We start from the raw sequence: 134,737 nt of genomic DNA on the forward strand, positions 1-134,737 counted from the left end.
CATAACTCTGTCATCATTTCCGGCTGAATTATGGCCCTTTTTGAACTTGGAAATTGGTTCTGTTTTCGTATACAGTCAAACCTGTCTATAAAGACCCCTCTTGGGAGAGCCAAAATGTGGTCTTTATTGGGAGGTGGTCTTTATTCACAGGTTAAAATACACTGTAAATGTTAAAATGGGAAACAAAACGTGTGGTCTTTAGAGCCAAGTGGTCTCTGTTCAGAGGTAGTCTTAAACTCAGGTTTAACTGTATGTCCATGTTTTGTCAAGACTATTTGACATATGGCTTTTAAACTTTTAAACTTGTTTATCAATATGATTTCCATCTGTAGGCAAGAGTAGATAACTCTGACAACTATTTTGGCTGAATTATGGCCCTTTTTCGTCTTTGAAATTTTTGCCAAAACTATTTGAACTGTGGCTTTGTAACTTTTAACACTAGTATATCAACATGATTTCCATCTGTAGGCAAGTGTACATAACTGTAACAACTATTTTGACTGAATTATGACCCTTTTTGGACTTGGAAATTAGTAAAAATTTTCAAGTCAATATTTTGCCTAGCATATATCTTAACATATTTGCCATCAGGGTCACACATTGCCATTTAGTGCAAGACTAATCAAAATCCACATATACAGGAACACTTTTTGTTTAATCCATTTTTAGCTCACCTGTCACAAAGTGACAAGGTGAGCTTTTGTGATTGTGCTGCGTCCGTCGTCCGTCCGTGCGTCCGTAAACTTTTGCTTGTGACCACTCTAGAGGTCACATTTTTAATGTGATCTTTATGAAAGTTGGTTAGAATGTTCATCTTGAAGATATTTAGGTCAAGTTTGAAACTGGGTCACGTCGGATTCAAAACTAGGTCAGTATGTCAAATAATAGAAAAACCTTGTGACCTCTGTAGAGGCCATATTTTTCATGGGATCTGCATGAAAATTGGTCAGAATGTTCATCTTAATTATATCTAGTTCAATTTTGAAATTGGGTCAACTGCGGTCCGAAACTAGGTCAGTAGGTCTAAAAATAGAAAATTCTTGTGACCTCCCTAGAGGCCATATTTTTCTTGGTTCTTCATGAAAATTGGTCAGAATGTTCACCTTAATGATATCTAAGTCAAGTTTGAAACTGGGTCACGTGCGATCCAAAACTAGGTCATTAGGTCAAATAATAGAAAAACATTGTGACATCTCTGGAGATCATATTTTTCAGGGGATCTGTATAAAAATTGGTCAGAATGTTCAGCTTTATGATATGTAGGTCAAGTTCGAAACTGAGTCACGCGTGGTCAAAAACTAGGTCAGTATGTCAAATAATAGAAAAACCTTGTGACCTCTGTAGAGGGCATATTTTTCACGAGATCTGCATGAAACTTGGTCAGAATGTTAATCTTGATAATATCTAGGTCATGTTTGAAACTGGATTACAGGCGGTCAAAAACTAGGTCAGTAGGTCAAATAATAGAAAAACCTTGTGACCATTCTAGAGGCCATAGTTTTCATCGGATCTGTATGAAAGTTGGTCTGAATGTTCATCTTGATGATATCTAGGTCAGTTTTGAAACCGGGTTAATTGCGGTCAAAAACTAGGTCACTAGGTCTCAACATAGAAAGACCTTTTGACCTCTCTAGAGGCCATATTTTTCAATGGATCTTCATGAAAAATGGTAAGAATGTTCACCTTTATGATATCTAGGTCAAGTTCGAAACTGGGTCACATGCGGTCAAAACTAGGCCAGTACGTCTAAAAATAGAAAAACCTTGTGACCTCTCTGGAGGCCATATTTTTTCATGAGATCTTCATGAAAATTGGTGAGAATGTTCACATTGATGATATCTAGGCCAAGTACAAAACTGGGTCACATGCCTTCAAAAACTAGGTTTTTATGTCAAATAATAGAAAAACCTTGTTACCTCTCTAGAGGCCATATTTTTCGATGGATCTTCATGAAAATTGATCAGAATTTTTATCTTGATGATATCTAGGTCAAGTTCAGAAGTAGGTCATATGAGCTCAAAAACTAGGTCACTATGTCAAATAATAGAAAAAACGACGTCATACTCAGTTCATGTGGGGGCTGTTGAGCGATTCAGGACCATCATAGTCCTCTTGTTTTTCTTTTGTCTGAATATCTATGGAAATATGTTGACCCCTTCTTCAATCAATTCTTCAGTAGACGGGCGAGCTGTCATCTGACAGCTCTTGTTAGCTCACCTGTCACATAGTGACAAGGTGAGCTTTTTTTGATCACCCTTCGTCCGTCGTCTGTGCGTGAGTGCGTCCGTCCGTCAACAATTTCTTGTCTGCATGAGGTTTCATTTATAATTTTATTTTAACCAAACTTGCACACAACTTGTATCACCATAAGATCTTGGTTCCTGTCTTGAACTGGCCTGATCCCAATATGGGTTCCAGAGTTATTGCCCCTGAAATGGCCAAAATTAGCTATTTTGGCCTTGTCTGCACAATAGCAGCTTTATTTATGATTTGATTTTTACCAAACTTGCACACAACTTGTATCACTATAAGATCTTGGTTCTTTTTTTTAACTGATCAGAATCCATTATAAGTTCCAGAGTGATGGCCCCTGAAAGAGCCAGAATTAGCTATTTTGACCTTGTCCGCACAATAGCAGCTTCATTTATGAGTTAAATTTAATCAAACTTACACAAAACTTGTGTCATCATAAGATCTCGGCTCCTTTTTTGAACTGGCCAGCACAATAGCAGCTTCATTTATGATTTGATTTTAACCAAACTTGGATGCAACTTGTATCACCACATGATCTTGGTTCCTTTCTTGAACTGGCCAGATTTCATCATGGAGTCCAGAGTTATGGCCCCTTAAAGGTCCAAAATTTGCTATTGTGGCTTTTGCAGCCATTTAAAGACTTCATTTATGGTTTGATTTGATACAAACTTCCAAAATATCTTCAACAACAATAAATCTTGGATTCTATTCAAATCTGTCAGATCCAATCGTAGGTTCCAGAGTTATTTTATATCTGATTACCTCCCCTGATTGTAATCAAAGTAGACTTATATTAGTAAGTACTTATAGGACTAACTTAAAATTTCATTATTGTCATTAGTTGCACTGAGACATTCAGAGTAGATAACTATGGACTGATTTTATGTCAAATTACCTCCTTTTATTTCAAATCAAAACGGGTATATCTCCGTAACTAATGAAGATACTGATCTGAAATTTCATTTATGTCAACAGGTGGACTAAATTTATGACAAATTACCTCCTTTTATTTTCTATCTTAATGAATACACCTTAGCAGCTTCTAATGAGATTGGTTTGAAACGATCATATCATTTTGAGCAATAGTGCGCAGGTGAGCGATACAGAGCCATCATGGCCCTCTTGTTTTTCAGAACAAGTCAAAAATACATGATAATCATACGCTACTACATAAAATTATAACTTTGATTTCCAACTATAGGCCTACTACTTTATCTTCCAGTTTCAGAACCATATTCTAAAGCAACTGAACACATTTTTTAAACAGTTTTTATTTCAAATACATAAAGCATAAGATAAGCAGCAATGCAATGTATTCAGTTGATTTTTGTGAAATTTAAAGAACACAAACCCATACACACTTTATGTTGCTAGATGATAGAATACAAGTAAATATACAGTCATAAAAAGTTTCATCAGTCTATATTGTGTTACATTTTATTTATGCAAAAATGTTTTCCATAGAAGCCCACTGGAGGCCAATAATGACAAAAACATCAAGCGTTGTCTGGACTGTCTAAATTATCTACGGACACAATTTCAATCAAAGTGTTCTTTTCAAAATGATATAATCTCCCGGAGCGGAGTCAGTTCAGATACTTTGTTTCTATGTCATCTTCATATTACAATTTCAAAATATTTAAATAGTGGATTTCTTGGTTCTACAACTCCATATTTTAGGATTCTTGAACAAACTCATTCTAAGTATATTTGTTTGACCTCGCCCCAAGAATCATATAGGACCAACCTGGCTTTTACTTTATCAAATACAATTCTTTGATGCGGAAAAGTGTATTTGAATTCGTTCCTTTTCAGTGGTATATCAGAAAGAATCTCCATGTCAGTGTTCACCTGTAGAATTCTTCGGTCATCCAAATCCTGTATCCCTACTACAAATACACTGTCCTCACTGGCAGCACATATACACTGTGGTTTAAAGCCTTCCACCTGCATATACTTCATTTGCTTCTTTTTCGGGTCGTCACAAATAATACTGTCGTTTTCAGGATGAATATACAAGTACTTCTGCATCACACATGGAACCACTACAGGGAAGTCGTTCAGGTCTTCATATAAGTCTAAATACAATTTCACCCGTTTCTTAACATTTAAATTTGTGTCCAACATAACAATTGCACTAGCGTAATCACCAAAGGTTATGTATATCCGATTCATGAAGAAACAAAGTTTCGCTATCAAGCTATCTCGGTGTGCATTACTATTTGATTTAATGTTCTGAACGGTTCCGTCTGTAATTCTGTACAACGTTACCTCGCCATTAGCATCAATCACAACATCTCCACTGTCTGTACAGCAGATATCACAGTAATCATCCTCCGGATAATAGGATATGTCAGTATTGTACTTACGGATATACTGAAAGTCGGAACTAAAATGGTGTATTTCCAAACTGAAATCACCATCATCATCATCATCATCATCATCATATTCACATTGTAAGAATAGGAATGATCCGTCTGGGTGTTGACAGAAACGGCTATTAAAATTACGATTAAGACTGCCAATTTCGTTGGTAGTTGTTGTTCTTACTCTGGTAAATGCTGTTGTGAACTGATTTCTTTCGCTGCAAAATGAAAAAAGATCTAAATCTAGATATATGGATTATTCACATAAAGATATATACATGTTTCTCTTATAAGATATCCGGACTAGGTAACATCGTTTTATTGTACAAATCGGAAGAATTACTATTTATTACTTATCAGGTAAAATTTAAATTGATACGGATAAATATGATTCTACAACAGTATTTAAGGTATATTACAACGGTTTGTTAACTTTAAAGTTATTCCTGGATAGTTGTTTCCCATTTGATAAATGAATTTAGATATATTGTCTTCTTCAAATCATCACGGGAACATTACCAACGCCTTTGCATTTTTGTGTTCTACATACTAAGCCAACCAGTTGCGTGTTTAATTTAGAAATAAAATAAAACTTGACGTCTTAATTGCTCTACCGGTTATGGAATACTGTTAGGGCCATATATGCATTTGTCTTCCACTTACTTACAAACATTCTCGCATACCAGAGGTCTACCGTGGTTCCCCGGATGAACGTCCCGGGATTTTGACGAACATCTGATGGATGAGAATGACTTACAAACAGATAGATGGCATTTACATCCGATACGTTACACTTAGTAAACAGCAATGGCGTGACTTAAGTTGGTGTTAGCTCGAGAAAATCTCTATTTGCGCGAGGGTGAGCACGTGTGCCAATATAGCAACCATGTAAGACACACAGTTGTTATCAAATTGCTTGTTTATTATATACCTTGTACAATATGACATCCTGATTGTGGAACACGACCGTACAATATGAGATCTCGATGGTACAATACGACATCTCGACGGTACAATACGACCTGACAACTGTACAACAAGGCATGGCAACACGGTACAGTGCACTATATCAATCTACTTCAGACAGGGTTCTGGATGTAGTGTCTTTTACGGTGGCTTGTTTTTTTATGCGGTGTCTTAGTTTCCTATCGTTTCCTGATGTCACCTCATCGTCTTGATATGTAAAGTCGCATCATCTACGAATTGACCACATGATGCGGTAAAAGACTACAGTACCAGAGGTACTTATCGAAATCTAATCTATTTGGCGGAACCACACAACAAAAGGAGGATCAATACGAAACTTTGTACTGTCAGAGTGTCGTACGTCCTAGAACTAAATACTACATTTCATCTATGAGCGTAAAGTAACATCGTGGCATCAAGCCAAACTGCCGTTCTCTTGAAAATTACCGACGAGTTTTTATCCTGCCGTTGTATTGGCAGTCGTAGTTGAGAGTTTGCATATAGTCACAAGTGACATCAATTACTTTCAAACTAAATACGTGATTATATTACTTATATAATAAAACTAAAATTACAGTGTTTTAATAATTCTTAATAGTTAAAGCCCAAATGCAGTATGTCGCCACATGAAAAATGTGCATTGAATTTCCCGAAGATGCCTTTTAATGCGACGTTTGAACGTCTGCTATTTAACAGCATCGTATGTTTACGACTTTGTCGTTTCAGATATCTATTTCTTCAATAGTATTCTGCTTTGTATCACATAATTATATATAACTGTGGCTATGTAGTTACATCTGGATATAAAATACATTTGGCTGCGGAGGCAATACATTGCGAATAATAACAACATGAGTTTCATGAAATGCTGGTAGAAATTTTAAATGATCATAATGCCTTTGTTTAATATGTAAATGTCTAATTTTGTGTTATGAAAATAAATGTAGTAATTCCCGTTCTGTCGAATTTTCAACATTAGTGTTCTCATATTTTTTGTCAAAGGTTTGAATATTGACTAACATAGTAGAAAGTAGTATTGAATCCATTGTTCTGAATAACCTCCCTTTACGACGCGTTATTGTATCAGTTCATGTGTAGTAATGAACGTATTTTGGAAATGAGCCACGCCATGAGAAAATCAACATAGTGGGTTTGCGACCAGCATGGATCTAGACTAGCCTGTGCATCCGCACAGTCTGGTCAGGATCCATGCTGTTCGCTTTCAAAGCCTATTGCAGTTAGAGAAACCGTTAGCGAACAGCATGGATCCTGACCAGACTGCGCGGATACGCAGGCTGGTCTGGATCCATGATGGTCGCAAACCTACTATGTTGGTTTTCTCATGGTATGGCTCAAATATGTAATTATGCGTAACATTTATTTGGACAGTTGCTCAGTCTGTAATTAGTAACATGAAATTAAAAGCCTTATGAAACTTTAAAATAACTCCTATGTCACTTTGTTTATTGCTTAGAACATGCCTTGCTTCAGATGTTACACTATATGCCAAATACACAATGGATTCAATAACGCTGTCTTTGATAATTGTATTAATGATTAGCATTTTTATGTTCATAGCATAAAAAGTCGCAGCCAAGTTATAAAGAAATGCATTTTAAACCTTTAACCAATAATGTTTAAAACATAAAACTTGAAAACGTTTGTTCTACATAAACAGACCTGATGTTAATTACAAAAATATTTACCTTTTTGGAAGTTTAAATGCTGCGTGTTTATCTGAAATATAAAAGTAGAGATGAAACACTTATTAGTTGTATTTTCTAAAACACATTTCGAGATATGAAACATTTACCGGTACAATATTGACTAAGATCCTCTGACAACAGCATTTTATTCTGCGCAGAAAAAAAAATTAAACAAGAGGGTCATGATGACCCTATATCGCTCACCTGTTATATATGCTACATGCAGGTCTGTGCCATGTGGTTCCAGAAGATTTTATATTTACTAGTATGTATGTCTATGTGACCCCGGATTCAAACTTGGCCTAGAAATCATCAAGATAAACATTCTGACCAAGTTTCATGAAGATACGGTTATAAATGAGGCCTCTAGTTTGTTAACAAACTTTCCCTTTGATTTAAGCGAGTGACCTTGTTTTTAAATCCACATCACCCAGATTCAAACTTGGACTTGGAATCATCAAGATGAAAACTCTAACCAAGTTTAATTAAGATAGGATAATAAATTTTGCCTCTATAGTGTTAAAAAGCTTTTCCTTTGACTTGAGAGGTGACCTAGCTTTTGACCCCACATAAACCAGTTTCAAACAATTTGGCCTAGGAATCATCAAGATAAACATTCCTACCAAGTTTCATGAAAATAGGGTCATAAATAAGGTCTCTTTAGTGTTTCTTTTTTTGACCGGGTGACCTAGTTTTTGACCTCACTTGACCCAGTTTTAAATTTTTCATCGAAAATCATCGCGATAAACATTCTGACCAAGTTTCATGAAGATAGGGTCAAAAATGTGTTATCAAGCTTTTCCTTTGATTTGACCTGGTGACCTAGTGCTTGACCCCACATGACCTAGAGATCATCAGTGTAAACATTCTGTGCACTTTTGTAGCAAATCAAAGCATAAATAAAACCTCTATATGGATGAAAGGGCCTACATAGAAAGGTTTGCCCTTTCAGGGACAGTAACTCCAGTACCCATGATAAAATCTAGTCGGTTTTCGTAAGGTACTGAGCTCTTATTGTGGTTTAAGTTGTGAGTAACTGTAGTTCAATTCAAATGAAAAATGTCCCTTTTATCGTGTTTACACTTTTTCTCTTCGTTTCTATTGATGGAAACATTGTAACCAGTCAAGTGTTTATCGTCCAAGAGGCCATGTTGAAGTTTGAAAAGATAGGAGATATGGTGTTACAAAAAGAAATACAATGCATCTTATATAGGGTCAATCAAACGAAAACTCACTTCCAGATATTAGGGATAGTTAAGCTGTGTGCTGGCTATTTAACTTTAGATTTTGTTTTATCAGTAAACAAGGTATTATTTTTTTTTCTTTGTTACTAAAGTAATACGGATCATTCATTTACTAACCCATCAAATGGATACTATGCATACTGAACAAGTGGCAATTTATTCAACAGTCCAGTCACATTATCTCTATTTTTCTTAAAAATTATTGCAGAGACGCTCCTCCAATATTTATCTAAACGGTGAGAAGTAAGTGACCAAACGTTGGTTACCATTGCCATAAAAACTCTTTATTGAAAAGCCAGTCTCTAGTCGGTCTTGAACCCAAAACAATCCGCTTTAGAACATGAGCACTAGTTTGGCAAGCGGATAAGAAGGATGTATGAGTATAACATACATATCATAGTCCAGCGAGGGTAATACGGGATACTGACATCCTGAGAAAAGTTCCAATGTGCTGGTCGGGGTATAATTATTTTTCAAAGGTCTGACAATTTGACATATCACCCACACCGTTTTATTTCTTCGACAGTCATATCCTAAGATATTTATCAACCGCACAATCTTCAAGAGTAACGTCGTTTGTTTTTTGTGTATAATTAATTCAACAGAAAGAACTCGTTAGTTTTAGACAGGACCTGTTGTTTTGAAAAATGTTTATAAGCGACTGAATCGACTAGTCATCTCATATGAACGGTAATCGATAGAGGGTTTCAAAGTCGGTCAAAAGAATTATATATTTAATATACGATATAATGTATAATAATATTTATATATTCAAAACAAATCACTGTTTCAAAGTTTACATAAAACATTTACTTGAAGTACAACGAAATGTGATATATACCTCCATACACATCTGAGGACGGTTCTTGTTTGATTTTAACTACACGCCTTTTCGGTAGTGTGAAGACCGCCTCGAGTATTGGATGCTTTGATGTATCTACGATGTATTCATTCAGCTTATCAGGGACGCACGTGATGATAATATTCAACTTGCCGTCCTTCACCGCCGGGTAGAGCATGTCAAACTTCCGCAGCCATTTCTGAACGACAGCCATTTCGAATGTGTACTTTCCTCCAAGATCCTCGATCACAACAACACAAGTTACACCAAATCGAATGTATCTTAAGTCACCCGGTTCGGTCAGTATGAGATAATGGCCTTCTTGATATGACGACAGTAGCGATAAGGCAAGCGTTGTTTTACCACTACCACGTGGACCGGAAATCACAATAACTTTCTTGGACCGGAAGAGCTCTAACGCGTCTTCTTTAAGGTTCTTGTCCACCAGTTGCATTTTGTGATGTTTGCAATATGCTATAGATTGTACTGTAATAATAAACAAGCAGATCCTTTACAGTTTTTATGCCATAAATATTTAGAGTTACAAGATAGCTAAGTAAAGAACTCAAAATTGTGTGCATTTAACTGTAGATCCAGTTTAAAAAATAATCGACAACAAAAGGTTTTTGGCAAAGTTAGGAAATGATAGCAACACCACTTGATCTAAAACATAACTGCAAATAGCCTAAACGCAGAAAAATGCGGATATACATATAGGCAAAATGTGATACAAAGATCGCAGTTAACACGGGTATGTAGATTGAAAGGACATCAACTATCACAAAATAAACCTAAACATGTTTCCTTTACGTCTGACTAATGCAATATTCTGGCAAATATTATATGTTTAACATATAGTATGACATGACTTACTATAGATATCACACAGTCAAACACAGATGATAATTTTATTGGCACAAACATAAATACAGTTTATGCTATAATTAAAGTGTCAATATTATTGATAGCAACAATAACTGTATCAATTAATGATAACTAAATAGGTCTGGCAGAAATAAAATATGTTTACTTGAAAAATAAATCCCGAGCGTTGTTTGATTCAATTATGAAACTTATTGATCATTGATATTGACCTTACTAAATGACATTTATTGTGTATTAAGAGAAAATTTTACCCAACAAGTTTCTGTAATGTGGATCTGTTCCGACTTGGTACATTGCACTTTCACCTAAAATAGAAATTGCTACATGTATACGTGCCAATACAATATTCTTCAGTTTTTAATTTTGTATTTATAAAAGCTAGTATATTTATAAATCTTCCCAGAGAAAGTATTGTAAAAATATGAAATAAGTAAAACAATATACACAACCAATAGAGAGAATAAGAGAACACGACTACTAACCTATATGCGAAATTAGAAATGCCCTGCGAACATGTCGCGAACATGCTGTGAGGCTGTGAACAAGCCGCGAGCATACCTATTCGCAGGAAGGCCAATGATCGCGGCATGATCACGAGAAGAACTTAGAAGATTATAATCTTTTGGTAAAATGTTAATGAAGAGCTTTAATAAGAGCAGGTAATTGCAGATCAAATATTTTTTATTTATTTATTTTATTTCAGTCTCATCCATTTACATAAATTGTAAAAACATATAAACATTAAAAATCATACAATGTAAATGGCCACTCTCTAAGAGTAACAGGAGACTATAGATAATTACTCATATGAGATTATTACATATATATTATACAAATACAACAATTAGTATGTTGTATAAGGTCATAAGAGGCGCTTCCTGCCAACTGACTAAGTACGGATGAGTGGACAAATGAGAGGGTGGACAGGAATGAGTGAGTGAGTGAAAGTGGGTGGGTGAGTGAGTGAGTGAGACAGCAGATTGATGGGTGCATGAGTGAATGAATGAATGCTGCATGTGTGTCTAAGTGTGTGGGCGGATGAATGAACAAGAGCTGTCCGTAAGACAGCGCGTTCGACTTTTCTCAGTGCGTGACTCTGAATTAGAGCTTTGCCAGTAAAAAGGACATAACTCTGTCAAAATTCAGATCAGAGATATGAGAATTGTGTCTCCTGGTGTAGACTTTGATAGTAAATAACTATTTTGAGTTTCAAGTCAAAAGCTTTAATAGTAACAGAGATATTTGACCTTATCAAAAATTTAACACAAAAATCTACGGTAAGAAGGGACATAATTCTGTCAAAGTTCAAATCAGAGTTATGGGGATTGTTTCATTATCTGTAAGGTCACAGTATGAGTTTGATAAGTTAATTACAACCATATATTTTGGACATGTTTACAGGGAAATCTGTAAGAATTACATCTACAGTTTTCATAAGTGAATGTGCACTGATTCTTAGAGGTTGACGGGAATTTAATATATTCTTATTTGTGGTAAGTCAGAAAATTTATGTTTAATATCTATACTCATATACAGTCAAACCTGTGTTAAAGACCAACTCTGAACAGAAACCACCTAGCTCTAAAGACCAAATGTTTTGTTTCCGATTTTAACATTTACAGTGTATTTTAACCTGTAAAATAAAGACCACCTCCCAATAAAGACCACATTTTGGCTCTCCCAAGGGTAGTCTTTGTAGACAGGTTTGATTGTATCTGAATAAACAGAAGGAATTATGAAAACGAAATAGATGTTTTAAACTTTTACAGAGCTGAATCAGATTAATATCTAAAAAGAAATATAAACCTGATTATGACAATTTCTAAGCTTCTTAAGTTTGATTATTAACACGTATAACTATGGCAGATTTGTAGTTACAACCAAAAATTTTGTCCAAGAAAAGACTTATGTAACATGAGTAATCTCTATATTACCCCTATTCACAAAGCATGAATCTTTCTTGTATACTTTTGGAATATCATAGAATTCATTTTTTTTCCGGACGAACGATTAACTTGAAGTTCTCGTTGAACCGTAAATAAGACAAAAGGTTAAAAATAAGTTAACAGCGGCACTTCCTTCGTTCATTTCAACATATATATGCTGATTGATTCCTTTATTTAATTTGTTAAAACGTTTTACAATGAATTTTATGCAGGCAAAGTGTATTTTTCCGTATTTTTATTTTTTAATATTCTCTTCGAAGTTCACTGAAATGTTATTGTAAAATACATGAATGCTCGGATAGATGCTCACTTGTCCGCAATTCACACGTTGCGGTATATCTGCGGTGTGTTCTATTAAGGCTTAACACCACTAAATCCAGCTCTTCTTTATTTCATATAAAATCCACTTACTTCATGACGGTTTTTCGACATTTTCTAGCATATCAGATTTTCAGAGACTTATATTCCCAAAGCGTCGAATAAGCAATGTAAAGAAAAAAACATTGGGAAGAAATGAATACAGGCACTGAGACACTGTCGTTGAATTTACAATTAACAGTTAAAATTCAAACATATTTTATCATTAAAATTCAAAATGTGAAAAAGTTCAGACATTGACAAGTTCAGACATTGTTACAGCCTCAGTGCTCAACTTTACTCAGTAATTTATATCCCTTATTCCTATTAATTTATTCATTTATGCACTTTTACTGTGAATGTTATTTTGCAGTGATGTTTTTTTTTTTCAGCTAGTTCGCGGCATGTTCGCAGCAACTAGTTCGCGGGATGATCGCAGCAACTTGTTTGCGGTAAGTTCACAACTACTTATTCGCGGGAAATTCGCGGCAACTTGTTTGCATGTGAAAAGTGAACACCAAGCGAACATCCCGCGAACATTACACCAGTTGTATCAAAAGTGTTCGCCTGATATTCGCTGCATGATCGCAACAAGTGTTCGCAGCAAACTATTATATTTCCGTAAGGGTGACATCCAACAACATATTTTGTTTCCAAAGTTATAACCAGAATACAAAATGACCATCGAACTAACCGATCCCATTTCACCCTAATAAAACTAACCGACCCATTTTCACCCTTACTTAACTAACCTATCCCAAAGCACCTTAACTGAACTTACCTCTCCTGTTTCACTATTATTGATCTAACCGATCCTGTCTCACCATAACTGAACTAACCGATCCTGTTTCATCCGTATTAAACTAACCGATCCCATTTCACCCTTAATGGACTTATATCTTATGAAGATAAATCGAAAAACGTGAATTACCTTTAACAAGATCAACAGGAGAGTCTTCTGTTGTTGGTTTGTACACAATGATTGGGTTTTCTATCAAGTCATGGCTAAAATGTTTCTTACATTCGTCTAAAATGGACTGGTCTGTTATTATGATGACGTCAAATAACTCGTCTTCGTCATCTACTGACACTGATGACTTGATACTATCTAAGATAGCATTCATGGATTTAGCTTTGTCATCGTCGAATTGGTTCTTTCCAAAGGGATGGAGAAATACAACTAGGTCGACATCTTCAGCACCAATGTGACGCCAGTCAGGAGGAGTTGAAACTAGCACACATCTATCTTCGTCATAGTCACGACTGTCGATAACAGAAAGTGCTGTCTGCAGGTAAAGGCCTTTTCCATACCCAGAAACCACCACTAGGTGATGTTCTTCAAGTTCACTGGTAATTCTTGCAGCTTCTGGAGGGCTTTGGAAGTCGCTTTCTAATTCATTTTTTATGAGAGACCAAAAACTGCCTAAAAGGGTTATACACTTTATAACATTATAACAAAACTGACATTTGTAGAGAATAAGAAACCTCTAGAGTAATTATAGCATTAACTACAGTAAGATGCATCTACCATGTATTTATGTGTCCAGTGTCAGTATTATCTCAAACGTTAGTAACACTTGGCAATCTCAAATGGCAGCTAGGATCAAGAATTATATTTAAATCCAATTTAGAAATTGAAATATATATTTTGCGTCAGTTTTAAAGCTATGGATGAGAGATCATATCAGTTTAAAAGGATAAAGATACGTAAAAGTTTTTATATCATTTGTACCTTTAAGAAATCTGCTAACTGTTATAGATCCACTATGCAAATACTGTGCAAATACATAATTGTTTGATTTTACCCTGTTAAAAAAATCAAACCAACCTCTCATATTTTCAAGAATATGATCCACAGTTTTGAAGCGTTTAGTGATTTTACCACCAGCTCGTGTGCGTTTCACAGTTGTTTTCTTCAAAGTCTTCCTCGTTTCCATTGTATCTTCTTGGATTTCATCTATCCTATCTTTAAGGTGTTCTATTTCGTCTTTTAGTTTGCTAATTTCGGCCATATACCATTGTCTTAGAACATCCCCTAGATCTACCAAGACACTGTTTGCAGCAGCCTCGATATCTTGTTTAATTTTGTCCGCGTAACCTTGGCCTTTCGCAGACAGAGCAAGTTGAACGATGATTGACTGCAGTTGTTGATACATATTTACGAACTCCGTTTCTGTTATTTGGCATGTACCTGAGATATGCTGCAAATTGTTTCGGATACCTCTTATAACATTTATAATTGTTACTTCCGTCGATTGAAGTTGTTGTTTGAACATTTCCGTTAATATAAGAGATAATAACGTTAAATCCCACGTATTGATGTCTGTCTGACCTTGACCTTGAGGAGGGAATAACATATTAGTCTGGTCCTGCCTTAATAATTTCTTTGATTTAAGTTTCATTATGTCTTTCTTCCGAAAGAGTAGGTATGCATCTAGTGTAGTGTACGGTGATGGTAGATTTGGATCTGCTGCGGCATGTTTCAGGAATAATTCACGCAGTGGACCTGGACATATGTTAACCAAAATGGTCACTAAACGATAATACTTGTCGTTCATCTTAATCTGAAGCAAAGAAAACGGTTAACTGTTTTTCATGATATTTGTAACAACATGTAACAATTCTGAATAAAATGACCCGTACCTTAATTAATAAAATGTATCCTTATTAGCATTAAATGCAACCAAGCTAATTAATAGCAGATTTTGTTTTACTGAGACAGACCTTGACAGGTTACGAATTGTGCAACAACCTAACATTCCTCGCACTGGCAGCGGAATTCTATTAGTACACATAATACATATTGAATGTACTCATCATCCCAAAAGACCAGAAAAGTGGTAGGATATTCTGTATTAAATAGCAGTCTTGTTTATTTATTATAAAATTTTCTTATTCATTGCAAAATGTGTAAATAGAAAAGGAGCGCAATATTCTTCCGCTGAAGAACGCGTGCATATTTCCCGATGCAAAGATAATAACCTTTTTATTACATGCGCATCTACACGTATAGATATTATTTAAATATCATAAATATGTTCAATAGCCTGAATAGGATTGACAATACTGAACTAAAAAGAAACAAATAGTGCAACAACACACACTGAATTACGTCACGCACCCGGTATGAAATTCAGGCGTCATTGTATGGAAAAATATTGACGTTTCCGGTACCAGTGTAACTTAACGGGGAATAAAAACGAGTATGTAATAATAGTGTTTATTACATACTCGTTTCTACTCCCCGTTAAGTTACACTTGTACCGGAAACGTCAATATTTTTCCATACACTGACGCCTGAATTTCATATCGGGTGCGTGACGTAATTCAGTGTCTGTTGTTGCACTATTTTTTTCTATTTAGTTCAGTATTGTCAATCCTATTCAGGCTATTGAACAAATTCATGATATTTACATTATTTTTATACGTGTAGATGCGTATGTAATAAAAAGGTTATTATCTTTGTATCGGGAAATATGCACTCGTTCTTCAGCGGAAGAATATTGCGCTCCTAAAGTCGCGCAATATTTACACTGAAGAACTCGTGCATATTTCCCGATACAAAGCTAATAACCTATAATTATCTGATAATTAAGAGTCATATCAACTCATCAATCTAACTATTTAAAGGTCTCGATCTTCCTGCAAGTTAGATCTGATAGACTATTCAAATAATCGGATTTCCATGCAATATGGCTTGGATTTTGGTAAAACTATTTTTCTTTAGAATAAATGTTTCGACAAATTATGAAGATGAGACCATGAGGTTTGTTTCTAGAATATCTTTAAATATAAGAAATCGAGAAATGCAAAATTGCACCTACTGAGAGGTATCCGGTACATTAACGAAATCGAAAATAGGGTATTTTTAAGGAAACATGCTGAAAATAACCACATAAAAGGTTTCGACAAGTAAGATGGGATCAACGACTTCACATCTGTGGTATTAGATATTTGCTTTATTCAAGAAAACTTAGCCTTACGTTTTTTAGAAAAAAAAATCAAACAACACCAAATGATAGGAAGAAAGAGTTGTTTTACATGAAAACTGAACAGCATGTAAAATATGTATATCATTCTACGAAACAAGTGTCAGTATACTGAAATAAACATTGAATTCCGGAGAAGGACTGCCTAAAGGGACCCTACTTCCGGACAGTCAAACGCCTTTAAACACTCACCATTTTTAAAGTACTGTTACATATGTTCGTTTGGATGCATTTGCAATATGCTGATATTTCACCCAACTAGATGGAAAACAGTTTTCAGCAATTGTTTATTCTTATTTCTTTACAGACAGACAGACAGACAGATAGACAGATAGATAGATAGATAGATAACTTTATTTCACCCAGTGTATTTATACAATACTACATGAGGATATGCAAATAAGTTTGAGTAAAGCCAAATCTAGTTCCGGTAGCAACCTGCAAAAAAAGAGTATAATCACTTGATAACAAATACATGTACATGTGTTCATAATAGACCTTTATCACGCACACGGACATGGAAATGTAAATGTAAACGTACTCTGTACTTCAGTCAAATTTGGGTTTTTTTCTCAAACATGTTTTAGGTATCATGGTAACTTGTTGTACTTAGTGTGTATTGAGAGTATGTATAATCATAATTATAGCGCATTTTCTTTTAAATTCTGTAGAGGTAAAGTTTAACCCTGCAAAGCTGCATGCTGTATATGCTTACAGAAAAGCACAGATCTTTGACGTATTTGTAATTGTTTGGGAAAGCGTGGGTGTTCTAAAATAATTAAAAGATACACAAGGAATTGAAAAAGAAAGGAATATGAATAGAAATTACAAAAATAACTGACGGTGTATCAAGGGAGGTTAAAGGGTCTGGGTGTGTTTGGGAGAATACTAAAATATAAGAAGAACATAAAACTTATTTATTTGTTGTCTCATGATTTGGTGGTCAGGGTGTAAGATCAGTGGGATTGAGGTAAAAGGATATTTAGAAACAATATCAGCCATAACACGGCCTGTAAACCCCGGATCTACATACTTTTGATGGCTAGCAACGTAGTGGAGGAAATTGCTAATAAATGATACTTCCGAGGAGGCTCTTAGTAGTAAAAAAGACTACTTTCTGTAACAGTTTGGAACCTTATTTCAATTAAACGTGCAATGACTGTAACTTACATTTATGAAGATTGATTTTCAGAGGTTTACTGTTTAACGTTAGCGCTTTTGAGAGTAGCGATTTAGGTCCTGTTCAAAACGAAAGTTAAGTTTTGCAATATATTCCGTTCTGGTTTGTACAACATTAGTATTTCACAGAAATGGTACCTATTTATTTGAAAAGCTTACATTTTTACAAAATAAATAATGTGGTTCACTGTTTGTTCTTACTTGTCATTTTTACACTTTTGAGATGAGGCCATTGCCACTTGTACATGCATAAAGAGTTGGAGCATAATTTATGAGATATTTACCCTTTAACAAGATAAATCCTGAAGAAATGATTCTTTTTTTTATAGTGACTGTAGTAAAAAGGCATTGAGGAGGTTCACCTAAACATTTAATCAATGCTATTACAAAATATGAGGTTTAATGATTATAGGGAAATTTAGAAGGTGGCCAACTTTGACCCGAGAGCAAAGAGCAACACCGACACCGACGTCGGCGTGAGTTCAATATAGACATCCTTATTCGCTTAAATTGATTGAACTCAATTACTGTAAATAACAAAGAGATGTTCCACAAAACTTTGATTATAGGTAGATTTCCATATATGGGGTAGATGCAGCATATTTCAACTTGTTTGTTACTGAAAATAGAAACAAAGGTTTTCGGTCATTAACTAAAGTTTGGAATGATATATTGTCACTAAACTTGAGAAATAGCATGGTTATTAAAAACCGCTTGTGATTGCATTACAGCTGCTTGGTTCAAATTCCTGTATCTAAATTAATAGATAATGTTCTGCCATAAACTATACTTATTTGAGTAAAGAAAACTATCCATGGGCTATTTGAGTTGAGGTCAGAATTGTTTTACCCATACAAAGAAACGGCTACCGTCCAATGAATTTAGTTCAGAATGTATTTTCTGTCACTACGATGAAATTTGTTTTAATTGCGTTGTTTGCTGATAGAATGGCAAAATGATTCTTATAAATTTACAAAATTAAAAAAAAAAAAGTTATCAAATGGCAGACAGTAAATAAAATTACAGGTATTAAACTGAACATTTTTTTATTATTAGGTGTATACATAAATATAAATAAAATCTGGAAAGTAGATCCCTCGGAAGCACCGAAAACAAGGCAAACAGGGAAAATTGCAGACTCGGTTTTCTAAAGTCTTCGCCAGTATTCTCCTTGGAGACAAGATTTATTCGCAGCAGAGGATAACACTGCAAAGAAATATAAAGATATGTTGTGCCTTGATAATTTGGCGAAAACTTTTAAATATCTTAAATATAAAACAAATCCCTGAGGTTACGTGTTTCAATTTTTGTGTTTTGAGAAATTCCCCAGACTTTGACCATAGTACATAGTACGAATACATTGTCCGTGTCCGTTATAAAGGTCTAATTAGACTCCACACCGCTGCCCGAAAGAGGTTTTTAAAAATTAAATCGGAAAATTGTTTCGCTACTCTTCGTGGTATCCCAAACCAAAATGGCAAGCTTAATTAAGCTTGCATTAAGATCGCGGCAAGATTGCAGTTGCGATCTTAACAAGCGTGCAGCAAGATTGCGATTGGAACCATCGTAACCATAATTTAAGCTTGTGCAAACTAATTCGCGCGCTTTCTGCAACCTATTTAAGATCTTGCAAGCTTGTAAGGTTGCGCATGCTTGCGATTGGAACCCTAGTGATTTTAATTGCGACCTTGCAAGTTTGCACAATCGTAATAAGATTGCAAGCTTGCGCAATCTTGCAACCTTACACAATTATAACAAGATTGCAAGCTTGCGCAATCTTGAAAGCTTACGTACACTTGTTAAAGTGTAGAAAAACATTTGCTAGTCTCGCTCAACCTTGTAATCATACCATGGTTGCGCAAGCTTGCAAACTACACAATATTCCTATACTTTATTTAGGTTTGTGAGACAGTTTTAATAATGTTAGAGTCTAAATATTTAATTATATACTTCCTTTAATTTGACAAACTGCACAATTTATAAAACTTTCGCACTTTCATAAAACAATATTTGTAGTGATCAGGAGATAAAGACTTAACAATCAGGGACAACATTTTTCAAAACAACGTATTTTGACATAAAAAGTTTAATATTTGGTTTGATATTACCTCCCTTTTATGTGTATCAGTGAACTAAAAGAGTTTTAAAAAGGTTACAGGATCGCAAGCTAGTCGCAATCTTAAATAGTATTAAGATCGTAGGATGCCCGCTGCAAGCTTGCAAAGCAAGACTGTCCGCAAACTTAATTTCTATCGCAAGCTTAGTCGCAATCTTAAATAGTATTAAGATCGCAGGAATGTCGCTGCAAGCTTGCAAAGAAAAACTTCTCCGCAAATTTAATTTCTATGCGAGCATCCGCAAGCATCCGCAAAATGTTATTTCATGGCTGCAATCTTTTTAAGATTGCAACTTAAGCTTGCGCAAGCTTATGGCAAACTTCTCACAAGCTTGCCGCATGTTTGTATTTTGGTTTGGTATAAAAGTAGCTAAATGCATTTCCCATTTCTACAAGACGCTGTCTTCAGGCAATCTTTTGAATTTCAAATATCTTCCATTTAATCATTTCATTTACAGTATTAGGTTGATGTCTGTTTCTATTATTCGAACGGAGTTATCAGGTGCTTTTTATTCCTATATTATTTCACAAATTCAATGACACTGCAACTTATGCCAGTATTACCAAGTAATGAGATCCAAACAACTAAAAAGGCATAAAAACTTACTTTGCGGCATTCACTACGCTTCATACATTTTAAAATCATTTTCCCCCCACAGTATTGTATATATTGTTTCATTTAGCGTGTTTAGATTACGATGCAAGTGTAACTTAATGAGTAACTTTTTTGACTGCAAAACCTGATTAAGTATTATATTTGGTAAATCGTTTGCAGATTATTAAAATTTCCTTTCTTTATTTGCGTGTCTGAATCATGAAATGATATCTCAATATGTCAGCCTGACATAGCCTTCAGTGCTATACTTAGATTTTTAATTTTAAGTACAGTCAAACTTGCTTGAGAGACCACAAAACTCAATGACTCAGATAATAATCCTACCTTGCATTTATCCATTCATCTGTATGTCACAGCTTAGTGAAAAGTCATTTCAATGTAATGTTAATCTTCATGGTAGATACTGAATAGTTTTTCTTATTTTTATATATGATATATTATATGGTTCGAATAACATTATATCTAAATTTCAGATTAAATAGTGGATCTGAATTTATTTTATTAGACTTACATCATTTTCTGATATCATACAATATGCATGTATCAATTTTCCGTCATTGAAAGAAGTTATTCTCGCAATAACTATCAATAGCTTGATAGGTAGGACTATCTGCAGGAGCGGCTACATGGAAATAAAAACATTAAAACAACATGATCAAAATGATCAATTCAAGATCTTTTGGTCTTGCATATTATATATAAGCAACAAACATGACTTTTTCAATTGCTTTTCATAATTTAAAATTTGGGTACTATCTCTATAATAATGAGACCACTTGCATTAAGATATCTGAAATGCACGCACCAACTGAAGTATGATACTGAAATATCTCACAATATATCCCACATAATTATAACGTCGTGTCGTGTTTTTACGCTGTTGTCATATAACATACCTATTCGAAAATGAAAATTGAAGACATATTAAAATTTTGTCGCACCCCATATAATTCGCTTCGGATATAGCTTCCCGGGGAGTTGTATTCGGCACACGTTTTCGTATATAGCTCCTTGGGACAGAGGAGCTGTATAAGACAAACCCGAATATGACTCCTTATACATGGAAAAAACTAAAATACTATAACAGTACTGTTCGAGTAATAAAAACATGAATATTTGGCAGAGTGTCATTTTGATATACGATTTTCCACACCACTTGGGAGACAGGTAGGGATTTATAAATTTTATTTCTCGTGGCATTCATACGTATGAGCTAGAGAGCGAGAGTGCGTACCGTAACACAGTCCCGAAAACGGATATAGTTAGACCAAGAATCGCCAACTTGTACAAGAAAATAATAACTGGCAATTTAAGTTAGAAACATGGGCTTAAAATTTTGTATCTGGTCTAGCAAATATGACCACGAGTCCAAATACATACTTGATCATACTGTGACAGGCTCTCATCTTCTGTACTATGTGACAGAATTATCAAATTCAGAACAAATGTTAATTAGGTGTACCTGAAGATTTTAGTTTTTTTTTTTTGTCGGACTTGACGAAATAAGGTAGTTGCCCCAAAGTTCCAAGATTGTCCAGAAATATTGACAAGCTAATTTTAGAACTAGTTATGACTCTTGCATCAGAATTAGGACATCATGTTTGAAATATTTGACACTTATCTGGTCTTTAAAAATGCGACATAACGAAATGTCCTAAATAAGCCACGTGGTCCATGTTGCATAAAACACCCGAGGAGCTATAATTATACGGAACAAAGCTACAGCTGTTCCGTTTATAGCTCCAGTTTAAGCAAGGGAGTTATATCCGAAAAAAGCTATATCGGATATGACACATATTACTAAACCTAGATTAGACACTACCGGAAAGTCTGGTAATTCATACAGCTGAGGCAAACTGAAAGACGGAGACTAAAGATAATGGTCCGAGAGCTCACGGACTTTTATTGCAACAATTGAGGCCAAAAGAAGTTTATACATTTTTGGAAACAATATTTCATATCCTCCATGAAAACCTATTTCTTAAGTGTCAAAGCCGTGCCCATCTATATTTTGTTCACTTATGTTTGTGACAGGGGAGGTAAAACTCACTTGTAAAAAATATTAGGGGGTAGGGTAAAGTTTACGTCTACCAGTTTTTTCACCGATTAATTACAGTAACCATCTGATTGTCAGTACATGTTTATATGTCCAACAATGACAGCAATAAGAAATTCATCGAAAAGGACTGAAGGGCAAACTAGATATTTAAAGTCAAAGGTCAGGTTTATGTAAAAATCACAAAACTTGGCATATTTGAAATTTATTCTTTTTCTTAAAAATAGTTTGTTGGCTACGCCACTCGTGAAAATATCAGTTTTTGATGCTCACTTGTGAAATAAAATTGATATTTCACTGAAACAAACAAATATCCTCTATTTATTCCCATGTATTACTGGAAAAGACCGAATATGCCAAAATTTATTGAACTGTTGAATTCTGAAAATGTTCGCATAATACGAAAGTTAGGGAATTTTGTGAACAAAGCTTTTGCTTTAAGAAAAGAAAGGTTATACCCAGCTGCTGTCAATGAAAATAATGTTAATATTTCTTAATATTAGATACTCTCTTTTGTTACAGACGTATGTATTTCGTTCTGTAGTCTGGTTAGATAAATAAATGATTTAATCAATTTAGTAAAGGAACATATGTGCTATATGTACGCCTAGACACGGTATACTATAATATTCTAACCTCTCATTTATAGTCATTTTAATTGGTATTTTCTTAACGCAAACTGCCATAAGAATCCTAGTTTAATTCTTTCTCTGCAGTGTATTTTGTTTAACGTAATAATACCATAAAACTATAATTTACAGTTTATTTGATATGTTGATCTTGTGTTTCGTTTCGGCAAGATCAACATTCATATGGTGTACATATTGTGTACATATTGTGTACATATGATGTAAATATAATTGAAGTTATATATATATGTGTGTTTGTATAAGCATACAGGATATAACATATCTGTTGATTGAATGCTACTATATTTACCCACATAGTATAAAACAATAATATAACATATGTATTAGTCAAAGGCTAATACATATATCCACCTTTTACAAAACAATTATATATGTAAAATGACAAAATTCTGTAACATGTGTAATATTCAAAATGTGACACTAGTAAATTCTGTTAAGCACTGAGTTATATTACTTTAATGAAATCATTATTTTTGTATCATCATGTGTTCTTTTAAATGATTAATATGTTTGTAATTGATATGCAATGTATTGTATACCTTCTCCGATTAACTATATCATTGTATGCTTTGGTTAAACACTGTCCTGCCATGTATTATGTTTTGTTTGTCCTCATGGGCCATTTGGCTAATGGAACTTTGAAAAATAAAACTTATCAAACGTATCAAAACTTATCATGACTGACCAGTCAGAATGCACAGACGTTACTTTATTCCCATGTATACACGTACCTCATTCCCAGTAAGTTCACTGTACCTTTTTGAATTGGTTGTCTCTGACCAACTATCACGGCGTGCGTTCTATTTCGATATGATACTGGATAAAATTGCACCCGTGTATCCGTCGGAGTTTGTAGCATAGAAATGGGTTGATTAAAACATATATTGCATGAAATCAACAGAGGAGGTGTTACCTCATTTATTTTTCATAGAGAAATATACGATCCTTTTATAACATGTACGTAAATAATTTTTATTTGCACGACTTGGGAAAATAATTGCGGCCGTAACGGAAGGGGCGAAAAATTCGTACCTGTTTCCCTAAAATACGAACATATGCACTTCAATTTGATTTAATTTTACCTGGGGTTTGTGAGTTACATATCATTAAAGGGTAATAATACATTCGAAAGAAACATTATTTTAAACAAGTTCGCCTTTTAATCGCCGGTAGATTCTCGGTGATTTCGTCCCGAAATATTTACGTACCGGCGTACGATTTCTTCTCGGATAATTATAGAATAACGGGCCTCGGAAGACTGCAATAAAACATTGAGACAATTCAAAGTTTTCAGTATTTGCATTTTTAACAATAAAATTCGTAAAATGCATAGAATGCAACCAAAAAGAATAATCAAACTCGGTTTGATTGATACGGTTCATGAGAGATAATGAAATGTGCAATACCTCTTACACCCACATCACCGGCTTAAGCGGAACTCTATGATACCAAAGGACCAGAAAATATGACAACACTTTAACATGCATGTGAGGCATATAACAACAATCTACAGCTGCAAAAAAAATGAATGAATGCAACCAGAAGATCATGGTGTGTGCTGATATTAAAATTGAATTAAAACACTTTAATTTCATTGTAAATATTATTTTATGGTTGCTTTTAGTTTAAGAACTATTTTGAAGTGTCTTTATCTATGTAATTTATGTATAATATATAATATGCTTTTACCAAGATGAGTTCTCATTTGAAAAAAAAATCACCTGTCAAGGTCACACAGGCCTGAACATGGAAACCCGTTTCTGATCAATAACTTGAGAACCACTTGACCCAGAATGTTGAAACTTCATACTAGGATGATTGGACATCTAGAGTAGATGACCCTTATTGATTGTTGAATCACTTGATCAATAGTTCAGGTCAGAGGGACCAGAACATCGAAAACAGTAACCAATAACTTTACCATCATTTGAACCAGAACTTTCAATCGCGATGATAGGAATTGCAGAGTAGATGACCCGTAATGTTTCTGGGTTCACTTGACTTAAGGGAAAGGTCACAAAGACCCTGAAGTTGGAAAACACTTTCTGATTAAAAACTTGAGAATCACAACCCAGAATGTTGAAACTTCATAGGATGATTGGACATGCAGATTGGATGATCCCTGTTGGTTTTTGGCTCGCTCGATTAAAGGTCAAGGTCTCAGGGGCCTGAACATGGAAAATGGCCGGTTTACTTGAGGACCACTTGTCTCAGAATCTTGAAAATTCATAGGGTGATTGGACATGCCAAGTAGATGATCTCTATTGCAGCCAACCATTAGTGTCTCTTTGTCTTTCGCTCGTATCCTCTATTGACTCCTTGCCTATTACAACTATGCATTTGAGGAGTCATGTGCATCTTCTAGTTCGAAAATTAATTGCCCTCCTTCGAAGGAGGAGGGGTATATTGTTGTTTGTTGATGGATGTCTGTAGACCAATCGGTTTCTGGATGATAACTGGAGAACGCTTGGGCCTAGGGTCATGAATGTTCCGTCAAAATTCAAATCGAGTTAGGGGGTTTTTTCTTTTGGGGAAGACTGTGTGGAAATAAGTATTTCATTTCAAGTAAAAAAGCTTTGAAAAACAGAAAAAAGACTTTACAGAATTTTTAAAAACCAAAAAAAATTAAATGAAAGGGCATAATTCTTCAAATTTCAAATCAGATTTATGGGAAGACTTTGATTGTAAACAACTATTTTGAGTTTCAAGTAAAAAGCTTTAATAGTAACAGAGATATTTGACTTTATCAAAACCTTTAACCAAAATTTCTAAGTTAAAAAGGGGCATAATTTGTCAAAATTCAAAGCACAGTTATGGGGATTGATTCTCCTGGTTTAGACTTTGATAGTAAATAACCATTTTAAGTTTCAAGTCAACAGCTTTGATAGTAACAGAGATATTTGACTTTATCAAAAACTTTAACCAAAGGCGCCGCTGGCGCCGACACCGGGGCGAGTGCAATAGCTCTACTTTTTCTTCGAAAAGTCGAGCTAAAAATCAATCTCCTGCTACAGGTGGCCTGGTGGTCGAGTGGTAATATGCTTGAGAAGTTGAGAGTCAATCCAGAGGTCTGGGGTTCAAATCCAAGTTCAGCCACTAGAAATATCTGAGTATACACTGATACTGAGCCAAGTAATAAGGAAAATATTTCAAATGCAGTACTGAAGTCATGACATTTGTGTTGGCATTTAGATTTGATAGGTAATGCGGTGCTAGGTAAAAAATGCCTCAGCCATTTTAGCCTTGCAAATATTTTCTTCAAAAAACATCAAAATTTAAACAAAGCAACATGCTGATAGAACACTGAAAGATCTGTATCACTGTTTAATTACTCACAGTGACCAGTAAATCATTTTTAATTAATGACACAAAGTTCTATACTTATATCATGACTTACAAATACAGCAAAACCTGCTTTAGTAGTCACCTCTACTAAGCAGCTGACCTGTCTTAAGCAGCCAGTGTCTCATTTCCCAAAATGGTCATTCATTCTATAAATAACCTGCATTAAGCAGCCACATTTTCCCTTGCCTGGCTGCTTAAGACAGGTTTTACTGGATATTACTATGTAAAAATATGGTGGGTCGGGTACATGTAGTGTCGGCTTAAGTGTAGTTAGAAGTGATTTCCTTTCAGACCGAGTTTTCAAAATTTCCGAAGCCCTGTATATGAGTATAAGTGAAGTTCAGCAAAGTAGATATTAATGAAACTTTTCACATTTCTAAATTTACCTATTTTCAATCTTATGGCAAAATAAAATGTAGAGGTCCCTGTGCTTAGTATTTCACAATTCACAAAATATCAGTTGGAGTCCTTACATCTCTGCTCATTTTATGCTATTATTTTGAATTATAATATTTTACACCAAATCAATCTATATTCAGTACCAATCTTAAAGAAAGACAGTACTTAGCCTGACTGTTGAACACTAAATACACGGGATATATAAGACTCAGTTATGCTACCCATATAACAGCAAAGAGGCATAATTCTATGTTTTCCAAACAAATGAAAAGCAACATAAGCTTACTCTCAATAACTGGAATTCCATGAAGTCCTGATAATTCCTGATAATTCGTAGATGACAAATAAAATTCGAGCAAAAATATACAGCCTGCATATTATGTGATTAATACCGTGAAATTAAAGGTTACCCATGTCATCAATACAAACAGAATCTGCTGTATCATTTCTTCCCAACTAGATACCTAGACAAGTTTAAACTATTGCCCATGCTCAATGCTATGTTCATGCTCCAGCGAGATCAAAATTGTTTAGTAAACACAAGTGAGGAACCATCATAAAACTTAACAGGAATACAATCTTGCGACACTGTGTTTTAACAGACAGGAAGTACAAACATCCAAATGATTCCAATGAAAAGACGAGTAAATTCCGACCAATTTTACAGACACAGAAACCTAAGGACAGGAAAGAAATGACACTGCGAGTGATTAATCACTCTTGTTGGTAGTTACAGGCCTGTAAATAAAACTAGTACCTGTCCAAGCATAGACTGTCCATGCTTCTGATGACCCAGAACAGCTTGATCATCATGCCTGTCTTGACTGTGATCACCAGGTGGGATAATCTGGTGCTGTTTTTGATGCTCCTCCAGTAAATCCGCATCAACAGGTTTATGTTTATCTTGTAAACTCTTCATGATATCATCCGCTATATTGAAATTCTGAAATAGTGCAATGTGCCCTTTTTCAAAAATACTTAATAGTATTGTTCTTTATTTTATGCTGACTGATAAAATACAATTATCAGTGAGATATTTTCTGTTCTTAAGGGAGACAATTTTGATATTTTCATTCAGACTCTGCTTTTGTGAAAATACTGAATTGTCTCCCTTATCGGCAACAATATATTTCATTATCTTGCCTTCTACAAGTTTCTTGCATTTCTACTGGTCACCACAAGTCACAAGCAGACAGGATATTTATTCCATATCCTGCTAGTAATTTTCCGATATGAATTTTAATTAAAACAAAATGGCTATCGCATCGCTGGTGTAATTGAATCAAGTCAGATTATTAGCTCCAGCTACAGTAAATTTAGTTTTTTCTTGCTGTTTTCATTTTCCTACTTAGTTTAGGCTTGTGACGTTAGCTGTAACAAGCGGAAATAAAAGAACAATAACTCTTTATGGGAGACACAGCTGCTGAAATCTCAATGAATCTTTGTCAGCTTCCTCAGACTAAAAAGTACTTGTCAAGAAATCTTGTTTCAAGTTAAATCATCGTAAAGCAAAGGAATTAACATTATGTTACTAGCATCATTCAAGACATTTTTGACAGCATGAAATCTGATGATTTTTGAAAGGATGGAATAGAAAGTTTTTTGTGTTTCTGATCAAAACCAATTCATAACCTGTACAAAATAAGCTTTTTGTGTTTTGTGATTCAGTCAAATTACAGTTTATTGTGCATTTTATGGCTGGTGTTAATCATCTGTAAATAAAACACGATGAGAAAACAAATGATTGCAGTAAGTAGCTTTATTAATTTACAAAATGCGTCAATTATAGCATGGAAGTAAAGTGCACTCGGCAAGATAAAATGAGCCGTGCCATGGGAAAACCAACATAGTGGGTGTGCGACCAGCATGGATCCAGACCAGCCTGCGCATCCGCACAGTCTGGTCAGGCTCCATGCTGTTCGCTTTTAAAGCCTATTGGAATTGGAGAAACTGTTAGCGAACAGCATGGATCCTGACCAGACTGCGCGGATGCGCAGGCTGGTCTGGATCCATGCTGGTCGCACACCCACTATGTTGGTTTTCCCATGGCACGGCTCAAATCATTACACAGCTTGTAGGTGACAGGATACGCGATATATGCTGTCTCAAAAATCCATATCACGCGAGAGCAATAATTGAGCCGTGCCATGAGAAAACCAACATAGTGGGTTTGCAACCAGCATGGATTCAGACCAGCCTGTGCATCCATGCAGTCTGGTCAGGATCCATGCTGTTCGCTAACAGTTTCTCTAATTACTAAAGGCTTTGAAAGCGAACAGCATGGATCCTGACCAGACTGCGCGGATGCGCAGGCTGGTCTGGATCCATGCTGGTCGCAAACCCACTATGTTGGTTTTCTCATGGCACGGCTCATATGGATTTCCTAGACAATGTATAACCCATATCCTGTCACCAACAAGCCGTGTAACTAATATCACACTGAAAACAAACTTAATATTCTCTATGTGTAAAAAAATCTTAAAAATCAAAGACATCTGCAATGTTCTTAAAATTTTTCGTTTTTCTTTTTTTTAACTTGTTGTTTTAACTTTTTCTTTCAGTTAACCTGACAATTTGACCTGCATTTCATTTTCAACCTGTCAATTTGCAACTTCGAAAAAGTTCATATTCTTTAAACTTAGTGTCTCTTTGCTATTGCCTGAAGGTAAATTTAAGAAAATCCTGTATTAATTTCATCAAATACAGAATTTTGACCAAAAACATTGCCACTCAAAAGTTATTTATGCTCTAACAATTACCAGGGTAGTTGGATTTTAATTTTATGACCAGTTAGTTAATGTCTGTAGGGTTTAATTTAGTCAAATGATCTTTTTACCAAGTTTCATTTACCGGTGCAAGTTAAACAAGAGCACCGCCTTGCGGGTGCTGACGCTCATCTGATTTTTTTTGTGTAATAGAAATATTGTCCTACCCATGATTTTCTAAGTCTAAAAAGGGCCATCATTCTTGCAAAAAGCAGGTTAGAGTTATGTTTCTTGATGTTCAGTGTCCACTTATGATGGTGAAAAACTGTTGCAAGTTTTAAAGCAATAGCTTTGATAGTTTATGAGAAAAGTTGACTTAAACATAATACTCAACCAAGAAAATTATTTTCTAAGTCCAAAAAGGGCAATAATTATTGCAAAAAGCAGGATGGAGTTATGTTGCTTGCTGTACAGGGTCAGCTTATGATGGTCAACAAGTGTTGCAAGTTTCAAAGCAATAGCTTTGATAGTTTAAGAGAAAAAGTTGACCTAAACATAAAACTTAACCAAGAAATCTGATATTTTCTAAGTCCAAAAGGGGCCATAAATCTTGCAAAAAGCAGGATGGAGTTATGTTTCTTGCTGTACAGGGTCAACTTATGATGGTGAACAAGTGTTGCAAGTTTTAAAGCAATAGCTTTGATAGTTTAGGATAAAAGCTGACCTAAACATAAAACTTAACCAAGAAAACTGATTTTCTAAGTCCAAAAGGGGCCATAAATCTTGCAAAAAAAAAGATGGAGTTATGTTTCTTGATGTACAGGGTCTGCTTATGATGGTGAACAAGTATTCCAAGTTTCAAAGCAATAGCTTTGATAGTTTAGGAGAAAAGTTGACCTAAACATAAAACTTAACCAAGAAATCTGATATTTTCTAAGTACAAAAGGGGCCATAAGTCTTGCAAAAAGCAAGATGGAGTTATGTTTCTTGCTATACAGGGTCAGCTTATGATGGTGAACAAGTATTCCAAGTTTCAAAGCAATAGCTTTGATAGTTTAGGAGAAAAGGTGACCTAAACATAAAACTTAACCAGGCAACGCCGACGCCGACGCCGACAACCGCTCAAGTGATGACAATAACTCATCATTTTTTTTCAAAAAATCAGATGAGCTAAAAAGAGTTTAGGGCTGTCTAAATTATACATGTGATTTTATGAGCAACAACAGCCATTGACTCTGTACTGGTAATCATACACACATTTTTTTAACCAAGTGATTGTCTGCAGACTAAGAAAAACACCTTTTAGATGCACTAAATAGTACCATCCAGTATATTACCTAATGTTGATACATATTACACTGAAGACTTACCTCACCAGTATCTGGATGTTTTTGAGCAATATTTCCTATTTGTTGTTGTTCTATCACATTTGGATTCTGAAAAATACAGCAAAATAGCTTACTTAGATAATAAATGACCTTGTCAATAATCTGCACTATCAATAATTGAGCTGCTCACCTCAGGAACATCTGGAATAAACTTGCTTAAGGTGTCACTGAAGAAACTTTTTTCTGTATTCTTAAAGGCAGAAACAGAGAGGAATCATTCTGGCTGCTGCATCCTTAACCTTTAACCTACTGATCTTAAAAAAGCAATAGAGATTACCATTTGGCCAATCATCCTACCAAGTTTGAAGGGTGTAGGTTAAAGGCTTCTCAACAGATGCTATGGAAACTTTACAGTGTTTATCCATATTCAGGAACAATCTGTTTTGTAGGGAGAATGGTGGAAATGTACAGAAGCTGAAGTCTATTAGAAATATATTTCGCGGTCGTTTATATTTTTTATATATTATTACACATGAAAGTATATAAATGTTGATACAATACTAATTTAATAATTTTAATAATTCATTAAATATAGATATATCAAATTATCAAACAGCAGATTTCTTAATAAGCAGATTTTTACGTGTTTCTGAAGTATTACGATGTTATAGATGTAGGTTTCCACTATTCTCCGAACAAAACCGATAATTCCCGAAAACGGATATACGGTATGGGTACGGTATGGGGATAAAGAACAACCAATTCGCATGGTGTTGGGGTAAATATCGACCCATCCGAAAAAAACTACCGCTAGCGCCTTTAAAGAATGGAGTAAAGCATTGCAAAGCTTTTGAAATAATAAAGAAATGAACATTTTTGCCTTTTTACAAATATCTAATACTTATTTTTGTACACTTTATCATTTTTCAGAGTCATATATAAACTTTATACAAATTAATCAGGTATATAAGAACACTTACAAGGCCACCTGCTCCTCCATGTATGAGATTTCCTAAGACATTGTCTTTGTTAGGTATGTTTGGTTGGAATCCCTGAAACCCTCCTTGTGCCTGGTTTAAACCTTGCCCAACAAACCCGCCTCCTACATGGGGCTGTTGCTGCTGCTGTTGTTGTTGTTGTTGATTTAATCCAGCACCTGCAAAAGTGTGTTTGGTTTTCTCAATTTGTATGCAGTCATGAAGTCTAACAGCACCTGTACACTAGACATTACTAATCTCGCGTCATCACTAATTTCGCGGTATTTGAGTTGCACCACCTACGTGTGTTTACATGTAAAGTTTGTGACCTATTTTACGCATGCTAGCGAAAAATGTTTTTTACCTGCAGTTACCTTGCTAAATATTTGTCCATATGTATTAAAATCGTATTTTTCACATATCTGTTGCAAAAATAAAAAAAATTCCATTAATTAAGCAAATATTTGCAATGTTTACAAGTTCGTCTACCAGCTGACTGGCATTTGTCCTTATTAATTATGCAAATTAAGTCCCGCCCTTAGGTTAGAGAACACCAAATTTTACGTAACATCCCCCAGCTAGACAAAAATGAATGAAATATCAGTATTAGGCAAAACATCAAAACGTCTAAAACTCGACGGATTTTAAGGGGGAGGAGGGGATGGAGGCCCCGCGACAATCTCCTCAAAATACACCCATGATACTCAGTAGTAAATTGGAACATGTTAGATAAGTATCAGATAGAAAATATTCAGTAATAGTACAATTCTTAGGCTCTGATACATTATGACCATGCCCGCGACCTTGTGGTTTACTTGCAAAATATCTGGTGTGTCCAATGCACAGAGGAGAATATTTTCGATAGTGCCAATGTAAACAGTTCAAATAAAATGTTTAAACTGGCGTTTAATGACTTTTGAGTGTTCCTGTTAATTTGACTTAGATAGCTTTTCAATGTCTGAATAATATTTAGTGTTTTTTAACCTATGATAGTTTGATTGCCACAACTGTTGACCTATACCGCAACATTAGTGATGTGACGTCACAGGATGACAATGGCTGACTATTGTTGTTCAAAGTGCACATGGATGTTTCTTGAACGATATCCGATTTATTTTCACACAGTAATTGATGCATATGACATGAAATATTGTGGTAAAGACAAGAAATACTCTGTTGTGTTGTTTCTTGTTTAATGTTGTTAATTCTAATGTCAAGTGCCACGACAATAAAGATGGACCGTATATAAAAGGCAAATGTATCAAACAATTAACGCTAAACTACATATTAATAATATTATGTAAGTCAAACAGACAAACAAATCTTACCACTTAGTTCTAGGCACTTCAACTAAGCAACAGTAAGTGCTTTAATTCTAAAACAAGAATGTTTTAATAATCAAAACTTCTATTTTCAACATTATCTTTAACTTGATTCAGATCTACATCTCTACATCTACATCAAGCAATTTGTCATTTCTGTTCCATGTTTACGCCAACCACTCGAGAGCACGACTATAAACTCTCAGACATTGATATGAGCCGCACCATGAGAAAACCAACATATTGCATTTGCGACCAACATGGATCCAGACCAGCCTGGTATCTGCGCAGTCATGTCAGGATCCATGCTGTTCACTTTCAAAGCCTATTGCAATTAGAGATACCGTTAGCGAACAGCATGTTTGTATTTTGAAATCTACAGGTCCATGCATTTTTGTAAAAACCATAAAATTTGATGCACATGAAATTAAATGATTTCAAAGTGTATCATTTAGATGCTCTTGCTAGATGGTGCATTTGGCTTGAATGCAAATGGTAAATCTGATTCCATGTGTTCTGCGGAATAGTCCTGTTTGTATGACATTATGTAAATTATTTACAAATCAAATGTATTTGTGTGTTGAAATGTGCTTTTAGGTTATGTAGATATCTACAGTAGTTTTAACAAGCGAAAATGGGGAAAACGGTGGTGTCTGGTTCACGAGAACAATTTTGAATGTTACCGCACACAGACCAGTGATGTATGTGAATTAGAATTTCTCCTCAGGAACTGCATTTTGAGACGAGCTATTGAAGAAACAAAAAGTGAACTTGGTCTCATGTTGTTAGAAAATGACAGGGAAAAGATTACAATAGAGGTAGGTTTCCCTTGATATATGTCATATTGCGATGCTTTTTACAAGACTGATAAAGGGCCTGCATGGACGAGCAGTTAAATTTACTGACTTTGAATCGCTTGTCCCTCATTTTGTGGATTGGAGACATTGCATGGGTGAAGTCAGCCAGCTGGCTTGTAGGAGGTTTTTTGGTTGTAGCCGGGTATACCCACATACGCCTCATATTGTGCTCAGAGGGGCACCTGGAGTCTTCCTCCTGCATAAAAAGCTGGAAAGTTGCCGTATGACCTATTATTGTGTTGATATGACGTCAATCCACTTGATACCCAGGGGAGACATAGTTTATCCAGAATGATTTGATAAATGACATTGTGTGTGATTTTGTCCTCCACCTCTCATTTATGTGGAGAAGTTGGCAGCAGCATTTGAAAAACAAGTTAGTACTGGTACAAGATGCAGGAACACTGGTTATGGTAATTGTCTGCAGTTACATAACTGACACACTGCTACAATGCTACAGATTTGTAGGTTTTTACCAGAGTGTACGTCGTTTCGTCTGGCTTTTCAAAAGACATATCTCTTCCAAGCCTTGAAATGGATTTCTATGTTCTCTCTTTCAATAACTTTGGGTATATTATTTTTAGTTAACCGCCTCGGTAGCCTAATGGTAGAGCGTCCGCTTCGAGTGCGGGAGGTCGTGGTTTCGATCCCCGGCCGCGTCGTACCAAAGACGTAAAAATGGTACTAGCAGCTTCCTCGCTTGGCGCTCAGCATTAAGGGGATAGTGCTAGGACTGGTCAGCCCGGTGTCAGTATAATGTGACTGGGTGGGGTATCATGCCACGTGTCTACGGCGTGATATTCCAGTGAGGCAGCACTATAAAGTTGGGCATTGTGCTCACTGCTACAAGTAGACACCGTCGTTTATATGACTGAAAAATTGTTGAAAAAGACGTTAAACCCGAACACACACACACATTATTTTTAGTTCATGTTGGTCAGCCATTCTAACAGTCAGATCTGCTTGTAGACAATTTGGTTTCCACTCAATTACTGGAGAAACTTAGGCTTGCAGTGACCTAACTTAATAGGAAAATTACCTGTAGTCATTCGATGACAACTATTATTATATGGTGATGGTCACACTTAGAGGACAGTGATTTAATAGCTTTTAACTGTTCACTATACAAATCCTTAATCCACTAGGAGGATTTTCATTAAACTAGCGTCAATTAATAACCTTGTCAAGACAGCATTGCGAGTACATGGTCACATGGTCAAAGGTCACACTTTGAGGTCAATGGTTGAATACATCCCGGCCGCGTCATACCAAAGACATAAAAAATGGTACTAGTAGCTTCCTCGCTTGGCGCTCAGCATTAAGAGGATAGTGCTAGGACTGGTCAGCCCATGTTAGTATAATGTGACTGGGTGGGGTATTATGCCATGTGTCTAGCTCATGATATTCCAGTGAGGCAGCACTATAAAATTGGGAATTGTGCTCACTGCTACAAGTAGACACAGTTGTTTATATGACTGAAAAATTGTAAAAAAAAGACCTTAAACCTGTACACACAAACACACATTTCTATCATTTCAGCATTATATTGTTTAAATGGCTTTAAAGCCAAACTGAAGGATTTTAATGAAACTAGCATCAGTTCGTTTTTCATTAAGCAGACAAACAACTTTTTGCCATTGGTGCTTGTATCAAAGTGGGTACTGATCATCTTCAGTAACTGTGAAATCTGGTGGGACTTATTTTCATGGAATTCAGGTTTAAGTCCACAAAATTAAATCCTATCAAATATATAAATTTTCCTATTATTAATTATATGTTCAATATTTGAATTCCATAAATTCATACCCTTCGAAATAACGGTTTTGGTCAAAACTATAAAATTCCATGACCTTGAAATTAAATGATTTCACAGTATAGCACCATATGTATCAAAGAATTTGAAAGCTTTATCTATGTATTATTTATCTGACAGAATTTGTAAATTTATGAAGTTTTGCATTTCCACAGCCTATTAACTGGACAGAACTTGGTTCCTGGCTTCGGATATTGATGCAGGAAACCAGTACACCAGCTACGCCTGAAGGTTTAGAAGGTTACATGGATGACACACACCCATATCATGAAGCTGTTGAGATAACTAGAGTTCCAGATCCTGTAAATAGACTGTCAACAGTAAGTGATTATTAATATTTTCAAACAATTTTTTTTGCATTAGTACATAGGAATCTAATAAAGAAAGAAAGAGAAAGATGCAGCTCTTGCTGATTGTACTGGCACCTTGAAGTAAAGTGTGTGTGATTATGTGTTCAAAAGTTTAATACAGTAGTCAACATAAATATGGCTTTCAAGGAAGGACAGTTAACATAAAGACTTGAGCCTAAGTGATACGAAGTTTGGATGAGACATTATAAAGAGGTTAGATACCAGACTTAAAACTTAAGCATTTAACTGACTTTTAAGGAGAACTACCTTGTCATATAGATGAATAGACACAATAAGATAAGGTTGTTCTAGAAACAAATTTCTGTAAGGATTGCAAGCTGAATATGGCTTAAATAAGGTTAAAATCACAATAGAAGACCAGGTGTTTACTTGTCTTTTTTTCTTTTTATAGTTGTCTGTACAATCCAGAGGAAAATCCCTGAAGTCTCCATCTGAGGAACAGGCAAAATTTGGTATTCATGACAATCGAGACAGTGGAATATGTTCTTCAGAATCCACTGATGACAGATTTAACTCACTTGAGAGAAATTTAAACTCTCCTACAGTACATCCTTGTTTTACAGATTCAAGTCTTCCTAGAGTTAGTGTTAGTGACACTGGTGCTATATACACTCAAGTGAGAAAACCAAGTTTGACTGGGTCCACATTGTCCTCAACAACAGAAAGTAGAAAAACTGGAAACAAGTCTAAAGGAAGTTTAGCAAATTTTGAATCAGATGATTTTACTGACAGTGATAAAGTTAAAGCTAGCAGAAATAGTGATGATGATACACTATTCTTTGATTTTGAAATTGAAACGTTTGATAATCCATCCAATAAAAGAGAAAGTAGTTTAGTTGATGAAATAATGTCAGAATTAAGAATACAGCAGAACAACAATAATCATACAGCTGGAGAGGAAATAGATGAATTTTCTGAAAATGCTGATACACAGCCAGATTCTGCTAATACAATCAAAAGGAAGTCGGTTGAATTCAGTCCAACTGTAAATGAATTAAGTCCAATAAAATCATCAGATGTAACACTAACTGTAAATAATTCAGATTTCCTTTGCTCAAGTTTTGTTGAAAACGTTAAGCAAGAGACTGATGATGCAAATGAAATTACCTGTGATAATGGAATGGATTCTGTTAAAGCTAAAACATATGTTAAGGTGTCTTCAGATGATGAAAAAATTCCAGTGGCAGTAAGGAGACATCCATCAAATGTTTCAGCTAAATTTGTTGTAAATGTTACTGAAACGCTTGCAGAGTTAAGGACAAGACTGGTGCAGCTAAAAAAAGACAGGTTTGTAATTTACATGTTGCTTTCTTTTGAAGGCCTTTTTATGTTTTGATCAGGTATTGAGTATTTCAGCAGCTGAAATGAATTTACTTTATGCATCTTAAATGATAAATTCCCTTCATTAATACAACTCATTTGTAGTGTCAACCTTTCGATGTCAACAGTTTTATTCCAATAGATTAAGAAGAAACTAATTAATAAGTATTTAAATTTTGTCTGAAATAATTCTTAATTAAATATTTAAGAGAATTTATATTGAACAAGAGCATATGTTACAGTCATGTGTTTATTAATGCATAAAGTATGCTTCTGTAAGTTTTTGTGTTAATAACTAGAAATGCCACTTAAAAAAAATTGAACTTGCTGGTATATGAATTATATAACTCCTTAATGAATGTTATAAAGATATTATATGGTTTCAGAATCAGTATCAGGGACAGGAAACAACAGATTTCATCAGAAAGAGACAGAGAATTCCTAGAAGCTGAATATGAAAGATTAAACAGGGAATGCAAGAAAGTGTCAGATGAAATTAAACAATTGGAACAATCAGCTGGAATGGGTTTTGAAAACACAGATACGAGTGAGCATAAATTTTATTCAGTTTCTGAACTTCATCATGAAAATGATAAAACTAAAGAACATAGCTCCGGTGACAATGTAGAAGAATTGCAGGATAGTACTTCAGACAGGAAAGAAAGAAATGATGCTTCTGAAGAAGTAACAAAAAAGGGGGAAGACATTGGAGAATCAGTGTGTACAAATGATGAAAACACTGGAAATAGCGCAACTGGTAATTCCTGTGATGATGAACCAGCAACAGTTGAAAATGTTACTACGGAAGAAGAAACAGATGTACAAATTGATGATCAAGATAATAATGACATTCCTGATACTCAACAGTCCACCAGTGATGAAAGCAGCAATGGCATATTGACTGAAAATGAGTGCAAAAGTGAAACAGAAATTGTCTGTGATAATCCTAGTGTGCCAAAATTAAATAATACTCTCAAGGAATGTAAAGAATTGATAAAAGTAAGTGAGGGAGGAAAGAACTCTGAATCAAATTCAGAGAGAAATACCACAGCTAATAATGACTTAGATACACTTTTTGAGGATTTTGCACATAAACTGACGTTAAAAGAAAGTTAATTTCATTTAAAATTAGTTTCATTATGTTTTGGCCAAATGAAATATTGCACAGTCTTATGTGTTAAATTTCTAGCACTTTTCTTTTAAGTCTACAAATAGGTCGGACAAGAATTTAGAGTACTAATTCCCTCCTTCAGAATTCGAAATGACCTCATGCGCATATTTCATCAGCAACATTAATTTCTTCATATATCACATAACAATAATAGGCATTTTGCTGTTGATATAAAACCTTGTCAAGTAGATGCATATGGGTTTTGCATATGAGCACAGTCATATTAATCAACTTTGATGTAGCTTAGTCTAATGCATGAGTTTCGGCAACTGGAAAAGTATTTGTATTTTCAAACATGTTCTTTGGAAGTTTGACAAAGAACAATTGTTATTTGTCCATAACAACTGAAAGGGTTCCATTAAAAAGTTAGAACACTGACATATGATGTTATGTTTATGTTACAATAAACGCATGAGTTTATAGTGAATTTATTAAACAAGTTGAATAAGATGATAAGATGCGAGGTTCTGCAGAGCATTTTATCAATTTTATTCAGCAACGTAATAAATTCATCGCGGAAAGGCACAGTTGTAATATTCTTTTGAGGCGTAAAAAAAAAAGTTTGTTTCAGGTATCCCGACCTACCCTAAATTTTTGGCCCGACCTTAAATGTTTTTATGACCTTGGAGAATATGTTTTTTCAACTTTTTTGCAAAACTGCACTTTCTATGCTTTAAACATGGTCAGTGATGTTAGAAATCAACTTACTGATGCTCTAAAGGCATTACCCTCTTATTTGCATTCATTTTTTGACACAAAAATAATTTCCGAAAAGTCTCCTTTAATAATAAAAAAAAAATCAAAAAAAAAAAAAAATCCGACCTACCTACCCTAATTTTTTTGAGCATGTTACCGGAAACAAAGATATTTTTTAGGCCTTACCACATGAAAGGTTTTCCTGCAGAAACACCACAGTTCCTTGTTTCTTTACCTGTTATACATAAAGTCAATTCGACCAGTGTGTCCTACACTAAAAACAAGGTCAAAGCCTAGTCGAGTGTAATACCTAAATATTAAATGGGTTTATTTCATTTCCATGTTGTCAAACATGTGAGACACTTTATCTGATTTTAAACTGAAACAAGGTACATAATAATTAATTAATTAATAAGTTCTTTTTGGTAAATGGACAAATGGTCAGTGCGTTTTGACGAAAATAGCCCTGACTGACATCTAAACTTTACTTGCAGATCATTTTGATGAGTTGCTATAACTGCAATGATTTCATTTTATTTATAAATGACCTGGTTAAATGCATCCATACACTTGAATGTACACTACTGGAGATTTAACAATTTTGTGAACAATAAAACAACTATGACTTGAGCCAAGACAGTGGATTCTTATTTACAGATCACTTTAACTCCAAATCTTTTATTGGTGTATTGAAACATGTATAATTACAATTATTGAGCTGTAATAGAAGTTTGAGTAAGTGTACTGAAACCAAATTTTACACATATTAGAGTCAGCTGTTAATATTTGCATTATTTATCAGTGAGAATTTAAGACCTGAAATATTGTTGATTAAGCCATTTTTATATGCCCGTCTCTTAAAGAGCGGGGCGTATTATGTGAAACCCTGTTGTGGGCGGGCTCGCGGGCGGCGTCCAAAAGCATGTCCGCTCTCAAAGTCAGACAGTTTTCATCCAATCTTCACCAAACTTGGTGACAGTGTTTGTCGGCATAAAATCTCGGCCAAGTTCGATAACCAGCAAAATCGCACTAGGCACTCTTGAGTTATTGCCCTGGAATTACTCGAAATCTGCAAATTTAGCCTTGTCTGCCCTAAGTCAAATAGTTTTCATCCGATCTTCACCAAACTTAGACAATGTTTGTGGGCATAATGTCTCAGCCAAGTTTGATAACCAACAAAATCGTCTCAGGCACTCTAGGATTATGGCCTTTGAATTACCAGAAAAAAACTGCCTGCAAATTAAGCCTTGTCCCCTCTCTAAGTCAAACAGTTTTCATATGATCTTCACCAAACTTGCAGATAATGTTTGTAGGCATAATATCTCAGCCAAATTCGATAACCAGCCAAATCGCCCAAGGCATGCTTTGATTATGGCCCTTGAATTACTCGAAATATGCTAATTTAGCCTTGTCTGCTCTCAATATCGAACAGTTTTTATCCGATCTTCACCAAACTTGCTGACAATGTTTGTGGGCATAATATCTCGGCCAAGTTCGATAACCAGCCAACTCGCCCCAGGCACTCTTGTATTATGGCCCTTAAATGAGGCCAAGTTCGATGACGGGCATATTTTGTGACAGTCTGCCACTCTTGTTCTTAAATGTTATTTAGTTTTTAAAAGTTCAGAAAAAAACTGGCCAAGGTATCTTCACTCTGTTCCATTTTGTGCTACATGTTTTTATGCCCCAAGTGTCAAAAGACATGGGAGTCATGTAGTGTTTGAACTGTCTGTCTGTCCATCTGTCACACTTTATTGTGAACTCAATTTCATCTTCTGTTTTTATCCAATTCCAACGAATCATAGTGTACAACTTCATTAGATCATTAGATTCTTAACCTTGTGTAATCATCCTACTGTTCTTATCCAGTTTAACTTCATACACATCATTATCATGAAGTGGACTCACTTATTGACTGTGATAAACTGACTTACATTGCATATGTTCCACATCTTTATTTTGCATTTTTACAAAATTATGCCCCTTTTTTGACTTAGCAGTTTTTTTGTTAAGTTTTTGTATGAAAGCTGGTATCTCAGTACCCACTAATGGGAATGGATTAAAACTTCACCCAATTGTCCATTGTCATAAGCTGATATGCATTGTACAGGTTCCATTACCCTGTTTTTCAATTTTAAAAAATTATGCCCCCGTTTCGACTTTAATATTCATTCAATTGACAAGACTGGTAAATAGTCGGGCGTTGCTGTCCTCCGACAGCTCTTGTTCAGTTATGTCCCTTCTTTTGAATTGACAATGATACAATGCATAAGTACCCTTTCTTCTTACCTCCTACAGTTTTTGTCTTACCTTAACGAAACCTGGTATATGTCAAGAGCATGAAGTGTCCTGCACATGCATATTCTTGGGACTTGTCCAATAACCCGTGCAGAAATATTTTCCTGTTCTCAGGAAATCCCAGGACATTCCTGGGATTTTCAGGATAGCAGGACAGCATAGGTTCCTTGGAGTTCTGGTGTCCTGTTTTTTTCCTGTTCATAGGAAAATCCTGGGATTGTCCCCATTCCCATTTAACGGCGTGAAAAGTCCCAGGACTATCCCAGGAATTCCTGAGTTATTTTCAGGACATTATTCCAGGATATTCCTGGGACTTTCTGGGATAATCCCAGGATTTTCTGTTCCCTTTTCGCACGGGAATGTTTTCTTGAGCTATGCTCCTTTTTAGACAGGATGTTTTATGGGAACAGTTGTTGCGGGCTTGCAAGCTGTATCTGCTAAAGTTGTCTGCTTTCGAGCTGTTCTTATCAAATGTTCACCCTCCTTGGTCACAATGTTTGTTGGCATAAATTCTTGTCCAAGTTTGATATCCAGCAGGATTATCCCAGTGACTTTGGAATTTATGGTCCTTGAGGTACTCAAATTTTCAAAAAGGCAGTGTCTGCATTCTTACCCAAGTATTTCTTATCATTTATGTTCACCATTCTTGGTCAAAATGTTTATGGACAAAATATCTCACCCAAGCTCGATAACAAGCTAATGTTTGCTGGATCCTCCAAGTGTTTCTAGAGCTATGGCCCTGGAATTACTCAAAATTATGAAATTTGTCAGTGTATGCTCTCTAACTTTTGGAGTTCTTCTCCAATGTTCACCATACTAGGTTATATTACTACTTTGGATAATATTTCAAACATGTACGATAATCAGCTAGATATTCAGTCACTCTTGAGTTATGACCCTTGAATTGCTTAAAACTGAGAAAATTGACAGTGTTCACTTAATAACATAAGCAGTTATTATCCAATGTTCATCAAACTTGATCAGAATTTTTATTCGCATATTGGTATCGCCATATTCAATATCCAGCCAGATAGTCTTTGTCATCTTGAGTTATGGCGCTTGAATTAGTTGACATTGAGAAAATTGACAACTTGTCTGCTCAGTAAGTAGATAATTTTAAAAGCCAAATTCAGTTTGTTGCGATGGGTGTATTTTGTGACAGTTTGGCACTCTTGTTTGAATTTAACAATATTGTAACCTTATCTGTCCCTTGTGTACCCAAGTTTCCTACATTTTCCATCCACTTCAAATGGAACTATGTACAGTAGATATGCACATAATGTTTGGATTTTAAGTTTTGATTTTAGTGATGGCTTATGACGTACTGAACAATTGTACAACTTCATCTATAATCCTACAACTTCCATTAAGTTTTAATTGAACGTGGTAAACAACGTCAACGTGAAGTGGACAAGAATTTCATATAAATATTTTTCTTTTTAAGGAATCAGCCCCAATTTTGACTTCATATTTTGTTGTATGTCTAACAATCATTTTCAGGGAGTGTGTGACTTACCGTTTTGACATCGTTTTTGTTATTGTTATGTTTTACCACACTATTTTATGTGCACCATGCTTTTATTGATTTTATGCTATACAATTTTAGAAGACATTCTTTATATCCTGCAATAAATTTATGACAATATGACCTTTGTTTTACTTTATTTAAGGACAATATTCTGAAACTAGGTATATTATGCGCTTGACATTTTTTGTTAGGATCTCTAAAATGACTTCAAGATGATAGTTCTAACAGGATTCGCAGCAAGTGCTGTATAAACATGGAAGACAACTTATGTATGATTCTATAATATTTGAAATATTATTCGCAGTTTACCTCCTACAATTGTAACATTGAGAGAATTTACCCCAGTTTTATTATGCACAAGCTATTCAAGTGCCAAACGGTTGTAAAACAACATTTCAAAAGCATAGTCACATGACCAACATGTCCACTTATGTGCAGAACCATGAACATGTTTGAACTCTGTGAAATCTTTCTCAGGTATGATACAACAGTGATATCGTGAAAATATGACACAGTAACAATGAGACACCGAGCAGAAATAAGTATAATAATACTTTGTTAAATGATAAAATCTATGCATGTTTTTGATTTGATAAATCTTTTCCTAAATTGTTAGGGAATACACGTTCATAAATAATCTGTTATGAGGGTTATGAATTGTAACAACCTGTAAGCCGAATACTTAATTATCAGCAGTTAGTGAAAAATCTGGCATGGCTAGAATTGAAATAATAATTGTGCTCTTATATTTTTATCAATGAGTAAAATATATGCAGTCATTCGGAAATGAATGATTAAATCACTTGCTATACTCTCGTGGTTTAATCATTGCACATCCGAAGTGAGAAAACATGCTTTCAGTTTCCATTGACTTAGCTGAATGCAAACAACATGCTCCCTGTCTTGCTCTCCGTCTCTATTGTCTTCGCTGAAGGTGGAAAGTATGCTCTCTGTTTTAACTGTTCTTGATGAAAGTGGAAAGCATGCTCTTTTTCTCCATTGCCTCTGCTTTAAAAAGAAAAACATGCATGCCCTCTGTCTTCATTCTCTTTGCTAAAGGTGGAAAGCATGCTCTCTGTCTGCATTGTCTTTTCGCAGGAAGGAAAACATGCTTTCTGTCTTTATTATACCCCAACAAAACGAAGTTTGTGAGTGTGTGTGTGCGGAGGCAGGGTGGGGGGCGGGGGTATATAGAAATGAGCTTGGCTGTTGGTCGGTCCGTTGGTTTTCATGGTTTCCGGATGATAACTCATGAAAGGCTTTACCGATTTAAATAATGTTTGGTACTCAGATGTAACATCAGAAAATACAGGTCAAGTTCGAATTTGGGGTAAGTAGGTCAAAGGTCAATTTCACAGTGACCCTGAACAATTAAACGGTTTCTGGATGATATCTTGAGAACGCTTCGGCCTAGGAACATACATTTTGGTACACAGGGTGTAACATCATGAAATACAGGTCAAGTTCGACTTTGAGGCCAGTAGGTCAAAGTTCAAGGTCACAGTGACTCGGAACAGTTAAACGGTTTCCGGATGATAACTTGAGAACGCTTGGGTCTAGGATCATGTTTTTACACAGGTGTAACATGATAAAATACAGGTCAAGATCGACTTTGGGGCTTGTAGGTCAAAGTTGAAGTCAAGGTCACAATAACACGAAACAGTTAAATGGTTTGCGGATGATAACTTGAGAACGATTGGGCCTAGGATCATGAAAATTGATATAGAAGTTGGTTATGACTAGTAGATGACCCTTACTGATTTTGAGGTCAGTAGGTCACAGGTCAAGGTCACAGTGACCCAGAACATTTAAACGGTTTTCGGACAAGAACTTCAGAACGTTTGGGACTAGGATCACGAAACTTAATAGGGAGGTTAGACATGACCAGCAGATGACCCGTATTGATTTTGAGTTCCAAAGATCAAAGGTCAGAGTGACTCGGAACATTTAAACTTTTCCGGACAATAACTTGAGAACGCTTGAAAGAAGGTCAAAGGTCAGGAAAGTTCGGCTTTGACATTGGCTTAGTTATGTGACAAGGCCATGTGGGTATATAATTCGTCACGCCTGTGACGATTCTAGTTGTATTTGCTGAAGGTTTAAAGCATGCCTTCTGTCTCCATTTTCTTTTCTGAGGCAGGAGAGCATGCTCTCCTCCGTCATTGTCTTTACTAAACTAGGAAAGCATGCTCTCTGTCTCCATTGTCTTTTCATATGAAGGAGAGCAGTGCCATGCTATCTGTCGTCATTGTCTTTGATGAAGCGGTAAAGCATACTCTCTGTCTCCATCTCTTTACTGATGAAGAAAATGAAATGCATGCTCTTTCTCTCTCTCTATTGTCTCTGCAGAAGAAGGAAAGCATGCTCTCTGTCTCCGTTGTCTCCGCCGAAGAAGGAAAACATATCTCTATTGAATTTGCGGAAGGTATAAATCATGCTCCCTCTGTCCATTATCTTTGCTGAAGAAAGAAAGCATGCTGTCCGTCTATATTGTGTCAGGTGAAGGAGGAAAGCATGATTAATGAATGTCTTAATTGTCTTTGCTGTTATCTGTTTTTCTTGTTTTGCTGAAGGAGAAAAACATGTTCTCTGTCTCCATTGTCTTTGCTGAAGGCAAAAAGCATGCTCTCTGTCTTGGTTGTCTTTGCTGAAAGAGGAAAGTATGATCTTTTTCTCCATTGATTTTGCTTAAAGAGGAAAGCATACTCTCAGTCTCCATTGACTTTGCTGAAGGAGGAAAGCTCTGTTTCCATTTTCATTGCCGGGGAAGAAAAGCTTGCTCCCTGTCTCCATTGTCCTTGCTGAAAAAGGAAAGCATGCTCACTGGCTCCATTGGCGTTGCAGACAGACGGAAGCATGCTGTCTGTCTCCGTTGTCTTGCTGAAGGAGGAAAGCGTACTCTCTGGTTCCATTGTCTTTGCAGACAGACGGAAGCATGCTTGCTGTCTGTCTCCGTTGTCTTTGCTGAGGGAGGAAATATCGCTCTCTGTCTTCAATGTCTTTGCTAAAGGAACAAAGCTCCTTTGTCTCCATTGTCTGTGCTGAAGGGGGAAGGCGTGCTCTCTGGCTATATTGTCTTTGCGTAAGATGGAAAGCATTCTCTCTGTCTTCATTGGTTTTCCTAAAGTAGAAAGCATTCCCTCTCGTCTTCATTTTCTTTTCTAAAGGAGAAAGACATGCTCTCTGTCTGTATTGTCTTTGTTGAAGGAGGACAGCATGATTTATGTCTATATTTTCTTTGCTGAAGGAAAAAGCATGTTCTCTGACTCCATAGTCTTTCCTGAAGGAGGAAAGCATGCTGTCTGTCATTTTTGTCTCTGCTGAAGGAGGAAGGTATGCTCTCTCTCCAATTTCTTTTCTAAAGGAGGAAGGTACGCCCTCTCTGTCATTGTTATCTTTGCTGAAAGTGGAAAACGTGCTCTCTGTCGTCCATGTTTTCCTAAAGATGGATGGAATGATCTTTGTGATCATTGTTGTTCTTACAGACGCAATGAAGTATGCTGTCATTGTCTATAAGGTAAAATCATTGATGTTAAATCTCTGCGTTTAAGTCCTTTCTGAAGGTTAAAAAAGGTTAAAGAAATGGTAACTGAAGTTATTTTGCGTCTCTGTAATTCTAGAACTGTTTCATTAAGGCATTACTGATTTTAGATAAAGTTATACTTGAGCCATTTCACGAATATGCCGAGTTTCGATCGCAAAAAACGTTCCATGGAATGTTTTGCTATCTATGCGGTTGGATCTAAACAAAACTTTAACATTAATAGGAATGGTCAAAACCTGTCATTGGTTCTTATTGAAAAGTTGAAATCAAGTCTAAAACAATGAAAGATAATAAACAACAATAACAACAGTAACATTTATTCATCAAAATCAACATATACATGCACTCTTGAAAAATATACAATGATATCAAAACATTATTTATATTTCAAACCCTTAATTAATATTTTCCTTTATAAATATTTACAAATATTAAATAGCAATTTTTGTCATAATTATCAAATATTCTCAAATGGCCACGATAATTTTGGCAAATCCTTTATACGTTTTTAGCTCACCTGTGAAAAAGTGACAAGGTGAGCTTTTGTGATCGCGCAGCGTCCGTCGTCCGTGCGTATGAAAATTGGTGAGAATGTTCACCTTAATGATATCTAGGTCAAGTTCGAAACTAGGTCACGTGCCGTCAAAAACTAGGTCAGTAGGTCTAAAAATAGAAAAACCTTGTGACCTTTCTAGAGGCCATATTTTTCAATGGATCTTTATGAAAGTTGGTAAAAATGTTCAACTTGATGATATCTAGGTCAAGTTTGAAATTGAATCATGTGCCGATAGAAACTAGGTCAGTAGGTCTAAAAATAGAAAAACCTTGTGACCTCTCTAGAGGCCATTCTTTTCAACGGATCTTCATGAAAATTGGTCAGAATTTTATCTTGACGATATCTAGATCAAGTTTGAAACTGAGTTACGTGCCATCAAAAAATAGGTCAGTAAAAAAAACTTGACTTCTCTAGAGGCTATTTTTTTCATGGGATCTGTATGACCGTTGGTCAGAATGTATATCTTGATGATGTCTAGGTCAAGTTCGAAACTGGGTCAACTGCGGTTAAAAACTAGGTCAGTAGGTCTAAAAATAGAAAAACATTGTGATCTCTCTTTAGGCCATACTTTTCAATGGATCTTCATGAAAATTGGTCAGAATGTTCAACTTGATGATATCTAGGTCAAGTTCGAAACTTGGTCACATGTTTTCAAAAATAGGTCAGTAAGTCAAACAATGAAAAAAGCTTGTGACCTCCCTAACGGCCATATTTTCCATGGGATCTGTATGAAAGTTAGTCTGATTGTTAATCTTGATAATATCTAGGTCAAGTTTGAAAACTGGGTCAAGTACGGTCAAAAACTAGGTCAGTAGATCTAAAAATAGAAAAAAAAACATTTTGACCTCTCTAGATGCCATATTTTTCAATGGATCTTCATGAAAATTGGTCTGAATGTTTATCTTGATGATATCTAGGTAAAGTTTGAAACTGGGTCACGTGCGTTGAAAAACTAGGTCATTAGGTCAAATAATAGAAAAACATTGTTACCTTTCTAGAGGTCATATTTTTCAATGGATATCCATGAAAATTGGTCAGAATTTTATCTTGATGATATCTAGGTCAAGTTCAAAACTGGGTCACATGAGCTCAAAAACTAGGTCAATATGTCAAATAAGAGAAAACACGACGTCTTACTCAGTTCAAAACTGGGTCACGTGGGGACAGGTGAGCGATTCAGGACCATCCTGGTCCTCTTGTTATTTTTCAGCAAAAATCAAAAATACATGATAATCATACGCTACTACATAAAATTATAACTTTGATTTCCAACTATAGGCCTACTACTTTATCTTCCAGTTTCAGAACCATACTCTAAAGCAACTGAACAAATTCTTAAACAGTTTTTATTTCAAATACATAAAGCATAAGATAAGCAGCAATGCAATGTATCCAGTAGATTTTTGTGAAATTTAAACAACACACAACCATACACACTTTATGTTGCTAGATGATAGAATACAAGAAAATATACAATCATAAAAAGTTTCATCAGTCTACATTGTGGTACATTTTCTTTATGCAAAAATGTTTTCCATAGAGGCCCATCGGAGGCCAATAATGACAAAAATATCAAGCGTTATAAGAATAATGGACTTCTAAATTATCTACGGATACAATGATACTTTGAAAAATATGGTTAGTTAAAAATATGGTTTAGTGAATTGTAGCACAATATTTTTTTCAAACTTGCAAAACGTCATTTGTACAAGTGTACCTAATCTTACATACATTAAAGTTCGAAAGATAACTTTTCTAAATTGATATAAAGGATTTTATTACCAACCGTCAAAGTAGAAATTCCTTTTCTTTTTTTCTAAATCACAAAATAAAATATGGAATAAAAAATTGTCAACCTTTCACATGACCTTTTTAAAAAGATTCTTCGTATGAAAGTATCACTGGTAATACGAGGGATGTTGTCAAAATTTATGGCGCCCTTCGTTAAAATTATCTCATTCCTACTATGACTAAATCACGTATATCAAAACAAATATACAAAAACAGATATAGGCAATTTATTGTCTACGTTTTATTTAAGAGCGTCGTATATAATTATGATTTACTTCTTAAAATTTTAGTTGTCTCGAGTTAAAATGTGTTTAGGTTGCTTAGTCAGTGAAACTATTCTTGTTTATACCAAACTTTAATTTATCATTTCATAATTGCATTTGATTTGTGTATTTTTTTGGTATCGTCATGGTAAAAGAATCCACCTTTATAAATAACAAGGTACCAGTTAATTCTGAATTATCATAAACTATATAGATTTGTTAAAAAGGAAACAAAATGAACTCTCATAAATCGAAATTTCCGTATTTTTTACGTCACGATCGTGTAGTTTATTTCATGTAGATAAACAAAGCATGTCTTAAAATATGATAAAATCTCATGGAATCCATTCAGACACAATTTCAATCAAAGTGTTCTTTCAATATGATGTTATCTCCCCCAGCGGAATTAATTCAGATACTTTGTTACTCATCTTCATATTAAAATTTCAAAAATATTTTAAAAAAGTGGATTTTTGTTATAACCTGGTTCTACAACTCCATACTTTAGGATTCTTGAACAAGCTCATTCTAGGTATATTTGTTCGACCACGCCCAAAGAAGGAAATAGGATCAATCTGGCATTTACTTTATCAAATACCATTTTTTCTTGCCAAAACATGTATTTTGATTGGTTCCCTTTCAGTGGTATATCAGAGAGAATCTCCATGTCAGTGTTCACCTGTAGAATTCTTTGGTCATCAGAACCCTGTATCCCTACTACAAATACACTGTCCTCACTGGCAGCACATATACTCTGTGGTTTAAAGCCTTCCACCTGCATATACTGTATTTGCTTCTTTTTCAGGTCTTCACAAACAATTCTGTCGGTTATAGGATGAATATACAAGTACTTCTGCATCACACATGGAATCACTTTAGGGAAGACGGATAGGTCTTTATATAAGTCTAAAAACAATTTCACCTGTTTCTTAACATTCAAATTTGTGTCCAACATAACAATTGCATAACGGTCAAAGTGATTAACACAGATTTTGTATATCTGATTCATGAAGAAGCAAAGATTCGTCTTCCAGGTATCTTCGTGTGCTCTACTATTTGATTTAATGTGCTGAATGGTTCCGCCTGTAATTCTGTACAACGTTACCTCGCCATCAGCATCAATCACAACATCTCCACTGTCTGTACAGCAGATATCACATTTATCATCACCCACATCATAGGTTATGTAAGTATTGTACTTACGGATATACTGGAAGTCGGAACTAAAATGGTGTATTACCAAACTGGAATCACCATAATCACCATAATCATCATCATCATCATCATCATCATGATAAACATCATCATCATGACCATATTGTAAGACTAGGAATGATCCGTCTGGGTGTTGACAGAAAATACTATTAAACAGACGATTAAGATTGTCCATTTCTTTGGTAGTTACTGTTTTTACTCTGGTAAATGCTGTTGTGAGCTGATTTGTTTCACTGCAAAATGAAATAGATCTAAATCCAAATATATGGATTATTCATATAAAGATATATACATGTTTCTGTTATAAGATATCCGGACTAGGTAACATCGTTTTACTGTACAAATCGGAAGAATTACTATTTATTACTTATCAGGTAAAATTTAAATTGTTAGATACGGATAAATGTGATTTTACAACAGTATTTAAGGTATATTACAACGGTTTGTTAATTGTAAAATTATTCCTGAATAGTTGTTTCCCATTTGATAAATGAATTTAAATATATTGTCTTCTTCAAATCATCACGGGAACATTACCAACGCTTTTGCATTTTTGTGTTCTACATACTAAGCCAACCAGTTGCGTGTTTAATTTAGAAATAACATTAAACTTGACGTCTTAATTCCTCTACCGGTTATGAAATACTGTTAGGGCCATATATGCATTTGTCTTCAAATAACTTATAAACAGATATACGGCATTAACATCCGATACGTTACACTTAGTAAACAGCAATAGCGTGACTTAAGTTGGTGTTAGCTCGAAAAAATCTCTATTTGTGCGAGGGCGAGCACGGGTGCCAATATAGCAACCATGTAAGACACACAGTTGTTATCAAATTACTTGTTTATTATATACCTAAACCCAATAAATGAGTATTCAATTCTATTTTAATTGAGCATAGTACTGAAATTACCGACGATAACAGATGTTTTTCTATGCGACAAAACAAAGTAAAATATTGTTATAATTCATGTGACAGACCATGGCCATCCAATAAACTGTTAATGAGCTCGCTTTTGGTTTTTGGAATGTTTCGTAGAATTCTGTCATGTTCGAATGATTAGTTATTTAAAGTAGATGTTTTCCTGTACAATATGACATCCTGATTGTGGAACACGGCTGTACAATATGAGATCCCGATGGTACAATACGACATCTCGACGGTACAATGCGACCTGACAACTGTACAACAAGGCATCGCGACGGTAGCATTTGACATCACGACGGTGCGATTCAACGTCACACCTTACGAAGGTTCTAAGCGAAGCCGTGTTTGAAAGGCATAACAATTCGGCATGGCAACACAGTACAGTGTACTGTATCAATCTACTTCTGACAGGGTTCTGGATGTAGTGTCTTTTACGGTGGCTTGTTTTTATGCCGTGTCTTAGTTTCCTATCGTTTCCTGATGTCACCTCATCGTCTTGATATGTAGAGTCGCATCATCTACGAATTGACCACATGATGCGGTAAAAGACTACAGTACCAGAGGTACTTATCGAAATCTAATCTATTTGGCGGAACCACACAACAAAAGGACGATCAATACGAAACTTTGTACTGTCAGAGTGTCGTACGTCCTAGAACTAAATACTACATTTCATTTATGAGCGTAAAGTAACATCGTGGCATCAAGCCAAACTGCCGTACTCTTGAAAATTACCGACGAGTTTTTTATCGTGCCGTTGTATTGGCAGTCGTAGTTGAGAGTTTGCATATACTCAAAAGTGACATCAATTACTTTCAAACTAAATACATGATTATATTAGCCCGCCCGCTTAGCTCAGTAGGTAAGAGCGTTGGTCTACGGATCTCGGGGTCGCGAGTTCGATCCTCGGGCGGGGCGTATGTTCTCCGTGACTATTTGATAAACGACATTGTGTCTGAAATCATTAGTCCTCCACCTCTGATCCATGTGGGGAAGTTGGCAGTTACTTGCGGATAACAGGTTTGTACTGGTACAGAATCCAGGAATACTGGTTAGGTTAACTGCCCGCTGTTACATGACTGAAACACTGTTGAAAAATGGCGTTAAACCCAAAACAAACAAACAAACAAACAAACATCTACAATAAAACTAAAATTACGGTGTTTTAATAATTCTTAATAGTTACAGCCAAAATAGAGTATGTCGCCACATGAAAAATGTGCATTCCCGAAGATGCCTTGTAGTGCGACGTCTGAACGTCTGCTATTTAACAGCGTAGTAAGTTGACGACTTTTTCGTTTCAGATATCTATTTCTTCAATAGCATTCTGCTTTGTATCACATAATTATATATAACTGCGGTTATGTAGTTACATCTGGATATAAAATACATTTGGCTGCGGAGGCTACACATTGCGTATAATAACAACATGAGTTTCATGAAATGTCTGTAGAAATTTCAAATGATCATAATGCCTTTGTTTAATATGTAACTGTCTAATTTTGTGTTATGAAAATAAATATAGTAATTCTTGTTCTGTCCAATTTTCAACATTAGAGTTCTCATATTTTTTGTCAAAGGTTTGAATATTGACTAACATAGTAGAAAGTAGTATTGAATCCATTGTTCTGAATTACCTCCCTTTATGACGCGTTATTTTATCAGTTCATGGGTAGTAATGAACGCATTTTGGAAATATGTAATTATGCGTATAATCTATTTGGACAGTTGCTCAATATGTTAGTAACATGAAATTAAAAGCCTTATGAAACTTTAGAATGACTCCTATGGCACTTTGTTTATTGCTTAGAACATACCTTGCTTCAGATGTTACACTATATGCCAAATACACAATAGATTCAATAACGCTGTCTTTGATAAATATATTAATGATTAGCATTTTTATGTTCATAGCATAAAGTGTCACAGCCACATTATAAAGAAATGCATTTTAAACCTTTAACCAATAATGTTTAAAACATAAAACTTGAAAACGTTTGTTCTACATAAACAGACCTGATTTTAATTGCAAAAATATTTACCTTTTTGGAAGTTTAAATCCTGCGTGTTTATCTGAAATATAAAAGAAGACATGAAACACTTATAAGTTGTATTTTCTAAAACACATTTCGAGATATGAAACATTTACCGGTACAATATTGACTAAGATCCTCTGAAAACAGCATTTTATTTTGCGCAGAAAAAATGAAGCAAGAGGGTCATGATGACCCTATATCACTCACCTGTTATAAATGCTACATGCGGGTCTGTGCCATGTGGTTCCAGAAGATTTTATATTTACTACTTTGAATGTCTATGTGACCCCGGATTCAAACTTAGCCTAGAAATCACCAAGATAAACATTCTGACCAAGTTTCATGAAGATACGGTTATAAATGAGGCCTTTAGTTTGATAAAAAACTTTCCTTTTGATTTAAGCGAGTGACCTTGTTTTTAAATCCACATCACCCAGATTCAAACTTGGACATGGAATCATCAAGATAAACACTCTGACCAAGTTTCATTAAGATAGGGTAATAAATTTTGCTTCTATAGTGTTAAAATGCTTTTCTTTTGATTTGAGAGGTGACCTAGTTTTTGACCCCACATAAACCAGTTTCAATTAACTTGGCCTAGGAATCATCAAGATAAACATTCTTACCAAGTTTCATGAAAATAGGGTCATAAATATGGCCTCTTTAGAGTTTCTTCTTTTGATTTGACCGGGTTACCTAGTTTTTGACCCCACTTGACCCAGTTTTAAATTTTTCATCGGAAATCATCGCGATAAACATTCTGACCAAGTGTCATGAAGATAGGGTCATAAATGTGTTAACAAGCTTTTCCTTTGATTTGACCTGGTGACCTAGTGCTTGACCCCACATGACCTAGAGATCATCAGGGATAACAGTCTGTGTACTTTTGTAGCAAATAAAAGCATAGATAAAACCTCTATATGGATGAAAGGGCCTACATGGAAAGGTTTGCCCTTTCAGGGACAGTAACTCTATGATAAAATCTAGTCGGTTTTCGTAAGGTACTGAGCTCTTATTGTGGTTTAAGTTGTGAGACTGTGGTTTAATTCAAATGAAAAAAGTCCCTTTTATCGTGTTTAAAAAGTAAAAATTAACAAATTTGGGCTCTTTCAAGGGTTAATCAGGGGCCGTAACGCCGGAACCTGTAATTTGATCTGACGAATTCATCATGGAATCCAAGATCTACTGTTGTTCAAACATATTTGCAAGTTTGTATCTGATCAACCTAAAAATTAAGTCTCTATATGGCTGCAAAAGCCAAAATAGCAAATGTTGGTCCTTTAAGGAGCCAAAACTCTGGGACCCATGATGGGATATAGCCAGAAAGGAATCGAGATATTATGCCAATACAAGCTGTGTGCAAGTTCGATAAAAATCGATTGCGATTGCAAAATGTTGTGTCTATTGTGTTCACAAGAATTTGTGGACGCACGACAATGGACGAAGGGCGGTCGCAAAAGCTCATCTTGTCACTACGTGACAGGTGAGCTAAAATCATAATTGAGCCGCGTCATGAGAAAACCAACGTAGTGTGTTTGCGACCATCATGGATCCAGACCAGCTTGCGCATCCGAAAATAACTTAACGTTTCATTGCAGATGATAAAACGAAACCGGAACTTTTACGTTGTTTTCGTCTCTGTAACGTCATGACGTACTTCCTGTTTACGGACATAAAGTTCCCGCGCTTTGTTAATACGCTACTATAAGAAAAAAGTGCTATAAGAAAATCATTTGTTTGAATTTATTTTTACTCTTCTTTGTTGAATATGGTATGCAAGAAAAAGATTCAATCACTGGCTGTAAGTGCAGATAGGAATATCCGGCTCTCGGGTAACTGTTTACGCGGTCACTCGGCTGGAGCCTCGTAACCGCCTAAACAGTTACCCTCGAGACCGGAAATTCCCATCTGCACCTATAACCAGTGGAAGAATCTTATAGTAACGTATAGGTATTGTTTCTAACTTTGCTAAATTTTAAGAACTGCATACGATCCGCGGCAAAGAGCCACAACAATGTTGCAGGCTCGGTTTGATAGACATTTTATTTTCGTTAATACCACAGTCACACATACGGCGCAGATAGCCACGTTTAGCTACGGATAGAAACGTAGTAATCTGTATCGATCCGTACCTGAGCCGTACGGACTGGTACAGATTGATACAGTTTACTACTTTAAGGTACGGCTCAGGTACGGATCGATACGTATCGATACGGATTACTACGTGGTTAGACGTAGCTATCCGCGCCGTATGTGTGACTGGGGTATTAAGGATTTTAATATGTAATTAAAAAAACTGAAGATTTTCGACAGGGTAACAAATTATTTAACAATATCAAAGGGTTTGGAATGAGGGTGGTGACCGCTCGGTGGTGGGGTCCGGTAAGGGGGTGTTCTACTCTCACATTATCTGTTGTTAGACCATGCTCTCTATTTTTTGTGGAATACAAGTTTAGTTTTAGTGTATTCTATTAAATGAAGGTTGTTGACTTTTGTGTATATTTCCGGTAATATTTAGAGTATGACAGTAGTCCAGATGTTAACATGAGATAAGATGGTGATATGTCTAACAAAGTTCCAAAGGACCTCCTTATAGATTTAATTTTCAATTTAGGTATCATGTGATATGTTTATTTTTTATTTAAGAAACAACCCAGCCGCGTAATATATTTGTTCGAGTAGGTTACTGGTACTACGCATAACATGGATGACTGAAGGGCAGAAGTCAGTAAAGCACAGCAAAGACATCTTATTTGCGTCAGTAACGTTATGACCCGATCTAATTAGGTGACATCCTCGAACAATGTTACGGTCCTGATCACCAAGATGACATTTGTTTTATCATGTCAGTTGCATAATAATTACGTAACAATTTCCGTATATTACTAACTGAAAAAGGGCAGCGTTCGGTAACATATAAAATAAATATTATTCAAGTCCAAGAAAAATATATACTACAGCTATTTGAAGAAAAATATTTTGACAGATAAAATTTAAGAAAATAATACATTTTCAAATATAAGGAACAAGTTTTAAGTTATTTTGTGAGTATCTAGACTCGAGAATGCTCGCGGGTGGACCAAAATTAATAAAAAACGCGGAACCTAAGGTAAGATATAATTAAATTTAATTAATTACATTACGTATTTTTAATCAAGCCATTCCTTACAATAAATTCTGTGGTCAATTTTTTTATAGTGGCACTACAATTCGAAATAATTATGATAATGATTTAATGTAGGTTAACTTATTGTTCTTTTCGGTCTTTTTGCCATACGTAAAATGTGCATGCATACGAAAACCAAAACATCCGGTAAAACTACGGGACAACCAACCGCATTGCAAATAAAGCTATTGAAAAGACTGCATTATGCAGAAGAGCATTAGCGCCAGCTGCGTGTTATTCTATAAAGTATATAACTTGACTTCTTAGCTCGAGATTTCGAATTAAGTAACCGTAATGCCCTTTATCGCAATCAAGTTTTAAATTTAGAACAGTTTAGTCGAATGTCGAGGTACTTAGCCGAAAGATTGAATACTGAATATTAGTAATTCAAATTACCGAGTTACCGGTGGCAACTGAACACAATTTGTATATTTTATGACTGGTCGACGTAGGTTTATACATTAAAAACTAATGATTTTCAGTAAGGTTTACTTCATACAAGCATGAATTTCGATTTATTTAATATACTGATAAAGCAACCAACCCCAATGCCATTCATCTAGATTACCGCTGCAAGTAACTAGAAGTCTCGAAGTTTGTCTGTGAAACATCATCGATGTAAGACTAGGGGCGTAGTGTACGTCAGCCAAGTCTAAAACTCCGATCTTCTCTAGATCGCATGTGTAGCGCATAATCTTTGCATGGGTTTGCTTGTAGGAACAGAGAAGAAATACATCATCGTCACCTGTGCATAAAGAGATTGGATTTACGTTTTTCTTATTAAAATGCAGGCTTCGTTTTAAATGCTTACTAGAGGAGAACATGACTGATTTGATGCAGTTCCGTTTCGCAATTATGACGCATTGTTTGTCACTGAACAAAACCATTTTCTTCTCGTCATCCTCCTTGCGTTCCTTAACAGGCAGCCGTTGGCTGTAAGTTAGCTGCAGTTCCGAGTATATATAAATTGTATTTCCATCTAAAATCGACACCTCTCCATCTTCTCCAACAGCTAAACAGTCACAACCATGCTCTATGTTTTTAGTCTGTATACGCTCTATGCTTTCTGTTTTGAATTCATATAATGATAGCCGTTGATCACTAACAATGAGAAGTTCTTGATCCCCTGTCTGGCAAATCTTTTCAACGCCTTGTTCATGAGTTTCGAACGTGCCAACAACGTCAAGATCTGAGTTCAAAAGCGAAACCGTTGCAGATGTGTTCAAAAAGAGGAATTTATCATCCCCGAAAGGGCACATGTCCTCAACGATGAAGAATACATCTGAAGAGTGTAAGTTCCTGTTTATCTTTTCAGGCTGGAGTGCATCTGAACTAGCATTTCTGTAACCAAATAGTGTTTAAGGGTATTAATATAGACTCTAACTCAATTCAAAATAATTTAAAGCCCGAAAAAGACTCATATGACAAATTTTAAATGAAAACAGCACTGGTTAGACTAGCTCCTATATTTTGTAATCAGTTACATTTTTTTTTTCGTTTTTCAGTTATAATGATTAAAGATAGTCAATATTATATTTCCAGTATTATAATCTTACAATAATATTTTTTCAAAAATCTCCAGAATAGTTCTTATGTAATACATTTTCAGTTTAGTGGGTAGTCTAAGCACTGGTCTGACACATGTGTAACAACTGGGACATAACTCAAATACTTCCTTTATACATAACTGATATCATAATCATTTTTGATGTAAAATATTACATGTCTAAGTATTGAGGTCATAATACGAAACATCGTTACATATCTTATCTTTTATTCATTTAAGCAGTTTGTCAATTTATGTCATAAAGAAACGTTAAAGACATAGAGATTGTTAAGATTAACTAATTCCAGGCCAACTTGTTGGATCCGATATGTTCACAAAACAAGTGGCGTTCTTTGCTAGAAACAAAACTTGGTTTTAGCTCCAATCAACTAAAATACCTCGAGAAAAATCTTTGTTTGCGTTGAAATACATGTATGATCATTTTCCATGTTCTTAATTCCGTACTTGTTTAATTTCATAAGGAAATTAATGTTTCTCACATTAAAAAAAATCCTTATACAAACCAGATGCTCTCTGAAAATAATACACTTTTCTGTAAGTATCATCATATTTAATTATTTGGTATATCTAAAGTTAGATGTGATTGAAATTTCTTAAGATGAGCTGTACCATATTAGAATATCTACATGGGGCATGTGGATATCAAATTTAATTCATCAAAACGATACAACAAAAATAACAGTTTCATACAGTTTATCACTTTACGTACTGTTTCTCGGTTGTGTATGCGCTTTCTGTTATGTTTTGACCATCATCTGTGATCATTGGAGTTTCACACTGTGTTCGAGAATTGCCTTAAAATGAAAGAACTTGTTGAACTATGAGACATTTATATTTCATACATCCATTAACAGTATATCAATAAAACAAAACCACTTGTAACATCATGGCACTTACATCGGAAAGTCGAAATCAGCTGCTCCCACTTCCCTAAATTTGTTAACCGTTTTAGCAGACCAAAGTGGTAGACAACTGACACCATCATAGTGTACAGTCGAATTTAAAAACGATCTTTCACACAGGTTCACGACGATTTTAAATTTGCCTTGATAAAATACATATAATGAAATGAATTTCTTTTTTTTTCTAAGATATTTAAAGTATTTCATAAAGTTTATATTGGACAAAGCAGTTATTGCTGCTATACCAGTACCGCATCGAGACAAATGTTGCTAAACTCAACAACTCTAATTTCACATCTAGTTTTTATTTTTTATTTTATCTCAGCCAAACTGTGACAGATTTAAATGAAATTGAAAGCATTATTAATGATTAGTTCAGTTGAATAAAAGTAACAATGATAGTTCATTGATTCGTGACAGTTGCAATAAAGTATTCCGAAAATAAAAGCATAAAATGAGTACAACTTGGTGCTGGTCGCTATGCGGCAAGTAGTACAGTATGCCGGGTTACACAATTTTGCGGCAACCATTACACTTTTCAAGGGATAGAAAATGCCATTATTCTGATATCGGATACTATTATACAGGCATGTAGTAGTAGAGTGTCATATTTGTATGTTTCTGCAATGAGATTGTGTGCGACATTAGCGGCGCCGTATTAATCCGCGAAAAAAACAACAGTACTCATTTTCTCGATGCAAGCTTATCACCATTTATTGCATATTTATTTTACTTCTAAAATGATACACACGTCGCTGTGACATACACCGGATGTTTTGTGTCATTCAGATGTGGAAAGCGGAAAAAAAAACGTTTAAACTAAGCGAGTATTATTTAATATTACGCAGGAAATGTCGTCATCGGCTCACATAGACAATTTGACAGTTGTTATGTAGAGATTTTGGCAAATACAAACTGAAATTTTTTAATTAACTTCAAGTGAAGTGAAAGATGTAGAAAATCATTTAGTTATAACAGCTCAGAAAAACGCAGAAAAATGGTTTGCGGAAAAGAAAAGCTGATTTTGAAGTCGGTGATGTTGATTTGGTTATCGAACATGATAAACCCGGTGGTCATGGGACATTGGGTAAAGCAAGGGGTGGCAACGGTTAACGGGTAAACCGTGTACTCGCTTGATGTTCCAAGTATCTATTACGAAATTTAGTAATCGAGTACTCAGAAAAAAAGAAAAAGAAACGACTAGAAACACATCAATTTTAATGCGGCCGTTTAAACGACACTTTAGTGTCTACCTGACAGGTAACACGTGTTTGCAAAAATCATGATCACTGTAAATTGTAATTAGCCGCTTATTGCAGTACCGCGTATATCATAAACAATTAAAAAATCACACCACAACTGTGCGCAAACGTTAAAATTAGCGGTACATCATAACGAATATATCCTTTATAATTTTAAAAGTAAACCGGTCGAACTGTATGCCGACCTCGCAGTTTGCTCCAGAAGGTCGGCTTAACGTTTTATTATTCGTCGTTATATATAGAATAATCACGAGATTAAATGAGCTATTAAAATGTACCTAATTTTTGTATGTCGTTATAACATAAAGAAGCACTATAGTACGTTCTCATTCTTACTGTTCTAATAGTATATCAAGTTTGCCACTGTGTTCTAATCAGTCTGTCTCAAAATGCCATCTAAGTCTAATGCTTGGAAGAACTATTCCGGTTACAGAAACCACTCTGGGTTATAACACACTAAATAGCCACCACTATATATTCTATATAAAATGACAAGTTTTCATAATGCTGCAATACACACATAGACCCATTTTAAATTTCTTTAACTTACATTTTCTTGTAGAGCAACATTTATACTGTAAAAATATCCAAAGAAACGTAGGGGTCATGTTTGATGCAAGAAAAATATTTCTGGTCAAACGGACACACCGTAATTTTTACACTGAAATGACAATCACAATTTAGGGTAGGGGTGTATGAATAAATTTCAGATGTTAAATCAGTTTGGAGTCTTTTTTCAACATGCAAATGCTACCAGTATGTCAAGTATAGGCATGCAATATGATTTCAACCAATATATAGCAATCATTTCAAGGAAAAATCCTTCTTACAGCAAAAAATAAAAACAGAACTATTTGAATCCGCCATTATGCGACTACCATTTTTTCATAGGTGCTCAGGCTATTTAGTGTCTGTATGCCAATAAGGAAATATGAAATTTTTTTTTTCAGCTTTTTTGCTCTCTATGTGAAGTTTCATCTATATTCAGCTTATAAAACAAGTTTCAGCCCAAACAAACCAGTAGTTTTCTCAAAATCACTATTTTTGTACAGCCATCATTTTGTCCAAAGACTGCGGTTTAAGCCGTTAAATTTGGCTGAATCACATATAGTCATTAAACGCTGTTTTTTCCAAAAACCCGTAAGATATTACATCAAATATACCACCAGCAAGTGCGGAATAGACAACCACACTGAAAAAAACTTATAATTATGCAACTGTGATAAAATATAGAACAAAATTAGTGTTTAGTGATTTTTTTTTTTTGTTAAAAAAAAGCTTATTTTTCAGTAAAAAGTGGGAAAATTGTCTTTTTTTTTCATCTCAAATGCAACAATACTGCATATTTTTGCATTCTATAGTTAAAGTCATATCTCATGGCCATGGTATTCAAGTTCTCTCCAACTATTCATGTCAAAATGTAACTAAAAAGGTGTTGATACTGCACACCTGGTCTCTGCTAAAATGGAATGAAATGGTATCTAAGGATATTACTAAAGATCTTCAGATTTCACACCACACAGGTGATGGAGATTCTAAAGGTCATTCTGGTGTAGACAAAGGTCAAGGAACTAAAACTGTGCACTTGAAAGATGTGAGGCACCTAGCAAATTCTCTAAAAAGGCAAATTAACCGGGCGCCATTTAGTGACAAAATGTTCCGTGGTAAACAGAAGTCTAATCTAAAAAACAGATTTGCTCTATTTATTAAATCTAGGTGTGTTTCAGAGCTATCAAGTGCACATAAGAAGTACAAAAGCAATTTGAAAGTAATAAAACACAAAATGCCTAATATAATTTCAGCAATAGTACTATGTTTCAAAGGTTACTGTGGTACCTCATGTTCTAAATACAGCTTGGTTTGTTCTGGCAACTACAGAAAAGCAAAAAACTATATGCCAGACAATGTCAGGCTTAAAATGACTGATGATGATGAGACTTTACTCAGGAAATGTATTGAAATTCTCCTTGGTCCAGAAAGCATAGAAAAAACTAAATTTTTAACATCTACACAGAAATGTGAAGCAGTGAACAGATCCTATAATGCATGCTTGCCCAAAAATGTTACATTTCTCCGCAACTGCCATGGCCGTATCCATGGCCAGATTCTAAGACTAAATCATGGGCTTGCTGACACTGTTATCCTTAAAGCTAGGGTAAATGGTGTAAAACTGTCACATGGCTCTTCTGTTATCAGACACCTTTTAATAACAGAGTACTACGACAAATTGCGTAAAACTACTAGGTACATATCGCGAGCAAGACGCAGTCGCACCACGCCAGTATAGGTACAAATTACATACAGATTTACACTATTCAAAGGGTCTCACTGACCCCAAGCCTGACTTTTCTAGCACCCCACACCTAAAAGATCATGCTTATGCATAGAGTGTGATATTAGAATGAAATAAAGATGGTTATAAGTAAAATTATTGTGCTGCCTTGTGGCCAGCTGAGCCGGCACTGCACACATATAACAAGTTATATTAACCGCACAAATGTAAATAAGCCTTGTATAAGTTGTGTATATAATAGTGCTATATTTATCAAAAATATTATACAAAAATAGTAAACTACGTTATACCATAGAACACAGTCCTTGAAAGAAAACTCCCTAAACTTATGGCCTGAGCATTGGTCCCCACATTTCTGCCTTTCATTATTTATGAACTGGGGTTCAGTGCTCAAATGTTTCGGGTTCACACACAGAGAAAAGTGGCATATATGCGACACGTGTAGGCCTTCGGGTATTTTTAAAATATTTCTAGTGGCCTGACACATAAGTCTGTGCACATAATATTGTTTTCTGACAGTTTCTCCAGGCAGTTTTGTGTTTTTTTTCTCCATAGCTAGGATTTTTATTTACTGTCGTACAACCAAGCCATTTCTGACACCCTTTTTCCCCACCGGTATAGAATTATCATTTATTTTTTGCTTAATTCTTTCAAAAATCAATTGTCTGGGTTGATGTGCCATGTTTACAATTTTTTTTTTAATTTGCAGACGACAGACAATTTTAGTAATTCTACCGGGTGACAATTCTTATAGGTTATAACACACTAAATAGCCACCACTATATATTCTATATAAAATGACAAGTTTTCACAATGCTGCAATACACACCTAGACCCATTTTAAATTTCTTTAACTTACATTTTCTTGTAGAGCAACATTTATACTGTAAAAATATCCAAAGAAAAGTAGGGGTCATGTTTGATGCAAGAAAAATATTTCTGGTCAAACGGACACACCGTATTTTTTACACTGAAATGACAATCACAATTTAGGGTAGGGGTGTATGAATAAATTTCAGATGTTAAATCAGTTTGGAGTCTTTTTTCAACATGCAAATACTACCAGTATGTCAAGTATAGGCATGCAATATGATTTCAACCAATATATAGCAATGATTTTAAGGAAAATCCTTCTTACAGCAAAAAAAACTGAGAACTATATGAATCCGCCATTATGCGACTACCATTTTTTCATAGGTGCTCAGGCTATTTAGTGTCTGTATGCCTCTAACGAGTAACCGAGTACTCGATCGATAAAATCGGCGAGTACTCGAGTACCAAAATCGGCACTCGTTGCCATCCCTAGGTAAAACCCTCGAGGTATTTCCAGATGTATAAGGTCATGTGCGCATAATTAATTTGCAGATTGGAGAGAGCAATAAATCGGTTGTAATTAATAGAGAAGTCCAGTCAGAAAAGGTAACACATTTATGATACAATTCAGGAAATAAAGAGATAACAGTATGTGTGATAACACTGTGTTTAAAGGGCATAATAATCCCCGTGTTATGAAAGTTATTTCGTGATCTAATTATTCAGAAGGAATCTGGAAGTTATGCAGATACATGACCTGAATGAATAACACTTTACCTGGAGAAAAAATTAGAATTTTTGTCGATGCCCGATAACAATTACCAGTAGTAATGTTTTGTTGTTATATAAGCATTTCTTGACTTTGGTTATTATAGAGATTATTTTGTAGAGCATTACAATGTAATTGAATACATATATTATAGATGTATCCTGTTGAAAAGCATGCAAAGTTTTAGGGGGTTGATTTGGGCGGCTTTCCATTCTTTGTCTTTAACCGGACTAGTTCTTTACCTTGATCACCGAGTCTCAACGTAAGCGTTGACCGGTGGCATGCATAATTACGTGAAAGCAGGGCGCTTTTTGCGGTAGTTTTCACCAGCCAAGGTAATGTTTTCCTTCGCAGTTTGTTCATTATTAAAGTTTTGTTATTGGGAATTGGCCGAGGATGATCTACAATGAACACGCTTTTATGGGGATGTATCGAAATTTTCGTATCATTTGTATTTTTTTCTTACATTCAGGAAAAATACGTATTTACCTACCGCCCCTTTTTTTTCTCGTTGTACATGGATAAATTAGTGTTAAAATATCTCGTATTTTCGTCATACAGACCTGTACGATACATTCACTTTAACAGATCGGTCACCGTTGTATGTAGTTTCAAAAATACTTAGTCCGGCAAAATCCGGCCGTCGGCGAAGGTTTTGTCTTACGTCCGAGTCGGTGGTTCACAAAAATAAAAATGCGTAAGTACGAGCAGGTGGAACTTGAAAAACGTTATTTCCACGAGTTTTCATGATCCGACAGCGAACAAAAGTCGTTTTTATCAATATGTAGACTAACATTTCATGTTTCTTCTTAAAGTTTGTGCACAGTCATTTTAAAATATTTAGGTTTCATACTTGAAGCCTATTCTATGAATTACAATAGGGGCGCAGTAGCTGTACTATGAATTAATTGTATGCTTTTATGTATACATTATGACATGAATACATTGTCACACTATGGTACGTCATTTTGATAATGACGCCAACATCTTAAAGCAAAATTACTGATAGAGATATCTGAATTAAGTAAATTTATGTTTTCTTATGAAATAAATTGTTTTAATTTTGGTGGGTATCGTCTTGTCTAACATAACGCCTCACTGCTAATCCGCACCTGTATTTGTATTTATAGTCGTATCAGTTCAAATACTAGTCTGACAAGTTTTAATCCCACGGGATTTTCATGGGCAAATTTAGTGCAGTGACAAGTACATTCTTTATCGGAAATCCGTAGAGGACAGATCGTTTACAAAAATTCCCTCCCGCCCTTCCCATTACAGTAACTTTGTTGTTTTTTTAACATATTTCTACCGTCAAGTTTAATCTGTTTCAGGGTCACAGTGGTGAATCATACTGCTGAACCCTGCCACAAAATGTACTGCTGCACCAAACATGTCACGCCGCTTCTGTAATCTATGGTATATTAGAGAACAAACTCTTTACAGTGTGTGTGTATAAACTCAATTTTGCTAGTATGCTTCTGTTGGTATATTTAATCATCATGGAACAATACGGTTGAATGAAACCGGCTTGATTTTTAACTGCATGTATTCATTTATAAACATTCCGCATGCTACTATCTTTTTCGTTTTGGTACTTTGTTTGTTGTTTTTTTGTTAAATTTGGTTTGAATTTGAGCACAAAGATATCATGAATTAGTGCGAGTTTACTACACAAAGCGATAGCATGCAGGTTCGCAAATTCTGGCATTGTATTTGCAGAAATATGAGGAGATGGTCTTAATGTCATTTATTCTGTAAAAAAAAACAAACAAACATAATTGAAATATTTTTGTAGGACATCGTTTTGTACATCGATTTATAATTCGATGACAGCTCATGAACATTACCCAGTTTTTTGTGTTGGTTTTGTTCTGTTTGGCACATTTATTTTATCTACTAGAAACATTGATAATAGTAAATACTCGGAAAGCAGGGGCTGGAGAGAGCCTTTTCGCTGGTCAGAGCCTCGGTTTCTCCCTACCTCCCCCCTCATATATAAAAATATCATAAAAAATAGAAAAGAGTTAGGGTTGGGGCAGCCGGCTCACAGCATACGATTAACCTGTCTTTCTGGGTAGTTTTTAGATGGAATTGAAACAAAAAGTAATAATTATAATAATAATAATGCGTAAAGATTAAGATAACATGACAAGTATGTGTCATAATTATTACATATGAATTGTCCATTCTGTATTCTGTCTTACTGCATATGTTCATAAATAGTCCGGTAAATGTTATGTTTCTTTCGGCATATTGATTGCTTAAGTACATGCATATTTGGAAAGAATTATGATATTTCTGTCTATATATATTTCGAAGGCGTTCTATTGATGCATTGTGTTATTGGGATATTGATTGTTATATGAACAGTAGTTAACCACCATCTTTGAAACCAGTTTAAGTTGTTTGTTTGGTATTAGTTATATAGTAAAGGAAAGAAATAAGGCGTGTATGCGTACATAAACTTGATTTTATTACTAATCATACATTATTTGCATTGATCTGATTTCATCAATTTATAATTATTTTATTGTCGTGTCGTGACTTAAATGGCGCTTACAAATTGTAATCTTTATTCGGGGTACAGTAAAGAAAGTCTTCTTTATTAAAATGTTTGGCTCAAGTCAATTCTAATTTCATTTTAATTTTTGTCTGTGTTGTGAGCAATATTTAGTGATCCACAAAATAATTTATTCTTGTATACTACGGCAGTATCAAAATAAAAGCTCACTTGTCTAGGTTGACCTTCTCGTATCTGCAACCTCGCGCTCGGTTGGTCATCTCTTATTATTGGTGTTATTGGGCGGGCGCTCTTTAACCGTTAAGAGGGGCCTTGTACCATGTGGTCCGCCATTCACCTGGTCCATGGATTGACTGTGTCTTATATAAACAGGGTTGTTCAACTTATCGGCCATACGATTATTAGTGATCAGTCGAAAGTTGCATTTGTTATATGTACGTGTAGGTCTGTACATATTTTTATAATTTGTGGATCACTTTGCTACAAACCTCTAACACATGGGTATGTTGAAACAGACATGTAAATCCCCCCTGTTTTCTTACGTTTCCAGTCTGCTGGTTAGCTCAGTCAATCGCTTGGATGGATTATATTATTATTGTAGTATAGTTTGCTATAATCATTCCCTCGCACCGGTCCGTTTGTTCATAGATTACATTGAAACATTTTTTTCAATATTTTAATATTTTTATGCGTTTGTTTGCTGAAGACTTTCTTGACTTACATCAGATCATTTTTATTTTGATCTTGGTGTTATGTTTCATTTCGCATTTACTTAATCTAGGAAGAATATTTTTGTTGATTTCCTATTAGGTCTGGTATGTTCTGCGCTTATTTTCATAGCTTTCTGCACCTTCGCGCTGCTATGTTGCTTCCAGGCATTTTAGCTGGAGCTTTGTCTTTTATATTTTCTCATCATTTTCATATATGCCATGCTATATATTTACAATATGCCATAATTTTCATTTGAAAATTAACAATAAAGTCACGGCCTTATCCCACATAGTTTTGTTTCGTTTTTGCTATATTACTTGGTACATTCACCTTTGTCTTAGAACCGATGAACTCCCTTATGCAGTCAGACCCGTACTGTAGACAGCCTCCAAAAAATATAACCTGCTTACTATGGTCACACTTCACCTGTCTTGAGAAAATATATGTTTTCACAAATACCGGCATTTTTCAGTCCCCAAGAGAGGTTCTGCAGTCGGGTTTGACTGTATATATATATATAAATACCCTAGCACCCACCAATAAATTAAATTTATCTATGTTTGAATTTCAGTCATTTGCCATGTATTTAAGTACAACCATCAAACTGAACGTGACTGTGTCGTCCATACTGGCCGACATGGAAGGCGTATTCCGCACAAGATGTAAAACATGTACATTTACATTGCAATTATATCTACCTAAGAGTGGGGAGGTGGCAGGGGCCCCATCCACTACAGAATTACATGTTTTTTTTAATGCCTAATAGAAAGCGAACATTCGTACAAGCATGGACACCGCCCACTGGAATCTGACAGACCAGGTCCCCTTTAGAAAATTGTTCTGGGTATTTAGAGTAGGCCCTAGATGTTCATGTACTACTAACTGTTTTATTCTAAAATAGAGAAAGGTGGAAACTTCACAGGTCGCTCAACACGACAAAAACGAAAATGTTGCAGGCTCGGTTTGATTGAGCCTGTTGATGGACGGTAGTGAAAATGCATGCTACCGTCCACACCCTCTATCCCCGGGTTGAGCAGAACTCAACATTTACACATGCTAAAAGTACAAAAAGCAATTTAGAGACATCCGCAGACCGTTTTGATGTACAATAGAATCTTAGTCGGTGTTTCTGAGCATAGGCATTTATCAGTGTTCAAAGTGTCTTTATTGTTTCTTAATTGATACAAAATATTCGATAGATCAATGAATATGCCATATACAGTTTGTTGAATAATATTTTGAAAGAAAAAAGAAACAGTCATGGCCGCAGAGAGCGTACACGACTATTGTCAGTGCTTTATATAAATTATCTTGATTGAAAAGTTTAAATCGAAACAAAGTCATTTTGATTATTCATTAAGTGGTTTCTCTAAGTCGAAGAAGGACCATAATTCTAAAAACAAGAGCACTGCATGCTGGTGCTGGACACTCCAACTTTTTTGTACTTGGTAAATGGACTATGGTAAATTCAATAGTATTCTTAGCCAAAAAGTGTGACGTCATCATTTTAGTGGCGTTCTTTCTAATGAAATAACATGTAATACATGTATGTAAATCAAAATTTGATACCATTATAAATATGTAAAATAGGTCCCCCTTTTTCGGACACCTTCAATAAAACATAGTTGAAATCATGTTTTAACAGTAAATGAAATTTAAATTGCACAAGGAAATATTAGTCAGGATGGTTCACAAAGTCTGTAAATAAGACTGCATATGTATATACTTAAATTGCACACACTTCTCAGATGTATGACTTCAGTCTATTTATTTAATTTTGGGTCGTATATAATACTTCATTTACTTTTCTCCCAAACGTTGTATTCTTTTCAATCCGAGACTTGGGGCGTCATTTTATTTTAGACATCAGAGATCAGATTAAAAAAAAAAACTGAGTCTTCGAACAAGCGGTTGGTGAAAACGTTCTTTGATTCTAAATCCTCGACTGAAGATAATTAGTTTATTGTCCTTTATTTCAAAATATCTAAATTACACTTCTTATACACAAACATTGCATATAATTCTATCCAAAGGAAATAATTAGACGAGCTCTTATAAAAGATTTGAATAGTAGCCTATAGGCTTCAAGTATGAAAGCTAAATATTTTAAAATGATCGACTGTGCACAATGAAGAAACATGAAATGTTAGTCTATATATTGATAAAAATGACTTTTGTCCACTGTCGGATCATGAAAAGTCGTGAAAATACCGTTTTTCATAAGTTCCACCTGCTCGTACTTACGCATTTTTATTTTTGTGACCCACCGACTCGGACGTAAGACAAATCCTTCGCCGACGGCCGGAGTTTGCCGGACTAAGTATTTTTGAAACTACATACATGTACAACGGTGACCGATCTGTTAAAGTGAGTATATCGTACCTGTATGACGAAATATGTGACATTTTAACACTAATTTATCCATTTACAACGAGAAAAGTAAGGGGCGATAGTCAAATACGTGTTTTTAGTGAATATTTTCTGAATGTTAGAAAAAACTACAAATGATATGAAAATTTCGATATATCCTCATAAAGGCGTGTTCATTGTAGGTCATCCTCGGCCAATTCCCAATAAAAAAGCTTTAGTAATGAAAAAACTGCGAAGGAAAACATTACCTTGACTGGTGAAAACCACCGCAAAAAGCGCCCTGCTCGCACGTAATTATGCCACCGGTCAACGCTTACGTTGAGACCCTGTGTTGGTTATAATATTGTTTACAGTCCTACAGTCTATATGATATTCAACAATAACTTAAACATTTTTCATAAATCTACCCCTGAATAGTATACTAGCATATATATGATATGTTATCGTTGAAATTAACTTTAAAGCTATACTTACCATTGCTAGTTTCACCATTTGTTGCTTCCGATTTGACAACCCTGTCTGTGTGTTGCAATGTTATAATGTTGCCAAGAATGGGATGTGGACCGAACTCCTCTCTGCATTTCTTTAACAATTTTTCCTCACACGTTATAATCACGTTTAACTTTCTTGCACCGACTACGCTGTATAACATATCAAATTTCTCAAGCCACGCACACGCTCGACCTTCTTCAAAGCGATATTTTCCAGCAAAGTCTTCCACAAGGACTAAACAAATACTACTTAGACTTACGAGTTTGATATCTTCAGGTTTGTTTAGAATGAGGAACTGGTGCGGTTGGTAGACAGATGCCAAGTATAAGGCAAGGACTGTTTTACCACATTTCTTCGGCCCAGTTATTAGAACCACTTTATTCATCTTGAGCATTGATTTTGCCTTATCACAAATTATTTTGGAATGTAGAGTATCGTCTCTGTTTCTGTCCATGAAAACGGCTGTAAAATCTTAAATTAATGATAAAGAAATTAGTATTAATTTACATGATAAAGCCATTAGGACTAAAAACATGTAAAATGACAACATAGTCCGGTAAATAGTTAGATAAAGTTAACACGAATTAAAACCTCAAATTGATATAGGGACCTCCATTCCCGGAAGGTTAAGGTTTCTGGTTTCAAATCACTTGCGCATCACCGTTGTAGGTTCAAACCTTCGCACAGGGTGAATAATTCTTTCATGTGAGGAAGCCATTCAACTGGCTTACGAAGGGTCGGTAGGTCTACCTAGGCGCCCGCCTGAGATAAAGAAAAAAGAAAGGAGGGTCACTTTGAGTCTTCCTACACAAGAAGAAACTTATAAACTATTATTGTTTCTGTGTGACGTTACTTAGTAACCGCAGCCCCCTCCCCGACCCCAGAAAAAAATCATATAAATATTATAGACTTTGGAGTTATGTGGATTATGTAAATAAAGAAAAGTGTAAGAATCAGAATTATCATTGTGATTACACGGTAAGTTCAGTTCATGTATTGAGTATATTCACCTACCCAAGAGATTTTGTGCCGATGCGCTGATCACTCCTTCAGACTCCTTGGTGATACCTGAAGAAACAATGTAAAGTTGAACTGTTAAGGATACATGTAAGTAGGAAATACATCCCTGTTTATTTTAACTGGAAGAGCTTCTTTATAATTTTAATTCTTCAGATCAACAACAGCTAAATATTTCAGTCTGTCTGTTACTGGTGATCTGTGAATATCTTACTATTAAACCTTTTTCTCTACCTGTGAGATCAGCTGGTGTGGTTTCAGATGTCGGTTGATATACTTGGACCACTTCTTCAAGTATGTCATGCCCGTGGACATTTGAAACTTGCTGTAGAAGCTCTACATCACAAACGATCACAATATCCAGATGTTTGCTTCCATCTGATGCTCTTGCAGTCTGAAGCATATTACTGAAAATATCAGCCATGCTCTTTGTTCTCTTTTCATCGAACGTAAAGTCACCAAATGGTTCTCGGCATAATACAAGGTCAACTTCTTCTGGGTCTACATGACGCCAATCCGAGGAGTCTCTCATCTCCACACACCGATTATGGTTGTACTTCATACTATGAATTGCGGCTAGAGCGGTTTCTAGATATCGAGTATCTCTGAAACCCGTCACCACGACATGGTGAACATCACGGAGTTTTGTTTTGATATCAGCGACTTCCGGTGGACTATCGAAATTAGCCGGCAAATCTTCTTTCAATGTCGTGATAAAGTATTCTATAAAGTAAACAATGATGGGAAATTCTAAATTTCTAAATGAAGAGAGATAATGCGAATTCATTCAAGCAACGTTTTTATCTACATATAATTATATAAAGCATGTTATAACATTTTGGTTATGAATAAATTTACATACGGAACAAAATGTTGTTTTCAGTAGAGTCATCAGAAGCACCTGGAATATCTAGTTCTATTTTCCATAGGTTTCATAACATATACTTCGGATAAATTCACAGTTTACTTGATTTTTTTGGGCCGATTCTGCTATTTTTTCTTGCTTACGTTAAATACTTTAAAAGCAATTTCTTACAGGTTTATTAGCAATTAAATCGTTCATATTCTCCGTGATAAAATAAGGGCCTATAGGTAAACCTTGGATGGTAAAAGCATATTGACGTATTACACATCTATGAAATATGATTCGAAGAAGACGGTTCTTTCCGTATGTTTTTGGTTTTCCTGGTACAAATGTATTATTGTTTACTGGTTATTTAAAAATATAGTATTTCCAGCAGCAGCATTTTCAGCAGCATTAAAAAAACTGATAGTTCTTTTACAAATTACTAAACATATTTGATAATGTATGTGTTGTGACTAGAATCAAATTTCCACTTACTGTTCAGTTTTGCCAGTATTTGGTCAACAGTTTTCATTCGTTTAACCTTGTCACCTGAAGTTATATAACAACTTGTATATGTGCTAGCAGTACTGGAATACTTACAGAAATATGAGTGGTCGACATTAAACATTCTCATCAATCAAATAACCGAAACAGTCCTAAATCCGGCCTGAAAATGTTACTATTCAATGTCATACTACTTGATAGAATTTAGAATGCGCCATATTTTTTTTGCAAAATCCACTGCTTACAATTTGAAGGGAAATATCTTACCTGAAGGACCAACTGTTTTAACAGAAGACTCTTGCAGTATAGTCCAACAGTCCCTGCTACATTTTGCATTGTCCGCTGTATGTTCTGACATTTCCTTGATGATTTCTTTCATATCTTCAATTTCTAACTTCAGCTGCATAATAATATGCTCATACCAATATCGTAATGAGTCTCCTAGTCTGGGCATATTGTTAATTTTTGTGTCGTCTATGTCTTTTTTTATTCTATCCTTATACGCTGGCGAAGGCTGTATTTGTTTTGCCAAATCTATAGTTGCTTTTTCTAAAATGTTCCACATGACATCAAAGTCTGCATCCGCAATTGAAGTTTCGGACATATGTTGCAATCGATTCCGAATTACTCGTATGTGTTGAATGGCATCTTCCTCTAGCTGTTGAAGCTGCATTTTAAAGAATTCGTCCAAAAGTAAAATCACAAGAGTAATGTCCCATGACGATTCATCCACTTGACCTGTCATAGGGAAGAGCAGTTGCCACTGATCTTGTCTGATAAGCTTTCTCCTCTGTAAAACCTGCAATTGAGGCTTTTTGGAAGCGAGATATGCATCGACAGTAGTACATGTTGGTGCTCGGGTCGGATCTGCATTCATATACTTCAAAAACAGCTCTCTGAGTGGTTGTGGGCAGATGTTAACAAGAAAACTCACAAGGCGGTAATACTTATCAGCCATGTTAACTGAAATTCAGTTGATTGTTATGAATATTGTATAATAAGATAAATATTTAAATAACATAATTTAAGTGAATATAAAAGATAATTAAAATTGCAATATCTATTTCTGACATAAATGTTGTTCTAACAACCTATAGTATGCAAAAATCTTACATCAATTTATCATTCTCATTAAATCAAGGTTATGTATAAAATAACGATTGTTCGTTTTCACTACATACATACGGGAGAAATTTACCTAGCCCCTGGCGGCCATACTTTTTGACGTCTCGTAATAATTTGAACAAAATTGACAGAAGGTTACATCAGGACTATTTTAGTAAAATTCTTTGAAATCGGGCCAGCAATTATTAGTGTATTTCAAGATATTTTGTAAAAATATTGTTTTCTATTTCTAGCTCTGGAAGAGTCTATATGCAATAATTTGGAATCGTTTGAACAAAACTGAATCCAAAGAACATCTAGACAAAGGTTCATCAACTTCCACCCAATGGTTCCAGAGGAGATGCTATTTTGCACTTTTCCTTTAATAAATCTATTTACAACATGTGGCCCCAGCCCTGAGACATAGCCATTTTGACCATAGGAGCAGAAATAGTACGAACTTGGTAGAGGAACTCTAGACAATACTACATAGCAAATATCTACTCCGTGCCTTGCAGTTTGTGACAACATTTTTGAAATGTTTGCCTTACACGTCTATTTAAAACATATGCCTCAGATCCCGGGCCAATTTTAACCCTAAAGAAATAATTTGTACAGTCTTGGTCAATGACTACTATACGATGCTACATACCAAATATCAAAGCCGTAGGCAATACGTTTTGTACAATCTTGAATATACCCAATTTTCTTAATATCAGACATGGTGGTCGATTCCTGACATGTGTAATCGATTATTAATTGATTACATGGACATATTTGGTGTAATCGATTATTATGCCCCCACTTTGGGGGGGGGGGGGGGCATATAGATTTTCCCTTGTCCGTCCGTCCGTCCTTCCGAGAATGTTGTGTCGCGCCTAGCTCCAAAAGTATTTGACGTAGAGTCACAAAACTTTACAGGAATGTTGGTCAGCATGTGTGGTTGTGCACCTGCGGTTTCGCGTCCGGATTCATTCAGTCATGTAGAAGTTATGGCCCCTGACTTTGTAAAAATTGGTCATTTTAGTGTGGTGTCGCGCCTAGCTCCAAAAGTATATGACTTAGAGTCACAAAACTTTACAGGAATGTTGGTCAGCATGTGTAGTTGTGCACCTGGGGTTTCGCGTCCGGATTCATCCAGTCATGTAGAAGTTATGGCCCCTGACTTTGTAAAAATTGGTCATTTTAGTGTGGTGTCGCGCCTAGCTCCAGAAGTATATGACTTAGAGTCACAAAACTTTACAGGAATGTTGGTCAGCATGTGTAGTTGTGCACCTGGGGTTTCGCGTCCGGATTCATCCAGTCATGTAGGAGTTATGGCCCCTGACTTAGTAAAATTTTGGTCATTTTAATGTTGTGTCGCGCATAGCTCCAAAAGTATTTGACCTAGAGTCACCAAAGTTTACAGGAATGTTGTTCAGCATGTGCAGTTGTGCACCTGGGGTTTCGCATCCGGATTCATTCAGTCTTGTAGGAGTTATAGCCCCTGACTTAGTTAAAAATTGGTCATTTTAATGTTGTGTCGTGCGTAGCTCCAAAAGTATTTGACCTAGAGTCACCAAAGTTTACAGGAATGTTAGTCAGTATGTGCAGTTGTGCACCTGGGGTTTCGCGTCCGGATTCATTCAGTCGTGTAGGAGTTATGGCCCCTGACTTAGTTAAAATTGGTCATTTTAATGTTGTGTTGTGCATAGCTCCAAAAGTATTTGACCTAGAGTCACCAAAGTTTACAGGAATGTTGGTCAGCATGTGCAGTTATGCACCTGGGGTTTCGCGTCCGGATTCATTCAGTATTGTAGGAGTTATGGCCCCTGACCTGGGAAAAAATTGTCATTTTAATGTCATGTAGTGGGGGCATCTGTGTCCCATGGACACATTTCTAGTTAATCAATTACTTTCAATTGGGTCTGTAATCGGTGACTTTCGATTACTTTGAGTAAAGTAATTATGATTACAAAATGATAACATTTGGTTACTCGAATTTATTCAACTGTGAAAATTATAAACATGACAGTATACATGTAAATTGCAATGCAGTACAATAATGTATGCAAAATATAGCATAAATGTTATTATGTATATTGTGCTTTTACTTATATATAGTAGCAATTTTTTTCTGGATCATGCTGTGCACTTAATCAAGACTGCTGCAGTCCATTATTTTATTTGCTCGAGTTACACTTTATCATCATTAGTTTTCGAAAGGTTGAGTCATCCAATTTACACCTCTCTGGCTGAATTTTTTTCCAGCTATGGAAAACAACCTCTCAACAGGGGCAGATGTAGCCTTTAATATCAAGACTTTATCACTGTTTCTCCAGAAGGAAACTGCTGTGGATTATTGTAATGATTTTTTCATGACATGGCAACATTTCAGAGCTTTCTCCACATTCAGAATCTGATTTATGTACTACCAAACTCTTAACATTAGGTTAAAACAAAAGTGACTGAGAACTTCTCTCATGATACTCCATGGAAAGGTAAGATTAATTGCTATGCCCTAGGGCTTGACAAGGTTATAACGTGTTACATGCATTTCTATTGTTCAGATTTTGATAAGAATTGTGAAATTACTGGCGACTCAATAACCTATATGTGAACATATTCTTTGTGATCAAGTGAAACAATATGTAAAGTGGTTTTCAGAAAACAAAATCCATCTCATTTTATTCATTTTACATAAAACAATGTACCATAGATAGCGAATGATGATCTTAATATCAAAAACTAGTTTTGGGTATTTTCTTTGTTTCAAGACAATAATAAGAATAAGGACATTGTATTTTTTTTTGTGTAAATTGGGGTTAGTTAAATAAAGTACATGGATGTAATCGAAAGTAATCGAAAATAATACCAAAGTTTAGGTCTGTAATCGATTAAATAACGATTATAAGTAATCGAAGTAGACTTTGATTACTGATTACAGTCGATTTTTTGACAAAATGTATTTGATTACAATCGATTACGATTACTGATATGAATCACACCATATCTGCCTAATATATGTTTATATAAACCATGTGATCTCCAGGGCAGGACCATATTTGACCCTAAGGGTATAATTTAAACAATCTTGGTAGAGTACCACAAGATGATGCTACATACTAAATCTCAATGCCCTTGAGCTTTCAGTTTTGGAGAAGAAGTTTTCCCTATATAAGTCTAAATAAATACTGTGACCACTAGGGTCGAGCCATATTTGAGCCTGGGGGATAATTTAAACATCCTTGGTAAAGGATAACTAGATAAAACTACATACCAAATACTACATCAAAGCTCTTGAGCCTGTGGTTTTGGACAAGAAGATTTTCGAAGTTTGACCCTTGGGAATAATTTGAACAGTCTTGGAAGAGGCCCATTAGATGACTCTACATACCAAATATCAAAGCGTTACGAAGATTTTCAAAATATTCCCTAAATAAGTCTATATAAATCATGTGATCCCCAGGGCGGAGCCATATTTGACTCTAGTGGGGGTATAATTTAAACAATCATGGTGAGTGACCACTAGATAATGCTACATACCAAATATCAAAGCTCTTGAGCCTGTGGTTTTGGACAAAAAGATTTTCAATTTTTTTCCCTATACAAGTTTAAATAAATGATGTGACCTCCAGGGCGGGGTCATGTTATACCCTAGGGTGGTAATCTGAACACTGTTGGAAGAGGACCACCAGATGACGCTACATACAAAATATAAAAGCCCTACGCAATGTGGTTTGTACAATACCATTTTAAAGTCCTATATAAATCATGTGCCCCTCAGGACGGGCTATATACGACCCTATGGGGATGATTTGTACAGTCTTGGTAGAGGGCCACTAGATGACTCTACATACCAAATATCAAAGAGCTACGCCATGTGGTGTGTACAAGAAGAGTTTCAATGTTAACCCTAAATAAGTCTATATAAATCATGAATAAATCAATGTAAAGAAAATCAGTTGGCTGATGAAGTCCATAGTAGACGGATGAAAGATCCCAAGGTTAGCTTTCAATACATTTTTGTGTGAGAAAGTAAAAAGTTATGAACAATTTAAGAATCTCAATATATTATTTTATTTGTGGCAGACATCTGTGCTAGCATTTGGAAAAGAGTACACATGTAGAGAGTGTTCTAGATCAAGTGATGATGTTTAAATTAAAGGAAAAATCAGATCTTGTCCAGATTTGTGTTTTCTTTCATTGTAATAGGTACTTCATTGGACTTTTGCTATACAATGTAAATGCTCTGCCTTAAAAAAGTGGTACTATGTATAAGACGAATGGCGCTAGCATGTAGTTAAACAAATATATTATATCTTTTAGATTTCTTTAGCCGATTTAAATGGGAAGAAGTTTTTCTACTTAAATTCTCATTTGAAAATTATATTTTTAGTGTACAAAATTAAAAAGTCATTCCTTAACTAAAATTACACATAAACATTATAAATACATGACATACAATTTTGTGTCTTAGTAAGAACGGTTTCTAATTGAAATACGGCAGCCGTTCTGAAATCGTCGAACATGTCATCAAAATTGTGACTTTCCTATAGACTCTCATTATGAAAAAAATGCGCGAGGTCCTACTTTTTTCAATCAGTCTACCTTGTTTGCCGAAATTTTGAAGTATACTCCGAAGCTTTGAAAAAATCAGGGTTTAATCGAATTGTACATCGTATAAATAACTATCCGAAAATGCAGAACTACCCAAAATTGGCTTATGTTCGCTGGTAGGGATTTTGTTTCAACCACTAAATCCACGAAATATAATCAATCCTCCGCGAGTATTAATGATTTAACACAGTGTTAGAGTATACTGAATCGAGATAATAAGTTTTAAAATAGTTATTTTTATCAAAACAAAAGTCATTAGATATGGGATATTCCGGATCATCATACTTATGTATGTTCGATGTTATTATGCCTCCCGCCCCCGCGAAGAAGCGGGGATATACTGCACCAGTAGGACGCGTCGTTCTGCCGGTCCATCTTTCGGTAGAGCTAACGGTTTCCACCTAATAACTTGAGAACCCCTGGACCCGGAAGCATGGTTTGGCATATGAAGAAGATTACTCTTATTGGTTTTGAGGTCACGGTCACTGAGGCCTGAACATTTAAGGTAGTTCTGCACGTTTGATAAACCGGAAGTGATGGCGAAACGTCATTTATCCGGAGAACGTAGAATAAAGCCTGGATTCGGCGTACGGAAATCAAAATCATTTTATAAATTATTGGCCACCTTTGAATAAATTTATTAAATTGTAACAGTTACTACCTTTCTAAGTTAAAACATGATATTAAAACATCTGACACGTTAAATAATTCAAAATAATGTCTTAAAATTAGCTTCAAATAGATGGTTTGGCCAAAAATCTCAAAAATAAGCACATGGACCTATACATTTTATTTCACTATATTATAGGCCATATGTTTATTTACGACTGTGAGAAATTTCATTAAAATCTACATTGTGGAAAAGTTTCTATTCGCGAAAATGTTACGAAAATTGCTATTTTCCCATAGACGCCCATTATGAAAAATTGCGTGAGGTCCAAATTTTTCAAATCAGTCTAGTAAAAAATCAAGCGCACGGCCCTATCCTTTTTATTGCTGAATTATCTAGGTATATTCTGAACTTTTGAAAAATCAGTGTTTAATCAAATTCTACATTGTAGAAAAAAGTTCGATCCAAACGTGCAGAACTACCTTAACACGTTTCCGCTCAATAACTTCAGAACCCCTTGACTCGGTATCTTCAAACTTGATTGCATGATTAGGCTTAATAGTTTTGGGTTAGTAGGTATAGGTCACAGTGATCACGGGACTGAAAATGAGACAACACATTATTTGGGTATACGTGTTTTACAAAAAAGCTCTGGTTTATTAGTAGTGTTTGCCTCAGTTCTCCTTTATCGCTCTTAAATATTCGCTAATGTGATCCTTTTCATTTGAAAATATCTTTAACATCAGTTTAGATAAGTGCTGTTTGAAAACGAGACAGTAACACTCGTGTGCTATTGTTTGTTCTGGAGGTATAGTCAAGTGCAAATTAAAGGACTACATATGAACGTATTAAAATGAAATTGTTAGCGTTGAAGAATTAGTCAAGTTATAATTTTCGGATTATCCGATTATTACCCTGCATTTGTGCATTGTAAATAATTATATTTAACACTTTTACTACAAAAATGAAAACTAAAAATAAAATCGTAAGCGATTACCTTACTTTACTTAATCCTGTCACATTTCGAATTAATCTATTAGTCCCACATTCAGTTCTCAAGCTATTAAAAAATAGTAACAAATGGGTTTTACCAATACCCGATATAGATTTTAATGTGGGTTTCTAAACACCGTCGTATATTTATAAACACCGAAGGACGGGTTTAATTGTTATACAGTTTGATAGGTTCCCAGGTAGACTGGGTACAGTTTTGAAATGTGAAAAAGGGACAGAATATCTATTGATGTAGTATTTTTATTTACCTATTTTGAAAACCTTTTAAGTTCAGACTGAAGAAAAAACAACAACACACTATTACTTGCACAAACTCACTTTACACAAGAGTATGTTGTCCAGTAAGTGACACAAGGATACCATGTTATGTACATATACAATAATGAACATAAACTATAACTTTAAACAACAGTATGGTGTCCAGCAAGTAGCACAGGGACACCATGTTATATATATGTACAACAATGAATATCAACTATATGAATATATGGAAATTGTAATTTTAACGCTGTTGCAGAAGACAAATATTTGTTTTGTTTGTTTGTTTGTTTGTTTTGGGTTTAACGCGGTTCTTCAACAGTGCAGTCCATAAAATAAACAAACGTGTTTGTAAATATGGACAGACGAAGCATTTTATAGTTGATGACAAGATACAATACATATCCATAGCCCTGACCCACCTAAAAACCGGGCCAGTCTATTTTATAAGTGCAACAACACGGTTGACCCATTTAAACGAGCTGTATTTCAGTCATATAACGGTATGCAATTAACCTAACCAATGTTCCTGGATTCTGTACCAGTATAAACCTGTTCTCCGCAAGTAAATGCCAACTTCCTCACATGAATTACCAGAGGTGGAGGATGAATGATGTCAGACACAATGTATTTTATCAAATCGTCACTGAGAATATACGCCCCGCCCGGGGATCGAACTAGCGACCTCGCAATCCGTAGACCAACGCCCTGCCTACTGAGCTAAGCGGGCAGGTTATAAAATATTTATTAGTCAAGAAATAAAAATACTCCTGTTTCCCGAACCGAAGTCGTTTTTCTTTTCGTTTCGGGATCGTCTAAAACATTCACATATAATTTTGATCTTTTCTTATCTCTTGGCGAAAATTTATTGAAGCAAAATATGGATGATAACTGTATGTTACTGATCGGATATCAATTGTATAGAAATGCTCTGACGGATATAAGGAACACTCGGTTATAAGTAACAATTTTCAATTCCCCAATCTAACTCCTTCTTTATTCAATGTAAAAATCTTCGGTTATAGGGAACTCGGTTATAAGGAACACTCGGTTATAAGGAAAACGTAGTTTTTACAATATCAACAAATGTTGAATTCACGCTAATGTCTTTGGCGTCCAGCGAAAAATTTTGATGAAACCATGGTTATTTTACATTTATTGATTCGACGATAGTTAGGATGATGAAAAATTTAACGTTCGCCTTGTTAACTTACGGGTGAGTAGTATTTGTTGTGCTTTGTGCAAGGTCTCTTATAATTCATAGGATGAATGGTAGACTAGCCACTAGACTGATAATAATTTTCGCAAAAAAATAAGCTTTTGTTATTTTTCTTTTATTTTGTGTAATAGTGACATTGCCAGTCTATGTTAGAGATTTTCTCAGTGAACTGTTTGTTATACATGTATTATAAAATAATATTAGACATAGAATAAATACTGGCTATATTTATTAAAAACAAAAACTAAAAACAAAGTATATATCATAATCTAATTAAATGGCATTGTATTTTATGTTAATGCTATTTTACAGTCAGGATGTGTATAAATGATATGTGATCTACATTGAAGAGTAAAATATTGTTCTCACAGTAGATTGTACAACAACATACTGACTTCTACATACATGAGCAAAATAAGTAAAAGCATGTTTTTCTTATCTTCATTTGTGCCATATTAAAGGGGGAATTATGTTTAATTATATACGTGCCATGCAAAAGTGTGTCTCTTATCGATCAATTAGTACACTTTAGTACAGAGAATGTTAACGTTTCATTTAAAGTAAATAACAAAATCTCAATATCCGTATACAAATTTTGATCCGAACAGTCATAGAAAAGAACAGAACTTGTGACACAACAAAATTTTTATTTAGTATAGTTATCTAACGAATACGAATACGAATAGTTTATTGCATTAAACAATTTACATTGTTTCTAGCAAATATACAAAGTACAAAGGTAGCATTGTAGAATATAAATTCACAGTAAACATGCAAACATCAAAGATGGTTAAGAGAAGAGTACATGAATACAATACTGAAGTTGACATTTGGTTGATTTTCTTTAAATAATGTCTTGTGGATAATAATATCAGTATGGTTTTCTTGTATTACTAGAGCTAACGAAATACAGAATATATTGTGAAAAAAGAACGAACTAGTTCCCCCTTCACTTGAATGCAAAGTACAAAAATTTAGCAAGCGATGTATAGATTTTCTTGATTTCGAAGATAAAAGAGTTTCAAACTTGTTCAAGGATGGCCAGCGGCAGAAGTAATTAGATAAATATTTTACTCGTAAGTCTCTGTATTTAGGACATATCAAAAGAAAATGATATTCAGATTCTACTTGGTTCATGTTACAAAATCTACAGAGTCTATCGTTTCGGGGCATATTTTCGTATCTTCCCGATTCAATAAGTAAGTTATGTGATGACGTTCTGAATTTCGTAAGAGAAATTCTGTATTTACTTTCTGGTATACATGAAAAATATTTCTCTATACCGAAATCATGTTTAAAAAGAGCATAAGACTGTAAGCGGCTTGAATTGTTAATTTCACTATACCATGTTTGCTTGTAAATGTCAAGTATTCTATTTTTAATGGCCTCAAAAGGTATGTCTATTTCAAATTGGTGATCCCAGACATATCTAAATCCATTAGGGTCTAAAATATTTTTAATTTGAAAGGCTCACGTTTTCTGTGAGTAAGTTCTATGAAAGTCTACATCCTCTTTCAACATTACAAATGATGCATACTGTGATAGGCATTTCTGCGTACGAAACCAATTGCCATTCTTGAAAAGCGTGATCCCAAGATATTTAAAGGAGTCAACGGTTTCAATTTGTGAGTTATATATATAAAAATTATGATACGTATGTCTCCCACGTTCAAAAATCATTGCCTTTGTTTTCGACGTGTTGATCCTTAGCCCCCATATATTACAATAATCAACAATATTATCTAACATTGACTGTAATGTTTCAGGGGATGTAGCAAATAACACTTGGTCATCTGCATACAAGATGAGAAATAATTTGAGCTCATTAATGGTAAATATCCCATCAAGATCCGCATTAATGTTCTGTATAATATCGTTGACAAATAGCATAAAGAGAAGAGGCGAACTTGGATCACCCTGTTTCAAGCCTATATGTGTATTGAAATATTCAGAATATGTATTTTTGTATCTAACACACGATTTGACGAAATTATACATAGCTTTTATTGCCATCACAAGTTTAGAACTAACCTGTTCTGCAATTAATTTCTGCCACAGAAAGGACCTTTCTATTTTATCGAAACACTGTTGGTAGTCTATAAAGATGCAGTATAATTTGTTACCAGAATTCAGAACCTTTGTAATAACAGATTGTAAAATAAAGATACAATCGATAATAGATTTCCCTTTCTGAAATCCAAACTGATTCTGAGAAAGAGTATCGTGTGATTTTGCCCATACATTTAATCTATTGAGTAATAATTGAGAGTAAACCTTTGCTAAAATATTTATCAATGTAATCCCACTGTAATTCTGTGCCTCATTTACATTGCCCTTCTTAATTATCGGGGCTATAATACCCTCACCACACTGCTGGGGAGTTTCCAGAGTTGAAAATTTTATTAAAAAGACTGAGTAAAAATAGAGATATAATGTCATAACAAGATTTTAACATTTCACTCGTAATCTCATTGCTAAGGTTAAACTTATCGGCGGAGTTCCGTATAATGTATTTACCAAACTTTATGATTCAGTGGTTTGGCCTGTCATTGGCTATGGAGCGGCAGTATGGGGGCATAAATCTTTCTCGTGCATCGCTGCAGTCCAGAACAGAGCCATGAGGTTCTTTCTTGGAGTGGGACGGTACACCCCCAATCTTGGAGTTTCTGGGGATATGGGTTGGGTTCCGTCAACTATACGTCAATGGAAGACGGTGACTAACTACTGGGCCCGGCTTTCCACCACTAACGCTTCACGATTAAATAAACGTATAGCACTCTGGGCCAACATTAAAGCTATGAACTGTAAGAATTGGTTTTACTTTGTTAGAAAACATTTAAATCATTATGGGTTAGAGCAGTACTCTGATTTTACTACACCAATATCCAAATATAATATTGTTAAGCATATTGGTGAAGCTATGTTTAAAGGTCATATAACGGAGTGGAATAATAGTATTAATAGTGTCCAGGGAAACTCCGGTAGAGGTGGTAACAAACTTCGAACATACTGTACCTTTAAAAAAGAATTTTGTGTTGAGAGGTATTGCACTTTGATACTACCAAATTCACATAGATCAGCACTGTGTAAATTTAGATGTGGAGTTGCTCCGCTACGAATTGAGACAGGGAGATACGAAGGTTTACCTATAGAAAGAAGGATATGTCCGTTTTGTAATTTCAATAACGTTAGTGTAATTGAAAATGAGAGCCATGTTTTGCTTGAGTGTAGTATGTACAATGATATCAGAGATACACTTTTTAGTAAGGCCATAGTTTCTGCACCAAATTTTATGGACAAGAGTAATGCTGATAAAATGAAAATTCTTTTTACTTCAGATGTTTTAACTAGAGTATTAGCCAAAACCTGTTTTTTAATATTACAAAGAAGACAGTTTTATCTGTGTAAATAATATCTATCTATTATAAGTGATACCTTTTGATAATATTGAGGGACAACTGCTAACATAATCAGCCTCGACAACATTTTAAAGCCGAGTATTATAGTTACATTTTAAAAAGTAAAGTTGTGTCTGGTTGGACTGATAGGCAGTTGTTGCTCAATTTTATCCATGTGTATGTACGTAGTAGTGTGATATTTGTACAAAGTTCACTACTGTAAAAATAATCTTTTTATCAATTATTATTATTATTAACTTTTCTTACATATAGTGTTTCTATGACACGATATTGTTAGAACATAGACTTAATTGGTTGGAGTCATTTTCAGAATAAGAATGTTTACCTTATTCGAAAATGAATAGATAAAAAAGAGCTTTATTACTTGACAAGACAAAACAGTTGCTTTAATATAGACCACACTGGGGGTCTGTGATCAACAATAGTTTGTTTTCTTATGAAATCCACCATTAAACTGGTAGATTTTGTAGTCATTGTAAATTTAAGTTATGTCTACAAATTCTTCATACAAGTGCATACATATTCCTCATTCTACTTAGTATGCTTAATAATTGTTAATGGATTGTGACTGACTGAATTAAATAACTTAGTCATATGTTCATTGAAATATAAATTTGACTTCCACTTAACATATCAGTACACTCTGAGGTAACTTTCCCTCACCAGTTTCAATCACACACACACACACACACACACACACACACACACAAACCACACAGACAAATGCAGACACACATATATATATACATGTCTGTACTTTTCTAAGTAATCTGGTTACACACATACACACTGGTAAGTATGTTTTAAGTCAACTGGTAACACATACACACAGACACCTGCACACAGACACACACTGACTGAATTAAATAACTTAGTCATATGTTCATTGAAATATGGATTTGACTTCCTTTTAACATATCAGTACACTCTAAGGTAACTTTCCCTCACCAGTTTCAATCACACACACACACACACACACACACACACACACACACACACACACACACACACACAGACACAAACCACACAGACAAATGCAGACACACATACATACATACATATACACATATCTGTATGTTTCTAAGTAATCTGGTTACACACATACACACACCAGTATGTTTTAAGTCAACTGGTAACACATACACACAGACACACACTTAAGCACTCACAACACACATGCACACCCTTGCTTATACACATAAATCTATACTTGTTTAGTAATCTGGTTACTTTTAATGTATGTATCGTTATTTTTACTATTTTATACGGGTATGTCTCTTATAATTCTAAAATTGAATGGCCATTTACATGTGTTTTTAATGCTGTGATGTTTATTTATTTGTATATATTTGAAGTTTGTAAATGGAAGAGACTGAAATAAATAAATAAATAAAAAAATGTCAGTGCCTGGAGACTTATATTTTGTTTTGAGAAAAAATTTGCCCTATGCAGCTCAGTTTCGCTAAAATTTCTATCTAATTCCTCATTTTCGCGACCCCTAGTCTCTGTATCTTGATGAGATTGGCCTGATTCTCCAAACAGTGTATGAAAATGATTAAAAAGATCATTTACTGAAAGGGAACTTGGGTCTTCTTGAGTCTTTTAATAGTTTTATTGACTGCTTTCCAAAACTGCCTTGGGGTTTTCTTAGACAGATTTTCTAACCTTTTACCCTCGTTAAATCTATACTTTCTTCGAGCAAGTTTTTTTACTTTGTTATATCTCGTTCTAGCACGCACAAAACTTCGCCTAGACGCATCAGATTTATCTCTAACGAATGTGTTCCTTGCATTATTAAACAGTTTCTTTTCCTTGAAACAGTTTTCATCAAACCACTCAGACCGTTTGTTATGCTTACGGGTATCTGAACTACGCCTTGACCCTGTACTACCAAAAACCTCAATGGACGCATTACTCAAAATTGTTGTAAAATTGTCAACAACCTCAGAGACCGGGACGGAATTCAGTTCATGTGTCAGTTTACTAAAATCATCCGCGTGTTGTTTTATTTTATCAACAAATAATTCGGCTTTGCTAGCATCCCAGATTATTCTTTGAGTGTCCTTGCATGATCCATTATCTAACGTTGGTTCATCCCTTTCAACCTGTTTACGAGGGAAACTAAAGCTCAACGGTGCGTGATCCGAAAATTCAGTAAATGATAAAATCTCAAACTTATTCAAGGTATGTAAATCTTCACTGCTTAAAAGTAAGTAATCAACAGTGCTCTCCCCTTGCTGGGAACAGAAAGTAAAATTACACTTTTCCCTATCTGCTAACAAGCGCCCGTTAGCTGCTAATACATAGATCAATTAAGCGCCTGCCTTGTGCGTCAGTAATTTTATCTCGACTTTTACGGGGTAAAATATTTGCCCTGTTTACAAACGACAAATGTTGATCAATGTACTTATCAAACCCGAAATAATCAGGTAAATCTGAAGTACTACTAATAAAGTCGCCGGAAACGTACATTTTACCAAGTTCTTTGTATTTTAAGATATCAGATTCAATTTTATCCAAAAAAATCAAATTCTTCCCTATTAATAACATTAGAAGAAGTCGGTGGAATGTATAAATGACAGATAAAAACATCTTCATCAAAAATAAATAATGACCTATCTAATTTTACCCAAATATATCAATACTGACTTTTATCAACAATGGTTATATATCTTTTCATGTATTGTTTATAATACAATGAAATTCCACCACTTGACCTTCCTCTGTTTGTATTTTTTGACTTATTACCTAAGATATGAGTACTTTCGAAGCCCACAATGTCATAATTAAAGTAATCAGTTTTTGATATCCATGTTTCATTAAAGAAAACTAAGTCATAATCGTTTAGAAATAACAAAAAATCACTGTCACATACACTCCTTTTCAACCCATTTATGTTCCATGACAAAATGTTTATAGATGACTCTTCGTGACACCTCTAAGAAGATTCTGGTTTTTGCTCGACATTATCTACAAATAGTTTTTTCCCTACAAAATCTGACTGATTTGCCGTCTTTGATAGCTTGCTCCATAACGGGATACAACGGACGCCGCGCCTCACTGACCGACTGTGGTAGCTGAACTCCTACGCCTCTGCCTGCTGCCTTAAGATCGTCTGCCAGATCAAACGACACCGAGCGCACGCGCTCACATTAATGACGGTAATAGAACGTCGTCAGGATAGGACGGGCTTTACTCGCCGTTCTTTTACCCAAATGATAGGCCTTCTCAATTACAAAAGTGTTAGCGTCATCAATTTCCAACGTATCTTTGCAAAGAGTTTTGACAAGCAACTCACAGTTTTCAGCTTTTCCTTCCTCAGGCACCCCGTATAATAACAAATTATTCTGCAGTGACTGCATTTCTAGATTTACAATCTGATCTTCTAACTGTTTTCTCTGTTTAAGTAACTCTAAAGATTGCGTTTGAATGGTTACACAGTTTGATTTTAAAGTTTTTGCCTCTTTTACCATCTATTACCGCGGACCACGTTAACAAGCAATTGCCATATACATCAAATACACATGGATATGACTTCTGAAGATTTTGTGGAATCATTATTCGTCTGTAGGACCACATTCGTAACAGACCGCTTTTGTAACAGATTTCGTACGTATGCCATCTCATTTGTAATAGGTAAAATGTGTCAGGAATGTGTTTGTCCAACATGTGGGTTGACACGAGAAGCACATATGTATCATGTTGAGTTTTATACTACAAATATTCAATCAGCTGGTTGTCGTCGCAACATCATTAAATGAATGTCATAAGCACCATTACAAGTTAGCGTTGTCATCGTCGACGTCAATGAACCTCTCATTAACAAGAGGGTCGTCATGGCCCAGTATCGCTCACATGAGTAATATTACACTACATTTGTTATCAATTCTTCGATTTTGGCCATTTTAGGGATCATAACTATAAGACAAATAGCGTGATATGACTGCTTTTCGATGAAAGATGAAAAAAAGAAGATCTTAATGATATAATTATAACTTCAATACAAGTTTGGTCAAAATAAAATAAAATATGTGATCTCTGTCATGTTCACAATGCTAAAATGAGCAAATTTTGCCATTTCAGCAATAACTCCGAGACAAATGGCGCGATATGGCTGTTTTGAAAGAAAGAGAGATCCTATTTAAGTTTTATAAAAATCAAATAATAAATGTAGTCTCGATTGTGTTGACAATTATAAAATCAGCATTATTTTGCCAGTTCAGGGGCCGTAACTCCAAGTCAAATGGTGCAATAGGTTGTTTTTGAAAGGAACCGAGATCTTATAGATAAATAAGTTGTGTGCAAGATTAGTCAAAATAAACAAAAATGTGGTTGCTATCGCGTTCACAAGGCTAAAATCATAAATTATTGCCATCCATCTCAGGGGCGATAACTCCAAGACGAATAAGGTAATATAGCTGGTTTTCGAAAGGAACCGAGATATCATAGATATATATAAGTTCTGTGCAAGTTTGTCAAAATAATAAAATAAATGTTGTCTCTATCGTATTCACAAGAAAAATGTGAACGGACGGACGGTCGGACGACGGACGACGTACAAAGAGTGATCTCAATAACTTACTTTGTCACTTTTTTTACAAGTGAGCTAAAACATGTTACAAATGTGTTTCAGATGTAAAAATGCACTTTTTTGTTCATTTTTTTCCGATCGAAAATGACATGTGGCATATGTAATCAGATGTCACATCAAAAATCAACATCGATCACATTCGTCTAAAAAATTGTTACATTATGTGCTTGTTTTATGTTACATATGCGATCTTATTTGTTACAAATGTGATCTGCTGCGAATGTGGTCCTTCATACATCACCTAAAAGGTATCAATATTGGTATACAGACCTGTTCAATCCGACCTCATGGAATAGCTCAAATGTCCAAATAACTAACAGTTGTGTAGAGTAAACTGTTGCAGTGCTTTTGAAACAATGTAGAAAACTAACACACTTCCTGTCTATATTCATAAGTTTCATATATACTTACTACATCAAACTTGGTGGAAAATGAAAGTGTTGAAAAATATAACCCACATAATAATCTATGATATCTCGGTTCCTTTCGAAAACCAGCTATATCACCTTATTCGTGATTCGGGAAATGAAAGTGTTGAAAAATATAATCCACACAGTTGGCAGATAGATTTAAAGCGGAGAAGATTATGTAAAAAGACTTGCGGATGGCACAAAAAAGGTGGTCTGATCAATCTACTGTTCGTGTACCTTTTTTTTATTTTTGGTATGTAATCTCATGTTTATGTGAAGTTATTAATAAAACTTGAAAACTTAATCTTGAAAAATATTGCATAATACATTTAGATCTGAAAATTAAAGGATGCTTTTGAAAAACAAAATCCTATTTGATGTAGTAATAAACATTTAATTAACCCCTTTGATCATATTAATTGCTAAGAGCTTCAAAGGTGACCAATTATCAGTTTTGATATTATAAAACGGAGTTGATAATCTGTGAAAAATTAAATCATGACAATTAAATATTACTCGAAAATAATTAAAGATACTCGCTTAACCAATTATCATTATTAAATCTGAAATCTCCTAATAAAAAGGCGCATAAAATTTTGCAGGTCATATTTAAAACAATTTGCATTCTACAATATATACTTTATATAGGCTTTTGTTTTTGGATTAAATATTGGAATTTCAAACTATAAACTGTAAGTATACTTATTTTATTTCTGTATTTTACCTATTTTAGATAGGAACAGTTGACGTATCTAATTATGTCCTATGCTACATACTACGGATATAATTTTTAAATAAATCTGTTTTACAAGTACCAGATTTTAGGCTGACTATAGCCAAATATGTTTTTATTAATGTCATAATGACAATTGCCATATTAGAGATTTGTAAGACCATACGTCGTATGGTATTGCACATATTATAACTTACACAGATTTGACAAATACTTACCTTGTTACTGCCTTCATTGGATAAGATCAATTTGATTTAGCGTCGGTTAATAGCTAATACATGTACTAGCTAGTTTCATAATAACGTCCATTATAACATTGATAGGAAATTAATCATCAACATATTTTTTTTTTCAATATCTAAAGAATTTTAAAATTTTGGAGCTGCAAAAACGTGTTTACTGAAGGAACGTAAAGAGTTAGAATGAAAGATGGAGTTATGTGACCGTTCAGTTTCATCAGTTAAAAATGGCATTTGCTATCCAGTAATTAATCTTAATATGTTTTCACACGCTATGGACAGGAATTATGAAAATTCCTGGTATTTAGTTTTTTATTTTATATTATACTTTCAACTGTATTTGTGGTAATTGCAAGGGTATATGCGATGCAAACTTCAATATGGCTTAGGAAAATTTTCTTCGAAACTTAAAAAAGTGAGAGAAAAAATAACACAGATGTGAAAATTGTTACAAATGTGAAACAACTGCTTTTATTACAAATGTATTTTGGAGAACGTTTTATACATTTGTAAGAATAGTGTTTATACATTGGTGGCAGAAACCATGTTTTCTTTGTTTGTATTTGTGCCTTTTTTTTGGGGGGGGGGGGGGGGGGGGGGGGAGGAGAGAGAGACATATGTGACTAGGGTAATTTTAACATCTAGATTAACTAGCTTTCAAATTTGTGGAAAGTTTTTACGTATGTTTTTAAATTATTTCACATTTCTGGCTGTTTTCGCATTTGTAACCATTTTTGCATTTTGGGGTCCTATACATTAATGAATGCAATAAGAATGGAAGAAGAGAGATATTTGAGCTGAAATAATTGAAAGGAATGCTTGTTATCTTTGGAGCTTTTCACCAAGTGCATGATATAGAATATAAACTATAACACTTACATCTGAGAAAAATACTGATAATGGCTTTGCGACCAGCATGGGTCTAGACCAGCCTGCGAATCCGCACAGTCTAGTCAGGATCCATGCTGTTCGCTAACAGGTTCTCTAATTGCAGTAGGCCTTGAAAGCTAACAGCATGGATCCTGACCAGACTGCGCGAATCTTTAATTTTTCCCCAGGCGGAATTCTCATGTTTTATGTAAGCCGGTTCCTAGTTGTGGACCTATGCTTGACCTTTTGGAAACATTTTCATGCGGACTTTTTTTTTCTCATTTATAGAAATGTAAAGAAACATTATCACCCAGGTACAAATATCCACAATCACTGTCAGTTTCAAAGATGTTCCATCATAACTTTCATAACATTTTCTCGAATAATTTTTTTCTACAATTTAGAATTTAACGAAACTTCCCACAGCTGTGAATAAACATATTGCCTATAATGTGATGGCATAAAATGTATTTGTCCGTGTGCTTTTTTTGAGATATTTGACCATGATTTAAGTGAACTGCACTTTTCACGCGAATTTTAAGACATCATTTTGAAGTTTTTAACGTGTCAGATGTTTTAATATCATATTCTAACTTTAGAAAGACAGTAACAGTGCCATTGTAATAAATCTATTCACAGGTTGCTATTGTTTCATAAAATAATTTTCATTTCCGTACGCCGAATCCAGGCTTTATTCTACGTTTTCCGGATACATGACGTTATGCCATCACTTCCGGTTTATCAAACGTGCAGAACTACCTTAAGTATCTTAGCAGGAAGAAGTCGCTTATAAGGTAGCAGGATACACTTAGATGCGAGAATTTGGGGCACGGACGGCCTTACATGTTGCGAGTCGCAATATTGCACTTCCCTTATGAGCAGAATCAGGATGGCCATTTCCTAAATTGCGTGCATGTTTTATGCTTTTAATTAATGGCAATATCAGGATTCTCATACAAGAATAAAGAAAGTAATCAAAACGGAAGGTTTACACCATTCATGAAAAATAGCATGCCAAAATTATCAGTTTTGCACTTTTTGAACAGCCTGCAATGATCCCGCTGCAAGAACAATGCCCAATTTTATTGCATTTCTCAATTTAATATTACTGAACGTCAGGATATAAACGGAATGGGGGCCCATCCAGCGCGTTTTTCCCCACAAAATAGCGAAAATGTTCCTGAGTATCAATCAACATTCACAGAACCCTTCCGTGATTTGAATTTTCCGCGAAAATGTGTCTCATTGATCATACAAAGCTACCAGCAGTTAGTTTTCCAACTGACATCAGAATTTTACATGTATCGGCTGTATAAATTTTCTAAAGAAATAATAATAATTATCTCTCACCTTAATTTACAGACATCCAAAATCACGAAGTTCTATTTATAACAAATATTGACGGGGGCCAAAATTCGAAGTGTACCCTGCTACCTAACATTACAATAAATTCCATGTAAATAATTGTGCTGAGATTTTTGTTGAGCCCATTCAAGTCAAGTAAAAAGTCCATTGTTTTAATTTGTCGTTGATAACAGTGATTATACTTAAACACGACCATAAGGCTAAATAATGGAAAATGAAAGTATACAGTATTTGGAATTTAGCATTTTGCAATAAGCATGACGCAATGGCCTCTCATGTTATATATAGAGGTTGAAAAGAATTTTGAAAAGGCCGGTGCGCCATGCTAAATGTCAGATGCTACTTAATGCTAATTGCCATTACCTTCATGTTAAGAGTTAAATACTTAATGCTAAATGCTACATACCGAATGCTAGATGCAAAATGGTTTATGCTAAATGCCATTTATGCTAATTTCCATACACTAAATCTCAAATAAGCCAAGTCTTATTGCCAAATGATAAATACCAATCATCAAATGCTTTAATTGTATGAGTAAATGATTGGTAACTTTTTATCTACTGATATCTTTTTTATTTACTCTAAAATAATTAGAAAAAACATAACAGAGGCATAGTTATGTACAAAATGTCAATGGCTATTTAAAGGATGCATTCATCTACTGATGTAACTCTTTATTTGAATAAGCACTCAATAGAAATAAATATTTGGCACCTGCTGTTTCACATTTCACAATTAGCAATAGCTTTTTATCATTTGAGCCGTGCCATGAGAAAACCAACATAGTGGCTTTGCGACCAGCATGGATCCAGACCAGCCTGTGCATCCGCGCAGTCTGGTCAGGATCCATGCTGTTCGCTAACAGGTTCTCTAATTGCAATAGGCTTTGACAGCGAACAGCATGGATCCTGACCAGACTGCGCGGATGCGCAGGCTGGTCTGGATCCATGCTGGTCGCAAAGCCACTATGTTGGTTTTCTCATGGCACGGCTCATTTTTCAATTACTGTTTGAATATTTGACAGGCAGAATTTGGCAAATAACATTTACATTAACTATGTGGCATCTGGCATTTTGGCAATGAGCAGGGCGCACTGGTCTTTTTTAGAAAAGATCTGTCACATTTTGTTTTTATTTATGGAAGGACTTTTTTCAGATAGAGAGCAAAATATATCAGTGTATTAATATATTCTGAAATAGTCCTTGGCTTAACTACTTTAATTATTTTCTTCTTAATAAACATCAACCATATAATAAAAATCACATTTAGAACTAAAAGTACTTTCAAATTATTAAAATTTGTATTGATTAGGTCCTAAAAATTCTTTGTTTCCGGTAACATGCTCAAAATATTAGGGTAGGTAGGTCGGAATATTCTTTGTGGAGTTTTTTTTATTAACTTTAACGTAGGTTCAAGCCCTACTGGGATCAATTATTTTTCATTTTTCTTGTAAGTTTTTACGTCTTTCAAGACTTCTTATTGATTTCTTGTACAAAAATGGAAAAACAAAAGAATGTTATAATCGATTTCTTGGTGTTCAAAGTGAATTTACTACTTAAACAGAAGGGGTAAGTTACACATCTTTAAAAATATTGAGTTACACGCGGTAAAAGTTCTTTATTTTGCGTTCACTCTTAGATTATATATTGTGGAAGAAATTTAGGTAGGTTTTACGTCTGTCCTAAGGTTATTTTTAAATGGAGTAAGCAAAATTCATAACAGAAACACAACATTCGACCTTATTTTTCAATGTTGAAGTATGAATTCTGTCTCATTAAATCCGTTTACTTGAGGCACCGTAGAAAAAATGTTATTGACATTTTATTTTGTGTTTTTATCATTTTTGGCCAATAGTTTGATATTTCTTTTATTAAAATTAATGGAAAATGAGTTCTTTGCAAACGTTTTGGATAGTGGCTATCACTTTGAAATTTGTCTCTACTTGAGTTCGAGGAGATACCATAAGTTATACAAAATTTACAAAAAAACAACAAAAAACGGCACAGTAAAAGTTGTTTAAAAATTGCAAAATAGTGCAAACATGGTTACCTTTCAGAATATACCAAGCAAAGGCCATTTTGTAAACATTGCTATTAGTGATCTAATACTTTAATTCTCCAAGGCCATAAAAACATTTAGGATCGGGACAAAAATTTAGGGTAGGTCGGGATACCGGAAACAAACATTTTTTTACGCCTTAGGCTAGTTTATGAAATAGAGATCATTTAAGACTTTTGAGAAAATAGTATGTTTTGCTATATTACGCGACATAGAATTTTTGGTTGTGATCACAAAATGTCTTTTACATAATTTATGGTCTTTTGAAATTGTGGGCTACAACTGTGGTCACATGGATTGCAGATTCGTTAGAAATTCGTTAAAAATCAATTAGATACATGTAATATTAATTTTTAAAAGTGATTTCATTTACGTCGCATCCTTTCTTCAATACTTAAAATATAGTAAATGCAGCTTGATAAAAAATTACTTTCTAATGAAAAAAATAATAAAAAGCATGGTAATTTTCTCCATTTAGAGACTCAGTTTTTTGGCCATTTTTTTTCAAAGGCAAACATTCTCTCTAATACTCATTTTACGACGTCAGTCACAGAGATGTGTAGAATTAACAAACAAGAGAAATATTGAAACGTTACGAGGGAAGAGGACGATTAGACCTTTTTATGATATTTATCCGTTTTCTGGTAAAAAATAAATTGTATTCATCCATTTCCTAAAAACACACCTTTCGTGCGACACACTTTTCGTGCGTCACACCTTTCGTGCGACACACCTTTCGTGTGTCACACCTTTCGTGCGACACACCTTTCGTGCGTATTTTTGAGACTTTTAAATATGGGCTGTGGTGGTTAAGTGAATAAAAATGAATCTTGCATATTCAAACTTTTTGAAAATTTGATATGTTATAAACATAACATAGATCTAAATATATGTTCAAAACAGCACATCTACTAGTAGGCTGTAGTAAATTTTAAGGTATATTGTACATTAGCCAATTGCGGGTTGACTGTTTTGTAAATAAGTACATGTATAGTGGATGCAACTTGACCCCGATGGTTGACCTTTGAGTTATACTATATAATGAGGAACAAACTATAATTGAAAAGGAGTGTACGTATAAAACTAATTCCATATAAATATACACCGCTCCCCACAGCTACCCTTATTTCTACAATGAAGTAATCGGTATAAATAATCAGTCTAATACCGTATTCACACATACGGCACGAATAGCTATGTCTAGCCACGGATTGAAACGTAGTAATCCGTATCGGTCCGTTCCTGAGACGCACCTCAAAGTAGTAATCTGTATCAATCTGTATCAATCCGTTCGGCTGAGATACGGATCGATACGGATTACTACGTTTCTATCAGTGGCTAGATGTAGCTATCCGCGCCGTATGTGTGACTGGGGTATTAGGTCAACCATCGCTGTCAAGTTGCGACTACTATATATTCAAGTGTATTAAATTCAGGAATGAATAGATGAATATTCAAATAACTTTGCGCAAACATTCACCATTCGTCGCATGTGAAGTCTATGTCCCAACCTTAAAGGTCAATGACACAATTTAGGGTCAAGCACTTTTTACATATATTTTTTTTCTTTTCAAGTCTCTAGCTTCTGTATAAATGGATGGATAGTAAAGGACCTTGGCACACACACCAACTATAAGTAGAAAATACGTTGCATGCAAGAGCTACATCACTAGCTCAAAGTTCAAGGTGACCTTAGAGGTCATTACTCTATTTTTCTTGTACATTTTATATCTTTTATGTTTGTTGTATACATAGATGGATATTCAAATACCTTGGCACAACCATTCACCACAATAAGATGTGTCAAATCGAACACATAAATCCCCAACTCAAAGGTCAACATCGCAGTTAAGAGATCAAATGTGTTATGTCATTTTTGTCGCTTAGCCTTTAACTTTTATATACATACTTAATGGATACTGTAAATCATTTAATATCTTCGGTAACAACTTCCGTGATTTTGGTCAAAACGGCTATTTCGTTGAGGTATGAATTCAGATATTCACGGATTTCAAATTTCGAAGATAAAGTGAATAGGAATATTGCTTGTTCGTTGAGATTTATGTTCACGAAATCCTCAAAAACCAGTCCTCCGTGAACATTTAATATGATTTAATTTTATTCAAATAATTAGTTCACATTTTTCATAATAACAAGGGATGAGACATTTAATAATGAAATATATATTTAAGATATTTTTTGTGTCTATAAGTTAAAAGTGCCATTAAAGTACACAAGCTTTGGTGTCCTTGCATTACAGAGTGGGACCACGTGTCCTATGGACACATTTCTAATTGATAAAAAAAATCACACCGCTTTTTTAAAAAATAAATAGTCCACAATATAAAAGATCAAATGATAAATCATATTTGAGCCGCGCAATGAGAAAACCAACATAGTGCGTTTGCGACCAGCATGGATCCAGACCAGCCTGCACATCCGCTTCCTCTGCTTGCATTAGGCTTTGAAAGCAAACAGCATGGATCCTGACCAGACTGCGCAGTCTGGTATGGATCCATGCTGGTCGCAAACGCACTATGTTGGTTTTCACATGGCGCGGCTCATTTTATAATAGCCCATCTGGCCGTCTTACATCGAAAGGTTTCGGCAGTTTTTGTTTACATTCTGAAAGCTCATTCGGGTGCTGGTCCTAAATATTGATCAAGATCTAGATATGCCAAGTTTTACCATGTGTTTTTATTGACAAATATTTTCCAAGCAAAGCTTTCGTGTATTTCTTATATTTCCATTATTCACTCGACTTTTTTAAAGAGATTATCTGTGTTGTTTTAGCCATTTTTCGTCATGTTATTTGAATGAATTGTCCATTGATTTCGTAAGCTTTGGAATAGTAAAGTCACATATACATTTTTTTGCATTGATTTTCTTTGTACCACCTGAAAAATCTTTATTTTGTATGATCTGCCAATTCGTTTTACTGTTTGTAACGTTAATCAGAATAAATGGAAAACTAAGGTTAATAAAATCAAAGTGTGTCGTTACCTACCCCCTTTTTTTTAAACGATCTACTGGTAGTTCGTGGTAATTAATTATGACTGTAGCTGTTCATACAGCATTAATTTATATATTAAGTGAAACTAAATAGAGCTGATGATGTGTCTCTACATTCGAAGAAAATATCTAAGGATAAAATATGTTGATGAAAGGTGGGCATTTGATTCCTTTAGATACCCAGTGCTTATGAGAAGTTGTAAAAATATATTTTTGAAATAGATCTTAAACGTTTTCTTTGAAACAGTGGAAGTGGGTATTACAGCCACTATATAGGTCTGGAATAAGATTCACATCCTCCCCAATACACGCCAAATGTTGTCGATAGTTTTAATAATCATTGCGCATAAGTGTAACGAATTTAGTCGGTTTAAATGTGGATATACTACTGTCAAAATATTCCGGTGGAAAATTACTTCAAAACTGACCTTCCCCACAATGTCAATTACTTGTTAGTAAGGAATTGTTATTATTACAAAACTTAGGGGTGAATGATGTTCCTTTATGTGTATCAATAAAATGGCTTACCCTGTTATGCACATGCGGTCAGTCTTTAGTTAAATGTATATCAATCTCCAATTATATATTGTTAAATTTACTGGTCAACAAAAACAAATAAATAAATTGTTGCTTCGAAAACAAAATTATTCTGATAGTTTGAGCGTAAATAAGTGGGGATCGGCCATGTTTTTTTTTTTTTGGTATAAACTGACATCTGCATCCAATAAAATAAGTATCTTTTAAAAAAAAATACCTTTACTTACTTCAATTATATTGTGGTTTTACGCCTATTCGGAGAGAATATATTTTCAAATAATGAAGAGTAAGGGTTTAAGAAGATAGTATAAGCTAATATAAGCTTTCAAAATAAAAGTTCAGTTGAATGGATAAAAAAAGCACCTAACATCTAAATACAGCTTCAGCTGTAGTTACGTTTTAAGTGTATGCAAACTTGAAAAACTGATTTTTCAGTTTCATGTTCATACTGTAATCCTTATTCTAATATTAGTAGATTGTGGATCAACATTGCCTACCATTTCAAATGGAATTGCCACCCTGGATGATACATCGTCAACCACTGTGTATTCTACTGCAACTGTCACATGTGACCCAGGATTTGAAACGGACAAAGTAACAATTATATGCAAAACGAATGGAGCATGGAGCAAGAGCACATGCACCGAGTCCGAATAGGTAACGTGCCAAGTCTACTTGTGGAGTTTTATGTTAGATAAGATAAGATAAGATAAAATAAGATAAGATAAGATCGGTTAAGATATCATAAAACAAGAAACTATTCATTACAGTTGCATGTGTATTTATAATATAATTACAACAATATACCACCAGCTGGCTTACGGAAGGTCGGTGGTTCTACTTACGTGCCCGCTCGTGATGAAATAAGGCACGAAGGGGCACCTAGGGTCTTCCTCCACCATCAAAGCTGGAAAGTCGCCATATCACCTATAATTGTGTCAGTGCGGCGTTAAACCCGACAAAATTAAAAATAGAAACAACAATATACATGTACATCAAAACAAAAAAAAAACGCTCCAGATCCAGTTTGCCTTATACTTCACCTATCTAGGAAAATGTATTAGGAAAACAATGTCTTAGTAACATTAGAGAATACAGTTTGCGAAAAATATGTTTGTATTTCTCTTCAAATATGTAACCCTTAGCATGCCGGACACGATTGTTTCTGCCTTTGCGACCAGTGTAGATCATGATTAGCCTACACATCCGTGCAGTCTGATCATGATCTGCACTGTTCGCTATTCAGTAAGTATCTCTTTAGTTAGCACCCCTTTTTACAGTCAGTGGTACTGTCCAAATTGAAAGATGGACAAGTTCATTATAGAAATTTAGCAGAGTAAGGGTTAATAAGAACGAAATGTACATCACTTTGAAGTGCTTCTTGATATAAACACATTTAAGAGTTAGGTCCATATTTTGGAGAAACAAGTTCAAACATTATCAAATTATAGAAAGAAAGCATTGTTTTACATGAAAATTTAACAGCATATAAAACATTTATATTATTCTACAAAACTACTGTCAGTTTACTCATATATATATTGAATTCCGGAAAGGGACTGCATGAAGGGACCACACTTCCGGACAGTTCATCGCCTTTAAAAACTCACCATTTTTAAAAAGCTGTTACATGTCTTCGTTTTGATGCATTTGCAACAACATACAAGTGTTTAAACTTAACATAACTAAGTAAAACATTGTTTTTGACAATTGTTTACATTTATTTCTTTACAAATGACATTCTTTTTTAAAGGGGGGCAACTCCTTTAGAATATTTTAAGTATCCAACTCTATGGGACAGAACAATAAAACATGTATTGGACAGATAAGTTGTTTTGTCAAGATGTTGTTCATTTACTAAAAAAATCTGTTGTTTTGTGATATACTGCTAAACCTTAAGCCGTGTTTATAACTCGGTGTAGAGCTCTTCAAAGACAGTCAGTGAAACACTTTCAATTATCATCAAGCCGAGTGCCGTGTCATAGGCTCATAGCTACATTCGGTTGCCTTTAATAATGGTTCAAAACATTTGATTGATAATCATGATAAACAAATTCATTATTTCCGGAGGATTATGTTTATATTTGTAAAATAATGTCCACTAGATTAGACTACCCAGTACACCTAAAACATGGAATGAAACAAGCCGCTTACTGCCATGCATCTTTAACCAGGTGCAAGTTGTATCAGCTAGTTCATTCGGAAATCCTTAAGTCACGGGAAGCATCTGTTTTAGTGGGCGTACCGATTACATTGCAGAATAAACTGCAGACTGTTAACCTTTGTATTTTTGTTTCTAAAGTTTAGATATCGCTATCGTTTTTGTATGTTTGTTGTCGTATAAGATTGCAACAGCACAGTTAAGGTCATATAAAGATCTTTAAAGATGGAAGAAACACCCAGGTGCCCACCATATATATTTTTTCTGTAAAAGGCGAGAACCTGTGAGTGAGCAGAACCACTGAATTTCCCACAATTCCTGTTATGAAACATTGAACACGCCTGTCAGGAGCAACTGAAATAAAATAAGCGACTAGATAAAAAAGCTACGGACATGGACAACATTTGAATAGCATACATATAATGAATATTATTACAAAGGAAAAATGTGTGCGTTACACTAATTTCAATTTATCTATTTTCAGCCTGCTTCGAAACGTTTGCGAGACAACAGAAACTTCCGAACCAGCAAACTGAGAAAGCGAAAAGAAAAATTGGAAAATAAATTCCTGATGCATATAAAATGTAAATAGAAGGGTTGAGATTTTATGGAATCATTTCTTCGTGTTGATCACTACACGCAAATCTAAACATCACAAATTTCAGAAAAAAATGCCTTAATTTATGTAAAATGTGTGACTCAATTTGTGCGAAAATTGCAATTTTCCAAATTTAGTCACTTAAGAAGCTTATCAAACAATAACATTTTGTTTCAATTCAGTGAAAACCAGAGTGACAGTCACACCTCTATTTGACCGTGTTTTCTGACCCATACTAAGGCCTAAAAAGAATTGTTTGTTTCCGGTAACATACTCGAAAAATTATGGTAGGTGGGTCGGTATTTTTTTAGTGGAACTTTTCGGAAATTATTTCTGTGTCAAAACATGAATACAAATAATGGGGTATGTCTTTAGGGCATCAGTAAGTTGATTTCTAACATCACTGACCATGTTTAAAGCATAAAAAGTGCTGTTTTGCAACTTTTTGTCAAAAATTGAAAAATTCTCAAAGGCAACAAAAACATTTAGGGTCGGGCCAAAAATTTAGGGTAGGTCGGTATACCGGAAACAAAACATTTTTAGGCCTAAACCATCTATAATGCCTTTAAGTTAGCAAAATTTCAAGATACAATTACTCTAGAAAGATTTAACAAAGTATTGTTTTAAAGTTATATATTTTGAAAGTACATATGCATATTCCCCCGGAACCATAATCGTTTTGCAAAATATTAACGTTAACGAAGCGTTTCATTTGTTTCTAGAACTTTGAACACTAGTATCAATGGCAGTTTTCACAGCCAAGTTATTAACGCTGTCTTGATGAAATAAACACTGACTGAAATTGATAAATAATAAATAAATTCTAAACGAATATAAAAAGACACTGTAAATTTCGTTTTATTCTAGACAAGTTGAAGCTAGTGGTGTTTGGTTTGTTTTAACAATTAAGGAAATTTTGATAATATTCTAGTCATAGCATGAAGGTTGTATATATTCACATGTATATTTAAGTTGATACCGTGTTATTTCTTCTTTCGATTTCCCCTGGTAACTTATTTTAAAGAACAGTTACAAAACAATATCTTGCAATTAAGCCAAAAACGACAGAGCGAGGTCATCCTACTGATTTATTCAATGCGACGTATAATCTATTTAGCTTGTGGTACATGCTCCTCGATTCTAATAACTAGGTCTTATAGGTGGACCGACCTGGCGTCAAATGGTATATTAAAATATTTCCTAACAGTAGAGTTTAGTTGAATATTTAAATTTCGAAGTTGCTCATGTTTTCTTTCTGACGTTTGCATTTCTTATCATAACGCATCACTTTAAAAAGTTACATAAATACACTGGTAAAGAATCTACTATATATGTTTTCTGACATTTACTAGTATCCTTCTTATACACCGCGTCCAATCGTTACTTTGAAAAACCGGATCAGTAACGCATCTCGGATCAAATGGAGCGGTTTTGGTGATTCTGGGTAAGAAAATTGCATTTTTCTGTTAGTTAGAAATTACTGTCAATGACGGTATATAGCGCAAGATATGCTCCGAACATTATGGAATACTCTTTGTTAGTCGTTTTCCAGCAAATCTTAACACTTTTCTCAATTACTTTGGAAAACCATGCGAAAATAGCAGGTAAACAATAAACTGACTCATAAAAAGCATTATTTCCAGTACGTTCACCGGCAAGAATACTACATAGCCACCGACACATTCCTGTAACATGTTTTGTCATAAATAAAGAATTAAGTTTCTTGCAAGACCCATATAAGGCGATTCATTACCAAACTGATGGGTAACGCAGGAGCTACAGGATCAGCGACTGCAAAGTGCAGTAACGTATGAGCTTCGGATATTTCTTCTGTGCTCGTTTGTATCAATTTCCAAGGGAAAGATACATTTATTCACTTAATTTATTGTGCGTTTTAATCGACCTGGCGGGAAGGGGTTTCGCGACGGTCCACTACATTATTGTACAGGATATGTAGTTATTGTGAAGGATATGAAGTATATTCGGCAACCTGATTTCTTATTCAGTGACAATCTACCTTACATTGTAACAATATAGCGTTGAATTTTAGTCGTTGATTACCGAAAAATTATGGAATTAAACAATTATATTGCTGTACCTACTTTGCTCGTGTTTTTTTTTAGATTACCATTATTTGTATGTCAGAGATAAACTCCGCCCCGCCAGGTCGGATAAAATGAACAATATTTATGAAAACAGTGATAAGTAGTGGCAATCTAAACAACAACATAATCAAAAGGATGTTTGAGGCCCTATCCTTGTGAGAGTAACATCACTTATTCCATAATAATACTTATGTTGCTATGTTGAAGAGTATGAAAATTAAATAGATGAACATTAAGGGCGGCTTCAGCTTATCTAAGACCTTGAAATCAGTACTGATTTTTTAGCTCGACTATTCGAACAATAGAGGAGCTATCCTACTCGACCCGGCGTCGGCGTGAGCGTTAGAGTGAGCGTGAGTGTGAGCGTCACACAAATGTTAAAGTTTGCGTACCACCCCAAACATTTTCAAAGTCCATTGAAATATTGCTATCATATTTTGCATACTTGTTTACCATCATGACCCCAGTCTGTAAAAAGGAGGAGGCAACTCTATCAAGCATTTTGACTGAATTATGGCCCCTTTTCGACTTAGAATATATGTTAAAGATTGCGTACCACCCCAAATATTTTCACAGTCCATTGAGATATTGCTTTCATATTTTGTATACTTGTTTACCATCATGATCCCAGTCTGTAAAAAGGAGGAGGCAACTCTATCAAGCATTTTGACTGAATTATGGCACCTTTTCGACTTAGAATAAATGTTAAAGTTTGCGTACCACCCCAAATATTTTCAAAGTCCATTGAGATATTGCTTTCATATTTTGCATAATTGTTTACCATCATGACCCCAGTCTGTAAAAAGGAGGAGGCAACTCTATCAAGCATTTTGACTGAATTATGGCCTCTTTTCGACTTAGAATATATGTTAAAGATTGCGTACCACCCCAAATATTTTCAAAGTCCATTGAGATATTGCTTTCATATTTTGTATACTTGTTTACCATCATGACCCCAGTCTGTAAAAAGGAGGCAACTCTATCAAGCATTTTGACTGAATTATGGCCCTTTTTCGACTTAGAATAAATGTTAAAGTTTGCGTACCACCCCAAATATTTTCAAAGTCCATTGAGATATTGCTTTCATATTTTGCATACTTGTTTACCATCATGACCCCAGTCTGTAAATAGGAGGAGGCAACTCTATCAAACCTTTTGACTGAATTATGGCCCCTTTTTGACTTAGAATGAATGTTAAAGTTTGCATACCACCCCAAATATTTTCAAAGTCCATTGAGATATTGCTTTCATATTTTGCATACTTGTTTACCATCATGACCCCAGTCTGTAAACGTGAGGAGGTAACTCTATCAAGCATTTTGACTGAATTATGGCCCCTTTTCGACTTAGAATATGCTTTTTTATAATGTTAAAGTTTTACTCTTAGCTTATATTATACTATCAAGCACTGAGAATAGTCGAGCGCGCTGTCCACTGACAGCTCTTGTTATGTATACATTATGCTGGTTGTGATCAAAACAGCGTCCAACACTGGACATACCACTAGTTTCCTGTTCCATGAAGGTTTTCCTCGTGCAATATCATGCTTGCCATTTATTACATTTGTTGCACTGCAGAAATTTGTCTTTGCGCATATGTAACACATAAACACTCATATAGTTCCGGTAATTAGCGCCAGCTTGGAAGTATCGTGACCTCTTTTTTTCAGCTCACTTCCAAAAACATTTTGAGAAAATAACTTGCAAGGAATTGCTAAGTCAATTCTTCAATTTAGATATGTCAATTTTTACTACTGTAATATATTTCATAGTGAAATGTCTGTGATCGTGGTCACGGACCCAAACGTTTTACCTTAGTTTAGATCAGCCTACTTTTAGTCTGTAAAAGGAAAATTTACAAATGACAAAAACATGTTACATGAATGTATCAGTGATATCACGGAATTGGTAATAGTGTATGTATATCAGAGAACGTACTGAAAATAATGCCTTTTCTGAGTCACGACATTGTTTACCTATTTTCGCATGGTTAAGAAATGTGTTTAGATTTTCAGGAAAACGAATATCAACGAGTATTCCGCAATGTCGGGAGCACATCTTGCGCTGTATGTCGTCTTCGACAACAATTTCTAAGTAAATGAAAAAGACAATTTTCTTTCCCATAATCAACAAAACCGCTCCATTTGATCCGAGATTATACGTTACTGGTCCGGTTTTTCATATGAACGATTTGGCGTTGTGTTATAGAGTAAATTCTTTAAGTTTGGAGAAAACTCAAATAATCTTTATTGCCAGCTCTACAGCCACTATGAAAAATACTATGTTGTACTTGAATTGTTATATACTGTTTGAAATAAAAGTTGTTATCAATATAAAAACTGTATGTAACAAAGTTGTAACGGCGAACAATTGTCAAACTACTTTTGCAATAAATATAAGTTTAAATGGGAACTGTGGCAGTCAACTAACATATGCTTAATGTCTTTCTTTATATTGTACTTTTGACATCCGTGAGTAAGAAAATCAGAAATAAATGCATCAGAAAAAAATCTTCTCTGTTTTATTTTGTTATGTTTGTTAACTGAGTTAATGCCGTTTTTATCCATATATTGGTGGACAATTAGCCTATCAATGATTGCGTTTGTATACATTTGTTCTCTCGGTTGTCTTAATTGTACTTGTACCGATATTTATCCTGCCAGTACCAACATTTACCCTATCAATGATTGTACAGGTTCCGATATTTATTCTGCCAGTACCAACATTTACCCTATCAATGATTGTACAGGTTCCGATATTTATTCTGCCAGTACTGACATTTACCCTATCAATGAGGTACTAGTTCCGATATTTATTCTGCCAGTACTGACATTAACCATATCAATAATTGTACTAGTACCTATGATTATCCAATGTCTATGATTGAACTGGTACCGATATTTGTCCTGCCAGTACCGACATTTAACCTATCAATGATTGTACTTGTACCGATATTTATCCTGCCAGTACCGACATTTAACCTATCAATGACTGTACTTGTACTGATATTTATCCTGCAAGTAACAACATTACCCTATCAATGATTGTACATGTTCCGATATTTCTTCTGCCAGTACTGACATTTACCCTATTAATAATTGTACTGGTACCGATGATTATCCAATATCAATGATTGAACTGGTACCGATATTTGTCCTGCCAGTACTGACATTTACCATATCAATGATTGTACTGGTACCGATATTTATCCTGCCAGTACCGACATTTAACCTATCAATAATTGTAAAGGTTCCGATATTTATTCTGCCAGTACTGACATTTACCCTATCAATCATTGTACTTGTACCGATATTTATCCTGCCAGTACCGACATTTAACCTATCAATGATTGTAAAGGTTCCGATATTTATTCTGCCAGTACTGACATTTACCCTATCAATCATTGTACTTGTACCGATATTTATCCTGCCAGTACTGACATTTACAATCAATATCAATGCTTGAAATGGTACCGATATTTGTCCTGCCATTACCGACATTAAACCTATTAATGATTGTACTGGTTCCGATATCTATCTTGCCAGTACCTACATTTAACCTATCAATGATTGTAATGGTACTGATATTTATCCTGCCTGTACCGACATTTATCCTATCAATGTGTGTAATGGTACCAATATTGTCCTGCCAGTAGGACATTTACCCTATCAATAATTGTACCTTTACTGATATCTATCCTGCCAATACCTATCAATGATTGTACTTGTACCGATATGTATCCTGCCAGTACCGACATTTACTCTATCAATGATTTTAATGGTACCAATATTTATTCTGCAAGTACGACATTTACCCTATCAATAGTTGTACCTTTACTAATATCTATCCTGCCAATACCTATCAATGATTGTACTTGTACCGATATGTATCCTGCCAGTACCGACATTTACTCTATCAATGATTTTAATGGTACCAATATTTATTCTGCAAGTACAACATTTACCCTATCAATAGTTGTACCTTTACTGATATCTATCCTGCCAGTACTGACATTTACCCAATCAAGGATTGTACTTGTACCGATATTTATCCTGCCAGTACCGACATTTACCCTATCAATGATTGTGCTGGTACAAATATTTATCATGCGAGTACCGACAATTACTTTATCAGTGATTGTGCAGGTACCGCGTTTTATCCTGCCAGTTCCGACATTTACCCTATTAATTATTGTACTTGTACCGATATTTATCCTGCCAGTACATGAACCTTATCAATGATTGTACTGGTACTGATATTTATCCTGCCAGTATTGACATTTACCCTATCAATAATTGTGCTAGTTACAATATTAACTCAGTCAGTCATCTAGTAGTTACATTACCAATCAGTGAATGCACTAGTGTACACCCTGTCAGTGTCCTTGCTATAACCGAAATTTACATTGTCGGTGACCATAGTGGTATTTACATTGGCGCTATCAATTATCTTGCTAGTATCGACATTTACCCTATCAATAATCTTGCTGGTATCAACATTTACACTATCAATAATCTTGATAATATCGACATTTACTGTATCAATAACCTTACTAGAAAATGTAGTTACTGTACCGACATTTATCCTATCAGTGGTTTTGCTAGTACCAAAGTTTACCAAGTCAATGATTGTGCTAGTACCGACATTTACTGTACCAAAGATCGTGCTAGTACTGACAATTACCCCACTGAAAATATTGCTAGTACTGACAATAAGCCTGTTAGTATTCTTGCTAGTATCGGCATTTACCTTGTCGATGATTTTGCTATTATCGACATTTACCATTTACCCTATCAGTGGTCTGTCTAGTACCGATATTTACTTTATCGGAGATCTGGCTTGTACTGACGTTAACCCCGTCAGTGATCTCTCTAGTACCGACATTTACCTTATCGGCGATCTGGCTTGTACTGACGTTAACCCCGTCAGTGATCTCTCTAGTACCGACATTTACCTTATCGGAGATCTGGCTTGTACGGACGTTAACCCCGTCAGTGATCTCTCTAGTACCGACATTTACCTTATCGGCGATCTGGTTTGTACTGACGTTAACCCCGTCAGTGATCCCTCTAGTACCGACATTTACCTTATCGGCGATCTGGCTTGTACTGACGTTAACCCCGTCAGTGGTCTCTCTAGTACCGACATTTACACTATCAGGGATCTGGCTTATACTGACATTAACCCCGTCAGTGTTCTCTCTAGTACCGACATTTACACTATCAGGGATCTGGCTTATACTGACATTAACCCCGTCAGTGGTCTCTCTAGTACCGACATTTACCTTATCGGGGATCTGGCTTGTACTGACAATAACCCCGTCAATGGTCTGTCTAGTACCGACATTTACATTATCAGGGATCTTGTTTGTCCTGACCTTAACCCCGTCAGTGCTCTCGCTAGTACGATATTTACCGTATCAATGATGTAGCTGGTACTGACATTTACCCAGCCAATGTTCTTTTACACTCTCAGTGTTTAGCACCGACCTTAAAACTTACAATGCCGTTGCTAGTACCGATATTAACGGTCTCCGTGTCCGTAATAGTTCCTACGTTTACCTTTTGAATGGACTTGCTAATACCTGTATTTTCCCCCATCAGTGATCTTGCTAGTACATTTGTATCGTCATTTACCCGGTTAGTGATCTCAGTACCTACATTTACCCTTTCGATGATCTGTGCAGTACCGACATTTACCCTAACAATATTCTTCCTAGAAGAAACATTAACCCTATCAATGACCTCGATAGCACAAAAATGTGTCCTGTAAGTGTTTCGGCTAACACCGACATCTACCTAATAAATGATCGTGCTAGTACCAATATTCAACTTGTCAGTGGTCTTACTAGTACAGTTATAAACACTTTCAACAAAATTGCTAGTATGAACATTTACCCTGATAATACCGTTGATGGTACCGACATATAACCTGTCAGCATTCTTTCTGTTGCCGCCTTGGACAATATCAGTGCTCTTGCCAGTTACTTACATTTTCCTGTCAGTGTTCTTTCTAAAAGCGTCATTGAAACTATCGGCGTTCTTGCTTTATTATACAAATGAGTTTGCTAGTACTGACATTTATCCTGTCAATAACCGTACTAGTACAGAAATTACCCTGTCAGTGATCTTGCTCATACTGACATTTACCTGAATAATGATGCTGCTTGTACCGACACTAACCCTATCATTGATGTTGCTAGTACCGGCATTATTCATTTCAATGATCATGCTTGTACGGACATTTACTCTTACTATCAGTGATGTTGCTAGTACCAACATTTACCCTTTAATGTTCTTGTTAGTACCAACATCTACCCTGTTAATGTTCTTGTTAGTACCAACATTTACCCTGTTAATGTTCTTGTTAGGTTAGTACCAGCATTTACTCTTCCAAGGTCTTGCTTGTATCAAAATTTAATACCCATAACAATATCTTTGCTAGTACCAACATTTACGCTGTTAATGTTCTTGTTAGTACCAACATTTACTCTTCCAAGGTCTTGCTTGTATCAAATTTTAATACCCTAACAATATCATTGCTAGTACCAACATTTACCCTGTTAATGTTCTTGTTAGTACCAGCATTTACTCTTACAAGGTCTTGCTTGTATCAAAATTTAATACCCTAACAATATCATTGCTTGTACCGACATTTACTCGGTCAACGTTTTTGTTAGTACCGACATTTATTCTCAATAATCTTGCTTGTACCCACATTTGCTCGACCTATGTGTTTGCTTGTACCTACAGTACACTCCACTTATCTTTCTAGTACCGACATTTATCCTGTCAGTGCTTTTGTTTGTTCTATCTTGTTCTCCACATTTATAATGTTTATGGCGATAAACTTAAGATGCAGAAAAAAATGTAAGCTGTGCTGCAAAATGTGACTGATAGCAAAAGAGACATGTCCTTCGTCAGATTAATATGTTGCAGCTCGCCACCAGTAGTTCCGTATGTTTGAATCATATGCTCTTAGCAGATTTCCAACGCACAGCCACTTTTTCAGTTCGTATTATCATACAGTAATAATATCAAACAACCAAAATGCAATAACGTCTGACATTTTTGTTAGAATATAAGCCAAGCATCACTATGAAGTCTAGGTAGGACTGGATATAGTATGTTAGTCCCTTCGGAATTAAAAACAGTAAAGAGATATACTGCAACGCGAGTTTATTATAATGCACTAACATAAACAAACAAGACTAATTATTCTTAACGCATACAAACGCTTAATTAGGGTAGCTGAAGCTTCCGATCCTAAAGAAAATTATGCCACAGATTGGGTATTTTCACGTCACTTACATGTTTGTGTTGTTAACATTTCGCGTTTTCATTTGGTATGACCAACCACAACCTACTGACCTACTTTTTCATCCCATATGAACTTCGTGAAAATTATTCCATAATACTTGCTATACTTCAAGGTGACAGGTGGAAAATTCAGGCCATCCCTGAATACTTGTATGTCTCCATTTTTTTCATACAAGTCATGTATAATTACCATCATGGAAATACCACTGGCAAAAGACCAGAAAGAAAATGCCACTGTACATGTTATACCCTACTCCTAAGTATACTATTATAAGAACCATGGTCATAAACGGGAAAATACACTAACCCATTTGAATCGTACATTTCTCAACTAAAACGCGCAGTTCGATGAATGGCTATAAAGCATATTGAACAAGCGGTAATTTATCTGCCATCGTGCACCAGTCATATATTGTCTCAATATTTTATATTGCAGAGATACTCCGCAAATTTGATGCTTTTGTCAACTTTACATAAAAATCTTGCGTGAACTTCCCTAATGAACATCCGGTCTAGAGGTCACAGCAGTGTGCACATGTTAGGCAAAATGTAAACAAACAAAACATAAATGCAAAATAATCACAGTTATACAATAAAATTTGAAATAATGAATAAAATTCATATTAGAAATGATTTTGAATTTGAAGTCATACATTGGAACACACTTGTATTGTTTATTTTATTCACATTGCACATTTATACACATTTTAGCGTACACGTGTAGTTAAACGACGACTGACATACATTTTCACTTCAGCCAATCAGAATGGTTTTGTAATGTAGAACCTGAACTTCATTAGGGAAGTTCATTCAAGTTTCTCCTGCAACGTTGATGAAACTACAAATTACGCGTTGTTTCTCTGAGATAGGAAATATTGAAGGAATGTGACCTACACACAATGGAAGATAAATTATCACTTGTTCAATATCCACAGTACACATTTATCGAACTACGCTTTTTAGGTGAGAAATGCGCGATTGATATCGGTTAGTATATTTTTCCATTCATGACCATGGTTCTTATAGTATACTTAGGAGTAGGGTATAACATGTACAGTGACAGTGGGAAATACAAAAAGAATAAAGTTATTCTGTGGCGTTTCTTTAATGACTTTTAGAATTCCCGTGTGTTTTGAAATCCGCGTTGCTCTTTTCGCAAATATTAGGAAATATGAAACCACCGCCAATATAACTAAAGCATTTTCGTAAATTAATTGAGGAATAAGAGATAAGAATTAATTGTCTATGAGCTATGTTTAAACTCTAATCCAAATTTCTTCACTTCTTGAAGCATCAGGTCCAGTTTCTCGCTCTGTTCTTTTGTCAGAATATCACGCCAACCGCCTGGTTTACCTATAAAATAGTCATAAAATATACATTTTACTTCGGTGAAATATATATAATTAATTCAGTAATTTAATTATATATATTTCACTGAAGTAAAATGTATATTCTAAGCAGTTGTCTCCCAAAACAATAAAGAGACCTCCAAAACCATGATTTTCATCATCAGTTAACATTAAAGTTTAGTTTAAAAAGTTCCATTAGTACGTATATTATAATATGCAGACATAGTCGTCGGTCACTGCGTTTTAACTAACTATGTGTTATATGATATATGAAATATGTGTGTGTATGTATAAGCTTATTTATAGTCGCCATCGGTAACCCATATGGGCGACTCCTCCAGAAGACTGTTAGTAATGATAATAGGAGGATATAGTGCAAGATATAGTGCAAGATATACAGAAGACGCTCCAATTCCAGAAGCTTCCCTGTAAAGCACCCATACACGGGACTCTTATCCCAGTGGTAGTATTTTTTGTGGCTCGAACTCACGACCCCTGGTTTCGTAGTCAAACAGTGTTACCACTGGACCAATGCGTCCGCTCTTCTTGAAATATAAAATTACTCGAGGTTTATATCTTACCTTTGTTGATAAAAGCTAGGTCGGCGTTTAGATTCAGATCTTTGACACCTTTCCAGCAATCCCAGTTAACCATTGGATTGTTTCGCATACTGTCAACGTAGCAGTAATCTGAGATTTTAGACACGTCATCGTCTGTAAGCTCTCGTCCTAAAAACCTGGCAATGCTTCTGATTGCTGCAGGCATGTCCTGTAAAAAAATAGTAAAATTCAATTCCTTATACAGAGTTGTCCTCCTTTCATCTCTGCCAATGATAATATTGGGTCAATGTTGAAAACACAAATACGAATATGAAAAAAACAAAAACAAAGGAGGAACACTATGAACTAGGCCAAATTTTATTTACGATTTACGCCATTTCTAACATATTAATGATATATGTTTTACACTAAGTACGTTTCTCCTTAACCTTTAGCCTGCTAAATTTCTAAAATGGTCTGGTCCATCATTCAATTTGGGCAATACCATTTATTATTCGAAGAGGTGTATTCGCTGAATATTTACTGACTGAATAGCGAACAGTGCACCGTGCAGGCTGATTTTAGTCTGCACTTGTCGCAAAGGCAGTATCACCTGGCGCCAGCAGTTGTTATAGATATAAGTCGTACGGAGCATTTCCATCTACCTTTCGGCAATGAAGACACTAGGAACCCCTCTAAGCAATGGACGAATGAACACGATGGTAAGTAATGTTAATCAAATCTTATTTTTTTGATAAATGAGCAACGCTTGGGTGGTCCATTCTGTAACATGACTACTACCTTTTTAATTAAATAATGAGTGTATGATACCTCTACAACATCTTCATATTGTAGAAAAAGAATATTGCTGTCGTGCCTATGTTCCCAGTACTCTAACACGTGCCTCTGCCATGGACAGCGGTACAGTTCTATAAATAGAAACAGATCAGTATCTGACACATCTATATAAACCTGGTATAAGTTATACCTATTTCATTTTCTTCCATTTAGTGTCTTGCATCTATAACATTTGACAATCCAATAAAACTTGATGTTATAACAAGTTTGACGCGATTTTCAACAAAATGTAAATGTATAACCACAATATGATCGAATTTAAACTACCGCTAAAAAGCTGCAGATTTCTATCAAATAATTGTTGTTACATGACATCAACTTTTAATTGGGAATGCAGGTCAATATAATTGCATTCTTATTTTTTTAGATTTAGCCAAGTGAAATTCGTTCGATGACGATTTTTAAGGAAATACCTAAATATGAAATAGGTTTGTGAAAGATGCACATGGTATCTTTATATCTTTAATTACTTCTTATTGAATGTACGAGTATTGCTGTGCTGGTTGATTTTCATTGTAGATCTACATACCGTTTATATATATAAGGATAGCTTTAAAAAAAAAACAAAAAAAAAAAACAAAAAAACTAGAAAGTGGCTCGCTTAACACTTTTTATGAGAGAGCAGGGATGGAGCTCAAAGTGATATGACATTGAAAAAGTGTCTATGAACGTTTAAAGTTCCGCATCGATAGCTAAGCTTTGAGTGTGCAAGGTCGTAGGTTCAATCCCTGGCTGTGACATAGCAAAGATAGACGCAATCTGACTAAAGTGCATCTCCTATTACGCTACGCATAGGATCTGAGAACGACCTATTCATAGCCTCGTTATGACGACCCTTTCGCTAGCCAATCAGAGCTTAACTTACAACATTTTGCAAATCTACCTGTAGCCTTGACTTCTGATATTTACAATTCTTATCTCGTAAAGTGTCAGACAGCCGGGTAGCTCAGTCGGTAGGCCACTTGCTTTGTAAGCGAGGGGTCCCGGGTTCGAGCCCTGGAATGACCGCACATTTTTCTTACTCTTTAACATTCGAACAAGTCATCGGATTGGTTAAAATGAAAATAGCAATACTGGAAATCCAAAATATACAGAAGACGTATGTGAATGGGTCGTTCTCAGATCTTCGTTTAGAAGATCAAGTACTTAAGTCAGACTGAGATAGACGTAAAATGGTAAAAGAAATTCCCTTGCTTGACGTACAGCATTAAAAGCTTCCCCTATCCGAACACTACACTGACGGCGATGGATATAATCATTAAAGAGTGGCGCGGCCTTATGGGAGTAATATGGCTTTTGTATGCCAGCTTTTCATAAACGAACCGCCATTTTGTTTTAGGTTGCTGGCTTGCTCTTTATTATTGAAGGAAAAATCTGGGAACCAGGAATCGGAGATGTTTTGCGTTTTAGGTAGTTTTCATAGTAAATTCCTATCGTAGTACTGCCAGCGTTACAAAAGAACATAAAATGGAACGACTTCCTCAAAACTATTTACCTTGACAAAAACGTTCAATTAATCCCAGTTTATGTAAGGCAAACGATGTCGTTTCAGTTAAATTTCATGGCATAGAAAACAACTAACACTGGAAATACATTCAATAAAACCCAGTGTTCTAAAGCAAACAATGAGCCTACCAATGCCCTTGACAAAGCAGTCGATAAAACTGTCAAATGTGGCGAAGTCCTTGTCAAGTATTTTTGCATAGTCCTTAAAACGGTAGTACGATATTGCAATATCTTTTGGGTTCCGGCAAATGTAGATTATCTGTAACAGAAAGAAACTGTTAAAATAGTACATGATGATAATCATTTTTCATCCTATATTAGGGCGTTGACAAAGGTGTACGGGGTTGTTAGTGCTAGGAATCTAAGATCTAAAGACGGTGTAGCTTTCGTTGTACCAAAGCCTAATAATGTGATACAAGGCAACCAGAACTCTCACGCACTAGGCTCCCAATTAGTGATACTCTCTCCGCATCCAGAGTAGAGATGTCAATACACTGACTTTTTTCACAAGTCTGTTAAAAATCATTTTCTGTTGGGATCAATGTACAGGCTAGCCCAGTAAGCTAGCTATAGTAAGCTATAAAGGTAGATTGTAAGCTTTTCAGTATGTTTAGTGTTTGATAGCCAATGTTGTTTGTCCTGTCTGGTTTACGTCTGCACTTTGATACTCCTGTTTTATTAAATTATTTAACTCATAAAGCGGTCCATCGTTTTCGTTTAAAATTTGCAGCTTTGGGAAACATTGAGTAGGACACATTTGAGGTTGACTGTACTACTACTACTACTACTACTACTACTACTACCACTACCACTACAAACACCACTTACTACCACTACCACTACCACTACTACTACTACAAATAATAATAATAATAATAATAACAATAGATATTACAGCGAAAACTGAACTGGTCAACCAATCAGTATGTTTAGAGTATATGATTACATCTAAATTTAGAGATAGACCCTAAAATTTTCATTGATAGTATTACATTAAATAAAGTCTAGAAATTGATTTCCAAGTCCTTGAAATAACCAAAAATGATTTCACAATTGTGAAGTTTATGATAGTTTTGTTAATATCAATAACAGAAGTTTTAATTTTAAATTTAAATTTGTGATCCACAAAGAATGACAACTCTTGCCTTGGGCTAGTATTTATAAGTAGAGATCTATTAATTTACTTCCCTTGCAATTACACAATTGAGTGGAAAATGAAAACTGTTTCAGACACAATATCATACTTTTTGACGCAACAAAACCATTTAGGATTTATTCATTTGTATTTGATTTACCCCTTAAGACATGGTTCCTATGATTCTGTCAACTTACATATGGTAAAAAATTAACTTTTTACAAGCCAATAATAAAAGGAAGTACCAGTAGGTAAATATTAGTGCAGATAATATAGTTTTGCTTGTATCAAAGTGTCACAATAGAACCACTTTTGTAATACAGAACACCTGGTAGGATTAGTAAAGGTGCAATTATATTGATCTCTATTTCCTATGCCTACTAAATTCAGGTAACTTTCAAAGAATAGTAGCAATAACGTTACCAGTAATTACAACAATTAATAAAATGACAGTGTGGTATTAGAATAAAATAATAAAAGATAATATGAAGTGTATATAGGTCATTGTGGTCTTAAGGAACTCGCTTGAACTTTAAGTGCCCTTTAAGCTCTTAAGTGTGAACTCCATAAATAAATATATATGCACATGTGTTAAGCTTCTCATAATTATTAACTCTAAACTGTATTCATTCATAATCAACAAAGAAGTTGATTTCGTTTCGCAGCAAATATCACTAACCGATTGTCTACTGATGCACGTATATAAAAGTTCTTTTGCACGTGAACTGAATTCAAACTATGCTAAAACAAAGGGCATCGGTTATTCATCAAATGCCTAGTTGTTCTTTTTACTTCTTCTCTTTTTTTCTAAAAAAAAGTAAAAGAAAATATTACCCGTCCTTTTCCGTTGCGTAACTGCTGCGGTAAAAGAAAATGGTGCAAATGTGATTTTATCATGCGTGGTGACTTCCGCTGCTCGTGATTCTTTAAACCCGTGAAATCTAAAAGTATAATCAACCTCACAGAACAATAAAAGAATCATACTTCATATCAAAATGTAACTATTTTTCAAAATTTAACATTGTGACGTCATCAACAACATTCATCGTTGGACACCAACTACCGACAATTCCGTAACTCTGCTGTAACAGTTCGTCAAACCTATCTGTGTCTTTTTTGTGTGTGTGTGTGTGCATGACCGTAGCGAGACTAAATTTTACCGAGGCAAACGAGTATGTGCTTTTGTTCGTGGTTGTTATGTAAATTTGAATGTTAAAGGCAATGTTGGATGCAACACAGGACTTACTTTTTATTCTGTCACGCTCTTTGGAATAAAAGTAGCTAAATACGTCTCTCATTGGTATAAGACACTGTTTTGTCCTATTTTTGAATTACCTTACATTTACAGTATTATGGTTTCTTTCTGTTTATTTTATTCGAACGCAGTTAATATGGGCTTTTTTCTCTCATTTTGTTTTTCAAACGCAATGACACTGCAACTTATGCCCATATTACCAAGTAATGAGATCCAAGCAACTAAAAGGGAAAAAACTTACCTTGTGAGTATGCATTTCGCTATTTACATTTGAAAGCAGTTTCACCATTTTTCATGACGAAAGTTATTGAAGGGTATTTATTTACATAGGTACCTATGGATATTTCTCTTTTGTCATATTATTTTGTAGCAGAGCTAGTGACGTAGGTTTTGCGCATGCGTATATGTGTCAAGAAGGATGGCGTGTAATTGCAACATAGAGGTGCCAAAGTATAATTTTATTGAGAGAATCAATAGATGTTATCATAAAGTGTTGGTATGTAATATGTTCGTTTATTTGATTTATGTATTTTCCATTTATAAAAGTAATTAAATATCTGAAACATTTTGATTGGTTGTTGAACGGTCACGTGGAATTGGATTTATGCGCATGCTCCAGTAGGTGTCTACTGGAAAAGTCGCCATTTTATTTATCCCATATAGTTTTTTGGTGAAAGTGAAAGGAAATGGAAAATATTGTTTGAAATGGAGTAGGTACGTATATATATTTATATGGAACTGTTATGTATATTTTATGCTTTATGATGTTGTTGATATCTTGAAGGTAGGGTTTTTGTAAGGCTTGATGTTTATATAGCGATAGGACATAGCCGTGGACATGTGCATGTGTTTATCAGTGTGTTTATATGTGTTTATGGCAGGGAATTTTACATCTTATATGAATGTTAATAAAAGAAATGTTGTGGCAGTTATGTGTTATTAAATAAGAATAAGAGTATTATTTTCAGTCATTTGTAGTAGGGAAGTTTGGTTATAAGGTGTGAAGTAGATATTGACGTACTTTATGTTGTTTATATTTATGTACCACGTGATATGTAGCGGCCAATCAGAGACTTTTTTTCTCGTGGGCATCTGCGTAAATGATGTATTGCGTCATAAGTTTTACAGAGGCTTTGTGTTTACGAAGCATTTTCTGGTCTCACTGCGATGAAATATTTGGAAAAAATGGAGACAACTCCGCAAAGACTTTATGATAGGCTTAGGTGACAATTGACCTACTACCTCATTCAAACTACCCACTTTTTACCTCTACTGGCTAGCGTCCTACAACCGGACACTTTTGTAATATTTTTCACGATCACTCGGGAAACAGATATATCTAATGGTTGAAATTTCACATGAACAAAGCTAGGTTCTCCTCAAAACTAAAGAGCTAAATTGTTTATTCCTAAAGTAAGGTCAAGTAATTTTTCAAGGTCCGAACGAAGGGCCACCGAATCACATTTTTTAAGGTCTAACGGTACCATGTTTCTGGACCATATATGGACAGCAAGTTATCAATTTATTGATTTTCAATTTACGTTCAATATTGAATTAAACTTTATTTTCAACCAAGGGAAAGTAATTGTACTGAGTCATAGAAGTGGTCGAATGACCTCTCTTTCGATGATTTGATCGTATCTCTCCCGACTGAATCTTTTAATTTTCACTTTTCGAAGGGGATATTTTGATAAGAAAATGTGTTTTAGGGTGTATTAAAATCATGCATTAAATCATCAAAGCTGTATTTCCCAAGTTTGTGTTTACTAAATGTCTCGTCTGCTTACCTCAAATTTGCATGGGGCCTTTAGATTTAATAACGGGACCTCACGGAAATACTGCGCATCACGCCACTTTCGACTTCCCCCGACATGTAAACATGCTTCGTGAGTGCAGACGAAATGAAATGTAGCATTTATTGTAAAATAGTTAAATTTAATCGTTGTAACTTCGCTATGTTGTTGAAAATCAAGCGTCCATTTGATGATAAACAAATGAGCAAGGTTAAAGACCGAAATAAAGCATTTACGGGACTGTCCGGTTTGGTGGTCGTCCGGATTTGGTGGTCGCTAGCCAGTAACATGAAAAAAGCATGCATATTTGCCACATGGATTAGCAACCTTAATATAAAACTATGTAAAGATCAAATAATTGATTGCCCTGGGGAAAGTAGGACATTTTTTGTGGTGAAATTTGTCAACAAACAGACGATTTTTTTAAAAAAAGTCAAAACCCACAGAATTTCACAAGGTGAAATATGTTGAAAAGGCTACTGCTGGAAAGAGAACAATCCCAGCTACCCATACATATGCGTCAAAGTATGGGGAAAATATCTAGAAATATGAGAAAATCGAAGAAATCAATTACAAGACTGATAGATGCATAACTGTATAATTATACATGGCATTTATCATAGATAGGTTACTTTTCCTTTGCACTGATATAACATGGGCAGGATTAGGATTAAGAAACGGTGTTCACTCAACAATTTCACTATATAATTAGATTGTTTCCCTTGCGTAAAGAAGGCTTAGGGTAAATCTCTACATGATTGGGGTATGTAAATCGTTTTATAATCTTACATAATGAGGTGCCAGATGTTGTAATCTATGCAATATTCTATGGTCAGCTTCCCGCTAATCAGCTAATAGTATAAAGTCCAAAAAAATGCGATGCATGTATATGTTTTGAGTTTTGTATTGCATTGGTGTGTCATAAAGGTGCCGCCACTGTCCCAATTTAGTTCATAATTTCAGGTTTTCAGGCCAAGCATTTCTCTCTTAAAAATTGCACTAAAGCCTTAACAGTTTGCCAAATTATCATCAACTAGAAGCACATGATGATTTATAGTACATATGCCACTAGTAAAATGTTTGAGTCTCATTTAGAGAGGAAGCTTACCCCAAAATATTGAAATCTTATGTGTAGTCAAACTCCATTAAAACACATATTTACAAAGACACAATTTAGTTACTTTTGAAGAACAATCCTTATACTACAAACTCTTATGGATTTTTTTCCCAGATTGTTCATGGTTGTTGCATTTGACACAAAAATACAACCCCATGCAAATTTAATTTGGAATGTTTGTACATGTATCACTGACCACAGGTAGCCAGAAAAAACACTGCAACACTACACTAACTCTGTTGATTTATATTGGGAGATAGGATGGTTTTTATTGTACATTATATCACCTGTTATGTAACTGTAAATTATGTGTGAACAGATTTAGAACAAATTGGATAAATTGATAGTGTTTGGATTTTTGTGTATATTTCACTGACCAGGTAAAATTTCAACATAATTCCCTAAGACTTTGTTCTTCATGGTCTGCTTTACAATGGGCTGTAATTATTTTTTTACATGACTGAATACCGAGTTTGACTGCATGTAAAATTGCAAATTTTGTCATTTTTGCCAGAGAAAAATATCAAATAAAGGCATAATACAGGTAGTGAAATACAAATCCTTTTACATGCATATTTTCAAATACATATTTACAACATTATTGTGGCATAATTATTGATATTATAGTTACCACTTAGCCATTGTTTATTTTTTATGAAAATGTGCATGGAAAAAAGTTGAGAAAAATGGCGGCACTTTAATCACGCACCAAGAAGCAGCCGATTGGGCGAGCTTAGCCTGGGAAGCCGTTGATAATATTTGTGCTTTGTCAGAAGAAATCATACCTAATACCTATGCATTAGAGATCACTTAATTTGCGCTAATTAGTGTTAATTGGCATTCATCGAGTTTCTGATATTATCAACGCCTGGGGAAATCTGAAGGAGTTTCCATGTTACTACTGATTATCGATTTTCTATAATTAGCCTAATTAACATGTGATCAGATTTGCGCTTCTTTGAAACGGAAACGAGGCAATGATGCCGAAAATTCGGCAATTTCCGTAGATCACTAGGACTGCATTAATATAACTTCTTGATAGCTATGACGCAAATTTAAGTTTATACTGATATATTTAAAAGTTGTTACAACTTGCTGGAAAAGCTATGGGAGGTACAAACTGGTATTTGTCTATGGCCCGGAAACCTTCGGAAGTACACGATTCCGATCTGTCTTTTCCGTGAGAATTCCGTTTCTATTTTTAGCCATGGTATATTGCTTTCAGAAGTTATCGTTCTTTATCAAACACCCGCATATTTCGGGTGTAATATAGGTGGCGCTGCGGTCGGAAAACAGGTTTCCCCAGGCTGTCAATTTGCAGGTATTAAAAAAGTTAGAAATTGTCAGACTGGATTCCCAGGCTAGGGCGAGCTGTGTGATGGTTTTTACATAATTAGCATATTACTGTTCTACCACAAGAAATAGTCCCCCCTCCCATAGACTGGTCCCCTGCGAACTTTGAAAAAGTATCACAGGTAACCACCAGCGACTTCTGTAGCCTGATTGGCTGATGGGATTTTGGTAAACAAATATGGCGGCGGCTGCGAGGTAAGCTTCCGAGATTTTTTATTTTCTGACGAAATGTAGGTTTGTTCAAATCAATACAGGCAGTTACAAATTCCATTTCATTTAAATGTTTTAGATTTGCTGTTCTTCATTGTTTGTTTAATGTTAAGTAGACGAAGGTCTTAAAAATACGCGTAAAAAATGGGCCATTGGCATACTGTTGATTTGCCCCCAGTCAACTCGCTCTTGCTTTGACAGTTCGTCCCAAAATAATTGATTTAATCATTTAATTAATAATCTAAGTTCGAGTCTAACGCCTCATAGATATTTGTTTTTCATACAAATGTATAGATTCTTAAAAAAAAATGGAAAGAGGCATTTTTGATGGTAACTTACTTCAGCTTTTCCCAATTACCAGTCTAAATTTACTAAATTATAACATACCCAGACCGGTAGACATAGGGTCAAGGGATCCGGTTACCGCATCTGTTTGTTTATAAATATGATACATATTTTTAGCTCGACTATTCGAAGAATAGTCTAGCTATTCTACTCACCCTGGCGTCGGTGTCGGCGTCGGCGTCACACCTTGGTTAAGTTTTTGCATGCAAGTACATACAGCTATCATTTAAAGGCATATAGCTTTGAAACTTATTTATTTTTTTTCTAGGTCAATTACCAACCTCACTGGGTCAAGTTCCATAACTCTAACATGTATTTTGAGCAAATTATGCCCCCTTTTGGACTTAGAAAATTCTGGTTAAAGTTTTACATGCAAGTTACTATCTCCAAAACTAATGCAGATATTGAATTGAAACTTCACATGTGTCTTCGGGGTTATAAAACTAGTTGATAGCACCAAGTCCCATAACTCTGACCTTCATTTTGGCCAAATTATGCCCCCTTTTGGACTTAGAAAATTCTGGTTAAAGTTTTGCATGCAAGTACATACAGCTATTACTAAAAGGCATATAGATTTGAAACTTATTTTTTCTTTTTCTAGATCAATTACCTACCTCACTGGGTCAAGTCCCATAACTCTGACATGTATTTTGAGCAAATTATGCCTCCTTTTGGACTTAGAAAATCCTGGTTAAAGTTTTACATGCAAGTAACTATCTCCAAAACTACTACAGATATTAAATTGAAACTTCACATGTGTCTTCGGGGTTATAAAACTAGTTGATAGCACCAAGTCCCATAACTCTGACATGTATTTTGGGCAAATTATGCCCCCTTTTGGACTTAGAAAATCCTGGTTAAAGTTTTGCGTGCAAGTACATACAGCTATTACTAAAAGGCATATAGATTTGAAACTTATTTTTTCTAGATCAATTACCTACCTCACTGGGTCAAGTCCCATAACTCTGACATGTATTTTGGGCAAATTATGCCCCCTTTTGGACTTAGAAAATTCTGGTTAAAGTTTTACATGCAAGTAATGGTTAAAGTTTTACATGCAAGTAACTATCTCCAAAACTACTGCAGATATTAAATTGAAACTTCACATGTGTCTTCGGGGTTATAAAACTAGTTGATAGCACCAAGTCCCATAACTCTGACATGTATTTTGGGCAAATTATGCCCCCTTTTGGACTTAGAAAATCCTGGTTAAAGTTTTGCATGCAAGTACATACAGCTATCATTTAAAGGCATATAGCTTTGAAACTTATTTATTCTTTTTCTAGGTCAATTACCAACCTCACTGGGTCAAGTTCCATAACTCTTAACATGTATTTTGAGCAAATTATGCCCCCTTTTGGACTTAGAAAATTCTGGTTAAAGTTTTACATGCAAGTTACTATCCCCAAAACTAATGCAGATATTGAATTGAAACTAAACATGTTTCTTCGGGGTTATAAAACTAGTTGATAACATCAAGTCCCATAACTCTGATATGTATTTTGGTCAAATTATGTCCCCTTTCGAACTTAAAACTCTTTATATATTTAACATTTTGGGTAATAATTTCCTGCTTCTGTGACAATATTTCGAATAGTCGAGCTTGGCTGTCTTACGGACAGTTCTTGTTAATTTTGACACTTATAGATTCAACAACAACAAAATTCACTTTCATTTGAGCTGCACCATGAGATTGAGAAGACCAAAATATATTCATAATCATAGCTTCTATGCCATCTAAACAGCTGATCACATGTATTTTATCTGACTGAGGGTATTTTATTGTATTTTATTTGACAGGGGTAGCCGAATTCAGAGATCTATGTATAGATCTAACCAAAATAGTGATTTTGCAACTGGCATGAATCCATGCTGTTCACTAACGGTTTCTCTGATTGCAAGAGGCGTTGAATACGAACAGCATGGATCCTGACCAGACTTTACGGATGCTGGTCACAAACACACTATGTTGGTTTTCTCATGGCGCGGTTCATCTTGCTATTTTTACATGTACAGACTACCACGTGTTGCTAATTTATCAGCACATATCACAACAGTTCATGATGTATTAAATTTTGTTCTGTTGGAATATTTACAATATATTTACAAGTGTCACCGTCACATATATAATATATAGGTTGCCGTTTTGTATATGTCTTTTCAGTTATCATCTGTTATTGCAGATTTGGGAGCTAATTGCACTTTTATATTCTATATAAATGAAAGTGTTAGGATGCTCTAAAATGTCTGTGCTGCTATGGGGTTACTTCTTGTAGTGTAAGGAAACACGCTTACTTCAATAAGAATTCTAGGTTCAAATCCTAGCAGGAAGCCCTGGCATACAGAAAAAATTGTATTAACTATTTACTTATTTCTGTAGAATGTAATAATTTATTCATTATAAGCCTAAATATTGACAGCTTGAATTTTCTTTGTTTGTATTTTTGTCATGTCTGTGTTGGCAGAAATGGGGGAAAAGCATCTATATCAGAGCACTGCAAACAAACAATATTTTTTATAATTTTTATTATTAAAAAAAAAAACATTTTATTTTCCCTTTATAAGTCATTTTGGTTTTAATTTATATGCACTTCAGGCAAAGTAATTTTTGAGTTGGGTAAAGTTGAGCGTATTTAGCTGAAATTACTCATCTCCACTTATTTGAAAAATCTGTATTGTTTCACAACGTGATCTTAGATTCTAATATCTAATTTTTGCAATCGGTAGAGTTTGTACTAGCTTGGTTCTAATCATTCACTTACTGCTGTCGCCATTTAGAATTAAGTCAAGCGCATATTTGATTGACTACACTCCCCATTACAGGAGGAGCATGTTCTTGGCTTGTGGCCTCAACACTAGTGTTGCACGACTCACGTTTGATTGGTGGTAGTGTTAAAATTCCTCTGGACTCTACCCGAATTGAACGCACCCCTGGTTTGTTGCTGACACAGAAGTTGAGGAAATTGATCGGTTACGATGGGAAATATATGGTAGAGACGTTTGCAATATCAAAATAATTATATTTTTCACTGGGCTCATGATGGAATTAAAATTTTAGCATCTTATTACCTTTGTTGATGACCAAAGGTGGTATTTTTAACCTCCCTTTGCAACTATGGCATTGTTGTAAAGTTTCCATTTTTGAGAAAAAGTTGAACTCGGGACTGGATAAAACATGTCATTTAGCAGAATTTAAATACAACATAACATTCTCAAGTTTCCACCTACATTAGATTATAAGGGAAAACATATAAATGACTGCATTTTGATACATTTTATTGTTATATTTATAGCTCGTACGTGTGCTTTCAGTTCCTTCGGCTAAGCAATGTGGTGGGGTTTTGGGGGAGGGGTGTAAAAGCACAATGGGCATTTAGATAAGTGTTGGTTGTGAAACAGAATTTTATCAGCTCTAAATCCAATTTTAGTTATTTATGTAATTTGTTTATTAACAATTGAATGCTGTAATACCCTTATTGTCGAGCCCGCTTGCGGAAGCGAAGTCATAGCTGTCCAAATGGCTGTTCGATGTATGTGCGTGCGTCAGTGCGTGCATCCGTGCGTGCGTCCGTCTGGATTTGTTTGTCCGGACTATAACTTTGACATGCATGGAGCAATCTTGTTTATATTCGGCATGAATGTAAACCTCAGTGAGACGGAGTGTCAAGCGCAAACCCCAGGTTCCTATCTCAAAGTTCAAGGTCACACTTAGAGGTCAAAGGTCAAATTCAATAATGACTTTGTCCGGAGCATTTCTTCTTCATGCATGGAGGGATTTTGATGAAACTTGGCACAATTGTTCACCATCATGAGAAGGAGTGTCCTGCGCAAGAATCAGGTCCCTAGGTCTAAGGTCAAGGTCATGCTTAGAGGTCAAAGGGTACAAGAATGACAACTTTGTGCGGAGCATTTCTTCTTCATGCAAGGAGGGATTTTGATGTAACTTGGCACAAATGTTCACTACCATGAGACGGAGTGTCTTGCGCAAGAACCAGGTCCTTAGGTCTAAGGTCAAGGTCACACTTAGAGGTCAAAGGTCAGGTACAAGAATGACATTGTCCGGAGCATTTCTTTTTCATGCATAGAGGGATTTTGATGTAACTTGGCACAATTGTTCACCATCATGAGACGGAGTGTCATTCGCAAATATCTAGAACTACTTCCCTTTGTTGTTACTATAAATAGCTTATATTGTAACTTTTTCATTACTGGTCATAGGGAAAAATCAAGACCACTTTTCTGTAGTACAACATGCATGTTACATCCAGTTTTGAGATGTATTTTGACCTATCTCTACTGGTAAGAATTTTTGTGTGGACTTAGAATTTTTTTTTTTTTTTTAGCTCACCTGTCACAAAGTGACAAGGTGAGCTTTTGTGATCGCGCAGCGTCCGTCGTCCGTCCGTCCGTGCGTGCGTCCGTGCGTAAACTTTTGCTTGTGACCACTCTAGAGGTCACATTTTTCATCGGATCTTTATGAAAATTGGTCAGAATGTTCACCTTGATGATATCTAGGTCATGTTCGAAACTGGGTCACGTGCGGTCAAAAACTAGGTCAGTAGGTCTAAAAATAGAAAAACCTTGTGACCTCTCTAGAGGCCATATATTTCACAAGATCTTCATGAAAATTGGTCAGAATGTTCACCTTGATGATATCTAGGTCAAGTTCGAAACTGGGTTATGTGCCATCAAAAACTAGGTCAGTAGGTCAAATAATAGAAAAACATTGTGACCACTCTAGAGGTCACATTTTTCATGGGGTCTTTATGAAAATTGGTCAGAATGTTCAACTTGATGATATCTAGGTCAAGTTCGAAACTGGGTCATGTGCGGTCAAAAACTAGGTCAGTAGGTCTAAAAATAGAAAAACTTTGTGACCTCTCTAGAGGCCATATATTTCACAAGATCTTCATGAAAATTGGTCAGAATGTTCGACTTGATGATATCTAGGTCAAGTTCGAAACTGGGTTACGTGCCTTCAAAAACTAGGTCAGTAGGTCAAATAATAGAAAAACCTTGTGACCACTTTAGAGGTCGCATTTTTCAAGGGGTCTTTATGAAAATTGGTCAGAATGTTCACCTTGATGATATCTAGGTCAAGTTCGAAACTGGGTCACGTGCAGTCAAAAACTAGGTCAGTAGGTCTAAAAATAGAAAAACCTTGTGACCTCTCTAGAGGCTATATATTTCACAAGATCTTCATGAAAATTGGTCAGAATGTTCACCTTGATGATATCTAGGTCAGTTTCGAAACTGGGTCACGTGCCTTCAAAAACTAGGTCAGTAGATCAAATAATAGAAAAACCTTGTGACCTCTTTAAAGGCCATATTTTTCATGGGATCTATATGAAAGTTGGTCTGAATCTTCACCTTGATGATATCTAGGTCAAGTTCGAAACTGGGTCATGTGCGGTCAAAAACTAGGTCAGTAGGTCTAAAAATAGAAAAACCTTGTGACCTCTTTAGAGGCCATACTTTTGAATGGATCTTCATAAAAATTGGTCAGAATGTTCATCCTGATGATATCTAGGTCAGATTTGAAACTGGGTCATGTGCCATCAAAAAGTAGGTCAGTAGGTCAACTAATGAAAAAACCTTGTGACCTCTCTAGAGGCCATATTTTTCATGGGATATGTATGAAAGTTGGTCTGACTGTTCATCTTGATGATATATAGGTCAAGTTTGAAACTGGGTCAGCTGCGGTCAAAAACTAGGTCAGTAGGTCTAAAATTAGAAAAATCTTTTGACCTCTCTAGAGGCCATATTTTTCAATAGATCTTCATGAAAATTGGTCTGAATGTTCATCTTGATGGTATCTAGGTCAGTTTCGAAACTGGGTCACATGCGGTCAAAAACTAGGCCAGTAGGTATAAAAATAGAAAAACCTTGTGACCTCTCTAGAGGCCATATTTTTCATGAGATCTTCATGAAAATTAGTGAGAATGTTCACCTTGATGATATCTAGGTCAAGTTCGAAACAGGGTCACGTACCTTTGAAAACTAGGTCAATAGGTCAAATAATAGAAAAACCTTGTGACCTCTCTAGAGGCCATATTTTTCAATGGATCTTCATTAAAATTGGTCAGAATTTTTATCTTGATGATATCTAGATCAATTTCAAAACTGGGTCACATGAGCTCAAAAACTAGGTCACTATATCAAATAATAGAAAAAACGACGTCATACTCAAAACTGGGTCATGTGGGAACAGGTGAGCGATTCAGGACCATCATGGTCCTCTTGTTTAACGTTTACTTCCCTTTGTTGTTACTACAAATAACTTATATTGTAACTTTTTTGCAATCTTTTTTTTATTTGGCATAAATGTTTGCCTCAATGAGACAGAGTGTCGTGTGCAACTCCCAGTCCTTTTGACAGCTGACGGGCTTGACATGTTGCCCGTGGGCATCTAGTATTTATGTGCTGTCCTGGTTTTCTTTGCTGTTTGTTTTATGCGGAGGCTATATTGTATTACTGAAATGAAAAATACGTTACTGCAGATTGCCCAACAGAACATATACTAAAATGTTGTGAGTGTAGGAAGTTATAGCCTGGAATGTGCCAGATATCCAGTAGTTATTTAAGGGATTTTATGTCTAGAAATATATGAACTTTGTTAAAAAATAACCAAAAGTCCACTCTGAGGAATATTTTTCCCAAATTAAATTTTGCTGAGGGAGCTTGGCAGGGTTTGGCAGCATCACATTTTGTGGTTTAGCATAATGTTGCCTATTGCTTGTCTAGAATTAGGTTGGTAATTATTGATTAAATGATGGTTTGAAGTTCAGCAACCTGTTATGAATTTTATTAAGTTAGCAATTTGTGCTGCCTGTATTATGGCATTATGTAAATTAATGTTTAAGGGCTGTTCATTTGTTGAGAATGTATTTCACTGGAAAATAAATTGTTTAAGCGTTCTTTTTCATGTGTCTTCATACAGTGCGCATTAGGTGTTCCAACAGCATTATTACCAGTTTCATTTTCCTTACTTCAGCACATGTATGGCTGCATGCATGCGGTTGTTTGGGTTTGAATGCTGAATTTTTTTTTGTTTTACCTATATGTAGTGATGTAAATGGTTTATCTGTCTCTGGTGGCATTGCTTACTTTTACAGTTGTAAGGTGCCGATGTGAAGTGAGATGGCTGCATGTAGTTCCACATACTGGAACAGAGTGCAGCATTGTAAATTGATTATTCGAGATGTCTGAATGTTTGTTTACATGTATTATTTTTTTAGTGGCTATGGTCAATAATTTGATCTTGTATCTGTAATTGTGTTCCTGGTCATTGTATGGAAATTTTGATGGTTTTTTTTTTTTGCGAGTTGATTTTTATAATTTCCAGTGAGCTTGGCCTTCACTAGTGCAGTGGTTTCTATAATTTGGCAGCCTTTATAGATTTAGCAATAAACATTCATGTTCATTAATGCCAGTGCTGTTGTGCTGGGTATACAGTAAAAAACCATATCTTCTCTTTTTGGTATCCCTAAATTCAGGACTAAAGATTTGCTCTTGTCCAAGTGTATATTTATAATGCAGTCGTCAATATATAACATATGGGTTATAACTTTCTTGTTCATAGTATTTTAAATACTTTTCTTTGCATTTAGGGGCGTTTAGATTATGACGCAAATGTATCTGATAACATATACTGTTATTTTGACACAGACAGTAGACATTTTTGACCGGTAACTTGATTCAGTATTATATCTTATAAATCTTTTGAAGATTACTAAAATTTCTTCACTGGCGTGTCTGAAACATGAAACGATCATGAAAGGATATCAAATCATGTTAACCTGACATCCATTTTTTGTAATAGTGGTAAAACTTTTGTTGGTATTAACCAGTATGGTATTTATCTACATAAGCAAGATGACATTTACAGTGAAATAAAGGTCTACAGTAGAAATTATTAAATGAATTACAGTTGTGAAATATTTACTAAGCTGTAGGACTAGGACTACCAAAATATGCATTAAGCAAATATAAAATATTAATTTTGACCGTATTCCAGAGTTTCAGATATGCATATGCAACAGAAGTGTTTTATCACTCACTGCACTTGCTAATAAATTTCAATAAAAAGTGGAACGTCTTAACTGAACGACTGAAACGTCGAGGTCTGATAATTCTTCAAACATGTCCTCGTAAGTAGGAGAACGAAAAAGATGCAATCTAAATAATTTGCGCAAATGATTTGTAGTGTTTATGAAGGGGAGGAGGTGGAGGTATGTGGTGTTTAAGACCAAAAAAATCATCCTTGCTACGGTCCTATATTTTCTTCTGAAAAACAAATCTACAAAAATACAGTTTACTAATATATGCGCAAACATTAGCACTAGCCTCATACCCTGGGCTGATCTGTTTTATTGCTTCTTTCGATATTTGATAGAATTAAGCCCAGCTCTAGCTGAAAAAATCGAGATTGAGCTTTAATGTAATTTTAGGTCGTAAGTTATATCAGTTTTTAACTAACGATTGGTAACTTTTACAACATCTTGGTTTTAACACTGTAATTACATGTACATGTGAAAGGTAGACATAGTGTAGATCTAGTATCGTACAATCTTGAACAATACAGTGTATGTAATGTAGCAATGGTAAGTGTATAAGCGTGTAATTAGACTCCACACCCCTGACCGAAAGAGGTTTAAATTTTAAAGCGGAAAATTGTTTCGCTACTCTTCCATTAAATCATTTCATTTACAGTATGAGGCTGCTGTCTATTCTATTATTCGAACGGAGTTATCAGGTGCTTTTTATTGCTATTTTATTTCACAAATTCAACGACACTTCAACTTATGCCCATATTACCAAGTAATGAGATCCAAACAACTAAAAAGGCATAAAAACTTACTTTGCGGCATTCACTACGCTTCATACATTTTAAGATCATTTTTTTCCACAGTATTGTATATACATTTTTTCATCTAGCGTGTTTAGATTACGATGCAAGTGTAACTTAATGAGTAACTTTTTTGACTGCAAAACTTGATTTAGTATTATATTTGGTAAATCGTTTGAAGATAATTAAAATTTCTTTTCTTTACTTGCGTGTCTGAATCATGAAATGATATCTTAATATGCCAACCTGACATAGCCTCCTCTGCTATACTTAGAGTTTTAATTTTAAGTACAGTCAAACTTGCTTGAGAGACCACAACACTCAATGACTCAGATAATAATCCTACCTTGCATTCATCCATACGTCTGTGTGTCACAGCTTAGTGAAAAGTCATTTCAATGTAATGTTAATTTTCATGGTAAATATTAAATAGTTTTTCTTATTTTTATATGATATGGTTCGAATAACATCATATCTAAATTTCAGATTGAATAGTGGCTCTGAATTTATTTTATTAGACTTACACCATTTTCTGATATCATACAATATGCATGTTTCTCACAATTATTTCCACAATAATTATCAATAGCTTGATAGGTAGGACTATCTGCAGGAGCGGCTACATGGAAATTAAAAAACATTAAAACAACATGCTCAAAATGATCAATTCAAGATTTTTTTGTCTTGCATATTATATATAAGCAACAAACAAGAATTTTTCAATTGCTTTTCATAATTTAAAATTTGGGTACTATCTCTACAATATGAGACCACTTTCATTAAGATATCTGAAATGCGCGCAGTTTAGTTTAGTTTAGTTTATTTACAAATAAGCATGAGTCCCACATTATGAGGGCAGCATCAGCATATACATTTCTATAATACATACATTCAGTAATATATCACATGACCACCAACTGAAGTATGACACTGAAATATCTCACAAATCCCACATAGTTATAACGGCGTATCGTGTTTTACGCTGTTGTCATATAACATACCTATTCGAAAATGAAAATTGAAGACATCTTTGTCACACCCCATATAGCTCCCTTCGGATATAGTTCCCGGGGTGCTGTATTCGACACACGTTTTCGTATATAGCTCCTTGGGACAGAGGAGCTGTATACGACAAACCCGAATATGACTCCCTATACATGGAAAAATTAAAATGCTGTAACTGTACTGTTCGAGTAATAAAAAACATGAATATTTGGCAGAGTGTCATTTTTATGACCGAGGCAAGTGCCTCGGTTGCCCCAATAGTCGCTACGGCCACGGTGTGTGTGTTTTTTGTGTGTTTTTAGTTGTTGTTGTTGTTTCTTTTTGTTTGTTTGTTTGTTTTGCATTTGTCTATGGTGATATGGAACGCTAATGCGTCTTTAATCTATTTTTATCTCAAAGAAATAAGTGCGCATCCAGTCTTTTTGGTTACAATTAATCTTACTAGAACGCGCACGGATAATGTCCAATCTTATATTTATTTTGTTTCCAAAGAATTAATTGGCCTCCATGTACAAACATTGCCGAACACGTGCTATGTTGGATTTCTAAGTGTTACGACTAATTGTATTACATCTATACTAAAGCGGGACAAGTTCTTACATATTGCTCGTATCCACGTATCTCGGAAGCTGGGAGACCAAAACTCTTACAATGGAAACAAATTTGTGTAAATTACGGTACAGAACTAACAGAACCGCCTCTTTCTGTTGTTATTCTTCAGTTGCTTAAACACCATATTCTTAAAAGAACAAAAGGTGATAGAATCCTTGTCGCTTAAATACTTCTACATAAAGGTTTACTTTATCTGAAAGTCCGCGATGGTCAAGATAATAAGTGTTATTTAAAGACCCTCTACAGAACAATTGTCTTTTTTTTTTGGATTTTTATACGCTCGAAGGGGCGTATTATGTTATGACGCTGGTGTCTGTCCGTCCGTCTGTCTGTCCAGCCGTCCGTCTGTCTGTTAGCAATTGCTTGTGCGCTCTGTAACTCTTGAACCCCTTGAAGGATTTCAAGGAAACTTGACACAAATGTTCACCACACCCAGACGACGTGCAGAGCGCATGTTCCGGATGTCTCGCTTCAAGGTCAAGGTCACACTTAGGAGTCAAAGGTCATATCAGTTTGTTTCGTGTCCGCTCTGTAACTCTTGAACCCCTTGAAGGATTTCAAAGAAACTTGACACAAATGTTCACCACACCAAGACGACATGCAGAGCGCATGTTCCGGATGACTTGCTTCAAGGTCAAGGTCACACTTAGGGGTCAAAAGTCATATCAGTTTGTTTCGTGTCCGCTCTGTAACTCTTGAACTGCTGGAAGGATTTCAAAAAACTTGGCAGAAATGTTCACCACATTGCAACGATGTGCAGAGCGCATGTTCCGGATGACTTGCTTCAAGGTCAAGGTCACACTTAAGGGTCAAAGGTCATATATGACTTTGCTTTGTGTATATTGCTCTGCATTGCAGTGCTCTTGTTTTATTTGGCAGATCTCTTTTTGTACTTACAATAATTTTTTTGAATTACTTCCCTTTTATGGTTATATAATACTTGAGCGGTTGTATTTTGAAACTTTTTTATTATTGGCTGTAGGGAAAAACCGAGACCACTTTTCTGTGGTACATGGATGGTACCTCCAGTTTTAAGGTGTATTTTTACATACCTGTACCTGGTAAGGATTTTTTGGTAGACTTTGAATTTTTTTTTGTGGACTTAGATTTTTTTTTTGAAGTTTTCCTTTTGTTGTTCCAGTCCTTTGGGGCTTCAACAGTCAAGTTCTCCCATCCTATGATGTAAGCCTTTGGGCGTATATTGCCCCGCTTGGCTGCGCTCTTGTTTCTTTTATTTAAAAATCAAAAGTAACAAAATTATCTTTCAAGATTTTTAATACGCTAAGAATTAGTATAAACAATGTTTGGAATGGAGGACGGATCTGTCCGGATTTTATCCAACCCGGAGTACATGTCAATGGCATCCAGTAAAACGAAGGTAGAAACAAACATAATTCAAACTGCAAAAACATCTTTGAATTAAAGTCATTCGAAATTTTAATAGTCTGTATGGGTTATTTACAATATATTTTATTGAAATAACCGCTATTGGTTGAAAAGCCGCCGATATTGATATTTTTTATCCATTTTGTTTGTTCGTAACAGATGCATGTAGTTTTGCGAGAGCTATGGTCAGAAAATTGGCCCGAAAAAAATTCTGCTGGCAATGTTCTGTCGTATAGGTCGCAGGAACTTTTTCAGGCAGCAAAATGGGTAGAAAAAGTGTGACCTATATGCACCAAAATACGGTATCTGAAAATTACTTACTTGTATATTGGAAT

At 35.1% G+C, this 134,737-nt stretch overlaps 2 protein-coding genes across 3 annotated transcripts; both read right to left on the reverse strand.

The window, feature by feature from the left end:
* Positions 1–3,506: 3,506 nt before the first annotated feature.
* On the reverse strand, positions 3,507–80,275 carry LOC123543237 (uncharacterized). The gene is made up of 10 exons (XM_053523151.1): positions 80,182–80,275; positions 73,139–73,834; positions 72,863–72,916; positions 71,755–72,243; positions 71,518–71,571; positions 70,486–70,974; positions 59,080–59,164; positions 57,348–58,144; positions 53,644–53,674; positions 3,507–4,837 (listed from the first exon to the last, which is right to left on the reverse strand). Exons 2-10 carry the CDS (start codon positions 73,827–73,829, stop codon positions 3,949–3,951), a joined length of 3,579 nt encoding a protein of 1,192 aa, XP_053379126.1. The 5' UTR covers positions 73,830–73,834; positions 80,182–80,275; the 3' UTR covers positions 3,507–3,948.
* Positions 80,276–110,935: 30,660 nt separating this feature from the next.
* Positions 110,936–117,465, reverse strand: LOC123527149 (amine sulfotransferase-like). 2 transcript variants are annotated; one of them, XM_053523153.1, is made up of 5 exons: positions 117,313–117,465; positions 115,473–115,602; positions 113,811–113,908; positions 113,022–113,208; positions 110,936–112,444 (listed from the first exon to the last, which is right to left on the reverse strand). In XM_053523153.1, the coding sequence occupies exons 1-5, from the start codon at positions 117,373–117,375 to the stop codon at positions 112,335–112,337; spliced, it is 588 nt and encodes a 195-aa protein (XP_053379128.1). In that variant the 5' UTR covers positions 117,376–117,465; the 3' UTR covers positions 110,936–112,334. The 2 variants fall into 2 exon arrangements, with proteins under 2 accessions (XP_053379128.1, XP_053379127.1); XM_053523152.1 differs by having other exon boundaries at positions 113,781–113,908.
* Positions 117,466–134,737: the final 17,272 nt, after the last annotated feature.

Source organism: Mercenaria mercenaria, chromosome 14 (genome assembly GCF_021730395.1).
Source record: "Mercenaria mercenaria strain notata chromosome 14, MADL_Memer_1, whole genome shotgun sequence".
In the NCBI taxonomy this organism is placed as follows: domain Eukaryota; kingdom Metazoa; phylum Mollusca; class Bivalvia; order Venerida; family Veneridae; genus Mercenaria; species Mercenaria mercenaria.

Excerpts from the sequence above, each read along its gene's own strand:
- LOC123543237 (XM_053523151.1), bottom strand. The coding sequence starts at position 73,829 with ATGGCTGATAAGTATTACCGCCTTGTGAGTTTTCTTGTTAACATCTGC. Across the intron at positions 59,165-70,485 it reads AAATGGTGAAACTAGCAATG|GCAATTCTCGAACACAGTGT; the intron begins GTAAGTATAGCT and ends TTTCATTTTAAG. Across the intron at positions 53,675-57,347 it reads TCTAGATGAATGGCATTGGG|ATAAACACGCAGGATTTAAA; the intron begins GTTGGTTGCTTT and ends TTTATATTTCAG.
- LOC123527149 (XM_053523152.1), bottom strand. The coding sequence starts at position 117,375 with ATGATAAAATCACATTTGCACCATTTTCTTTTACCGCAGCAGTTACGC. Across the intron at positions 115,603-117,312 it reads TACGCAACGGAAAAGGACGG|ATAATCTACATTTGCCGGAA; the intron begins GTAATATTTTCT and ends TTTCTGTTACAG. Across the intron at positions 112,445-113,021 it reads CCTAGCTTTTATCAACAAAG|GTAAACCAGGCGGTTGGCGT; the intron begins GTAAGATATAAA and ends ACTATTTTATAG.